Below are 144,179 nucleotides of genomic sequence, written 5' to 3'. Positions count from 1 at the left end.
GTTGCCTATGGTAAATATTGCTGGAGTGCAGGATTGCCAGCCTGTGATTTTTGATTTTCCTTTTCTCAGGGGATAGACCCAGCAGTGGGTATGATTGATTGACTGGTATGGTAGCTCAACGTTTACCTTTTCAAGGCACCTCAATTGTGCTTTCATTAGTGGCTCTTACCACGTCCCCCTTAGAATCGAGGGTACGCATTTCTCCACAATCACGTCAGCATTTCTTGTTTGCAGCATTTTTGTTGATGGCCATTCTGACTGGTGTGAGCTGATAGGTTTTTGTAATTTGGGTTTACATGTCTGTAAAAATTCCTACAATTCATCATTTTTCCACGCCTTTTTCTTTTCTGTTAAAAGAAAAAAGAAAAAAAGTGTGAGTATAATATACCTCTTCAAATTTTCTTTTTTGGAAGGTTGCACTCTAGACTTTTTTGTTCGATATTCGACCTCAGTATTTTTTGGAGGGCCGGTGTCATTTACAGACCTGCAATTGGTGAATAATTAGTGACCTTTTGCAGTGGGTTCAAAGCTGCTGTTGTGGGAAACGGCCACAAGGATGCAGCATTTCTCGATTCCCAAATCTGGGTACTAGGGCAGCAGAGCCGTTCTGGAAGTTGTCTGCCTAGGTTTTCAATTTGGATGGAATGTGCCAGGAAAACCCCCCATAAGTTTATGTCTCATTACTCCTAGTTCGTTGTTTTAATTTTTTCAATTGGGGTAATGGTTAGAATGTTGCTTGTCCCAGGTGTCCACACTCTGGTTCATCTACATATTCTATATACCTATTTATGTAGAGATCCTCTTCCCGTGTAAATTATTACAGAGTGTTCCGTAAACCTTCCTTGCTATATGGTCGGTCTTTTTGATATATGTATATAATATGTATTTGTATACCTATGGTAACGCTAATCTTCATGTATCCATTCCCCCCAGCTTTCCTTTTAGATAAGCATAGTTTTTTTTTAATAAGTCTGTGATTGACTTTCTCTGTGGAAATATGTTCATTTGTGTCAGTTATTAGATAACGCCTATAAGTGATATCATAGGATATAGGACTTTTGCTTTCCGACTTACCTCATGTTCTGCGATTATCTCCAGGATCATCTATGGTGCCTCAAAGAGCAGTGTTTCATTGTTTTCCATGGCTAGTATTCATTGTGTACATGGACCACTTCTTCTTTATCCTTTCATCTGTTGATGGACATTTTGGTTGCTTCACTGTCTTGTCTATTGTGAATAAGGCTGCAGTGCAGCTTTTGCAGCCCGGGTCTTCTTCATTCTGGTCTTCTCAGGTGAGAGGCCCTTTGGTGCGCCTGCTGGATTGAATGGTACCTCAATTTTTCCTTTTCAACGCAGCTCCTTTCTGTTCTCATTATGAGCGTTTAACCCTTTTACATCTCACCAGCAGCTAGAGGGTACACAGTTCTCTAAAACCTCTTCAGCATTTATTGTTTGTAGACTCTTTGCCAATGGTCAGTCGACTGGTGTGAGTTGAAAACTTTTTGTAGATTAGATTGCATGAGTCTAATTCTTCCTGAGGCTGAGCTTTTATCCATTTTCCTTTCTTTAAAAAGAGAGTGAGTAAAACTTACCTCTTCATACTATCTTCGTGAACATTTTGCCCGTTTTGAATTTTTTTATCCATTCCCTACCTCAGCACAGTTTTGAGGGCAGGTGTCCTTTACAGCCCTGAGTCCTTGTGAATGGTAAGTGACCATTAGCTGTGGGTTAAAAGCTGCTCTTGCGGGAATCGGCCACAAGGTGGCAGCATTTCTCCTTTACCAAATCTGGTTACTAGGGCAACAGAGCCTTACTGGAAGTGGTGTTCTAGGTTGTAAATTAGAACGGAATGTGCGAGGAAAAAGCCCTTTAAGTTTATGTCTCCTTACTTCTTGTTGGTATTTTTAACTTAATTTTTATTTTTTCTCACAGCAAACTTGATTACAATGTTTTGTTTGTTCTAGGTGTGCAAGATGTGGTTCTTTCACACATATCCATATATCTGTTCTTCTTCGGATCCTTTTCCCTTGTAGGTTATGACACAATGTTGAGCAGTCTTCTCGTGGTATTGCGTAGGTCTTTGGTGATTCTATATTTCACATGTGTTTGTATCGCTCTGTTAACCTCAATATGGTAATGTATCCAATCCTCACACCTGTCCATTTGGTGAACCGTAAGTTTTTTAATGAATCTATGAAAGTGTTTCTCTGTGGAAATATCTTTGTTTGTATCATTTTTTAGGTAACACCTATATGTGATATGATAGGATATGTGTTTTTCGCTTTCTCGCTTACTCCAAGTTGCGTGATTACTTCTAGACTCATCTATGGTGCTGGAAATGGCATTGTTTCATTTTTTTCACTAGCTCATATTCCATCTGTACAGGTAGCAGTTCTTCTTTGTCCACCCATCTGTCGGTGGACTTTTTGGTTACTTCCATATCTTGGCTATTGTAATACTATGCAAAGCAGATTTGCGTGCCTGTGTCCTTCCAATTCTGTCTTCTTAGTTTATAGGTCCAGGAATAGGTCTGCTGGATCATACGGTAGCTCAATGTTTACCTTTTAAAGGCACCTCTATTCTGTTCTCCTTAGTGGCTCTTTCCAGGTTACGTCCCACTTAAAGTGGAGGGTATGTATTTCTTCCCAGCGCCTTCAGGATTTATTCTTTGTAGTTTTTGCTGATGGTTATTCTGAGTGGTGTGAGCTGATACCTCTTTGTGGTTGAATTTGCATGTGTCTCATAATGCATTGAAATTGAGCTTTAAGGCATGTCCTTTTTTATATTTCCAGCTGTGATTAGAGCTTATTTCTTCAAAGTGTTTTCTTAAAGTATGTGTCACCATTTGAAATATTTTGGCCATTATCTCCCTCAAGACACTTTGAGGGCAGGTTTCATTTACAGCCCTGCAGTACTTGTTCATATGAAGTGACCATTAGCTCAGGCTTTAAACCTGCTTTTGCAGGTAACGGCCAGAGAGCAGCAGCCTTTCTACATTCCCCTTGCTGGTACTAGGGAAACAGACCTACCGGCCAGTGGTGTTCTTCGGTTATAAATTAGAGTGCAATGTGCCCGGATAAACCCACAAATGTTGATGTCTCCTTGCTTTTGTTTGTTTTTAAATTTAATTTATATTTATTATTAGAGTAATATTCCATTGTGTACGCGGACCACTTCTTCTTGGGGCATTCCTCGGTTGATGGACATTTTCATTGCTTCCAAGTGCTGGCTATGGTAAATCTTGCTGGCGTACAGGTTTGCCAGCCTGTGACTTTTTGATTCTCATTTTCTCAGGTGATAGGCCAAGCAGTGGTTGTGCTTGATTGACTGGTAGCTCAATGTTTCCCTTTTCAAAGCACCTACACTGTGTTTTCATTAGTGGCTCTTTACATGACCCCCTTACAACCGAGGGTACGCATTTCTCCACACTCCCTTCACCGTTTATTTTTTGCAGCATTTTTCCTAATGGCCATTCTGACTGCTCTGAGCTGATAGGTTTTTGTCATATGGGTATGCATGTCATTAAATTTTTTACAATTCATCATATTCCTACGCCTTTGTCTTTTCTCTTAAAAGAAAAAAACCGTGAGTACAATATAGCTCTTGAAATTGTCTTCTTCGAAGGTTGCCCTCTTTTGAATTTTCTGGTCGATTTTTGACCCCAGAAATTTTCTGGAGGGCAGGTGTCATTTACAGAACTGCAAGTTGGTGAAAATTTCGTGACCTTTTGCAGTGGGTTCAAAGCTGCGGTTGTGGGAAACGGCCACAAGGAGGTAGCATTTCTCCATTCCCCAATCTGGGTACTAGGGCAGCAGAGCCTTTCTGGAAGTCATTGTCCTAGGTTGTAAATTAGAATGGAATTTGCCAGGAGAAATCCCCATAAGTTTATGTCTCATTACTTCTTCCTGGTTTTTAAAAGTTTTTTAATCTGGGTAAAGTTTAGAATATTGTTTGTCCTAGGTGTACACAATCTGGTTCATTTGTACATTATGTATGTCTATTAATGTACAGATCCTCTTCCCATGTAAAATATTACAGTGTTCCGTCGACCTCCCTTGCTATATGTTCGGTCTTTTTGATACATGTATATAATATGTATTTGTATATGTATAGTAACACTAATCTCCATTTCTCAATTTCCCCCCTCCTTTCCTTTCAGATGAGCATAGTTTGTTTTCTAAGCCTGTGAGTGTCTTTCTCTTTGGAAATATGTTCATCTGTGCCAGTTATTAGATAATGCCATAAGTGATAATATAGGCTATAGGTGTTTTGCTTTCCGACCTACTTCATGTTTTGTGATTATCTCCAGGCTCATCTATGGTGCCTCAAAGAGCAGTGCTTCAATGTTTTTCATGGCTAATATTCCATTGTGTACATGGACCACTTCTTCTTGGTGCATTCCTCTGTTGATGGACATTTTCGTTGCTTCCAAGTGTTGCCTATGGTAAATATTGCTGGAGTGCAGGATTGCCAGCCTGTGATTTTTGATTTTCCTTTTCTCAGGGGATAGACCCAGCAGTGGGTATGATTGATTGACTGGTATGGTAGCTCAACGTTTACCTTTTCAAGGCACCTCAATTGTGCTTTCATTAGTGGCTCTTACCACGTCCCCCTTAGAATCGAGGGTACGCATTTCTCCACAATCACGTCAGCATTTCTTGTTTGCAGCATTTTTGTTGATGGCCATTCTGACTGGTGTGAGCTGATAGGTTTTTGTAATTTGGGTTTACATGTCTGTAAAAATTCCTACAATTCATCATTTTTCCACGCCTTTTTCTTTTCTGTTAAAAGAAAAAAGAAAAAAAGTGTGAGTATAATATACCTCTTCAAATTTTCTTTTTTGGAAGGTTGCACTCTAGACTTTTTTGTTCGATATTCGACCTCAGTATTTTTTGGAGGGCCGGTGTCATTTACAGACCTGCAATTGGTGAATAATTAGTGACCTTTTGCAGTGGGTTCAAAGCTGCTGTTGTGGGAAACGGCCACAAGGATGCAGCATTTCTCGATTCCCAAATCTGGGTACTAGGGCAGCAGAGCCGTTCTGGAAGTTGTCTGCCTAGGTTTTCAATTTGGATGGAATGTGCCAGGAAAACCCCCCATAAGTTTATGTCTCATTACTCCTAGTTCGTTGTTTTAATTTTTTCAATTGGGGTAATGGTTAGAATGTTGCTTGTCCCAGGTGTCCACACTCTGGTTCATCTACATATTCTATATACCTATTTATGTAGAGATCCTCTTCCCGTGTAAATTATTACAGAGTGTTCCGTAAACCTTCCTTGCTATATGGTCGGTCTTTTTGATATATGTATATAATATGTATTTGTATACCTATGGTAACGCTAATCTTCATGTATCCATTCCCCCCAGCTTTCCTTTTAGATAAGCATAGTTTTTTTTTAATAAGTCTGTGATTGACTTTCTCTGTGGAAATATGTTCATTTGTGTCAGTTATTAGATAACGCCTATAAGTGATATCATAGGATATAGGACTTTTGCTTTCCGACTTACCTCATGTTCTGCGATTATCTCCAGGATCATCTATGGTGCCTCAAAGAGCAGTGTTTCATTGTTTTCCATGGCTAGTATTCATTGTGTACATGGACCACTTCTTCTTTATCCTTTCATCTGTTGATGGACATTTTGGTTGCTTCACTGTCTTGTCTATTGTGAATAAGGCTGCAGTGCAGCTTTTGCAGCCCGGGTCTTCTTCATTCTGGTCTTCTCAGGTGAGAGGCCCTTTGGTGCGCCTGCTGGATTGAATGGTACCTCAATTTTTCCTTTTCAACGCAGCTCCTTTCTGTTCTCATTATGAGCGTTTAACCCTTTTACATCTCACCAGCAGCTAGAGGGTACACAGTTCTCTAAAACCTCTTCAGCATTTATTGTTTGTAGACTCTTTGCCAATGGTCAGTCGACTGGTGTGAGTTGAAAACTTTTTGTAGATTAGATTGCATGAGTCTAATTCTTCCTGAGGCTGAGCTTTTATCCATTTTCCTTTCTTTAAAAAGAGAGTGAGTAAAACTTACCTCTTCATACTATCTTCGTGAACATTTTGCCCGTTTTGAATTTTTTTATCCATTCCCTACCTCAGCACAGTTTTGAGGGCAGGTGTCCTTTACAGCCCTGAGTCCTTGTGAATGGTAAGTGACCATTAGCTGTGGGTTAAAAGCTGCTCTTGCGGGAATCGGCCACAAGGTGGCAGCATTTCTCCTTTACCAAATCTGGTTACTAGGGCAACAGAGCCTTACTGGAAGTGGTGTTCTAGGTTGTAAATTAGAACGGAATGTGCGAGGAAAAAGCCCTTTAAGTTTATGTCTCCTTACTTCTTGTTGGTATTTTTAACTTAATTTTTATTTTTTCTCACAGCAAACTTGATTACAATGTTTTGTTTGTTCTAGGTGTGCAAGATGTGGTTCTTTCACACATATCCATATATCTGTTCTTCTTTGGATCCTTTTCCCTTGTAGGTTATGACACAATGTTGAGCAGTCTTCTCGTGGTATTGCGTAGGTCTTTGGTGATTCTATATTTCACATGTGTTTGTATCGCTCTGTTAACCTCAATATGGTAATGTATCCAATCCTCACACCTGTCCATTTGGTGAACCGTAAGTTTTTTAATGAATCTATGAAAGTGTTTCTCTGTGGAAATATCTTTGTTTGTATCATTTTTTAGGTAACACCTATATGTGATATGATAGGATATGTGTTTTTCGCTTTCTCGCTTACTCCAAGTTGCGTGATTACTTCTAGACTCATCTATGGTGCTGGAAATGGCATTGTTTCATTTTTTTCACTAGCTCATATTCCATCTGTACAGGTAGCAGTTCTTCTTTGTCCACCCATCTGTCGGTGGACTTTTTGGTTACTTCCATATCTTGGCTATTGTAATACTATGCAAAGCAGATTTGCGTGCCTGTGTCCTTCCAATTCTGTCTTCTTAGTTTATAGGTCCAGGAATAGGTCTGCTGGATCATACGGTAGCTCAATGTTTACCTTTTAAAGGCACCTCTATTCTGTTCTCCTTAGTGGCTCTTTCCAGGTTACGTCCCACTTAAAGTGGAGGGTATGTATTTCTTCCCAGCGCCTTCAGGATTTATTCTTTGTAGTTTTTGCTGATGGTTATTCTGAGTGGTGTGAGCTGATACCTCTTTGTGGTTGAATTTGCATGTGTCTCATAATGCATTGAAATTGAGCTTTAAGGCATGTCCTTTTTTATATTTCCAGCTGTGATTAGAGCTTATTTCTTCAAAGTGTTTTCTTAAAGTATGTGTCACCATTTGAAATATTTTGGCCATTATCTCCCTCAAGACACTTTGAGGGCAGGTTTCATTTACAGCCCTGCAGTACTTGTTCATATGAAGTGACCATTAGCTCAGGCTTTAAACCTGCTTTTGCAGGTAACGGCCAGAGAGCAGCAGCCTTTCTACATTCCCCTTGCTGGTACTAGGGAAACAGACCTACCGGCCAGTGGTGTTCTTCGGTTATAAATTAGAGTGCAATGTGCCCGGATAAACCCACAAATGTTGATGTCTCCTTGCTTTTGTTTGTTTTTAAATTTAATTTATATTTATTATTAGAGTAATATTCCATTGTGTACGCGGACCACTTCTTCTTGGGGCATTCCTCGGTTGATGGACATTTTCATTGCTTCCAAGTGCTGGCTATGGTAAATCTTGCTGGCATACAGGTTTGCCAGCCTGTGACTTTTTGATTCTCATTTTCTCAGGTGATAGGCCAAGCAGTGGTTGTGCTTGATTGACTGGTAGCTCAATGTTTCCCTTTTCAAAGCACCTACACTGTGTTTTCATTAGTGGCTCTTTACATGACCCCCTTACAACCGAGGGTACGCATTTCTCCACACTCCCTTCACCGTTTATTTTTTGCAGCATTTTTCCTAATGGCCATTCTGACTGCTCTGAGCTGATAGGTTTTTGTCATATGGGTATGCATGTCATTAAATTTTTTACAATTCATCATATTCCTACGCCTTTGTCTTTTCTCTTAAAAGAAAAAAACCGTGAGTACAATATAGCTCTTGAAATTGTCTTCTTCGAAGGTTGCCCTCTTTTGAATTTTCTGGTCGATTTTTGACCCCAGAAATTTTCTGGAGGGCAGGTGTCATTTACAGAACTGCAAGTTGGTGAAAATTTCGTGACCTTTTGCAGTGGGTTCAAAGCTGCGGTTGTGGGAAACGGCCACAAGGAGGTAGCATTTCTCCATTCCCCAATCTGGGTACTAGGGCAGCAGAGCCTTTCTGGAAGTCATTGTCCTAGGTTGTAAATTAGAATGGAATTTGCCAGGAGAAATCCCCATAAGTTTATGTCTCATTACTTCTTCCTGGTTTTTAAAAGTTTTTTAATCTGGGTAAAGTTTAGAATATTGTTTGTCCTAGGTGTACACAATCTGGTTCATTTGTACATTATGTATGTCTATTAATGTACAGATCCTCTTCCCATGTAAAATATTACAGTGTTCCGTCGACCTCCCTTGCTATATGTTCGGTCTTTTTGATACATGTATATAATATGTATTTGTATATGTATAGTAACACTAATCTCCATTTCTCAATTTCCCCCCTCCTTTCCTTTCAGATGAGCATAGTTTGTTTTCTAAGCCTGTGAGTGTCTTTCTCTTTGGAAATATGTTCATCTGTGCCAGTTATTAGATAATGCCATAAGTGATAATATAGGATATAGGTGTTTTGCTTTCCGACCTACTTCATGTTTTGTGATTATCTCCAGGCTCATCTATGGTGCCTCAAAGAGCAGTGCTTCAATGTTTTTCATGGCTAATATTCCATTGTGTACATGGACCACTTCTTCTTGGTGCATTCCTCTGTTGATGGACATTTTCGTTGCTTCCAAGTGTTGCCTATGGTAAATATTGCTGGAGTGCAGGATTGCCAGCCTGTGATTTTTGATTTTCCTTTTCTCAGGGGATAGACCCAGCAGTGGGTATGATTGATTGACTGGTATGGTAGCTCAACGTTTACCTTTTCAAGGCACCTCAATTGTGCTTTCATTAGTGGCTCTTACCACGTCCCCCTTAGAATCGAGGGTACGCATTTCTCCACAATCACGTCAGCATTTCTTGTTTGCAGCATTTTTGTTGATGGCCATTCTGACTGGTGTGAGCTGATAGGTTTTTGTAATTTGGGTTTACATGTCTGTAAAAATTCCTACAATTCATCATTTTTCCACGCCTTTTTCTTTTCTGTTAAAAGAAAAAAGAAAAAAAGTGTGAGTATAATATACCTCTTCAAATTTTCTTTTTTGGAGGGTTGCACTCTAGACTTTTTTGTTCGATATTCGACCTCAGTATTTTTTGGAGGGCCGGTGTCATTTACAGACCTGCAATTGGTGAATAATTAGTGACCTTTTGCAGTGGGTTCAAAGCTGCTGTTGTGGGAAACGGCCACAAGGTTGCAGCATTTCTCGATTCCCAAATCTGGGTACTAGGGCAGCAGAGCCGTTCTGGAAGTTGTCTGCCTAGGTTTTCAATTTGGATGGAATGTGCCAGGAAAACCCCCCATAAGTTTATGTCTCATTACTCCTAGTTCGTTGTTTTAATTTTTTCAATTGGGGTAATGGTTAGAATGTTGCTTGTCCCAGGTGTCCACACTCTGGTTCATCTACATATTCTATATACCTATTTATGTAGAGATCCTCTTCCCGTGTAAATTATTACAGAGTGTTCCGTAAACCTTCCTTGCTATATGGTCGGTCTTTTTGATATATGTATATAATATGTATTTGTATACCTATGGTAACGCTAATCTTCATGTATCCATTCCCCCCAGCTTTCCTTTTAGATAAGCATAGTTTTTTTTTAATAAGTCTGTGATTGACTTTCTCTGTGGAAATATGTTCATTTGTGTCAGTTATTAGATAACGCCTATAAGTGATATCATAGGATATAGGACTTTTGCTTTCCGACTTACCTCATGTTCTGCGATTATCTCCAGGATCATCTATGGTGCCTCAAAGAGCAGTGTTTCATTGTTTTCCATGGCTAGTATTCATTGTGTACATGGACCACTTCTTCTTTATCCTTTCATCTGTTGATGGACATTTTGGTTGCTTCACTGTCTTGTCTATTGTGAATAAGGCTGCAGTGCAGCTTTTGCAGCCCGGGTCTTCTTCATTCTGGTCTTCTCAGGTGAGAGGCCCTTTGGTGCGCCTGCTGGATTGAATGGTACCTCAATTTTTCCTTTTCAACGCAGCTCCTTTCTGTTCTCATTATGAGCGTTTAACCCTTTTACATCTCACCAGCAGCTAGAGGGTACACAGTTCTCTAAAACCTCTTCAGCATTTATTGTTTGTAGACTCTTTGCCAATGGTCAGTCGACTGGTGTGAGTTGAAAACTTTTTGTAGATTAGATTGCATGAGTCTAATTCTTCCTGAGGCTGAGCTTTTATCCATTTTCCTTTCTTTAAAAAGAGAGTGAGTAAAACTTACCTCTTCATACTATCTTCGTGAACATTTTGCCCGTTTTGAATTTTTTTATCCATTCCCTACCTCAGCACAGTTTTGAGGGCAGGTGTCCTTTACAGCCCTGAGTCCTTGTGAATGGTAAGTGACCATTAGCTGTGGGTTAAAAGCTGCTCTTGCGGGAATCGGCCACAAGGTGGCAGCATTTCTCCTTTACCAAATCTGGTTACTAGGGCAACAGAGCCTTACTGGAAGTGGTGTTCTAGGTTGTAAATTAGAACGGAATGTGCGAGGAAAAAGCCCTTTAAGTTTATGTCTCCTTACTTCTTGTTGGTATTTTTAACTTAATTTTTATTTTTTCTCACAGCAAACTTGATTACAATGTTTTGTTTGTTCTAGGTGTGCAAGATGTGGTTCTTTCACACATATCCATATATCTGTTCTTCTTCGGATCCTTCTCCCTTGTAGGTTATGACACAATGTTGAGCAGTCTTCTCGTGGTATTGCGTAGGTCTTTGGTGATTCTATATTTCACATGTGTTTGTATCGCTCTGTTAACCTCAATATGGTAATGTATCCAATCCTCACACCTGTCCATTTGGTGAACCGTAAGTTTTTTAATGAATCTATGAAAGTGTTTCTCTGTGGAAATATCTTTGTTTGTATCATTTTTTAGGTAACACCTATATGTGATATGATAGGATATGTGTTTTTCGCTTTCTCGCTTACTCCAAGTTGCGTGATTACTTCTAGACTCATCTATGGTGCTGGAAATGGCATTGTTTCATTTTTTTCACTAGCTCATATTCCATCTGTACAGGTAGCAGTTCTTCTTTGTCCACCCATCTGTCGGTGGACTTTTTGGTTACTTCCATATCTTGGCTATTGTAATACTATGCAAAGCAGATTTGCGTGCCTGTGTCCTTCCAATTCTGTCTTCTTAGTTTATAGGTCCAGGAATAGGTCTGCTGGATCATACGGTAGCTCAATGTTTACCTTTTAAAGGCACCTCTATTCTGTTCTCCTTAGTGGCTCTTTCCAGGTTACGTCCCACTTAAAGTGGAGGGTATGTATTTCTTCCCAGCTCCTTCAGGATTTATTCTTTGTAGTTTTTGCTGATGGTTATTCTGAGTGGTGTGAGCTGATACCTCTTTGTGGTTGAATTTGCATGTGTCTCATAATGCATTGAAATTGAGCTTTAAGGCATGTCCTTTTTTATATTTCCAGCTGTGATTAGAGCTTATTTCTTCAAAGTGTTTTCTTAAAGTATGTGTCACCATTTGAAATATTTTGGCCATTATCTCCCTCAAGACACTTTGAGGGCAGGTTTCATTTACAGCCCTGCAGTACTTGTTCATATGAAGTGACCATTAGCTCAGGCTTTAAACCTGCTTTTGCAGGTAACGGCCAGAGAGCAGCAGCCTTTCTACATTCCCCTTGCTGGTACTAGGGAAACAGACCTACCGGCCAGTGGTGTTCTTCGGTTATAAATTAGAGTGCAATGTGCCCGGATAAACCCACAAATGTTGATGTCTCCTTGCTTTTGTTTGTTTTTAAATTTAATTTATATTTATTATTAGAGTAATATTCCATTGTGTACGCGGACCACTTCTTCTTGGGGCATTCCTCGGTTGATGGACATTTTCATTGCTTCCAAGTGCTGGCTATGGTAAATCTTGCTGGCATACAGGTTTGCCAGCCTGTGACTTTTTGATTCTCATTTTCTCAGGTGATAGGCCAAGCAGTGGTTGTGCTTGATTGACTGGTAGCTCAATGTTTCCCTTTTCAAAGCACCTACACTGTGTTTTCATTAGTGGCTCTTTACATGACCCCCTTACAACCGAGGGTACGCATTTCTCCACACTCCCTTCACCGTTTATTTTTTGCAGCATTTTTCCTAATGGCCATTCTGACTGCTCTGAGCTGATAGGTTTTTGTCATATGGGTATGCATGTCATTAAATTTTTTACAATTCATCATATTCCTACGCCTTTGTCTTTTCTCTTAAAAGAAAAAAACCGTGAGTACAATATAGCTCTTGAAATTGTCTTCTTCGAAGGTTGCCCTCTTTTGAATTTTCTGGTCGATTTTTGACCCCAGAAATTTTCTGGAGGGCAGGTGTCATTTACAGAACTGCAAGTTGGTGAAAATTTCGTGACCTTTTGCAGTGGGTTCAAAGCTGCGGTTGTGGGAAACGGCCACAAGGAGGTAGCATTTCTCCATTCCCCAATCTGGGTACTAGGGCAGCAGAGCCTTTCTGGAAGTCATTGTCCTAGGTTGTAAATTAGAATGGAATTTGCCAGGAGAAATCCCCATAAGTTTATGTCTCATTACTTCTTCCTGGTTTTTAAAAGTTTTTTAATCTGGGTAAAGTTTAGAATATTGTTTGTCCTAGGTGTACACAATCTGGTTCATTTGTACATTATGTATGTCTATTAATGTACAGATCCTCTTCCCATGTAAAATATTACAGTGTTCCGTCGACCTCCCTTGCTATATGTTCGGTCTTTTTGATACATGTATATAATATGTATTTGTATATGTATAGTAACACTAATCTCCATTTCTCAATTTCCCCCCTCCTTTCCTTTCAGATGAGCATAGTTTGTTTTCTAAGCCTGTGAGTGTCTTTCTCTTTGGAAATATGTTCATCTGTGCCAGTTATTAGATAATGCCATAAGTGATAATATAGGATATAGGTGTTTTGCTTTCCGACCTACTTCATGTTTTGTGATTATCTCCAGGCTCATCTATGGTGCCTCAAAGAGCAGTGCTTCAATGTTTTTCATGGCTAATATTCCATTGTGTACATGGACCACTTCTTCTTGGTGCATTCCTCTGTTGATGGACATTTTCGTTGCTTCCAAGTGTTGCCTATGGTAAATATTGCTGGAGTGCAGGATTGCCAGCCTGTGATTTTTGATTTTCCTTTTCTCAGGGGATAGACCCAGCAGTGGGTATGATTGATTGACTGGTATGGTAGCTCAACGTTTACCTTTTCAAGGCACCTCAATTGTGCTTTCATTAGTGGCTCTTACCACGTCCCCCTTAGAATCGAGGGTACGCATTTCTCCACAATCACGTCAGCATTTCTTGTTTGCAGCATTTTTGTTGATGGCCATTCTGACTGGTGTGAGCTGATAGGTTTTTGTAATTTGGGTTTACATGTCTGTAAAAATTCCTACAATTCATCATTTTTCCACGCCTTTTTCTTTTCTGTTAAAAGAAAAAAGAAAAAAAGTGTGAGTATAATATACCTCTTCAAATTTTCTTTTTTGGAGGGTTGCACTCTAGACTTTTTTGTTCGATATTCGACCTCAGTATTTTTTGGAGGGCCGGTGTCATTTACAGACCTGCAATTGGTGAATAATTAGTGACCTTTTGCAGTGGGTTCAAAGCTGCTGTTGTGGGAAACGGCCACAAGGATGCAGCATTTCTCGATTCCCAAATCTGGGTACTAGGGCAGCAGAGCCGTTCTGGAAGTTGTCTGCCTAGGTTTTCAATTTGGATGGAATGTGCCAGGAAAACCCCCCATAAGTTTATGTCTCATTACTCCTAGTTCGTTGTTTTAATTTTTTCAATTGGGGTAATGGTTAGAATGTTGCTTGTCCCAGGTGTCCACACTCTGGTTCATCTACATATTCTATATACCTATTTATGTAGAGATCCTCTTCCCGTGTAAATTATTACAGAGTGTTCCGTAAACCTTCCTTGCTATATGGTCGGTCTTTTTGATATATGTATATAATATGTATTTGTATACCTATGGTAACGCTAATCTTCATGTATCCATTCCCCCCAGCTTTCCTTTTAGATAAGCATAGTTTTTTTTTAATAAGTCTGTGATTGACTTTCTCTGTGGAAATATGTTCATTTGTGTCAGTTATTAGATAACGCCTATAAGTGATATCATAGGATATAGGACTTTTGCTTTCCGACTTACCTCATGTTCTGCGATTATCTCCAGGATCATCTATGGTGCCTCAAAGAGCAGTGTTTCATTGTTTTCCATGGCTAGTATTCATTGTGTACATGGACCACTTCTTCTTTATCCTTTCATCTGTTGATGGACATTTTGGTTGCTTCACTGTCTTGTCTATTGTGAATAAGGCTGCAGTGCAGCTTTTGCAGCCCGGGTCTTCTTCATTCTGGTCTTCTCAGGTGAGAGGCCCTTTGGTGCGCCTGCTGGATTGAATGGTACCTCAATTTTTCCTTTTCAACGCAGCTCCTTTCTGTTCTCATTATGAGCGTTTAACCCTTTTACATCTCACCAGCAGCTAGAGGGTACACAGTTCTCTAAAACCTCTTCAGCATTTATTGTTTGTAGACTCTTTGCCAATGGTCAGTCGACTGGTGTGAGTTGAAAACTTTTTGTAGATTAGATTGCATGAGTCTAATTCTTCCTGAGGCTGAGCTTTTATCCATTTTCCTTTCTTTAAAAAGAGAGTGAGTAAAACTTACCTCTTCATACTATCTTCGTGAACATTTTGCCCGTTTTGAATTTTTTTATCCATTCCCTACCTCAGCACAGTTTTGAGGGCAGGTGTCCTTTACAGCCCTGAGTCCTTGTGAATGGTAAGTGACCATTAGCTGTGGGTTAAAAGCTGCTCTTGCGGGAATCGGCCACAAGGTGGCAGCATTTCTCCTTTACCAAATCTGGTTACTAGGGCAACAGAGCCTTACTGGAAGTGGTGTTCTAGGTTGTAAATTAGAACGGAATGTGCGAGGAAAAAGCCCTTTAAGTTTATGTCTCCTTACTTCTTGTTGGTATTTTTAACTTAATTTTTATTTTTTCTCACAGCAAACTTGATTACAATGTTTTGTTTGTTCTAGGTGTGCAAGATGTGGTTCTTTCACACATATCCATATATCTGTTCTTCTTCGGATCCTTCTCCCTTGTAGGTTATGACACAATGTTGAGCAGTCTTCTCGTGGTATTGCGTAGGTCTTTGGTGATTCTATATTTCACATGTGTTTGTATCGCTCTGTTAACCTCAATATGGTAATGTATCCAATCCTCACACCTGTCCATTTGGTGAACCGTAAGTTTTTTAATGAATCTATGAAAGTGTTTCTCTGTGGAAATATCTTTGTTTGTATCATTTTTTAGGTAACACCTATATGTGATATGATAGGATATGTGTTTTTCGCTTTCTCGCTTACTCCAAGTTGCGTGATTACTTCTAGACTCATCTATGGTGCTGGAAATGGCATTGTTTCATTTTTTTCACTAGCTCATATTCCATCTGTACAGGTAGCAGTTCTTCTTTGTCCACCCATCTGTCGGTGGACTTTTTGGTTACTTCCATATCTTGGCTATTGTAATACTATGCAAAGCAGATTTGCGTGCCTGTGTCCTTCCAATTCTGTCTTCTTAGTTTATAGGTCCAGGAATAGGTCTGCTGGATCATACGGTAGCTCAATGTTTACCTTTTAAAGGCACCTCTATTCTGTTCTCCTTAGTGGCTCTTTCCAGGTTACGTCCCACTTAAAGTGGAGGGTATGTATTTCTTCCCAGCTCCTTCAGGATTTATTCTTTGTAGTTTTTGCTGATGGTTATTCTGAGTGGTGTGAGCTGATACCTCTTTGTGGTTGAATTTGCATGTGTCTCATAATGCATTGAAATTGAGCTTTAAGGCATGTCCTTTTTTATATTTCCAGCTGTGATTAGAGCTTATTTCTTCAAAGTGTTTTCTTAAAGTATGTGTCACCATTTGAAATATTTTGGCCATTATCTCCCTCAAGACACTTTGAGGGCAGGTTTCATTTACAGCCCTGCAGTACTTGTTCATATGAAGTGACCATTAGCTCAGGCTTTAAACCTGCTTTTGCAGGTAACGGCCAGAGAGCAGCAGCCTTTCTACATTCCCCTTGCTGGTACTAGGGAAACAGACCTACCGGCCAGTGGTGTTCTTCGGTTATAAATTAGAGTGCAATGTGCCCGGATAAACCCACAAATGTTGATGTCTCCTTGCTTTTGTTTGTTTTTAAATTTAATTTATATTTATTATTAGAGTAATATTCCATTGTGTACGCGGACCACTTCTTCTTGGGGCATTCCTCGGTTGATGGACATTTTCATTGCTTCCAAGTGCTGGCTATGGTAAATCTTGCTGGCGTACAGGTTTGCCAGCCTGTGACTTTTTGATTCTCATTTTCTCAGGTGATAGGCCAAGCAGTGGTTGTGCTTGATTGACTGGTAGCTCAATGTTTCCCTTTTCAAAGCACCTACACTGTGTTTTCATTAGTGGCTCTTTACATGACCCCCTTACAACCGAGGGTACGCATTTCTCCACACTCCCTTCACCGTTTATTTTTTGCAGCATTTTTCCTAATGGCCATTCTGACTGCTCTGAGCTGATAGGTTTTTGTCATATGGGTATGCATGTCATTAAATTTTTTACAATTCATCATATTCCTACGCCTTTGTCTTTTCTCTTAAAAGAAAAAAACCGTGAGTACAATATAGCTCTTGAAATTGTCTTCTTCGAAGGTTGCCCTCTTTTGAATTTTCTGGTCGATTTTTGACCCCAGAAATTTTCTGGAGGGCAGGTGTCATTTACAGAACTGCAAGTTGGTGAAAATTTCGTGACCTTTTGCAGTGGGTTCAAAGCTGCGGTTGTGGGAAACGGCCACAAGGAGGTAGCATTTCTCCATTCCCCAATCTGGGTACTAGGGCAGCAGAGCCTTTCTGGAAGTCATTGTCCTAGGTTGTAAATTAGAATGGAATTTGCCAGGAGAAATCCCCATAAGTTTATGTCTCATTACTTCTTCCTGGTTTTTAAAAGTTTTTTAATCTGGGTAAAGTTTAGAATATTGTTTGTCCTAGGTGTACACAATCTGGTTCATTTGTACATTATGTATGTCTATTAATGTACAGATCCTCTTCCCATGTAAAATATTACAGTGTTCCGTCGACCTCCCTTGCTATATGTTCGGTCTTTTTGATACATGTATATAATATGTATTTGTATATGTATAGTAACACTAATCTCCATTTCTCAATTTCCCCCCTCCTTTCCTTTCAGATGAGCATAGTTTGTTTTCTAAGCCTGTGAGTGTCTTTCTCTTTGGAAATATGTTCATCTGTGCCAGTTATTAGATAATGCCATAAGTGATAATATAGGCTATAGGTGTTTTGCTTTCCGACCTACTTCATGTTTTGTGATTATCTCCAGGCTCATCTATGGTGCCTCAAAGAGCAGTGCTTCAATGTTTTTCATGGCTAATATTCCATTGTGTACATGGACCACTTCTTCTTGGTGCATTCCTCTGTTGATGGACATTTTCGTTGCTTCCAAGTGTTGCCTATGGTAAATATTGCTGGAGTGCAGGATTGCCAGCCTGTGATTTTTGATTTTCCTTTTCTCAGGGGATAGACCCAGCAGTGGGTATGATTGATTGACTGGTATGGTAGCTCAACGTTTACCTTTTCAAGGCACCTCAATTGTGCTTTCATTAGTGGCTCTTACCACGTCCCCCTTAGAATCGAGGGTACGCATTTCTCCACAATCACGTCAGCATTTCTTGTTTGCAGCATTTTTGTTGATGGCCATTCTGACTGGTGTGAGCTGATAGGTTTTTGTAATTTGGGTTTACATGTCTGTAAAAATTCCTACAATTCATCATTTTTCCACGCCTTTTTCTTTTCTGTTAAAAGAAAAAAGAAAAAAAGTGTGAGTATAATATACCTCTTCAAATTTTCTTTTTTGGAAGGTTGCACTCTAGACTTTTTTGTTCGATATTCGACCTCAGTATTTTTTGGAGGGCCGGTGTCATTTACAGACCTGCAATTGGTGAATAATTAGTGACCTTTTGCAGTGGGTTCAAAGCTGCTGTTGTGGGAAACGGCCACAAGGATGCAGCATTTCTCGATTCCCAAATCTGGGTACTAGGGCAGCAGAGCCGTTCTGGAAGTTGTCTGCCTAGGTTTTCAATTTGGATGGAATGTGCCAGGAAAACCCCCCATAAGTTTATGTCTCATTACTCCTAGTTCGTTGTTTTAATTTTTTCAATTGGGGTAATGGTTAGAATGTTGCTTGTCCCAGGTGTCCACACTCTGGTTCATCTACATATTCTATATACCTATTTATGTAGAGATCCTCTTCCCGTGTAAATTATTACAGAGTGTTCCGTAAACCTTCCTTGCTATATGGTCGGTCTTTTTGATATATGTATATAATATGTATTTGTATACCTATGGTAACGCTAATCTTCATGTATCCATTCCCCCCAGCTTTCCTTTTAGATAAGCATAGTTTTTTTTTAATAAGTCTGTGATTGACTTTCTCTGTGGAAATATGTTCATTTGTGTCAGTTATTAGATAACGCCTATAAGTGATATCATAGGATATAGGACTTTTGCTTTCCGACTTACCTCATGTTCTGCGATTATCTCCAGGATCATCTATGGTGCCTCAAAGAGCAGTGTTTCATTGTTTTCCATGGCTAGTATTCATTGTGTACATGGACCACTTCTTCTTTATCCTTTCATCTGTTGATGGACATCTTGGTTGCTTCACTGTCTTGTCTATTGTGAATAAGGCTGCAGTGCAGCTTTTGCAGCCTGGGTCTTCTTCATTCTGGTCTTCTCAGGTGAGAGGCCCTTTGGTGCGCCTGCTGGATTGAATGGTACCTCAATTTTTCCTTTTCAACGCAGCTCCTTTCTGTTCTCATTATGAGCGTTTAACCCTTTTACATCTCACCAGCAGCTAGAGGGTACACAGTTCTCTAAAACCTCTTCAGCATTTATTGTTTGTAGACTCTTTGCCAATGGTCAGTCGACTGGTGTGAGTTGAAAACTTTTTGTAGATTAGATTGCATGAGTCTAATTCTTCCTGAGGCTGAGCTTTTATCCATTTTCCTTTCTTTAAAAAGAGAGTGAGTAAAACTTACCTCTTCATACTATCTTCGTGAACATTTTGCCCGTTTTGAATTTTTTTATCCATTCCCTACCTCAGCACAGTTTTGAGGGCAGGTGTCCTTTACAGCCCTGAGTCCTTGTGAATGGTAAGTGACCATTAGCTGTGGGTTAAAAGCTGCTCTTGCGGGAATCGGCCACAAGGTGGCAGCATTTCTCCTTTACCAAATCTGGTTACTAGGGCAACAGAGCCTTACTGGAAGTGGTGTTCTAGGTTGTAAATTAGAACGGAATGTGCGAGGAAAAAGCCCTTTAAGTTTATGTCTCCTTACTTCTTGTTGGTATTTTTAACTTAATTTTTATTTTTTCTCACAGCAAACTTGATTACAATGTTTTGTTTGTTCTAGGTGTGCAAGATGTGGTTCTTTCACACATATCCATATATCTGTTCTTCTTCGGATCCTTTTCCCTTGTAGGTTATGACACAATGTTGAGCAGTCTTCTCGTGGTATTGCGTAGGTCTTTGGTGATTCTATATTTCACATGTGTTTGTATCGCTCTGTTAACCTCAATATGGTAATGTATCCAATCCTCACACCTGTCCATTTGGTGAACCGTAAGTTTTTTAATGAATCTATGAAAGTGTTTCTCTGTGGAAATATCTTTGTTTGTATCATTTTTTAGGTAACACCTATATGTGATATGATAGGATATGTGTTTTTCGCTTTCTCGCTTACTCCAAGTTGCGTGATTACTTCTAGACTCATCTATGGTGCTGGAAATGGCATTGTTTCATTTTTTTCACTAGCTCATATTCCATCTGTACAGGTAGCAGTTCTTCTTTGTCCACCCATCTGTCGGTGGACTTTTTGGTTACTTCCATATCTTGGCTATTGTAATACTATGCAAAGCAGATTTGCGTGCCTGTGTCCTTCCAATTCTGTCTTCTTAGTTTATAGGTCCAGGAATAGGTCTGCTGGATCATACGGTAGCTCAATGTTTACCTTTTAAAGGCACCTCTATTCTGTTCTCCTTAGTGGCTCTTTCCAGGTTACGTCCCACTTAAAGTGGAGGGTATGTATTTCTTCCCAGCGCCTTCAGGATTTATTCTTTGTAGTTTTTGCTGATGGTTATTCTGAGTGGTGTGAGCTGATACCTCTTTGTGGTTGAATTTGCATGTGTCTCATAATGCATTGAAATTGAGCTTTAAGGCATGTCCTTTTTTATATTTCCAGCTGTGATTAGAGCTTATTTCTTCAAAGTGTTTTCTTAAAGTATGTGTCACCATTTGAAATATTTTGGCCATTATCTCCCTCAAGACACTTTGAGGGCAGGTTTCATTTACAGCCCTGCAGTACTTGTTCATATGAAGTGACCATTAGCTCAGGCTTTAAACCTGCTTTTGCAGGTAACGGCCAGAGAGCAGCAGCCTTTCTACATTCCCCTTGCTGGTACTAGGGAAACAGACCTACCGGCCAGTGGTGTTCTTCGGTTATAAATTAGAGTGCAATGTGCCCGGATAAACCCACAAATGTTGATGTCTCCTTGCTTTTGTTTGTTTTTAAATTTAATTTATATTTATTATTAGAGTAATATTCCATTGTGTACGCGGACCACTTCTTCTTGGGGCATTCCTCGGTTGATGGACATTTTCATTGCTTCCAAGTGCTGGCTATGGTAAATCTTGCTGGCATACAGGTTTGCCAGCCTGTGACTTTTTGATTCTCATTTTCTCAGGTGATAGGCCAAGCAGTGGTTGTGCTTGATTGACTGGTAGCTCAATGTTTCCCTTTTCAAAGCACCTACACTGTGTTTTCATTAGTGGCTCTTTACATGACCCCCTTACAACCGAGGGTACGCATTTCTCCACACTCCCTTCACCGTTTATTTTTTGCAGCATTTTTCCTAATGGCCATTCTGACTGCTCTGAGCTGATAGGTTTTTGTCATATGGGTATGCATGTCATTAAATTTTTTACAATTCATCATATTCCTACGCCTTTGTCTTTTCTCTTAAAAGAAAAAAACCGTGAGTACAATATAGCTCTTGAAATTGTCTTCTTCGAAGGTTGCCCTCTTTTGAATTTTCTGGTCGATTTTTGACCCCAGAAATTTTCTGGAGGGCAGGTGTCATTTACAGAACTGCAAGTTGGTGAAAATTTCGTGACCTTTTGCAGTGGGTTCAAAGCTGCGGTTGTGGGAAACGGCCACAAGGAGGTAGCATTTCTCCATTCCCCAATCTGGGTACTAGGGCAGCAGAGCCTTTCTGGAAGTCATTGTCCTAGGTTGTAAATTAGAATGGAATTTGCCAGGAGAAATCCCCATAAGTTTATGTCTCATTACTTCTTCCTGGTTTTTAAAAGTTTTTTAATCTGGGTAAAGTTTAGAATATTGTTTGTCCTAGGTGTACACAATCTGGTTCATTTGTACATTATGTATGTCTATTAATGTACAGATCCTCTTCCCATGTAAAATATTACAGTGTTCCGTCGACCTCCCTTGCTATATGTTCGGTCTTTTTGATACATGTATATAATATGTATTTGTATATGTATAGTAACACTAATCTCCATTTCTCAATTTCCCCCCTCCTTTCCTTTCAGATGAGCATAGTTTGTTTTCTAAGCCTGTGAGTGTCTTTCTCTTTGGAAATATGTTCATCTGTGCCAGTTATTAGATAATGCCATAAGTGATAATATAGGATATAGGTGTTTTGCTTTCCGACCTACTTCATGTTTTGTGATTATCTCCAGGCTCATCTATGGTGCCTCAAAGAGCAGTGCTTCAATGTTTTTCATGGCTAATATTCCATTGTGTACATGGACCACTTCTTCTTGGTGCATTCCTCTGTTGATGGACATTTTCGTTGCTTCCAAGTGTTGCCTATGGTAAATATTGCTGGAGTGCAGGATTGCCAGCCTGTGATTTTTGATTTTCCTTTTCTCAGGGGATAGACCCAGCAGTGGGTATGATTGATTGACTGGTATGGTAGCTCAACGTTTACCTTTTCAAGGCACCTCAATTGTGCTTTCATTAGTGGCTCTTACCACGTCCCCCTTAGAATCGAGGGTACGCATTTCTCCACAATCACGTCAGCATTTCTTGTTTGCAGCATTTTTGTTGATGGCCATTCTGACTGGTGTGAGCTGATAGGTTTTTGTAATTTGGGTTTACATGTCTGTAAAAATTCCTACAATTCATCATTTTTCCACGCCTTTTTCTTTTCTGTTAAAAGAAAAAAGAAAAAAAGTGTGAGTATAATATACCTCTTCAAATTTTCTTTTTGGAGGGTTGCACTCTAGACTTTTTTGTTCGATATTCGACCTCAGTATTTTTTGGAGGGCCGGTGTCATTTACAGACCTGCAATTGGTGAATAATTAGTGACCTTTTGCAGTGGGTTCAAAGCTGCTGTTGTGGGAAACGGCCACAAGGATGCAGCATTTCTCGATTCCCAAATCTGGGTACTAGGGCAGCAGAGCCGTTCTGGAAGTTGTCTGCCTAGGTTTTCAATTTGGATGGAATGTGCCAGGAAAACCCCCCATAAGTTTATGTCTCATTACTCCTAGTTCGTTGTTTTAATTTTTTCAATTGGGGTAATGGTTAGAATGTTGCTTGTCCCAGGTGTCCACACTCTGGTTCATCTACATATTCTATATACCTATTTATGTAGAGATCCTCTTCCCGTGTAAATTATTACAGAGTGTTCCGTAAACCTTCCTTGCTATATGGTCGGTCTTTTTGATATATGTATATAATATGTATTTGTATACCTATGGTAACGCTAATCTTCATGTATCCATTCCCCCCACCTTTCCTTTTAGATAAGCATAGTTTTTTTTTTAATAAGTCTGTGATTGACTTTCTCTGTGGAAATATGTTCATTTGTGTCAGTTATTAGATAACGCCTATAAGTGATATCATAGGATATAGGACTTTTGCTTTCCGACTTACCTCATGTTCTGCGATTATCTCCAGGATCATCTATGGTGCCTCAAAGAGCAGTGTTTCATTGTTTTCCATGGCTAGTATTCATTGTGTACATGGACCACTTCTTCTTTATCCTTTCATCTGTTGATGGACATCTTGGTTGCTTCACTGTCTTGTCTATTGTGAATAAGGCTGCAGTGCAGCTTTTGCAGCCCGGGTCTTCTTCATTCTGGTCTTCTCAGGTGAGAGGCCCTTTGGTGCGCCTGCTGGATTGAATGGTACCTCAATTTTTCCTTTTCAACGCAGCTCCTTTCTGTTCTCATTATGAGCGTTTAACCCTTTTACATCTCACCAGCAGCTAGAGGGTACACAGTTCTCTAAAACCTCTTCAGCATTTATTGTTTGTAGACTCTTTGCCAATGGTCAGTCGACTGGTGTGAGTTGAAAACTTTTTGTAGATTAGATTGCATGAGTCTAATTCTTCCTGAGGCTGAGCTTTTATCCATTTTCCTTTCTTTAAAAAGAGAGTGAGTAAAACTTACCTCTTCATACTATCTTCGTGAACATTTTGCCCGTTTTGAATTTTTTTATCCATTCCCTACCTCAGCACAGTTTTGAGGGCAGGTGTCCTTTACAGCCCTGAGTCCTTGTGAATGGTAAGTGACCATTAGCTGTGGGTTAAAAGCTGCTCTTGCGGGAATCGGCCACAAGGTGGCAGCATTTCTCCTTTACCAAATCTGGTTACTAGGGCAACAGAGCCTTACTGGAAGTGGTGTTCTAGGTTGTAAATTAGAACGGAATGTGCGAGGAAAAAGCCCTTTAAGTTTATGTCTCCTTACTTCTTGTTGGTATTTTTAACTTAATTTTTATTTTTTCTCACAGCAAACTTGATTACAATGTTTTTTTTGTTCTAGGTGTGCAAGATGTGGTTCTTTCACACATATCCATATATCTGTTCTTCTTCGGATCCTTTTCCCTTGTAGGTTATGACACAATGTTGAGCAGTCTTCTCGTGGTATTGCGTAGGTCTTTGGTGATTCTATATTTCACATGTGTTTGTATCGCTCTGTTAACCTCAATATGGTAATGTATCCAATCCTCACACCTGTCCATTTGGTGAACCGTAAGTTTTTTAATGAATCTATGAAAGTGTTTCTCTGTGGAAATATCTTTGTTTGTATCATTTTTTAGGTAACACCTATATGTGATATGATAGGATATGTGTTTTTCGCTTTCTCGCTTACTCCAAGTTGCGTGATTACTTCTAGACTCATCTATGGTGCTGGAAATGGCATTGTTTCATTTTTTTCACTAGCTCATATTCCATCTGTACAGGTAGCAGTTCTTCTTTGTCCACCCATCTGTCGGTGGACTTTTTGGTTACTTCCATATCTTGGCTATTGTAATACTATGCAAAGCAGATTTGCGTGCCTGTGTCCTTCCAATTCTGTCTTCTTAGTTTATAGGTCCAGGAATAGGTCTGCTGGATCATACGGTAGCTCAATGTTTACCTTTTAAAGGCACCTCTATTCTGTTCTCCTTAGTGGCTCTTTCCAGGTTACGTCCCACTTAAAGTGGAGGGTATGTATTTCTTCCCAGCGCCTTCAGGATTTATTCTTTGTAGTTTTTGCTGATGGTTATTCTGAGTGGTGTGAGCTGATACCTCTTTGTGGTTGAATTTGCATGTGTCTCATAATGCATTGAAATTGAGCTTTAAGGCATGTCCTTTTTTATATTTCCAGCTGTGATTAGAGCTTATTTCTTCAAAGTGTTTTCTTAAAGTATGTGTCACCATTTGAAATATTTTGGCCATTATCTCCCTCAAGACACTTTGAGGGCAGGTTTCATTTACAGCCCTGCAGTACTTGTTCATATGAAGTGACCATTAGCTCAGGCTTTAAACCTGCTTTTGCAGGTAACGGCCAGAGAGCAGCAGCCTTTCTACATTCCCCTTGCTGGTACTAGGGAAACAGACCTACCGGCCAGTGGTGTTCTTCGGTTATAAATTAGAGTGCAATGTGCCCGGATAAACCCACAAATGTTGATGTCTCCTTGCTTTTGTTTGTTTTTAAATTTAATTTATATTTATTATTAGAGTAATATTCCATTGTGTACGCGGACCACTTCTTCTTGGGGCATTCCTCGGTTGATGGACATTTTCATTGCTTCCAAGTGCTGGCTATGGTAAATCTTGCTGGCGTACAGGTTTGCCAGCCTGTGACTTTTTGATTCTCATTTTCTCAGGTGATAGGCCAAGCAGTGGTTGTGCTTGATTGACTGGTAGCTCAATGTTTCCCTTTTCAAAGCACCTACACTGTGTTTTCATTAGTGGCTCTTTACATGACCCCCTTACAACCGAGGGTACGCATTTCTCCACACTCCCTTCACCGTTTATTTTTTGCAGCATTTTTCCTAATGGCCATTCTGACTGCTCTGAGCTGATAGGTTTTTGTCATATGGGTATGCATGTCATTAAATTTTTTACAATTCATCATATTCCTACGCCTTTGTCTTTTCTCTTAAAAGAAAAAAACCGTGAGTACAATATAGCTCTTGAAATTGTCTTCTTCGAAGGTTGCCCTCTTTTGAATTTTCTGGTCGATTTTTGACCCCAGAAATTTTCTGGAGGGCAGGTGTCATTTACAGAACTGCAAGTTGGTGAAAATTTCGTGACCTTTTGCAGTGGGTTCAAAGCTGCGGTTGTGGGAAACGGCCACAAGGAGGTAGCATTTCTCCATTCCCCAATCTGGGTACTAGGGCAGCAGAGCCTTTCTGGAAGTCATTGTCCTAGGTTGTAAATTAGAATGGAATTTGCCAGGAGAAATCCCCATAAGTTTATGTCTCATTACTTCTTCCTGGTTTTTAAAAGTTTTTTAATCTGGGTAAAGTTTAGAATATTGTTTGTCCTAGGTGTACACAATCTGGTTCATTTGTACATTATGTATGTCTATTAATGTACAGATCCTCTTCCCATGTAAAATATTACAGTGTTCCGTCGACCTCCCTTGCTATATGTTCGGTCTTTTTGATACATGTATATAATATGTATTTGTATATGTATAGTAACACTAATCTCCATTTCTCAATTTCCCCCCTCCTTTCCTTTCAGATGAGCATAGTTTGTTTTCTAAGCCTGTGAGTGTCTTTCTCTTTGGAAATATGTTCATCTGTGCCAGTTATTAGATAATGCCATAAGTGATAATATAGGCTATAGGTGTTTTGCTTTCCGACCTACTTCATGTTTTGTGATTATCTCCAGGCTCATCTATGGTGCCTCAAAGAGCAGTGCTTCAATGTTTTTCATGGCTAATATTCCATTGTGTACATGGACCACTTCTTCTTGGTGCATTCCTCTGTTGATGGACATTTTCGTTGCTTCCAAGTGTTGCCTATGGTAAATATTGCTGGAGTGCAGGATTGCCAGCCTGTGATTTTTGATTTTCCTTTTCTCAGGGGATAGACCCAGCAGTGGGTATGATTGATTGACTGGTATGGTAGCTCAACGTTTACCTTTTCAAGGCACCTCAATTGTGCTTTCATTAGTGGCTCTTACCACGTCCCCCTTAGAATCGAGGGTACGCATTTCTCCACAATCACGTCAGCATTTCTTGTTTGCAGCATTTTTGTTGATGGCCATTCTGACTGGTGTGAGCTGATAGGTTTTTGTAATTTGGGTTTACATGTCTGTAAAAATTCCTACAATTCATCATTTTTCCACGCCTTTTTCTTTTCTGTTAAAAGAAAAAAGAAAAAAAGTGTGAGTATAATATACCTCTTCAAATTTTCTTTTTTGGAAGGTTGCACTCTAGACTTTTTTGTTCGATATTCGACCTCAGTATTTTTTGGAGGGCCGGTGTCATTTACAGACCTGCAATTGGTGAATAATTAGTGACCTTTTGCAGTGGGTTCAAAGCTGCTGTTGTGGGAAACGGCCACAAGGATGCAGCATTTCTCGATTCCCAAATCTGGGTACTAGGGCAGCAGAGCCGTTCTGGAAGTTGTCTGCCTAGGTTTTCAATTTGGATGGAATGTGCCAGGAAAACCCCCCATAAGTTTATGTCTCATTACTCCTAGTTCGTTGTTTTAATTTTTTCAATTGGGGTAATGGTTAGAATGTTGCTTGTCCCAGGTGTCCACACTCTGGTTCATCTACATATTCTATATACCTATTTATGTAGAGATCCTCTTCCCGTGTAAATTATTACAGAGTGTTCCGTAAACCTTCCTTGCTATATGGTCGGTCTTTTTGATATATGTATATAATATGTATTTGTATACCTATGGTAACGCTAATCTTCATGTATCCATTCCCCCCAGCTTTCCTTTTAGATAAGCATAGTTTTTTTTTAATAAGTCTGTGATTGACTTTCTCTGTGGAAATATGTTCATTTGTGTCAGTTATTAGATAACGCCTATAAGTGATATCATAGGATATAGGACTTTTGCTTTCCGACTTACCTCATGTTCTGCGATTATCTCCAGGATCATCTATGGTGCCTCAAAGAGCAGTGTTTCATTGTTTTCCATGGCTAGTATTCATTGTGTACATGGACCACTTCTTCTTTATCCTTTCATCTGTTGATGGACATCTTGGTTGCTTCACTGTCTTGTCTATTGTGAATAAGGCTGCAGTGCAGCTTTTGCAGCCCGGGTCTTCTTCATTCTGGTCTTCTCAGGTGAGAGGCCCTTTGGTGCGCCTGCTGGATTGAATGGTACCTCAATTTTTCCTTTTCAACGCAGCTCCTTTCTGTTCTCATTATGAGCGTTTAACCCTTTTACATCTCACCAGCAGCTAGAGGGTACACAGTTCTCTAAAACCTCTTCAGCATTTATTGTTTGTAGACTCTTTGCCAATGGTCAGTCGACTGGTGTGAGTTGAAAACTTTTTGTAGATTAGATTGCATGAGTCTAATTCTTCCTGAGGCTGAGCTTTTATCCATTTTCCTTTCTTTAAAAAGAGAGTGAGTAAAACTTACCTCTTCATACTATCTTCGTGAACATTTTGCCCGTTTTGAATTTTTTTATCCATTCCCTACCTCAGCACAGTTTTGAGGGCAGGTGTCCTTTACAGCCCTGAGTCCTTGTGAATGGTAAGTGACCATTAGCTGTGGGTTAAAAGCTGCTCTTGCGGGAATCGGCCACAAGGTGGCAGCATTTCTCCTTTACCAAATCTGGTTACTAGGGCAACAGAGCCTTACTGGAAGTGGTGTTCTAGGTTGTAAATTAGAACGGAATGTGCGAGGAAAAAGCCCTTTAAGTTTATGTCTCCTTACTTCTTGTTGGTATTTTTAACTTAATTTTTATTTTTTCTCACAGCAAACTTGATTACAATGTTTTGTTTGTTCTAGGTGTGCAAGATGTGGTTCTTTCACACATATCCATATATCTGTTCTTCTTCGGATCCTTTTCCCTTGTAGGTTATGACACAATGTTGAGCAGTCTTCTCGTGGTATTGCGTAGGTCTTTGGTGATTCTATATTTCACATGTGTTTGTATCGCTCTGTTAACCTCAATATGGTAATGTATCCAATCCTCACACCTGTCCATTTGGTGAACCGTAAGTTTTTTTAATGAATCTATGAAAGTGTTTCTCTGTGGAAATATCTTTGTTTGTATCATTTTTTAGGTAACACCTATATGTGATATGATAGGATATGTGTTTTTCGCTTTCTCGCTTACTCCAAGTTGCGTGATTACTTCTAGACTCATCTATGGTGCTGGAAATGGCATTGTTTCATTTTTTTCACTAGCTCATATTCCATCTGTACAGGTAGCAGTTCTTCTTTGTCCACCCATCTGTCGGTGGACTTTTTGGTTACTTCCATATCTTGGCTATTGTAATACTATGCAAAGCAGATTTGCGTGCCTGTGTCCTTCCAATTCTGTCTTCTTAGTTTATAGGTCCAGGAATAGGTCTGCTGGATCATACGGTAGCTCAATGTTTACCTTTTAAAGGCACCTCTATTCTGTTCTCCTTAGTGGCTCTTTCCAGGTTACGTCCCACTTAAAGTGGAGGGTATGTATTTCTTCCCAGCGCCTTCAGGATTTATTCTTTGTAGTTTTTGCTGATGGTTATTCTGAGTGGTGTGAGCTGATACCTCTTTGTGGTTGAATTTGCATGTGTCTCATAATGCATTGAAATTGAGCTTTAAGGCATGTCCTTTTTTATATTTCCAGCTGTGATTAGAGCTTATTTCTTCAAAGTGTTTTCTTAAAGTATGTGTCACCATTTGAAATATTTTGGCCATTATCTCCCTCAAGACACTTTGAGGGCAGGTTTCATTTACAGCCCTGCAGTACTTGTTCATATGAAGTGACCATTAGCTCAGGCTTTAAACCTGCTTTTGCAGGTAACGGCCAGAGAGCAGCAGCCTTTCTACATTCCCCTTGCTGGTACTAGGGAAACAGACCTACCGGCCAGTGGTGTTCTTCGGTTATAAATTAGAGTGCAATGTGCCCGGATAAACCCACAAATGTTGATGTCTCCTTGCTTTTGTTTGTTTTTAAATTTAATTTATATTTATTATTAGAGTAATATTCCATTGTGTACGCGGACCACTTCTTCTTGGGGCATTCCTCGGTTGATGGACATTTTCATTGCTTCCAAGTGCTGGCTATGGTAAATCTTGCTGGCGTACAGGTTTGCCAGCCTGTGACTTTTTGATTCTCATTTTCTCAGGTGATAGGCCAAGCAGTGGTTGTGCTTGATTGACTGGTAGCTCAATGTTTCCCTTTTCAAAGCACCTACACTGTGTTTTCATTAGTGGCTCTTTACATGACCCCCTTACAACCGAGGGTACGCATTTCTCCACACTCCCTTCACCGTTTATTTTTTGCAGCATTTTTCCTAATGGCCATTCTGACTGCTCTGAGCTGATAGGTTTTTGTCATATGGGTATGCATGTCATTAAATTTTTTACAATTCATCATATTCCTACGCCTTTGTCTTTTCTCTTAAAAGAAAAAAACCGTGAGTACAATATAGCTCTTGAAATTGTCTTCTTCGAAGGTTGCCCTCTTTTGAATTTTCTGGTCGATTTTTGACCCCAGAAATTTTCTGGAGGGCAGGTGTCATTTACAGAACTGCAAGTTGGTGAAAATTTCGTGACCTTTTGCAGTGGGTTCAAAGCTGCGGTTGTGGGAAACGGCCACAAGGAGGTAGCATTTCTCCATTCCCCAATCTGGGTACTAGGGCAGCAGAGCCTTTCTGGAAGTCATTGTCCTAGGTTGTAAATTAGAATGGAATTTGCCAGGAGAAATCCCCATAAGTTTATGTCTCATTACTTCTTCCTGGTTTTTAAAAGTTTTTTAATCTGGGTAAAGTTTAGAATATTGTTTGTCCTAGGTGTACACAATCTGGTTCATTTGTACATTATGTATGTCTATTAATGTACAGATCCTCTTCCCATGTAAAATATTACAGTGTTCCGTCGACCTCCCTTGCTATATGTTCGGTCTTTTTGATACATGTATATAATATGTATTTGTATATGTATAGTAACACTAATCTTCATTTCTCAATTTCCCCCCTCCTTTCCTTTCAGATGAGCATAGTTTGTTTTCTAAGCCTGTGAGTGTCTTTCTCTTTGGAAATATGTTCATCTGTGCCAGTTATTAGATAATGCCATAAGTGATAATATAGGATATAGGTGTTTTGCTTTCCGACCTACTTCATGTTTTGTGATTATCTCCAGGCTCATCTATGGTGCCTCAAAGAGCAGTGTTTCATTGTTTTCCATGGCTAGTATTCATTGTGTACATGGACCACTTCTTCTTTATCCTTTCATCTGTTGATGGACATTTTGGTTGCTTCACTGTCTTGTCTATTGTGAATAAGGCTGCAGTGCAGCTTTTGCAGCCCGGGTCTTCTTCATTCTGGTCTTCTCAGGTGAGAGGCCCTTTGGTGCGCCTGCTGGATTGAATGGTACCTCAATTTTTCCTTTTCAACGCAGCTCCTTTCTGTTCTCATTATGAGCGTTTAACCCTTTTACATCTCACCAGCAGCTGGAGGGTACACAGTTCTCTAAAACCTCTTCAGCATTTATTGTTTGTAGACTCTTTGCCAATGGTCAGTCGACTGGTGTGAGTTGAAAACTTTTTGTAGATTAGATTGCATGAGTCTAATTCTTCCTGAGGCTGAGCTTTTATCCATTTTCCTTTCTTTAAAAAGAGAGTGAGTAAAACTTACCTCTTCATACTATCTTCGTGAACATTTTGCCCGTTTTGATTTTTTTTATCCATTCCCTACCTCAGCACAGTTTTGAGGGCAGGTGTCCTTTACAGCCCTGAGTCCTTGTGAATGGTAAGTGACCATTAGCTGTGGGTTAAAAGCTGCTCTTGCGGGAATCGGCCACAAGGTGGCAGCATTTCTCCTTTACCAAATCTGGTTACTAGGGCAACAGAGCCTTACTGGAAGTGGTGTTCTAGGTTGTAAATTAGAACGGAATGTGCGAGGAAAAAGCCCTTTAAGTTTATGTCTCCTTACTTCTTGTTGGTATTTTTAACTTAATTTTTATTTTTTCTCACAGCAAACTTGATTACAATGTTTTGTTTGTTCTAGGTGTGCAAGATGTGGTTCTTTCACACATATACATATATCTGTTCTTCTTCGGATCCTTCTCCCTTGTAGGTTATGACACAATGTTGAGCAGTCTTCTCGTGGTATTGCGTAGGTCTTTGGTGATTCTATATTTCACATGTGTTTGTATCGCTCTGTTAACCTCAATATGGTAATGTATCCAATCCTCACACCTGTCCATTTGGTGAACCGTAAGTTTTTTAATGAATCTATGAAAGTGTTTCTCTGTGGAAATATCTTTGTTTGTATCATTTTTTAGGTAACACCTATATGTGATATGATAGGATATGTGTTTTTCGCTTTCTCGCTTACTCCAAGTTGCGTGATTACTTCTAGACTCATCTATGGTGCTGGAAATGGCATTGTTTCATTTTTTTCACTAGCTCATATTCCATCTGTACAGGTAGCAGTTCTTCTTTGTCCACCCATCTGTCGGTGGACTTTTTGGTTACTTCCATATCTTGGCTATTGTAATACTATGCAAAGCAGATTTGCGTGCCTGTGTCCTTCCAATTCTGTCTTCTTAGTTTATAGGTCCAGGAATAGGTCTGCTGGATCATACGGTAGCTCAATGTTTACCTTTTAAAGGCACCTCTATTCTGTTCTCCTTAGTGGCTCTTTCCAGGTTACGTCCCACTTAAAGTGGAGGGTATGTATTTCTTCCCAGCGCCTTCAGGATTTATTCTTTGTAGTTTTTGCTGATGGTTATTCTGAGTGGTGTGAGCTGATACCTCTTTGTGGTTGAATTTGCATGTGTCTCATAATGCATTGAAATTGAGCTTTAAGGCATGTCCTTTTTTATATTTCCAGCTGTGATTAGAGCTTATTTCTTCAAAGTGTTTTCTTAAAGTATGTGTCACCATTTGAAATATTTTGGCCATTATCTCCCTCAAGACACTTTGAGGGCAGGTTTCATTTACAGCCCTGCAGTACTTGTTCATATGAAGTGACCATTAGCTCAGGCTTTAAACTTGCTTTTGCAGGTAACTGCCAGAGTGTGGCAGCCTTTCTACGTTCCCCACTCTGGTAACTAGGGAAACATTCCTTCTGGCCAGTGGTGGTCCTGTGGTATAAATTAGCATGGAATGTGCCCAAATAAAGCCACAAAAGCTGATGTCTCCTTACTTTTGTTTTTTTAATTTAATTTTTATTTTTATTTTAGTAATATTCCATTGTGTACATGGAGCACATCTTCTTTGTGCATTCCTCTGGTGATGCACATATTCATTGTTTCCAAATATTGGCTATGGTAAATGTTGCTGGAATGCAGGATTGCCAACTCCTGTCTTTTTGATCCTCATCTTCTCAGGTGATAGCCCCAGCAGTGGGCATGGAAAAATGCTCAACATCTTGAATTAATAAAGACATGCTAATCCAATCTACAAAAACATTTACTTCACAACAGTCAGAATGATCATCACCAAAAAATCTACAAACAATAAATGCTGAACGGGTATTAGAGAACTGTGTACCCTCTAGCAGCTGATTGGATGTAAACTGGTAACAGTCAGTAGTGAGAACATAATGGAGGTGAGTTTAAATTTAAACATTGAGCTACTATATGATCTGGAAAGCCCACTGCTGGGACTATCACCTTAGAAGACCAGAATCAAAAAGACACAGGCTGGCAATCCTGCACTGCAGCAATATTTACCATAGCCAAAATTTGGAAACAACCAAAATGTCCTTCAACAGATGAATGCACAAAGAAGAAGTTTTCATTGTACACAGTCGAATATTAGCCATGGAAAAAAATGAAACAGTGACGTTTGCAACACCATAGAAAGACCTAGAGATAATCACACAACTTGAAGTAACGAAGAAACTGAAAGACAGATATCCTATGATATCACTTTTAGGTTTTACCTAAAAATTGATACACATGAACTTATTTCCAAGACAAGGACACTAATGGATGAAGAAAACAAAATTATATTTAACCAAATGGAAAGGTGTGAGGCATGTATAAATTAGGATATGATGGATGACAGACCTATACTAATACATATGAAAAATATAAATCACCAAAACCTAGGCTATACCTACAGAGGTCTACTCAACACTCTGTAATAACCTACGTGGGATAGGATCCAAAGATCTATAGATACATATATATAATGAACCAGATTCTGTACACCTAGAAGAAACACAACATTTTAATCAAATTTGCTCTAATAAAAAATAAATTTAAAAATCAAACAGAAAGTAAGGAGATATAAGCTGTTGGGTGTTGTCTTGGCACATTCCACTCTAATTTTCAGCCTACTAACACGATTTCCAGGAAGGCACTGTTGCCCAAGTGCCGAAAGTTGGAAATGTAGAAATGCTGCCTCCTTGTGGCCATTTAATGCAAGACCAGCTTTAACCCCACAACTAATGGTCAGTTAGTATTCACAAGGACTCAGGGCTGTAAAGGACACCTGCCCTCAAAAAATGTCCTGGGACAGGGAATGGGCAAAAAACTCAACACACAGGAAATTTTTCAGGAAGATCATTGGTAAGTTTTACTCACTTTTTTTTAAGGGGAAAGTTTTACTCACTTTTTCTTAAAAAGGAAAATGGATATAAACTAAACATAAAGAATTTTTAGACTAATGCAAATTTAATCTACAAAAAGTTTCAACTCGCACCAGTCAAATAACCATTAGTAAAACGTCTACGAACAATAAATGCTGAAGGGGTTTTAGCCAATTCTGTGCCCTGTAGCGGCTGGTGAGATGTAAAGTGGTAAGAGCCAATAATGAGAAGAGAAAGGAGCTGCGTTTAAAAGTAAAAATTGAGCCACCATTTGATCCAGCAGGACCAGAGCTGGGCCTATCACCAGAGAAGAGCAGAATCGAGAAGACACAGGCTGCAAAAGCTGCACTGCAGCGGTATACACAATAGGCAAGACAAGGAAGCAACTAAAATGCCCATCAACATGAATAGACAAAGAAGAAGTGGTCGGGGTACACAATGGAATATTTGCCATGGGAAACAATGAAACACTGCTCTTTGCAGCACCGTAGATGAACCTAGATATAATCACAGAATATGAGGTAATTCGGAAAGCAAAATAAAAATATACTATGATATTACTTATAGGTATTATCTAACAACTGACAAAAATGAATATATTTATTTCCACAGAGAAAGACACTCACAGAGTTAGAAGACAAACTATGCTTATGTTTAATATAACAGTGAGCATACATATAGAAATATATATTAAATACATATATATTAAATACATATATCAAACAGACCGACCATATAGAAATGGAGGTCTATGGAACACTCTAAATAATTTACATGAGTAGGTAATCTGTACATGAAGAAATATATGTAATGTACAATTGAAACAGAATGTCTACACCTAGGAAAAACAATATACTAAAAATTAAAATAATGAACAAGAAGTAACGAGACATAAACTTCAGGGTCTTTTTCCTGGCACATTCCATTCTGATTTACAACCAAGAACACCACTTCCAGTAAGGCTCTGTTGCCCTAGTAACCAGATTTGGTAAAGGAGAAATGCTGCCACCTTGTGGCCGATTCCCGCAAGAGCAGCTTTTAACCCACAGCTAATGGTCACTTACCATTCACAAGGACTCAGGGCTGTAAAGGACACCTGCCCTCAAAACTGTGCTGAGGTAGGGAATGGATAAAAAAATTCAAAACGGGCAAAATGTTCACGAAGATAGTATGAAGAGGTAAGTTTTACTCACTCTCTTTTTAAAGAAAGGAAAATGGATAAAAGCTCAGCCTCAGGAAGAATTAGACTCATGCAATCTAATCTACAAAAAGTTTTCAACTCACACCAGTCGACTGACCATTGGCAAAGAGTCTACAAACAATAAATGCTGAAGAGGTTTTAGAGAACTGTGTACCCTCTAGCTGCTGGTGAGATGTAAAAGGGTTAAACGCTCATAATGAGAACAGAAAGGAGCTGCGTTGAAAAGGAAAAATTGAGGTACCATTCAATCCAGCAGGCGCACCAAAGGGCCTCTCACCTGAGAAGACCAGAATGAAGAAGACCCGGGCTGCAAAAGCTGCACTGCAGCCTTATTCACAATAGACAAGACAGTGAAGCAACCAAAATGTCCATCAACAGATGAAAGGATAAAGAAGAAGTGGTCCATGTACACAATGAATACTAGCCATGGAAAACAATGAAACACTGCTCTTTGAGGCACCATAGATGATCCTGGAGATAATCGCAGAACATGAGGTAAGTCGGAAAGCAAAAGTCCTATATCCTATGATATCACTTATAGGCGTTATCTAATAACTGACACAAATGAACATATTTCCACAGAGAAAGTCAATCACAGACTTATTAAAAAAAAACTATGCTTATCTAAAAGGAAAGCTGGGGGGAATGGATACATGAAGATTAGCGTTACCATAGGTATACAAATACATATTATATACATATATCAAAAAGACCGACCATATAGCAAGGAAGGTTTACGGAACACTCTGTAATAATTTACACGGGAAGAGGATCTCTACATAAATAGGTATATAGAATATGTAGATGAACCAGAGTGTGGACACCTGGGACAAGCAACATTCTAACCATTACCCCAATTGAAAAAATTAAAACAACGAACTAGGAGTAATGAGACATAAACTTATGGGGGGTTTTCCTGGCACATTCCATCCAAATTGAAAACCTAGGCAGACAACTTCCAGAACGGCTCTGCTGCCCTAGTACCCAGATTTGGGAATCGAGAAATGCTGCATCCTTGTGGCCGTTTCCCACAACAGCAGCTTTGAACCCACTGCAAAAGGTCACTAATTATTCACCAATTGCAGGTCTGTAAATGACACCGGCCCTCCAAAAAATACTGAGGTCGAAAATCGAACAAAAAAGTCTAGAGTGCAACCTTCCAAAAAAGAAAATTTGAAGAGGTATATTATACTCACACTTTTTTTCTTTTTTCTTTTAACAGAAAAGAAAAAGGCGTGGAAAAATGATGAATTGTAGGAATTTTTACAGACATGTAAACCCAAATTACAAAAACCTATCAGCTCACACCAGTCAGAATGGCCATCAACAAAAATGCTGCAAACAAGAAATGCTGACGTGATTGTGGAGAAATGCGTACCCTCGATTCTAAGGGGGACGTGGTAAGAGCCACTAATGAAAGCACAATTGAGGTGCCTTGAAAAGGTAAACGTTGAGCTACCATACCAGTCAATCAATCATACCCACTGCTGGGTCTATCCCCTGAGAAAAGGAAAATCAAAAATCACAGGCTGGCAATCCTGCACTCCAGCAATATTTACCATAGGCAACACTTGGAAGCAACGAAAATGTCCATCAACAGAGGAATGCACCAAGAAGAAGTGGTCCATGTACACAATGGAATATTAGCCATGAAAAACATTGAAGCACTGCTCTTTGAGGCACCATAGATGAGCCTGGAGGTAATCACAAAACATGAAGTAGGTCGGAAAGCAAAACACATATATCCTATATTATCACTTATGGCATTATCTAATAACTGGCACAGATGAACATATTTCCAAAGAGAAAGACACTCAAAGGCTTAGAAAACAAACTATGCTCATCTAAAAGGAAAGGAGGGGGGAATGGATAAATTAAGATTAGTGTTACTATATGTATACAAACACATATTTTATACATATCTCAAAAAGACCGACCATATAGCAAGGGAGGTCTGCGGAACCCTCTGTAACATTTTACATGGGAAGAGGATCTGTACTTGAATAGACATATATAATGTACAAATGAACCAGATTGTGTACACCTAGGACAAACAATATTCTAAGCTTTACACCAATTAAAAAGTTTTTAAAACCAAGAAGAAATAATGAGACATAAACTAATGGGGGTTTCTCCATGCATATTCCAGTGTAATTTACAACCTAGGAACACGACTTCCAGAAAGGCTCTGCTGCCCTAGTACCCAGATTTGGGAATGGAGAAATGCTGCCTGCTTGAGGCCACTTCCCACAACATCACCTTTAAACCCATTGCTAAAGGTCACTAAATATTCACCAAACTTGCAGTTCGGGAAATGACACCTGCTCTCTAAAAAAATTCTGGGGTGGAAAATTGACCAAAAACTTAAACAGAGGGCAACCTTCCAAGAAGACAATTTCAAGAGTTATATTGTACTACCAATTGTTTCCTTTTTTTAACAGAAAAGAAAACGGCGGAAAAATATGATGAATTTTACGAATTTTCAGAGACATGCAAACCCAAATTATAAAAACCTATCAGCTCACAGCAGCCAGAAGGGCCATTAGCATAAATGCTGCAAACAATAAATGCTGAAGCGATTGTGGAGAAATGTGTACCCTCGATTCTAAAGGGGACGTGGTAAGTGCCACTAATGAAAACAAAAAGAAGGTGCTTTGAAAAGGGAAAAACGGTGCTACCAGTCAGTCAATCACACCCAGTGCTGGGCTTATCACCTGAGAAAATGAGAATCAAAAAGTCACAGGCTGGCAATCCTGCACTCCAACAATATTTACCATAGCCAACATTTGGAAGCAATGAAAATGTCCATCAACCGAGGAATGCACAAAGTCGAAGTGGTCCACGTACACAGTGGAAAATTACTCCAATAAAAAATAAAAATTACATTTAAAAATCCAACAAATGTAAAGAGACATCAGCTTGTGTGGGCTTGTCCAGGCACAGTCCACTCTAATTTATAACCGAGAAACACCACAGGCCGCAAGGGCTTTCCCCTAGTTACAAGGGTGGGGAACATAGAAAGGCTGCCACCCTATGGCAGTTACCTGCAAAACCAGCTTTAAAGCCTGTGCTAATGGTCATTTCATAGGAAGAAGTAATGCAGGACTGTAAATGAAACCTGCCCTCAAAATGTCTTGAGGGAGGTCATGGCCAAAACATATCAAAATGTGACACATACTTTAAGAGAACACTTTGAAGAACTAAGGGGTAATCACAGCTTGCAAAATAAAAAGGACTTGCCTTCAAGCTCAATTTCAATGGATTATGAGGCACGTGCGAATTCAACCACAAAGAGGTATCAGATCACAATTGTCAGAATAACCATCAGCAAGAAAACTACAAACAATAAATGCTGAAGGTGTTGTAGAGAAATGCATACCCTCAACTTCAAGGGGGACGTAACTTGGAAAGGGCCACGAAATAGAACAGAATGGAGGTGCATTAAAAAGGTCAACATTGAGCTACCATATGATCCAGCAGGCCCACTCCTCGACCTATAATCTAAGAAGAGAGAATTGGAAAGACACAGGCAGGCAAATCTGCATTGCACAGTATTACAATAGCCAAGATATGGAAGGAACCAAAAAGTCCACCAACAGATGGGTGGACACAGAAGAACTCCTCCATGTACAGATGGAATATTCGCTAGTGAAAAAAATGAAACAATGCCATTTGCAGCACCATAGATGAGTCTAGACGTAATCACGCCACCTGTAGTCAGTGAGAAAGCAAAAGACACATATCCTATCATATCACTTTTTGGAGTTACTTAAAAATTGATACCAATGAAGATATTTCCACAGAGAAAGGCAATCACAGATTCATTAAAAAAACTTATGGTTCACCAAATAGAAAGGGATGAGGATTGGTTACATTACCATATTGGGGTTAACAAAGATATACAAACCATGTGAAATATATAACCACCAAAGACGTACGGAAGACCAGGAGAGAGACTGCTCAACATTGTGCCATCACCTACATGGGAAAAGGATGCGAGGAAGAATAGATACACGTATATGTGTGAAAGAACCACATCTTGCACACCTAGAGCAAACAAACCATTGTAATCAAATTTGCTGGGATAAAAAATAAAAAGTAAATTACAAATATGAACAAGAAGTAATGAGACATAAACTTAAAGGGCTTTTTCCTGGCATATTCCATTCTAATATACAACCTAGAACACCACTTCCATTAAGGCTCTGTTTCCCTAGTAAACGAAATTGGTAAAGGAGAAATGCTGCCACCTTGTGGCCGTTTCCTGCAAGAGCAGCTTTAAACTCACAGCTAATGGTCACTTAACATTCACAAGGACTCAGGGCTGTAAAGGACACTTGCCCTAAAAATTGGTGCTGAAGTAGGGAATGGACAAACAAATTCAAAACAGGCAAATGTTTCAAGAAGAGATTATGAAGAGTTAAGTTTTACTCACACTCTTTTTAAAAAAAAGGAAAATGGATAAAAGCTCAACCTCAGGGAGTGTTAGACGCATGCAATCTAATCTACAAAAAGTTTCAACTTACACCAGTCGACTGACCATCAGCAAAAAGTCTACAAACAATAAATGCTGAAGGGGTTTTAGGGAACTGTGTACCCTCTACCTGCTGGTGAGACGTAAAGGGGTAACAGCCAATAATTAGAACAGAAAGGAGCTGTGTTGAAAAGTAAAAATGGAGGTACCATTCAATCCAGCCGGCGCACCATTGGACGGCTCACCGGAGAAGAAAAGAATCGAGAAGACACAGGCCGCAAAAGCTGCAGTGCAGCCTTATTCACAATAGCCAAGACAGTGAAGCAATCAAAATGTCCAACAACAGGTGAATGGATAAAGAAGAAGTGGTCCATGTACACAATGGAATATTAGCCATGGAAGACAACGAAGCATTGCTCTCTGAGGCACCACAATTGAGTCTGGAAATAATCACGAAACGTGAGGTAAGTCGGAAAGCAAAAGACCTATATTCTATGATATCACTTATAGGCGTTATCTAATAACTGACACAAATGAACATATTTCCTCAGAGAAAGACACTCACAGACTTAGAAAACAAACTATGCTCATCTAAAAGGAAAGGAGGGGGGAATGGATAAATTAAGATTAGTGTTACTATATGTATACAAACACATATTTTATACATATCTCAAAAAGACCGACCATATAGCAAGGGAGGTCTGCGGAACCCTCTGTAACATTTTACATGGGAAGAGGATCTGTACTTGAATAGACATATATAATGTACAAATGAACCAGATTGTGCACACCTAGGACAAACAATATTCTAAGCTTTACCCCAATTAAAAAGTTTTTAAAACCAAGAAGAAGTAATGAGACATAAACTAATGGGGGTTTCTCCATGCATATTCCAGTGTAATTTACAACCTAGGAACACGACTTCCAGAAAGGCTCTGCTGCCCTAGTACCCAGATTTGGGAATGGAGAAATGCTGCCTGCTTGAGGCCACTTCCCACAACATCACCTTTAAACCCATTGCTAAAGGTCACTAAATATTCACCAAACTTGCAGTTCGGGAAATGACACCTGTTCTCTAAAAAACTTCTGGGGTGGAAAATTGACCAAAAAATTAAACAGAGGGCAACCTTCCAAGAAGACAATTTCAAGAGTTATATTGTACTACCAATTGTTTCCTTTTTTTAACAGAAAAGAAAACGGCGGAAAAATATGATGAGTTTTACGAATTTTCAGAGACATGCAAACCCAAATTATAAAAACCTATCAGCACACAGCAGCCAGAAGGGCCATTAGCATAAATGCTGCAAACAATAAATGCTGAAGCGATTGTGGAGAAATGTGTACCCTCGATTCTAAAGGGGATGTGGTAAGTGCCACTAATGAAAACAAAAAGAAGGTGCTTTGAAAAGGGAAAAACGGTGCTACCAGTCAGTCAATCACACCCAGTGCTGGGCTTATCACCTGAGAAAATGAGAATCAAAAAGTCACAGGCTGGCAATCCTGCACTCCAACAATATTTACCATAGCCAACATTTGGAAGCAATGAAAATGTCCATCAACCGAGGAATGCACAAAGTCGAAGTGGTCCACGTACACAGTGGAAAATTACTCCAATAAAAAATAAAAATTACATTTAAAAATCCAACAAATGTAAAGAGACATCAGCTTGTGTGGGCTTGTCCAGGCACAGTCCACTCTAATTTATAACCGAGAAACACCACAGGCCGCAAGGGCTTTCCCCTAGTTACAAGGGTGGGGAACATAGAAAGGCTGCCACCCTATGGCAGTTACCTGCAAAACCAGCTTTAAAGCCTGTGCTAATGGTCATTTCATAGGAAGAAGTAATGCAGGACTGTAAATGAAACCTGCCCTCAAAATGTCTTGAGGGAGGTCATGGCCAAAACATATCAAAATGTGACACATACTTTAAGAGAACACTTTGAAGAACTAAGGGGTAATCACAGCTTGCAAAATAAAAAGGACTTGCCTTCAAGCTCAATTTCAATGGATTATGAGGCACGTGCGAATTCAACCACAAAGAGGTATCAGATCACGCTTGTCAGAATAACCATCAGCAAGAAAACTACAAACAATAAATGCTGAAGGTGTTGTAGAGAAATGCATACCCTCAACTTCAAGGGGGACGTAACTTGGAAAGGGCCACGAAATAGAACAGAATGGAGGTGCATTAAAAAGGTCAACATTGAGCTACCATATGATCCAGCAGGCCCACTCCTCGACCTATAATCTAAGAAGAGAGAATTGGAAAGACACAGGCAGGCAAATCTGCATTGCACAGTATTACAATAGCCAAGATATGGAAGGAACCAAAAAGTCCACCAACAGATGGGTGGACACAGAAGAACTCCTCCATGTACAGATGGAATATTCGCTAGTGAAAAAAATGAAACAATGCCATTTGCAGCACCATAGATGAGTCTAGACGTAATCACGCCACCTGTAGTCAGTGAGAAAGCAAAAGACACATATCCTATCATATCACTTTTTGGAGTTACTTAAAAATTGATACCAATGAAGATATTTCCACAGAGAAAGGCAATCACAGATTCATTAAAAAAACTTATGGTTCACCAAATAGAAAGGGATGAGGATTGGTTACATTACCATATTGGGGTTAACAAAGATATACAAACCATGTGAAATATATAACCACCAAAGACGTACGGAAGACCAGGAGAGAGACTGCTCAACATTGTGCCATCACCTACATGGGAAAAGGATGCGAGGAAGAATAGATACACGTATATGTGTGAAAGAACCACATCTTGCACACCTAGAGCAAACAAACCATTGTAATCAAATTTGCTGGGATAAAAAATAAAAAGTAAATTACAAATATGAACAAGAAGTAATGAGACATAAACTTAAAGGGCTTTTTCCTGGCATATTCCATTCTAATATACAACCTAGAACACCACTTCCATTAAGGCTCTGTTTCCCTAGTAAACGAAATTGGTAAAGGAGAAATGCTGCCACCTTGTGGCCGTTTCCTGCAAGAGCAGCTTTAAACTCACAGCTAATGGTCACTTAACATTCACAAGGACTCAGGGCTGTAAAGGACACTTGCCCTAAAAATTGGTGCTGAAGTAGGGAATGGACAAACAAATTCAAAACAGGCAAATGTTTCAAGAAGAGATTATGAAGAGTTAAGTTTTACTCACACTCTTTTTAAAAAAAAGGAAAATGGATAAAAGCTCAACCTCAGGGAGTGTTAGACGCATGCAATCTAATCTACAAAAAGTTTCAACTTACACCAGTCGACTGACCATCAGCAAAAAGTCTACAAACAATAAATGCTGTAGGGGTTTTACAGAACTGTGTACCCTCTACCTGCTGGTGAGACGTAAAGGGGTAACAGCCAATAATTAGAACAGAAAGGAGCTGTGTTGAAAAGTAAAAATGGAGGTACCATTCAATCCAGCCGGCGCACCATTGGACGGCTCACCGGAGAAGAAAAGAATCGAGAAGACACAGGCCGCAAAAGCTGCAGTGCAGCCTTATTCACAATAGCCAAGACAGTGAAGCAATCAAAATGTCCAACAACAGGTGAATGGATAAAGAAGAAGTGGTCCATGTACACAATGGAATATTAGCCATGGAAGACAACGAAGCATTGCTCTCTGAGGCACCACAATTGAGTCTGGAAATAATCACGAAACGTGAGGTAAGTCGGAAAGCAAAAGACCTATATTCTATGATATCACTTATAGGCGTTATCTAATAACTGACACAAATGAACATATTTCCTCAGAGAAAGACACTCACAGACTTAGAAAACAAACTATGCTCATCTAAAAGGAAAGGAGGGGGGAATGGATAAATTAAGATTAGTGTTACTATATGTATACAAACACATATTTTATACATATCTCAAAAAGACCGACCATATAGCAAGGGAGGTCTGTGGAACCCTCTGTAACATTTTACATGGGAAGAGGATCTGTACTTGAATAGACATATATAATGTACAAATGAACCAGATTGTGCACACCTAGGACAAACAATATTCTAAGCTTTACCCCAATTAAAAAGTTTTTAAAACCAAGAAGAAGTAATGAGACATAAACTAATGGGGGTTTCTCCATGCATATTCCAGTGTAATTTACAACCTAGGAACACGACTTCCAGAAAGGCTCTGCTGCCCTAGTACCCAGATTTGGGAATGGAGAAATGCTGCCTGCTTGAGGCCACTTCCCACAACATCACCTTTAAACCCATTGCTAAAGGTCACTAAATATTCACCAAACTTGCAGTTCGGGAAATGACACCTGTTCTCTAAAAAACTTCTGGGGTGGAAAATTGACCAAAAAATTAAACAGAGGGCAACCTTCCAAGAAGACAATTTCAAGAGTTATATTGTACTACCAATTGTTTCCTTTTTTTAACAGAAAAGAAAACGGCGGAAAAATATGATGAGTTTTACGAATTTTCAGAGACATGCAAACCCAAATTATAAAAACCTATCAGCACACAGCAGCCAGAAGGGCCATTAGCATAAATGCTGCAAACAATAAATGCTGAAGCGATTGTGGAGAAATGTGTACCCTCGATTCTAAAGGGGATGTGGTAAGTGCCACTAATGAAAACAAAAAGAAGGTGCTTTGAAAAGGGAAAAACGGTGCTACCAGTCAGTCAATCACACCCAGTGCTGGGCTTATCACCTGAGAAAATGAGAATCAAAAAGTCACAGGCTGGCAATCCTGCACTCCAACAATATTTACCATAGCCAACATTTGGAAGCAATGAAAATGTCCATCAACCGAGGAATGCACAAAGTCGAAGTGGTCCACGTACACAGTGGAAAATTACTCCAATAAAAAATAAAAATTACATTTAAAAATCCAACAAATGTAAAGAGACATCAGCTTGTGTGGGCTTGTCCAGGCACAGTCCACTCTAATTTATAACCGAGAAACACCACAGGCCGCAAGGGCTTTCCCCTAGTTACAAGGGTGGGGAACATAGAAAGGCTGCCACCCTATGGCAGTTACCTGCAAAACCAGCTTTAAAGCCTGTGCTAATGGTCATTTCATAGGAAGAAGTAATGCAGGACTGTAAATGAAACCTGCCCTCAAAATGTCTTGAGGGAGGTCATGGCCAAAACATATCAAAATGTGACACATACTTTAAGAGAACACTTTGAAGAACTAAGGGGTAATCACAGCTTGCAAAATAAAAAGGACTTGCCTTCAAGCTCAATTTCAATGGATTATGAGGCACGTGCGAATTCAACCACAAAGAGGTATCAGATCACGCTTGTCAGAATAACCATCAGCAAGAAAACTACAAACAATAAATGCTGAAGGTGTTGTAGAGAAATGCATACCCTCAACTTCAAGGGGGACGTAACTTGGAAAGGGCCACGAAATAGAACAGAATGGAGGTGCATTAAAAAGGTCAACATTGAGCTACCATATGATCCAGCAGGCCCACTCCTCGACCTATAATCTAAGAAGAGAGAATTGGAAAGACACAGGCAGGCAAATCTGCATTGCACAGTATTACAATAGCCAAGATATGGAAGGAACCAAAAAGTCCACCAACAGATGGGTGGACACAGAAGAACTCCTCCATGTACAGATGGAATATTCGCTAGTGAAAAAAATGAAACAATGCCATTTGCAGCACCATAGATGAGTCTAGACGTAATCACGCCACCTGTAGTCAGTGAGAAAGCAAAAGACACATATCCTATCATATCACTTTTTGGAGTTACTTAAAAATTGATACCAATGAAGATATTTCCACAGAGAAAGGCAATCACAGATTCATTAAAAAAACTTATGGTTCACCAAATAGAAAGGGATGAGGATTGGTTACATTACCATATTGGGGTTAACAAAGATATACAAACCATGTGAAATATATAACCACCAAAGACGTACGGAAGACCAGGAGAGAGACTGCTCAACATTGTGCCATCACCTACATGGGAAAAGGATGCGAGGAAGAATAGATACACGTATATGTGTGAAAGAACCACATCTTGCACACCTAGAGCAAACAAACCATTGTAATCAAATTTGCTGGGATAAAAAATAAAAAGTAAATTACAAATATGAACAAGAAGTAATGAGACATAAACTTAAAGGGCTTTTTCCTGGCATATTCCATTCTAATATACAACCTAGAACACCACTTCCATTAAGGCTCTGTTTCCCTAGTAAACGAAATTGGTAAAGGAGAAATGCTGCCACCTTGTGGCCGTTTCCTGCAAGAGCAGCTTTAAACTCACAGCTAATGGTCACTTAACATTCACAAGGACTCAGGGCTGTAAAGGACACTTGCCCTAAAAATTGGTGCTGAAGTAGGGAATGGACAAACAAATTCAAAACAGGCAAATGTTTCAAGAAGAGATTATGAAGAGTTAAGTTTTACTCACACTCTTTTTAAAAAAAAGGAAAATGGATAAAAGCTCAACCTCAGGGAGTGTTAGACGCATGCAATCTAATCTACAAAAAGTTTCAACTTACACCAGTCGACTGACCATCAGCAAAAAGTCTACAAACAATAAATGCTGTAGGGGTTTTACAGAACTGTGTACCCTCTACCTGCTGGTGAGACGTAAAGGGGTAACAGCCAATAATTAGAACAGAAAGGAGCTGTGTTGAAAAGTAAAAATGGAGGTACCATTCAATCCAGCCGGCGCACCATTGGACGGCTCACCGGAGAAGAAAAGAATCGAGAAGACACAGGCCGCAAAAGCTGCAGTGCAGCCTTATTCACAATAGCCAAGACAGTGAAGCAATCAAAATGTCCAACAACAGGTGAATGGATAAAGAAGAAGTGGTCCATGTACACAATGGAATATTAGCCATGGAAGACAACGAAGCATTGCTCTCTGAGGCACCACAATTGAGTCTGGAAATAATCACGAAACGTGAGGTAAGTCGGAAAGCAAAAGACCTATATTCTATGATATCACTTATAGGCGTTATCTAATAACTGACACAAATGAACATATTTCCTCAGAGAAAGACACTCACAGACTTAGAAAACAAACTATGCTCATCTAAAAGGAAAGGAGGGGGGAATGGATAAATTAAGATTAGTGTTACTATATGTATACAAACACATATTTTATACATATCTCAAAAAGACCGACCATATAGCAAGGGAGGTCTGTGGAACCCTCTGTAACATTTTACATGGGAAGAGGATCTGTACTTGAATAGACATATATAATGTACAAATGAACCAGATTGTGCACACCTAGGACAAACAATATTCTAAGCTTTACCCCAATTAAAAAGTTTTTAAAACCAAGAAGAAGTAATGAGACATAAACTAATGGGGGTTTCTCCATGCATATTCCAGTGTAATTTACAACCTAGGAACACGACTTCCAGAAAGGCTCTGCTGCCCTAGTACCCAGATTTGGGAATGGAGAAATGCTGCCTGCTTGAGGCCACTTCCCACAACATCACCTTTAAACCCATTGCTAAAGGTCACTAAATATTCACCAAACTTGCAGTTCGGGAAATGACACCTGTTCTCTAAAAAACTTCTGGGGTGGAAAATTGACCAAAAAATTAAACAGAGGGCAACCTTCCAAGAAGACAATTTCAAGAGTTATATTGTACTACCAATTGTTTCCTTTTTTTAACAGAAAAGAAAACGGCGGAAAAATATGATGAGTTTTACGAATTTTCAGAGACATGCAAACCCAAATTATAAAAACCTATCAGCACACAGCAGCCAGAAGGGCCATTAGCATAAATGCTGCAAACAATAAATGCTGAAGCGATTGTGGAGAAATGTGTACCCTCGATTCTAAAGGGGATGTGGTAAGTGCCACTAATGAAAACAAAAAGAAGGTGCTTTGAAAAGGGAAAAACGGTGCTACCAGTCAGTCAATCACACCCAGTGCTGGGCTTATCACCTGAGAAAATGAGAATCAAAAAGTCACAGGCTGGCAATCCTGCACTCCAACAATATTTACCATAGCCAACATTTGGAAGCAATGAAAATGTCCATCAACCGAGGAATGCACAAAGTCGAAGTGGTCCACGTACACAGTGGAAAATTACTCCAATAAAAAATAAAAATTACATTTAAAAATCCAACAAATGTAAAGAGACATCAGCTTGTGTGGGCTTGTCCAGGCACAGTCCACTCTAATTTATAACCGAGAAACACCACAGGCCGCAAGGGCTTTCCCCTAGTTACAAGGGTGGGGAACATAGAAAGGCTGCCACCCTATGGCAGTTACCTGCAAAACCAGCTTTAAAGCCTGTGCTAATGGTCATTTCATAGGAAGAAGTAATGCAGGACTGTAAATGAAACCTGCCCTCAAAATGTCTTGAGGGAGGTCATGGCCAAAACATATCAAAATGTGACACATACTTTAAGAGAACACTTTGAAGAACTAAGGGGTAATCACAGCTTGCAAAATAAAAAGGACTTGCCTTCAAGCTCAATTTCAATGGATTATGAGGCACGTGCGAATTCAACCACAAAGAGGTATCAGATCACGCTTGTCAGAATAACCATCAGCAAGAAAACTACAAACAATAAATGCTGAAGGTGTTGTAGAGAAATGCATACCCTCAACTTCAAGGGGGACGTAACTTGGAAAGGGCCACGAAATAGAACAGAATGGAGGTGCATTAAAAAGGTCAACATTGAGCTACCATATGATCCAGCAGGCCCACTCCTCGACCTATAATCTAAGAAGAGAGAATTGGAAAGACACAGGCAGGCAAATCTGCATTGCACAGTATTACAATAGCCAAGATATGGAAGGAACCAAAAAGTCCACCAACAGATGGGTGGACACAGAAGAACTCCTCCATGTACAGATGGAATATTCGCTAGTGAAAAAAATGAAACAATGCCATTTGCAGCACCATAGATGAGTCTAGACGTAATCACGCCACCTGTAGTCAGTGAGAAAGCAAAAGACACATATCCTATCATATCACTTTTTGGAGTTACTTAAAAATTGATACCAATGAAGATATTTCCACAGAGAAAGGCAATCACAGATTCATTAAAAAAACTTATGGTTCACCAAATAGAAAGGGATGAGGATTGGTTACATTACCATATTGGGGTTAACAAAGATATACAAACCATGTGAAATATATAACCACCAAAGACGTACGGAAGACCAAGAGAGAGACTGCTCAACATTGTGCCATCACCTACATGGGAAAAGGATGCGAGGAAGAATAGATACACGTATATGTGTGAAAGAGCCACATCTTGCACACCTAGAGCAAACAAACCATTGTAATCAAATTTGCTGGGATAAAAAATAAAAAGTAAATTACAAATATGAACAAGAAGTAATGAGACATAAACGTAAAGGGCTTTTTCCTGGCATATTCCATTCTAATATACAACCTAGAACACCACTTCCATTAAGGCTCTGTTTCCCTAGTAAACGAAATTGGTAAAGGAGAAATGCTGCCACCTTGTGGCCGTTTCCTGCAAGAGCAGCTTTAAACTCACAGCTAATGGTCACTTAACATTCACAAGGACTCAGGGCTGTAAAGGACACTTGCCCTAAAAATTGGTGCTGAAGTAGGGAATGGACAAACAAATTCAAAACAGGCAAATGTTTCAAGAAGAGATTATGAAGAGTTAAGTTTTACTCACACTCTTTTTAAAAAAAAGGAAAATGGATAAAAGCTCAACCTCAGGGAGTGTTAGATGCATGCAATCTAATCTACAAAAAGTTTCAACTTACACCAGTCGACTGACCATCAGCAAAAAGTCTACAAACAATAAATGCTGAAGGGGTTTTACAGAACTGTGTACCCTCTACCTGCTGGTGAGACGTAAAGGGGTAACAGCCAATAATTAGAACAGAAAGGAGCTGTGTTGAAAAGTAAAAATGGAGGTACCATTCAATCCAGCCGGCGCACCATTGGACGGCTCACCGGAGAAGAAAAGAATCGAGAAGACACAGGCCGCAAAAGCTGCAGTGCAGCCTTATTCACAATAGCCAAGACAGTGAAGCAATCAAAATGTCCAACAACAGGTGAATGGATAAAGAAGAAGTGGTCCATGTACACAATGGAATATTAGCCATGGAAGACAACGAAGCATTGCTCTCTGAGGCACCACAATTGAGTCTGGAAATAATCACGAAACGTGAGGTAAGTCGGAAAGCAAAAGACCTATATTCTATGATATCACTTATAGGCGTTATCTAATAACTGACACAAATGAACATATTTCCTCAGAGAAAGACACTCACAGACTTAGAAAACAAACTATGCTCATCTAAAAGGAAAGGAGGGGGGAATGGATAAATTAAGATTAGTGTTACTATATGTATACAAACACATATTTTATACATATCTCAAAAAGACCGACCATATAGCAAGGGAGGTCTGCGGAACCCTCTGTAACATTTTACATGGGAAGAGGATCTGTACTTGAATAGACATATATAATGTACAAATGAACCAGATTGTGTACACCTAGGACAAACAATATTCTAAGCTTTACCCCAATTAAAAAGTTTTTAAAACCAAGAAGAAGTAATGAGACATAAACTAATGGGGGTTTCTCCATGCATATTCCAGTGTAATTTACAACCTAGGAACACGACTTCCAGAAAGGCTCTGCTGCCCTAGTACCCAGATTTGGGAATGGAGAAATGCTGCCTGCTTGAGGCCACTTCCCACAACATCACCTTTAAACCCATTGCTAAAGGTCACTAAATATTCACCAAACTTGCAGTTCGGGAAATGACACCTGCTCTCTAAAAAAATTCTGGGGTGGAAAATTGACCAAAAAATTAAACAGAGGGCAACCTTCCAAGAAGACAATTTCAAGAGTTATATTGTACTACCAATTGTTTCCTTTTTTTAACAGAAAAGAAAACGGCGGAGAAATATGATGAGTTTTACGAATTTTTAGAGACATGCAAACCGAAATTATAAAAACCTAGCAGCTCACAGCAGCCAGAAGGGCCATTAGCATAAATGCTGCAAACAATAAATGCTGAAGCGATTGTGGAGAAATGTGTACCCTCGATTCTAAAGGGGACGTGGTAAGTGCCACTAATGAAAACAAAAAGAAGGTGCTTTGAAAAGGGAAAAACAGTGCTACCAGTCAGTCAATCACACCCAGTGCTGGGCCTATCACCTGAGAAAATGAGAATCAAAAAGTCACAGGCTGGCAATCCTGCACTCCAACAATATTTACCATAGCCAACACTTGGAAGCATTGAAAATGTCCATCAACTGAGGAATGCACAAAGTAGAAGTGGTCCACGTACACAGTGGAAAATTACTCCAATAAAAAATAAAAATTACATTTAAAAATCCAAAAAAAGTAAGGAGACATCAGCTTGTGTGGGTTTGTCCAGGCACAGTCCACTCTAATTTATAACTGAGAAACACCACAGACCGCAAGGGCTTTTCCCTAGTTACCAGGGTGGGGAATATACAAAGGCTGCCGCCCTATGGCAGTTACCTGCAAAACCAGCTTTAAAGCCTGTGCTAATGGTCATTTCATAGGAAGAAGTAATGCAGGACTGTAAATGAAACCTGCCCTCAAAATGTCTTGAGGGAGGTCATGGCCAAAACATTTCAAAATGTGACACATACTTTAAGAGAACACTTTGAAGAACTAAGGGGTAATCACAGCTTGCAAAATAAAAAGGACTTGCCTTCAAGCTCAATTTCAATGGATTATGAGGCACGTGCGAATTCAACCACAAAGAGGTATCAGATCACACTTGTCAGAATAACCATCAGCAAGAAAACTACAAACAATAAATGCTGAAGGTGTTGTAGAGAAATGCATACCCTCAACTTCAAGGGGGACGTAACTTGGAAAGGGCCACGAAATAGAACAGAATGGAGGTGCATTAAAAAGGTCAACATTGAGCTACCATATGATCCAGCAGGCCCACTCCTCGACCTATAATCTAAGAAGAGAGAATTGGAAAGACACAGGCAGGCAAATCTGCATTGCACAGTATTACAATAGCCAAGATATGGAAGGAACCAAAAAGTCCACCAACAGATGGGTGGACACAGAAGAACTCCTCCATGTACAGATGGAATATTCGCTAGTGAAAAAAATGAAACAATGCCATTTGCAGCACCATAGATGAGTCTAGACGTAATCACGCCACCTGTAGTCAGTGAGAAAGCAAAAGACACATATCCTATCATATCACTTTTTGGAGTTACTTAAAAATTGATACCAATGAAGATATTTCCACAGAGAAAGGCAATCACAGATTCATTAAAAAAACTTATGGTTCACCAAATAGAAAGGGATGAGGATTGGTTACATTACCATATTGGGGTTAACAAAGATATACAAACCATGTGAAATATATAACCACCAAAGACGTACGGAAGACCAAGAGAGAGACTGCTCAACATTGTGCCATCACCTACATGGGAAAAGGATGCGAGGAAGAATAGATACACGTATATGTGTGAAAGAGCCACATCTTGCACACCTAGAGCAAACAAACCATTGTAATCAAATTTGCTGGGATAAAAAATAAAAAGTAAATTACAAATATGAACAAGAAGTAATGAGACATAAACGTAAAGGGCTTTTTCCTGGCATATTCCATTCTAATATACAACCTAGAACACCACTTCCATTAAGGCTCTGTTTCCCTAGTAAACGAAATTGGTAAAGGAGAAATGCTGCCACCTTGTGGCCGTTTCCTGCAAGAGCAGCTTTAAACTCACAGCTAATGGTCACTTAACATTCACAAGGACTCAGGGCTGTAAAGGACACTTGCCCTAAAAATTGGTGCTGAAGTAGGGAATGGACAAACAAATTCAAAACAGGCAAATGTTTCAAGAAGAGATTATGAAGAGTTAAGTTTTACTCACACTCTTTTTAAAAAAAAGGAAAATGGATAAAAGCTCAACCTCAGGGAGTGTTAGATGCATGCAATCTAATCTACAAAAAGTTTCAACTTACACCAGTCGACTGACCATCAGCAAAAAGTCTACAAACAATAAATGCTGAAGGGGTTTTACAGAACTGTGTACCCTCTACCTGCTGGTGAGACGTAAAGGGGTAACAGCCAATAATTAGAACAGAAAGGAGCTGTGTTGAAAAGTAAAAATGGAGGTACCATTCAATCCAGCCGGCGCACCATTGGACGGCTCACCGGAGAAGAAAAGAATCGAGAAGACACAGGCCGCAAAAGCTGCAGTGCAGCCTTATTCACAATAGCCAAGACAGTGAAGCAATCAAAATGTCCAACAACAGGTGAATGGATAAAGAAGAAGTGGTCCATGTACACAATGGAATATTAGCCATGGAAGACAACGAAGCATTGCTCTCTGAGGCACCACAATTGAGTCTGGAAATAATCACGAAACGTGAGGTAAGTCGGAAAGCAAAAGACCTATATTCTATGATATCACTTATAGGCGTTATCTAATAACTGACACAAATGAACATATTTCCTCAGAGAAAGACACTCACAGACTTAGAAAACAAACTATGCTCATCTAAAAGGAAAGGAGGGGGGAATGGATAAATTAAGATTAGTGTTACTATATGTATACAAACACATATTTTATACATATCTCAAAAAGACCGACCATATAGCAAGGGAGGTCTGCGGAACCCTCTGTAACATTTTACATGGGAAGAGGATCTGTACTTGAATAGACATATATAATGTACAAATGAACCAGATTGTGTACACCTAGGACAAACAATATTCTAAGCTTTACCCCAATTAAAAAGTTTTTAAAACCAAGAAGAAGTAATGAGACATAAACTAATGGGGGTTTCTCCATGCATATTCCAGTGTAATTTACAACCTAGGAACACGACTTCCAGAAAGGCTCTGCTGCCCTAGTACCCAGATTTGGGAATGGAGAAATGCTGCCTGCTTGAGGCCACTTCCCACAACATCACCTTTAAACCCATTGCTAAAGGTCACTAAATATTCACCAAACTTGCAGTTCGGGAAATGACACCTGCTCTCTAAAAAAATTCTGGGGTGGAAAATTGACCAAAAAATTAAACAGAGGGCAACCTTCCAAGAAGACAATTTCAAGAGTTATATTGTACTACCAATTGTTTCCTTTTTTTAACAGAAAAGAAAACGGCGGAGAAATATGATGAGTTTTACGAATTTTTAGAGACATGCAAACCGAAATTATAAAAACCTAGCAGCTCACAGCAGCCAGAAGGGCCATTAGCATAAATGCTGCAAACAATAAATGCTGAAGCGATTGTGGAGAAATGTGTACCCTCGATTCTAAAGGGGACGTGGTAAGTGCCACTAATGAAAACAAAAAGAAGGTGCTTTGAAAAGGGAAAAACAGTGCTACCAGTCAGTCAATCACACCCAGTGCTGGGCCTATCACCTGAGAAAATGAGAATCAAAAAGTCACAGGCTGGCAATCCTGCACTCCAACAATATTTACCATAGCCAACACTTGGAAGCATTGAAAATGTCCATCAACTGAGGAATGCACAAAGTAGAAGTGGTCCACGTACACAGTGGAAAATTACTCCAATAAAAAATAAAAATTACATTTAAAAATCCAAAAAAAGTAAGGAGACATCAGCTTGTGTGGGTTTGTCCAGGCACAGTCCACTCTAATTTATAACTGAGAAACACCACAGACCGCAAGGGCTTTTCCCTAGTTACCAGGGTGGGGAATATACAAAGGCTGCCGCCCTATGGCAGTTACCTGCAAAACCAGCTTTAAAGCCTGTGCTAATGGTCATTTCATAGGAAGAAGTAATGCAGGACTGTAAATGAAACCTGCCCTCAAAATGTCTTGAGGGAGGTCATGGCCAAAACATTTCAAAATGTGACACATACTTTAAGAGAACACTTTGAAGAACTAAGGGGTAATCACAGCTTGCAAAATAAAAAGGACTTGCCTTCAAGCTCAATTTCAAAGGATTATGAGGCACGTGCGAATTCAACCACAAAGAGTTATCAGATCACACTTGTCAGAATAACCATCAGCAAGAAAACTACAAACAATAAATGCTGAAGGTGTTGTAGAGAAATGCATACCCTCAACTTCAAGGGGGACGTAACTTGGAAAGGGCCACGAAATAGAACAGAATGGAGGTGCATTAAAAAGGTAAACATTGAGCTACCACATGATCCAGCAGGCCCACTCCTCGACCTATAATCTAAGAAGAGAGAATTGGAAAGACACAGGCAGGCAAATCTGCATTGCACAGTATTACAATAGCCAAGATATGGAAGGAACCAAAAAGTCCACCAACAGATGGGTGGACACAGAAGAACTCCTCCATGTACAGATGGAATATTCGCTAGTGAAAAAAATGAAACACTGCCATTTGCAGCATCATAGATGAGTCTAGACGTAATCACGCCACCTGTAGTCAGTGAGAAAGCAAAAGACACATATCCTATCATATCACTTTTTGGAGTTACTTAAAAATTGATACCAATGAAGATATTTCCACAGAGAAAGGCAATCACAGATTCATTAAAAAAACTTATGGTTCACCAAATAGAAAGGGCTGAGGATTGGTTACATTACCATATTGGGGTTAACAAAGATATACAAACCATGTGAAATATATAACCACCAAAGACGTAAGGAAGACCAAGAGAGAGACTGCTCAACATTGTGCCATCACCTACATGGGAAAAGGATGCGAGGAAGAATAGATACACGTATATGTGTGAAAGAACCACATCTTGCACACCTAGAGCAAACAAACCATTGTAATCAAATTTGCTGGGATAAAAAATAAAAAGTAAATTACAAATATGAACAAGAAGTAATGAGACATAAACTTAAAGGGCTTTTTCCTGGCATAGTCCAGTCTAATATACAACCTAGGACACCACTTCCATTAAGGCTCTGTTTCCCTAGTAAACAAAATTGGTAAAGGAGAAATGCTGCCACCTTGTGGCCGTTTCCTGAAAGAGCAGCTTTAAACTCACAGCTAATGGTCACTTAACATTCACAAGGACTCAGGGCTGTAAAGGACACTTGCCCTAAAAATTGGTGCTGAAGTAGGGAATGGACAAACAAATTCAAAACAGGCAAATGTTTCAAGAAGAGATTATGAAGAGTTAAGTTTTACTCACACTCTTTTTAAAAAAAAGGAAAATGGATAAAAGCTCAACCTCAGGGAGTGTTAGACGCATGCAATCTAATCTACAAAAAGTTTCAACTTACACCAGTCGACTGACCATCAGCAAAAAGTCTACAAACAATAAATGCTGAAGGGGTTTTACAGAACTGTGTACCCTCTACCTGCTGGTGAGACGTAAAGGGGTAACAGCCAATAATTAGAACAGAAAGGAGCTGTGTTGAAAAGTAAAAATGGAGGTACCATTCAATCCAGCCGGCGCACCATTGGACGTCTCACCGGAGAAGAAAAGCATCGAGAAGACACAGGCCGCAAAAGCTGCAGTGCAGCCTTATTCACAATAGCCAAGACAGTGAAGCAATCAAAATGTCCAACAAGAGGTGAATGGATAAAGAAGAAGTGGTCCATGTACACAATGGAATATTAGCCATGGAAGACAATGAAGCATTGCTCTCTGAGGCACCACAAATGAGTCTGGAAATAATCACGAAACGTGAGGTAAGTCGGAAAGCAAAAGACCTATATTCTATGATATCACTTATAGGCGTTATCTAATAACTGACACAAATGAACATATTTCCTCAGAGAAAGACACTCACAGACTTAGAAAACAAACTATGCTCATCTAAAAGGAAAGGAGGGGGGAATGGATAAATTAAGATTAGTGTTACTATATGTATACAAACACATATTTTATACATATCTCAAAAAGACCGACCATATAGCAAGGAGGTCTGCGGAACCCTCTGTAACATTTTACATGGGAAGAGGATCTGTACTTGAATAGACATATATAATGTACAAATGAACCAGATTGTGTACACCTAGGACAAACAATATTCTAAGCTTTACCCCAATTAAAAAGTTTTTAAAACCAAGAAGAAGTAATGAGACATAAACTAATGGGGGTTTCTCCATGCATATTCCAGTGTAATTTACAACCTAGGAACACGACTTCCAGAAAGGCTCTGCTGCCCTAGTACCCAGATTTGGGAATGGAGAAATGCTGCCTGCTTGAGGCCACTTCCCACAACATCACCTTTAAACCCATTGCTAAAGGTCACTAAATATTCACCAAACTTGCAGTTCGGGAAATGACACCTGCTCTCTAAAAAAATTCTGGGGTGGAAAATTGATCAAAAAATTAAACAGAGGGCAACCTTCCAAGAAGACAATTTCAAGAGTTATATTGTACTACCAATTGTTTCCTTTTTTTAACAGAAAAGAAAACGGCGGAGAAATAGGATGAGTTTTACGAATTTTCAGAGACATGCAAACCCAAATCATAAAAACCTATCAGCTCACAGCAGCCAGAAGGGCCATTAGCATAAATGCTGCAAACAATAAATGCTGAAGCGATTGTGGAGAAATGTGTACCCTCGATTCTAAAGGGGACGTGGTAAGAGCCACTAATGAAAACAAAAAGAAGGTGCTTTGAAAAGGGAAAAACGGTGCTACCAGTCAATCAATCACACCCAGTGCTGGGCCTATCACCTGAGAAAATGAGAATCAAAAAGTCACAGGCTGGCAATCCTGCACTCCAACAATATTTACCATAGCCAACACTTGGAAGCATTGAAAATGTCCATCAACTGAGGAATGCACAAAGTAGAAGTGGTCCACGTACACAGTGGAAAATTACTCCAATAAAAAATAAAAATTAAATTTAAAAATCCAACAAATGTAAAGAGACATCAGCTTGTATGGGTTTGTCCAGGCACACTCCACTCTAATTTATAACCAAGAAACACCACAGGCCGCAAGGGCTTTCCCCTAGTTACAAGGGTGGGGAACATAGAAAGGCTGCCACCCTATGGCAGTTACCTGCAAAACCAGCTTTAAAGCCTGTGCTAATGGTCATTTCATAGGAAGAAGTAATGCAGGACTGTAAATGAAACCTGCCCTCAAAATGTCTTGAGGGAGGTAATGGCCAAAACATTTCAAAATGTGACACATACTTTAAGAGAACACTTTGAAGAACTAAGGGGTAATCACAGCTTGAAAAATAAAAAGGACTTGCCTTCAAGCTCAATTTCAATGGATTATGAGGCACGTGCGAATTCAACCACAAAGAGGTATCAGATCACACTTGTCAGAATAACCATCAGCAAGAAAACTACAAACAATAAATGCTGAAGGTGTTGTAGAGAAATGCATACCCTCAACTTCAAGGGGGACGTAACTTGGAAAGGGCCACGAAATAGAACAGAATGGAGGTGCATTAAAAAGGTCAACATTGAGCTACCATATGATCCAGCAGGCCCACTCCTCGACCTATAATCTAAGAAGAGAGAATTGGAAAGACACAGGCAGGCAAATCTGCATTGCACAGTATTACAATAGCCAAGATATGGAAGGAACCAAAAAGTCCACCAACAGATGGGTGGACACAGAAGAACTCCTCCATGTACAGATGGAATATTCGCTAGTGAAAAAAATGAAACAATGCCATTTGCAGCACCATAGATGAGTCTAGACGTAATCACGCCACCTGTAGTCAGTGAGAAAGCAAAAGACACATATCCTATCATATCACTTTTTGGAGTTACTTAAAAATTGATACCAATGAAGATATTTCCACAGAGAAAGGCAATCACAGATTCATTAAAAAAACTTATGGTTCACCAAATAGAAAGGGATGAGGATTGGTTACATTACCATATTGGGGTTAACAAAGATATACAAACCATGTGAAATATATAACCACCAAAGACGTACGGAAGACCAAGAGAGAGACTGCTCAACATTGTGCCATCACCTACATGGGAAAAGGATGCGAGGAAGAATAGATACACGTATATGTGTGAAAGAGCCACATCTTGCACACCTAGAGCAAACAAACCATTGTAATCAAATTTGCTGGGATAAAAAATAAAAAGTAAATTACAAATATGAACAAGAAGTAATGAGACATAAACGTAAAGGGCTTTTTCCTGGCATATTCCATTCTAATATACAACCTAGAACACCACTTCCATTAAGGCTCTGTTTCCCTAGTAAACGAAATTGGTAAAGGAGAAATGCTGCCACCTTGTGGCCGTTTCCTGCAAGAGCAGCTTTAAACTCACAGCTAATGGTCACTTAACATTCACAAGGACTCAGGGCTGTAAAGGACACTTGCCCTAAAAATTGGTGCTGAAGTAGGGAATGGACAAACAAATTCAAAACAGGCAAATGTTTCAAGAAGAGATTATGAAGAGTTAAGTTTTACTCACACTCTTTTTAAAAAAAAGGAAAATGGATAAAAGCTCAACCTCAGGGAGTGTTAGATGCATGCAATCTAATCTACAAAAAGTTTCAACTTACACCAGTCGACTGACCATCAGCAAAAAGTCTACAAACAATAAATGCTGAAGGGGTTTTACAGAACTGTGTACCCTCTACCTGCTGGTGAGACGTAAAGGGGTAACAGCCAATAATTAGAACAGAAAGGAGCTGTGTTGAAAAGTAAAAATGGAGGTACCATTCAATCCAGCCGGCGCACCATTGGACGGCTCACCGGAGAAGAAAAGAATCGAGAAGACACAGGCCGCAAAAGCTGCAGTGCAGCCTTATTCACAATAGCCAAGACAGTGAAGCAATCAAAATGTCCAACAAGAGGTGAATGGATAAAGAAGAAGTGGTCCATGTACACAATGGAATATTAGCCATGGAAGACAACGAAGCATTGCTCTCTGAGGCACCACAATTGAGTCTGGAAATAATCACGAAACGTGAGGTAAGTCGGAAAGCAAAAGACCTATATTCTATGATATCACTTATAGGCGTTATCTAATAACTGACACAAATGAACATATTTCCTCAGAGAAAGACACTCACAGACTTAGAAAACAAACTATGCTCATCTAAAAGGAAAGGAGGGGGGAATGGATAAATTAAGATTAGTGTTACTATATGTATACAAACACATATTTTATACATATCTCAAAAAGACCGACCATATAGCAAGGGAGGTCTGCGGAACCCTCTGTAACATTTTACATGGGAAGAGGATCTGTACTTGAATAGACATATATAATGTACAAATGAACCAGATTGTGTACACCTAGGACAAACAATATTCTAAGCTTTACCCCAATTAAAAAGTTTTTAAAACCAAGAAGAAGTAATGAGACATAAACTAATGGGGGTTTCTCCATGCATATTCCAGTGTAATTTACAACCTAGGAACACGACTTCCAGAAAGGCTCTGCTGCCCTAGTACCCAGATTTGGGAATGGAGAAATGCTGCCTGCTTGAGGCCACTTCCCACAACATCACCTTTAAACCCATTGCTAAAGGTCACTAAATATTCACCAAACTTGCAGTTCGGGAAATGACACCTGCTCTCTAAAAAAATTCTGGGGTGGAAAATTGACCAAAAAATTAAACAGAGGGCAACCTTCCAAGAAGACAATTTCAAGAGTTATATTGTACTACCAATTGTTTCCTTTTTTTAACAGAAAAGAAAACGGCGGAGAAATATGATGAGTTTTACGAATTTTTAGAGACATGCAAACCGAAATTATAAAAACCTAGCAGCTCACAGCAGCCAGAAGGGCCATTAGCATAAATGCTGCAAACAATAAATGCTGAAGCGATTGTGGAGAAATGTGTACCCTCGATTCTAAAGGGGACGTGGTAAGTGCCACTAATGAAAACAAAAAGAAGGTGCTTTGAAAAGGGAAAAACAGTGCTACCAGTCAGTCAATCACACCCAGTGCTGGGCCTATCACCTGAGAAAATGAGAATCAAAAAGTCACAGGCTGGCAATCCTGCACTCCAACAATATTTACCATAGCCAACACTTGGAAGCATTGAAAATGTCCATCAACTGAGGAATGCACAAAGTAGAAGTGGTCCACGTACACAGTGGAAAATTACTCCAATAAAAAATAAAAATTACATTTAAAAATCCAAAAAAAGTAAGGAGACATCAGCTTGTGTGGGTTTGTCCAGGCACAGTCCACTCTAATTTATAACTGAGAAACACCACAGACCGCAAGGGCTTTTCCCTAGTTACCAGGGTGGGGAATATACAAAGGCTGCCGCCCTATGGCAGTTACCTGCAAAACCAGCTTTAAAGCCTGTGCTAATGGTCATTTCATAGGAAGAAGTAATGCAGGACTGTAAATGAAACCTGCCCTCAAAATGTCTTGAGGGAGGTCATGGCCAAAACATTTCAAAATGTGACACATACTTTAAGAGAACACTTTGAAGAACTAAGGGGTAATCACAGCTTGCAAAATAAAAAGGACTTGCCTTCAAGCTCAATTTCAAAGGATTATGAGGCACGTGCGAATTCAACCACAAAGAGTTATCAGATCACACTTGTCAGAATAACCATCAGCAAGAAAACTACAAACAATAAATGCTGAAGGTGTTGTAGAGAAATGCATACCCTCAACTTCAAGGGGGACGTAACTTGGAAAGGGCCACGAAATACAACAGAATGGAGGTGCATTAAAAAGGTAAACATTGAGCTACCACATGATCCAGCAGGCCCACTCCTCGACCTATAATCTAAGAAGAGAGAATTGGAAAGACACAGGCAGGCAAATCTGCATTGCACAGTATTACAATAGCCAAGATATGGAAGGAACCAAAAAGTCCACCAACAGATGGGTGGACACAGAAGAACTCCTCCATGTACAGATGGAATATTCGCTAGTGAAAAAAATGAAACACTGCCATTTGCAGCATCATAGATGAGTCTAGACGTAATCACGCCACCTGTAGTCAGTGAGAAAGCAAAAGACACATATCCTATCATATCACTTTTTGGAGTTACTTAAAAATTGATACCAATGAAGATATTTCCACAGAGAAAGGCAATCACAGATTCATTAAAAAAACTTATGGTTCACCAAATAGAAAGGGATGAGGATTGGTTACATTACCATATTGGGGTTAACAAAGATATACAAACCATGTGAAATATATAACCACCAAAGACGTACGGAAGACCAAGAGAGAGACTGCTCAACATTGTGCCATCACCTACATGGGAAAAGGATGCGAGGAAGAATAGATACACGTATATGTGTGAAAGAGCCACATCTTGCACACCTAGAGCAAACAAACCATTGTAATCAAATTTGCTGGGATAAAAAATAAAAAGTAAATTACAAATATGAACAAGAAGTAATGAGACATAAACGTAAAGGGCTTTTTCCTGGCATATTCCATTCTAATATACAACCTAGAACACCACTTCCATTAAGGCTCTGTTTCCCTAGTAAACGAAATTGGTAAAGGAGAAATGCTGCCACCTTGTGGCCGTTTCCTGCAAGAGCAGCTTTAAACTCACAGCTAATGGTCACTTAACATTCACAAGGACTCAGGGCTGTAAAGGACACTTGCCCTAAAAATTGGTGCTGAAGTAGGGAATGGACAAACAAATTCAAAACAGGCAAATGTTTCAAGAAGAGATTATGAAGAGTTAAGTTTTACTCACACTCTTTTTAAAAAAAAGGAAAATGGATAAAAGCTCAACCTCAGGGAGTGTTAGATGCATGCAATCTAATCTACAAAAAGTTTCAACTTACACCAGTCGACTGACCATCAGCAAAAAGTCTACAAACAATAAATGCTGAAGGGGTTTTACAGAACTGTGTACCCTCTACCTGCTGGTGAGACGTAAAGGGGTAACAGCCAATAATTAGAACAGAAAGGAGCTGTGTTGAAAAGTAAAAATGGAGGTACCATTCAATCCAGCCGGCGCACCATTGGACGGCTCACCGGAGAAGAAAAGAATCGAGAAGACACAGGCCGCAAAAGCTGCAGTGCAGCCTTATTCACAATAGCCAAGACAGTGAAGCAATCAAAATGTCCAACAAGAGGTGAATGGATAAAGAAGAAGTGGTCCATGTACACAATGGAATATTAGCCATGGAAGACAACGAAGCATTGCTCTCTGAGGCACCACAATTGAGTCTGGAAATAATCACGAAACGTGAGGTAAGTCGGAAAGCAAAAGACCTATATTCTATGATATCACTTATAGGCGTTATCTAATAACTGACACAAATGAACATATTTCCTCAGAGAAAGACACTCACAGACTTAGAAAACAAACTATGCTCATCTAAAAGGAAAGGAGGGGGGAATGGATAAATTAAGATTAGTGTTACTATATGTATACAAACACATATTTTATACATATCTCAAAAAGACCGACCATATAGCAAGGGAGGTCTGCGGAACCCTCTGTAACATTTTACATGGGAAGAGGATCTGTACTTGAATAGACATATATAATGTACAAATGAACCAGATTGTGTACACCTAGGACAAACAATATTCTAAGCTTTACCCCAATTAAAAAGTTTTTAAAACCAAGAAGAAGTAATGAGACATAAACTAATGGGGGTTTCTCCATGCATATTCCAGTGTAATTTACAACCTAGGAACACGACTTCCAGAAAGGCTCTGCTGCCCTAGTACCCAGATTTGGGAATGGAGAAATGCTGCCTGCTTGAGGCCACTTCCCACAACATCACCTTTAAACCCATTGCTAAAGGTCACTAAATATTCACCAAACTTGCAGTTCGGGAAATGACACCTGCTCTCTAAAAAAATTCTGGGGTGGAAAATTGACCAAAAAATTAAACAGAGGGCAACCTTCCAAGAAGACAATTTCAAGAGTTATATTGTACTACCAATTGTTTCCTTTTTTTAACAGAAAAGAAAACGGCGGAGAAATATGATGAGTTTTACGAATTTTTAGAGACATGCAAACCGAAATTATAAAAACCTAGCAGCTCACAGCAGCCAGAAGGGCCATTAGCATAAATGCTGCAAACAATAAATGCTGAAGCGATTGTGGAGAAATGTGTACCCTCGATTCTAAAGGGGACGTGGTAAGTGCCACTAATGAAAACAAAAAGAAGGTGCTTTGAAAAGGGAAAAACAGTGCTACCAGTCAGTCAATCACACCCAGTGCTGGGCCTATCACCTGAGAAAATGAGAATCAAAAAGTCACAGGCTGGCAATCCTGCACTCCAACAATATTTACCATAGCCAACACTTGGAAGCATTGAAAATGTCCATCAACTGAGGAATGCACAAAGTAGAAGTGGTCCACGTACACAGTGGAAAATTACTCCAATAAAAAATAAAAATTACATTTAAAAATCCAAAAAAAGTAAGGAGACATCAGCTTGTGTGGGTTTGTCCAGGCACAGTCCACTCTAATTTATAACTGAGAAACACCACAGACCGCAAGGGCTTTTCCCTAGTTACCAGGGTGGGGAATATACAAAGGCTGCCGCCCTATGGCAGTTACCTGCAAAACCAGCTTTAAAGCCTGTGCTAATGGTCATTTCATAGGAAGAAGTAATGCAGGACTGTAAATGAAACCTGCCCTCAAAATGTCTTGAGGGAGGTCATGGCCAAAACATTTCAAAATGTGACACATACTTTAAGAGAACACTTTGAAGAACTAAGGGGTAATCACAGCTTGCAAAATAAAAAGGACTTGCCTTCAAGCTCAATTTCAAAGGATTATGAGGCACGTGCGAATTCAACCACAAAGAGTTATCAGATCACACTTGTCAGAATAACCATCAGCAAGAAAACTACAAACAATAAATGCTGAAGGTGTTGTAGAGAAATGCATACCCTCAACTTCAAGGGGGACGTAACTTGGAAAGGGCCACGAAATACAACAGAATGGAGGTGCATTAAAAAGGTAAACATTGAGCTACCACATGATCCAGCAGGCCCACTCCTCGACCTATAATCTAAGAAGAGAGAATTGGAAAGACACAGGCAGGCAAATCTGCATTGCACAGTATTACAATAGCCAAGATATGGAAGGAACCAAAAAGTCCACCAACAGATGGGTGGACACAGAAGAACTCCTCCATGTACAGATGGAATATTCGCTAGTGAAAAAAATGAAACACTGCCATTTGCAGCATCATAGATGAGTCTAGACGTAATCACGCCACCTGTAGTCAGTGAGAAAGCAAAAGACACATATCCTATCATATCACTTTTTGGAGTTACTTAAAAATTGATACCAATGAAGATATTTCCACAGAGAAAGGCAATCACAGATTCATTAAAAAAACTTATGGTTCACCAAATAGAAAGGGCTGAGGATTGGTTACATTACCATATTGGGGTTAACAAAGATATACAAACCATGTGAAATATATAACCACCAAAGACGTAAGGAAGACCAAGAGAGAGACTGCTCAACATTGTGCCATCACCTACATGGGAAAAGGATGCGAGGAAGAATAGATACACGTATATGTGTGAAAGAACCACATCTTGCACACCTAGAGCAAACAAACCATTGTAATCAAATTTGCTGGGATAAAAAATAAAAAGTAAATTACAAATATGAACAAGAAGTAATGAGACATAAACTTAAAGGGCTTTTTCCTGGCATAGTCCAGTCTAATATACAACCTAGGACACCACTTCCATTAAGGCTCTGTTTCCCTAGTAAACAAAATTGGTAAAGGAGAAATGCTGCCACCTTGTGGCCGTTTCCTGAAAGAGCAGCTTTAAACTCACAGCTAATGGTCACTTAACATTCACAAGGACTCAGGGCTGTAAAGGACACTTGCCCTAAAAATTGGTGCTGAAGTAGGGAATGGACAAACAAATTCAAAACAGGCAAATGTTTCAAGAAGAGATTATGAAGAGTTAAGTTTTACTCACACTCTTTTTAAAAAAAAGGAAAATGGATAAAAGCTCAACCTCAGGGAGTGTTAGACGCATGCAATCTAATCTACAAAAAGTTTCAACTTACACCAGTCGACTGACCATCAGCAAAAAGTCTACAAACAATAAATGCTGAAGGGGTTTTACAGAACTGTGTACCCTCTACCTGCTGGTGAGACGTAAAGGGGTAACAGCCAATAATTAGAACAGAAAGGAGCTGTGTTGAAAAGTAAAAATGGAGGTACCATTCAATCCAGCCGGCGCACCATTGGACGTCTCACCGGAGAAGAAAAGCATCGAGAAGACACAGGCCGCAAAAGCTGCAGTGCAGCCTTATTCACAATAGCCAAGACAGTGAAGCAATCAAAATGTCCAACAAGAGGTGAATGGATAAAGAAGAAGTGGTCCATGTACACAATGGAATATTAGCCATGGAAGACAATGAAGCATTGCTCTCTGAGGCACCACAAATGAGTCTGGAAATAATCACGAAACGTGAGGTAAGTCGGAAAGCAAAAGACCTATATTCTATGATATCACTTATAGGCGTTATCTAATAACTGACACAAATGAACATATTTCCTCAGAGAAAGACACTCACAGACTTAGAAAACAAACTATGCTCATCTAAAAGGAAAGGAGGGGGGAATGGATAAATTAAGATTAGTGTTACTATATGTATACAAACACATATTTTATACATATCTCAAAAAGACCGACCATATAGCAAGGAGGTCTGCGGAACCCTCTGTAACATTTTACATGGGAAGAGGATCTGTACTTGAATAGACATATATAATGTACAAATGAACCAGATTGTGTACACCTAGGACAAACAATATTCTAAGCTTTACCCCAATTAAAAAGTTTTTAAAACCAAGAAGAAGTAATGAGACATAAACTAATGGGGGTTTCTCCATGCATATTCCAGTGTAATTTACAACCTAGGAACACGACTTCCAGAAAGGCTCTGCTGCCCTAGTACCCAGATTTGGGAATGGAGAAATGCTGCCTGCTTGAGGCCACTTCCCACAACATCACCTTTAAACCCATTGCTAAAGGTCACTAAATATTCACCAAACTTGCAGTTCGGGAAATGACACCTGCTCTCTAAAAAAATTCTGGGGTGGAAAATTGATCAAAAAATTAAACAGAGGGCAACCTTCCAAGAAGACAATTTCAAGAGTTATATTGTACTACCAATTGTTTCCTTTTTTTAACAGAAAAGAAAACGGCGGAGAAATAGGATGAGTTTTACGAATTTTCAGAGACATGCAAACCCAAATCATAAAAACCTATCAGCTCACAGCAGCCAGAAGGGCCATTAGCATAAATGCTGCAAACAATAAATGCTGAAGCGATTGTGGAGAAATGTGTACCCTCGATTCTAAAGGGGACGTGGTAAGAGCCACTAATGAAAACAAAAAGAAGGTGCTTTGAAAAGGGAAAAACGGTGCTACCAGTCAATCAATCACACCCAGTGCTGGGCCTATCACCTGAGAAAATGAGAATCAAAAAGTCACAGGCTGGCAATCCTGCACTCCAACAATATTTACCATAGCCAACACTTGGAAGCATTGAAAATGTCCATCAACTGAGGAATGCACAAAGTAGAAGTGGTCCACGTACACAGTGGAAAATTACTCCAATAAAAAATAAAAATTAAATTTAAAAATCCAACAAATGTAAAGAGACATCAGCTTGTATGGGTTTGTCCAGGCACACTCCACTCTAATTTATAACCAAGAAAAACCACAGGCCGCAAGGGCTTTCCCCTAGTTACAAGGGTGGGGAACATAGAAAGGCTGCCACCCTATGGCAGTTACCTGCAAAACCAGCTTTAAAGCCTGTGCTAATGGTCATTTCATAGGAAGAAGTAATGCAGGACTGTAAATGAAACCTGCCCTCAAAATGTCTTGAGGGAGGTAATGGCCAAAACATTTCAAAATGTGACACATACTTTAAGAGAACACTTTGAAGAACTAAGGGGTAATCACAGCTTGAAAAATAAAAAGGACTTGCCTTCAAGCTCAATTTCAATGGATTATGAGGCACGTGCGAATTCAACCACAAAGAGGTATCAGATCACACTTGTCAGAATAACCATCAGCAAGAAAACTACAAACAATAAATGCTGAAGGTGTTGTAGAGAAATGCATACCCTCAACTTCAAGGGGGACGTAACTTGGAAAGGGCCACGAAATAGAACAGAATGGAGGTGCATTAAAAAGGTCAACATTGAGCTACCATATGATCCAGCAGGCCCACTCCTCGACCTATAATCTAAGAAGAGAGAATTGGAAAGACACAGGCAGGCAAATCTGCATTGCACAGTATTACAATAGCCAAGATATGGAAGGAACCAAAAAGTCCACCAACAGATGGGTGGACACAGAAGAACTCCTCCATGTACAGATGGAATATTCGCTAGTGAAAAAAATGAAACAATGCCATTTGCAGCACCATAGATGAGTCTAGACGTAATCACGCCACCTGTAGTCAGTGAGAAAGCAAAAGACACATATCCTATCATATCACTTTTTGGAGTTACTTAAAAATTGATACCAATGAAGATATTTCCACAGAGAAAGGCAATCACAGATTCATTAAAAAAACTTATGGTTCACCAAATAGAAAGGGATGAGGATTGGTTACATTACCATATTGGGGTTAACAAAGATATACAAACCATGTGAAATATATAACCACCAAAGACGTACGGAAGACCAAGAGAGAGACTGCTCAACATTGTGCCATCACCTACATGGGAAAAGGATGCGAGGAAGAATAGATACACGTATATGTGTGAAAGAGCCACATCTTGCACACCTAGAGCAAACAAACCATTGTAATCAAATTTGCTGGGATAAAAAATAAAAAGTAAATTACAAATATGAACAAGAAGTAATGAGACATAAACGTAAAGGGCTTTTTCCTGGCATATTCCATTCTAATATACAACCTAGAACACCACTTCCATTAAGGCTCTGTTTCCCTAGTAAACGAAATTGGTAAAGGAGAAATGCTGCCACCTTGTGGCCGTTTCCTGCAAGAGCAGCTTTAAACTCACAGCTAATGGTCACTTAACATTGACAAGGACTCAGGGCTGTAAAGGACACTTGCCCTAAAAATTGGTGCTGAAGTAGGGAATGGACAAACAAATTCAAAACAGGCAAATGTTTCAAGAAGAGATTATGAAGAGTTAAGTTTTACTCACACTCTTTTTAAAAAAAAGGAAAATGGATAAAAGCTCAACCTCAGGGAGTGTTAGATGCATGCAATCTAATCTACAAAAAGTTTCAACTTACACCAGTCGACTGACCATCAGCAAAAAGTCTACAAACAATAAATGCTGAAGGGGTTTTACAGAACTGTGTACCCTCTACCTGCTGGTGAGACGTAAAGGGGTAACAGCCAATAATTAGAACAGAAAGGAGCTGTGTTGAAAAGTAAAAATGGAGGTACCATTCAATCCAGCCGGCGCACCATTGGACGGCTCACCGGAGAAGAAAAGAATCGAGAAGACACAGGCCGCAAAAGCTGCAGTGCAGCCTTATTCACAATAGCCAAGACAGTGAAGCAATCAAAATGTCCAACAAGAGGTGAATGGATAAAGAAGAAGTGGTCCATGTACACAATGGAATATTAGCCATGGAAGACAACGAAGCATTGCTCTCTGAGGCACCACAATTGAGTCTGGAAATAATCACGAAACGTGAGGTAAGTCGGAAAGCAAAAGACCTATATTCTATGATATCACTTATAGGCGTTATCTAATAACTGACACAAATGAACATATTTCCTCAGAGAAAGACACTCACAGACTTAGAAAACAAACTATGCTCATCTAAAAGGAAAGGAGGGGGGAATGGATAAATTAAGATTAGTGTTACTATATGTATACAAACACATATTTTATACATATCTCAAAAAGACCGACCATATAGCAAGGGAGGTCTGCGGAACCCTCTGTAACATTTTACATGGGAAGAGGATCTGTACTTGAATAGACATATATAATGTACAAATGAACCAGATTGTGTACACCTAGGACAAACAATATTCTAAGCTTTACCCCAATTAAAAAGTTTTTAAAACCAAGAAGAAGTAATGAGACATAAACTAATGGGGGTTTCTCCATGCATATTCCAGTGTAATTTACAACCTAGGAACACGACTTCCAGAAAGGCTCTGCTGCCCTAGTACCCAGATTTGGGAATGGAGAAATGCTGCCTGCTTGAGGCCACTTCCCACAACATCACCTTTAAACCCATTGCTAAAGGTCACTAAATATTCACCAAACTTGCAGTTCGGGAAATGACACCTGCTCTCTAAAAAAATTCTGGGGTGGAAAATTGACCAAAAAATTAAACAGAGGGCAACCTTCCAAGAAGACAATTTCAAGAGTTATATTGTACTACCAATTGTTTCCTTTTTTTAACAGAAAAGAAAACGGCGGAGAAATATGATGAGTTTTACGAATTTTTAGAGACATGCAAACCGAAATTATAAAAACCTAGCAGCTCACAGCAGCCAGAAGGGCCATTAGCATAAATGCTGCAAACAATAAATGCTGAAGCGATTGTGGAGAAATGTGTACCCTCGATTCTAAAGGGGACGTGGTAAGTGCCACTAATGAAAACAAAAAGAAGGTGCTTTGAAAAGGGAAAAACAGTGCTACCAGTCAGTCAATCACACCCAGTGCTGGGCCTATCACCTGAGAAAATGAGAATCAAAAAGTCACAGGCTGGCAATCCTGCACTCCAACAATATTTACCATAGCCAACACTTGGAAGCATTGAAAATGTCCATCAACTGAGGAATGCACAAAGTAGAAGTGGTCCACGTACACAGTGGAAAATTACTCCAATAAAAAATAAAAATTACATTTAAAAATCCAAAAAAAGTAAGGAGACATCAGCTTGTGTGGGTTTGTCCAGGCACAGTCCACTCTAATTTATAACTGAGAAACACCACAGACCGCAAGGGCTTTTCCCTAGTTACCAGGGTGGGGAATATACAAAGGCTGCCGCCCTATGGCAGTTACCTGCAAAACCAGCTTTAAAGCCTGTGCTAATGGTCATTTCATAGGAAGAAGTAATGCAGGACTGTAAATGAAACCTGCCCTCAAAATGTCTTGAGGGAGGTCATGGCCAAAACATTTCAAAATGTGACACATACTTTAAGAGAACACTTTGAAGAACTAAGGGGTAATCACAGCTTGCAAAATAAAAAGGACTTGCCTTCAAGCTCAATTTCAAAGGATTATGAGGCACGTGCGAATTCAACCACAAAGAGTTATCAGATCACACTTGTCAGAATAACCATCAGCAAGAAAACTACAAACAATAAATGCTGAAGGTGTTGTAGAGAAATGCATACCCTCAACTTCAAGGGGGACGTAACTTGGAAAGGGCCACGAAATACAACAGAATGGAGGTGCATTAAAAAGGTAAACATTGAGCTACCACATGATCCAGCAGGCCCACTCCTCGACCTATAATCTAAGAAGAGAGAATTGGAAAGACACAGGCAGGCAAATCTGCATTGCACAGTATTACAATAGCCAAGATATGGAAGGAACCAAAAAGTCCACCAACAGATGGGTGGACACAGAAGAACTCCTCCATGTACAGATGGAATATTCGCTAGTGAAAAAAATGAAACACTGCCATTTGCAGCATCATAGATGAGTCTAGACGTAATCACGCCACCTGTAGTCAGTGAGAAAGCAAAAGACACATATCCTATCATATCACTTTTTGGAGTTACTTAAAAATTGATACCAATGAAGATATTTCCACAGAGAAAGGCAATCACAGATTCATTAAAAAAACTTATGGTTCACCTAATAGAAAGGGCTGAGGATTGGTTACATTACCATATTGGGGTTAACAAAGATATACAAACCATGTGAAATATATAACCACCAAAGACGTACGGAAGACCAAGAGAGAGACTGCTCAACATTGTGCCATCACCTACATGGGAAAAGGATGCGAGGAAGAATAGATACACGTATATGTGTGAAAGAACCACATCTTGCACACCTAGAGCAAACAAACCATTGTAATCAAATTTGCTGGGATAAAAAATAAAAAGTAAATTACAAATATGAACAAGAAGTAATGAGACATAAACATAAAGGGCTTTTTCCTGACATATTCCATTCTAATATACAACCTAGAACACCACTTCCATTAAGGCTCTGTTTCCCTAGTAAACAAAATTGGTAAAGGAGAAATGCTGCCACCTTGTGGCCGTTTCCTGCAAGAGCAGCTTTAAACTCACAGCTAATGGTCACTTAACATTCACGAGGACTCAGGGCTGTAAAGGACACTTGCCCTAAAAATTGGTGCTGAAGTAGGGAATGGACAAACAAATTCAAAACAGGCAAATGTTTCAAGAAGAGATTATGAAGAGTTAAGTTTTACTCACACTCTTTTTAAAAAAAAGGAAAATGGATAAAAGCTCAACCTCAGGGAGTGTTAGACGCATGCAATCTAATCTACAAAAAGTTTCAACTTACACCAGTCGACTGACCATCAGCAAAAAGTCTACAAACAATAAATGCTGAAGGGGTTTTACAGAACTGTGTACCCTCTACCTGCTGGTGAGACGTAAAGGGGTAACAGCCAATAATTAGAACAGAAAGGAGCTGTGTTGAAAAGTAAAAATGTAGGTACCATTCAATCCAGCCGGCGCACCATTGGACGTCTCACCGCAGAAGAAAAGAATCGAGAAGACACAGGCCGCAAAAGCTGCAGTGCAGCCTTATTCACAATAGCCAAGACAGTGAAGCAATCAAAATGTCCAACAACAGGTGAATGGATAAAGAAGAAGTGGTCCATGTACACAATGGAATATTAGCCATGGAAGACAATGAAGCATTGCTCTCTGAGCCACCACAAATGAGTCTGGAAATAATCACGAAACATGAGGTAAGCCAGAAAGCAAAAGACCTATATTGTATTATATCACTTATAGGCGTTATCTAATAACTGACACAAATGAACATATTTCCTCAGAGAAAGACACTCACAGACTTAGAAAACAAACTATGCTCATCTAAAAGGAAAGGAGGGGGGAATGGATAAATTAAGATTAGTGTTACTATATGTATACAAACACATATTTTATACATATCTCAAAAAGACCGACCATATAGCAAGGGAGGTCTGCGGAACCCTCTGTAACATTTTACATGGGAAGAGGATCTGTACTTGAATAGACATATATAATGTACAAATGAACCAGATTGTGTACACCTAGGACAAACAATATTCTAAGCTTTACCCCAATTAAAAAGTTTTTAAAACCAAGAAGAAGTAATGAGACATAAACTAATGGGGGTTTCTCCATGCATATTCCAGTGTAATTTACAACCTAGGAACACGACTTCCAGAAAGGCTCTGCTGCCCTAGTACCCAGATTTGGGAATGGAGAAATGCTGCCTGCTTGAGGCCACTTCCCACAACATCACCTTTAAACCCATTGCTAAAGGTCACTAAATAGTCACCAAACTTGCAGTTCGGGAAATGACACCTGCTCTCTAAAAAAATTCTGGTGTGGAAAATTGACCAAAAAACTAAACAGAGGGCAACCTTCCAAGAAGACAATTTGAAGAGTTGTATTGTACTACCAATTGTTTCCTTTTTTTAACAGAAAAGAAAATGACGGAGAAATATGATGAGTTTTACGAATTTTTAGAGACATGCAAACCGAAATTATAAAAACCTAGCAGCTCACAGCAGCCAGAAGTGCCATTAGCATAAATGCTGCAAACAATAAATGCTGAAGCGATTATGGAGAAATGTGTACCCTCGATTCTAAAGGGGACGTGGTAAGAGCCACTAATGAAAACAAAAAGAAGGTGCTTTGAAAAGGGAAAAACGGTGCTACCAGTCAATCAATCACACCCAGTGCTGGGCCTATCACCTGAGAAAATGAGAATCAAAAAGTCACAGGCTGGCAATCCTGCACTCCAACAATATTTACCATAGCCAACACTTGGAAGCATTGAAAATGTCCATCAACTGAGGAATGCACAAAGTAGAAGTGGTCCACGTACACAGTGGAAAATTACTCCAATAAAAAATAAAAATTAAATTTAAAAATCCAACAAATGTAAAGAGACATCAGCTTGTGTGGGTTTGTCCAGGCACACTCCACTCTAATTTATAACCAAGAAACACCACAGGCCGCAAGGGCTTTCCCCTAGTTACAAGGGTGGGGAACATAGAAAGGCTGCCACCCTATGGCAGTTACCTGCAAAACCAGCTTTAAAGCCTGTGCTAATGGTCATTTCATAGGAAGAAGTAATGCAGGACTGTAAATGAAACCTGCCCTCAAAATGTCTTGAGGGAGGTAATGGCCAAAACATTTCAAAATGTGACACATACTTTAAGAGAACACTTTGAAGAACTAAGGGGTAATCACAGCTTGAAAAATAAAAAGGACTTGCCTTCAAGCTCAATTTCAATGGATTATGAGGCACGTGCGAATTCAACCACAAAGAGGTATCAGATCACACTTGTCAGAATAACCATCAGCAAGAAAACTACAAACAATAAATGCTGAAGGTGTTGTAGAGAAATGCATACCCTCAACTTCAAGGGGGACGTAACTTGGAAAGGGCCACGAAATACAACAGAATGGAGGTGCATTAAAAAGGTCAACATTGAGCTACCATATGATCCAGCAGGCCCACTCCTCGACCTATAATCTAAGAAGAGAGAATTGGAAAGACACAGGCAGGCAAATCTGCATTGCACAGTATTACAATAGCCAAGATATGGAAGGAACCAAAAAGTCCACCAACAGATGGGTGGACACAGAAGAACTCCTCCATGTACAGATGGAATATTCGCTAGTGAAAAAAATGAAACAATGCCATTTGCAGCACCATAGATGAGTCTAGACGTAATCACGCCACCTGTAGTCAGTGAGAAAGCAAAAGACACATATCCTATCATATCACTTTTTGGAGTTACTTAACAATTGATACCAATGAAGATATTTCCACAGAGAAAGGCAATCACAGATTCATTAAAAAAACTTATGGTTCACCAAATAGAAAGGGCTGAGGATTGGTTACATTACCATATTGGGGTTAACAAAGATATACAAACCATGTGAAATATATAACCACCAAAGACGTACGGAAGACCAAGAGAGAGACTGCTCAACATTGTGCCATCACCTACATGGGAAAAGGATGCGAGGAAGAATAGATACACGTATATGTGTGAAAGAACCACATCTTGCACACCTAGAGCAAACAAACCATTGTAATCAAATTTGCTGGGATAAAAAATAAAAAGTAAATTACAAATATGAACAAGAAGTAATGAGACATAAACATAAAGGGCTTTTTCCTGACATATTCCATTCTAATATACAACCTAGAACACCACTTCCATTAAGGCTCTGTTTCCCTAGTAAACAAAATTGGTAAAGGAGAAATGCTGCCACCTTGTGGCTGTTTCCTGCAAGAGCAGCTTTAAACTCACAGCTAATGGTCACTTAACATTCACGAGGACTCAGGGCTGTAAAGGACACTTGCCCTAAAAATTGGTGCTGAAGTAGGGAATGGACAAACAAATTCAAAACAGGCAAATGTTTCAAGAAGAGATTATGAAGAGTTAAGTTTTACTCACACTCTTTTTAAAAAAAAGGAAAATGGATAAAAGCTCAACCTCAGGGAGTGTTAGACGCATGCAATCTAATCTACAAAAAGTTTCAACTTACACCAGTCGACAGACCATCAGCAAAAAGTCTAAAAACAATAAATGCTGAAGGGGTTTTACAGAACCTTGTACCCTCTACCTGCTGGTGAGACTTAAAGGGGTAACAGCCAATAATTAGAACAGAAAGGAGCTGTGTTGAAAAGTAAAAATGGAGGTACCATTCAATCCAGCCGGCGCACCATTGGACGTCTCACCGGAGAAGAAAAGAATCGAGAAGACACAGGCCGCAAAAGCTGCAGTGCAGCCTTATTCACAATAGCCAAGACAGTGAAGCAATCAAAATGTCCAACAACAGGTGAATGGATAAAGAAGAAGTGGTCCATGTACACAATGGAATATTAGCCATGGAAGACAATGAAGCATTGCTCTCTGAGCCACCACAAATGAGTCTGGAAATAATCACGAAACATGAGGTAAGTCAGAAAGCAAAAGACCTATATTGTATTATATCACTTATAGGCGTTATCTAATAACTGACACAAATGAACATATTTCCTCAGAGAAAGACACTCACAGACTTAGAAAACAAACTATGCTCATCTAAAAGGAAAGGAGGGGGGAATGGATAAATTAAGATTAGTGTTACTATATGTATACAAACACATATTTTATACATATCTCAAAAAGACCGACCATATAGCAAGGGAGGTCTGCGGAACCCTCTGTAACATTTTACATGGGAAGAGGATCTGTACTTGAATAGACATATATAATGTACAAATGAACCAGATTGTGTACACCTAGGACAAACAATATTCTAAGCTTTACCCCAATTAAAAAGTTTTTAAAACCAAGAAGAAGTAATGAGACATAAACTAATTGTGGTTTCTCCATGCATATTCCAGTGTAATTTACAACCTAGGAACACGACTTCCAGAAAGGCTCTGCTGCCCTAGTACCCAGATTTGGGAATGGAGAAATGCTGCCTGCTTGAGGCCACTTCCCACAACATCACCTTTAAACCCATTGCTAAAGGTCACTAAATATTCACCAAACTTGCAGTTCGGGAAATGACACCTGCTCTCTAAAAAAATTCTGGTGTGGAAAATTGACCAAAAAACTAAACAGAGGGCAACCTTCCAAGAAGACAATTTGAAGAGTTGTATTGTACTACCAATTGTTTCCTTTTTTTAACAGAAAAGAAAATGACGGAGAAATATGATGAGTTTTACGAATTTTTAGAGACATGCAAACCGAAATTATAAAAACCTAGCAGCTCACAGCAGCCAGAAGGGCCATTAGCATAAATTCTGCAAACAATAAATGCTGAAGCGATTATGGAGAAATGTGTACCCTCGATTCTAAAGGGGACGTGGTAAGAGCCACTAATGAAAACAAAAAGAAGGTGCTTTGAAAAGGGAAAAACGGTGCTACCAGTCAATCAATCACACCCAGTGCTGGGCCTATCACCTGAGAAAATGAGAATCAAAAAGTCACAGGCTGGCAATCCTGCACTCCAACAATATTTACCATAGCCAACACTTGGAAGCATTGAAAATGTCCATCAACTGAGGAATGCACAAAGTAGAAGTGGTCCACGTACACAGTGGAAAATTACTCCAATAAAAAATAAAAATTAAATTTAAAAATCCAACAAATGTAAAGAGACATCAGCTTGTGTGGGTTTGTCCAGGCACACTCCACTCTAATTTATAACCAAGAAACACCACAGGCCGCAAGGGCTTTCCCCTAGTTACAAGGGTGGGGAACATAGAAAGGCTGCCACCCTATGGCAGTTACCTGCAAAACCAGCTTTAAAGCCTGTGCTAATGGTCATTTCATAGGAAGAAGTAATGCAGGACTGTAAATGAAACCTGCCCTCAAAATGTCTTGAGGGAGGTAATGGCCAAAACATTTCAAAATGTGACACATACTTTAAGAGAACACTTTGAAGAACTAAGGGGTAATCACAGCTTGAAAAATAAAAAGGACTTGCCTTCAAGCTCAATTTCAATGGATTATGAGGCACGTGCGAATTCAACCACAAAGAGGTATCAGATCACACTTGTCAGAATAACCATCAGCAAGAAAACTACAAACAATAAATGCTGAAGGTGTTGTAGAGAAATGCATACCCTCAACTTCAAGGGGGACGTAACTTGGAAAGGGCCACGAAATAGAACAGAATGGAGGTGCATTAAAAAGGTCAACATTGAGCTACCATATGATCCAGCAGGCCCACTCCTCGACCTATAATCTAAGAAGAGAGAATTGGAAAGACACAGGCAGGCAAATCTGCATTGCACAGTATTACAATAGCCAAGATATGGAAGGAACCAAAAAGTCCACCAACAGATGGGTGGACACAGAAGAACTCCTCCATGTACAGATGGAATATTCGCTAGTGAAAAAAATGAAACAATGCCATTTGCAGCACCATAGATGAGTCTAGACGTAATCACGCCACCTGTAGTCAGTGAGAAAGCAAAAGACACATATCCTATCATATCACTTTTTGGAGTTACTTAACAATTGATACCAATGAAGATATTTCCACAGAGAAAGGCAATCACAGATTCATTAAAAAAACTTATGGTTCACCAAATAGAAAGGGATGAGGATTGGTTACATTACCATATTGGGGTTAACAAAGATATACAAACCATGTGAAATATATAACCACCAAAGACGTACGGAAGACCAAGAGAAAGACTGCTCAACATTGTGCCATCACCTACATGGGAAAAGGATGCGAGGAAGAATAGATACACGTATATGTGTGAAAGAACCACATCTTGCACACCTAGAGCAAACAAACCATTGTAATCAAATTTGCTGGGATAAAAAATAAAAAGTAAATTACAAATATGAACAAGAAGTAATGAGACATAAACGTAAAGGGCTTTTTCCTGGCATATTCCATTCTAATATACAACCTAGAACACCACTTCCATTAAGGCTCTGTTTCCCTAGTAAACAAAATTGGTAAAGGAGAAATGCTGCCACCTTGTGGCCGTTTCCTGCAAGAGCAGCTTTAAACTCACAGCTAATGGTCACTTAACATTCACAAGGACTCAGGGCTGTAAAGGACACTTGCCCTAAAAATTGGTGCTGAAGTAGGGAATGGACAAACAAATTCAAAACAGGCAAATGTTTCAAGAAGAGATTATGAAGAGTTAAGTTTTACTCACACTCTTTTTAAAAAAAAGGAAAATGGATAAAAGCTCAACCTCAGGGAGTGTTAGACGCATGCAATCTAATCTACAAAAAGTTTCAACTTACACCAGTCGACTGACCATCAGCAAAAAGTCTACAAACAATAAATGCTGTAGGGGTTTTACAGAACTGTGTACCCTCTACCTGCTGGTGAGACGTAAAGGGGTAACAGCCAATAATTAGAACAGAAAGGAGCTGTGTTGAAAAGTAAAAATGGAGGTACCATTCAATCCAGCCGGCGCACCATTGGACGTCTCACCGGAGAAGAAAAGAATCGAGAAGACACAGGCCGCAAAAGCTGCAGTGCAGCCTTATTCACAATAGCCAAGACAGTGAAGCAATCAAAATGTCCAACAACAGGTGAATGGATAAAGAAGAAGTGGTCCATGTACACAATGGAATATTAGCCATGGAAGACAACGAAGCATTGCTCTCTGAGGCACCACAATTGAGTCTGGAAATAATCACGAAACGTGAGGTAAGTCGGAAAGCAAAAGACCTATATTCTATGATATCACTTATAGGCGTTATCTAATAACTGACACAAATGAACATATTTCCTCAGAGAAAGACACTCACAGACTTAGAAAACAAACTATGCTCATCTAAAAGGAAAGGAGGGGGGAATGGATAAATTAAGATTAGTGTTACTATATGTATACAAACACATATTTTATACATATCTCAAAAAGACCGACCATATAGCAAGGGAGGTCTGCGGAACCCTCTGTAACATTTTACATGGGAAGAGGATCTGTACTTGAATAGACATATATAATGTACAAATGAACCAGATTGTGTACACCTAGGACAAACAATATTCTAAGCTTTACCCCAATTAAAAAGTTTTTAAAACCAAGAAGAAGTAATGAGACATAAACTAATTGTAGTTTCTCCATGCATATTCCAGTGTAATTTACAACCTAGGAACACGACTTCCAGAAAGGCTCTGCTGCCCTAGTACCCAGATTTGGGAATGGAGAAATGCTGCCTGCTTGAGGCCACTTCCCACAACATCACCTTTAAACCCATTGCTAAAGGTCACTAAATATTCACCAAACTTGCAGTTCGGGAAATGACACCTGCTCTCTAAAAAAATTCTGGTGTGGAAAATTGACCAAAAAACTAAACAGAGGGCAACCTTCCAAGAAGACAATTTCAAGAGTTGTATTGTACTACCAATTGTTTCCTTTTTTTAACAGAAAAGAAAATGACGGAGAAATATGATGAGTTTTACGAATTTTTAGAGACATGCAAACCGAAATTATAAAAACCTAGCAGCTCACAGCAGCCAGAAGGGCCATTAGCATAAATGCTGCAAACAATAAATGCTGAAGCGATTATGGAGAAATGTGTACCCTCGATTCTAAAGGGGACGTGGTAAGAGCCACTAATGAAAACAAAAAGAAGGTGCTTTGAAAAGGGAAAAACGGTGCTACCAGTCAATCAATCACACCCAGTGCTGGGCCTATCACCTGAGAAAATGAGAATCAAAAAGTCACAGGCTGGCAATCCTGCACTCCAACAATATTTACCATAGCCAACACTTGGAAGCATTGAAAATGTCCATCAACTGAGGAATGCACAAAGTAGAAGTGGTCCACGTACACAGTGGAAAATTACTCCAATAAAAAATAAAAATTAAATTTAAAAATCCAACAAATGTAAAGAGACATCAGCTTGTGTGGGTTTGTCCAGGCACACTCCACTCTAATTTATAACCAAGAAACACCACAGGCCGCAAGGGCTTTCCCCTAGTTACAAGGGTGGGGAACATAGAAAGGCTGCCACCCTATGGCAGTTACCTGCAAAACCAGCTTTAAAGCCTGTGCTAATGGTCATTTCATAGGAAGAAGTAATGCAGGACTGTAAATGAAACCTGCCCTCAAAATGTCTTGAGGGAGGTAATGGCCAAAACATTTCAAAATGTGACACATACTTTAAGAGAACACTTTGAAGAACTAAGGGGTAATCACAGCTTGAAAAATAAAAAGGACTTGCCTTCAAGCTCAATTTCAATGGATTATGAGGCACGTGCGAATTCAACCACAAAGAGGTATCAGATCACACTTGTCAGAATAACCATCAGCAAGAAAACTACAAACAATAAATGCTGAAGGTGTTGTAGAGAAATGCATACCCTCAACTTCAAGGGGGACGTAACTTGGAAAGGGCCACGAAATACAACAGAATGGAGGTGCATTAAAAAGGTCAACATTGAGCTACCATATGATCCAGCAGGCCCACTCCTCGACCTATAATCTAAGAAGAGAGAATTGGAAAGACACAGGCAGGCAAATCTGCATTGCACAGTATTACAATAGCCAAGATATGGAAGGAACCAAAAAGTCCACCAACAGATGGGTGGACACAGAAGAACTCCTCCATGTACAGATGGAATATTCGCTAGTGAAAAAAATGAAACAATGCCATTTGCAGCACCATAGATGAGTCTAGACGTAATCACGCCACCTGTAGTCAGTGAGAAAGCAAAAGACACATATCCTATCATATCACTTTTTGGAGTTACTTAACAATTGATACCAATGAAGATATTTCCACAGAGAAAGGCAATCACAGATTCATTAAAAAAACTTATGGTTCACCAAATAGAAAGGGCTGAGGATTGGTTACATTACCATATTGGGGTTAACAAAGATATACAAACCATGTGAAATATATAACCACCAAAGACGTACGGAAGACCAAGAGAGAGACTGCTCAACATTGTGCCATCACCTACATGGGAAAAGGATGCGAGGAAGAATAGATACACGTATATGTGTGAAAGAACCACATCTTGCACACCTAGAGCAAACAAACCATTGTAATCAAATTTGCTGGGATAAAAAATAAAAAGTAAATTACAAATATGAACAAGAAGTAATGAGACATAAACATAAAGGGCTTTTTCCTGACATATTCCATTCTAATATACAACCTAGAACACCACTTCCATTAAGGCTCTGTTTCCCTAGTAAACAAAATTGGTAAAGGAGAAATGCTGCCACCTTGTGGCCGTTTCCTGCAAGAGCAGCTTTAAACTCACAGCTAATGGTCACTTAACATTCACGAGGACTCAGGGCTGTAAAGGACACTTGCCCTAAAAATTGGTGCTGAAGTAGGGAATGGACAAACAAATTCAAAACAGGCAAATGTTTCAAGAAGAGATTATGAAGAGTTAAGTTTTACTCACACTCTTTTTAAAAAAAAGGAAAATGGATAAAAGCTCAACCTCAGGGAGTGTTAGACGCATGCAATCTAATCTACAAAAAGTTTCAACTTACACCAGTCGACAGACCATCAGCAAAAAGTCTAAAAACAATAAATGCTGAAGGGGTTTTACAGAACCTTGTACCCTCTACCTGCTGGTGAGACTTAAAGGGGTAACAGCCAATAATTAGAACAGAAAGGAGCTGTGTTGAAAAGTAAAAATGGAGGTACCATTCAATCCAGCCGGCGCACCATTGGACGTCTCACCGGAGAAGAAAAGAATCGAGAAGACACAGGCCGCAAAAGCTGCAGTGCAGCCTTATTCACAATAGCCAAGACAGTGAAGCAATCAAAATGTCCAACAACAGGTGAATGGATAAAGAAGAAGTGGTCCATGTACACAATGGAATATTAGCCATGGAAGACAATGAAGCATTGCTCTCTGAGCCACCACAAATGAGTCTGGAAATAATCACGAAACATGAGGTAAGTCAGAAAGCAAAAGACCTATATTGTATTATATCACTTATAGGCGTTATCTAATAACTGACACAAATGAACATATTTCCTCAGAGAAAGACACTCACAGACTTAGAAAACAAACTATGCTCATCTAAAAGGAAAGGAGGGGGGAATGGATAAATTAAGATTAGTGTTACTATATGTATACAAACACATATTTTATACATATCTCAAAAAGACCGACCATATAGCAAGGGAGGTCTGCGGAACCCTCTGTAACATTTTACATGGGAAGAGGATCTGTACTTGAATAGACATATATAATGTACAAATGAACCAGATTGTGTACACCTAGGACAAACAATATTCTAAGCTTTACCCCAATTAAAAAGTTTTTAAAACCAAGAAGAAGTAATGAGACATAAACTAATTGTGGTTTCTCCATGCATATTCCAGTGTAATTTACAACCTAGGAACACGACTTCCAGAAAGGCTCTGCTGCCCTAGTACCCAGATTTGGGAATGGAGAAATGCTGCCTGCTTGAGGCCACTTCCCACAACATCACCTTTAAACCCATTGCTAAAGGTCACTAAATATTCACCAAACTTGCAGTTCGGGAAATGACACCTGCTCTCTAAAAAAATTCTGGTGTGGAAAATTGACCAAAAAACTAAACAGAGGGCAACCTTCCAAGAAGACAATTTCAAGAGTTGTATTGTACTACCAATTGTTTCCTTTTTTTAACAGAAAAGAAAATGACGGAGAAATATGATGAGTTTTACGAATTTTTAGAGACATGCAAACCGAAATTATAAAAACCTAGCAGCTCACAGCAGCCAGAAGGGCCATTAGCATAAATGCTGCAAACAATAAATGCTGAAGCGATTATGGAGAAATGTGTACCCTCGATTCTAAAGGGGACGTGGTAAGAGCCACTAATGAAAACAAAAAGAAGGTGCTTTGAAAAGGGAAAAACGGTGCTACCAGTCAATCAATCACACCCAGTGCTGGGCCTATCACCTGAGAAAATGAGAATCAAAAAGTCACAGGCTGGCAATCCTGCACTCCAACAATATTTACCATAGCCAACACTTGGAAGCATTGAAAATGTCCATCAACTGAGGAATGCACAAAGTAGAAGTGGTCCACGTACACAGTGGAAAATTACTCCAATAAAAAATAAAAATTAAATTTAAAAATCCAACAAATGTAAAGAGACATCAGCTTGTGTGGGTTTGTCCAGGCACACTCCACTCTAATTTATAACCAAGAAACACCACAGGCCGCAAGGGCTTTCCCCTAGTTACAAGGGTGGGGAACATAGAAAGGCTGCCACCCTATGGCAGTTACCTGCAAAACCAGCTTTAAAGCCTGTGCTAATGGTCATTTCATAGGAAGAAGTAATGCAGGACTGTAAATGAAACCTGCCCTCAAAATGTCTTGAGGGAGGTAATGGCCAAAACATTTCAAAATGTGACACATACTTTAAGAGAACACTTTGAAGAACTAAGGGGTAATCACAGCTTGAAAAATAAAAAGGACTTGCCTTCAAGCTCAATTTCAATGGATTATGAGGCACGTGCGAATTCAACCACAAAGAGGTATCAGATCACACTTGTCAGAATAACCATCAGCAAGAAAACTACAAACAATAAATGCTGAAGGTGTTGTAGAGAAATGCATACCCTCAACTTCAAGGGGGACGTAACTTGGAAAGGGCCACGAAATAGAACAGAATGGAGGTGCATTAAAAAGGTCAACATTGAGCTACCATATGATCCAGCAGGCCCACTCCTCGACCTATAATCTAAGAAGGGAGAATTGGAAAGACACAGGCAGGCAAATCTGCATTGCACAGTATTACAATAGCCAAGATATGGAAGGAACCAAAAAGTCCACCAACAGATGGGTGGACACAGAAGAACTCCTCCATGTACAGATGGAATATTCGCTAGTGAAAAAAATGAAACAATGCCATTTGCAGCACCATAGATGAGTCTAGACGTAATCACGCCACCTGTAGTCAGTGAGAAAGCAAAAGACACATATCCTATCATATCACTTTTTGGAGTTACTTAACAATTGATACCAATGAAGATATTTCCACAGAGAAAGGCAATCACAGATTCATTAAAAAAACTTATGGTTCACCAAATAGAAAGGGCTGAGGATTGGTTACATTACCATATTGGGGTTAACAAAGATATACAAACCATGTGAAATATATAACCACCAAAGACGTACGGAAGACCAAGAGAGAGACTGCTCAACATTGTGCCATCACCTACATGGGAAAAGGATGCGAGGAAGAATAGATACACGTATATGTGTGAAAGAACCACATCTTGCACACCTAGAGCAAACAAACCATTGTAATCAAATTTGCTGGGATAAAAAATAAAAAGTAAATTACAAATATGAACAAGAAGTAATGAGACATAAACTTAAAGGGCTTTTTCCTGGCATATTCCATTCTAATATACAACCTAGAACACCACTTCCATTAAGGCTCTGTTTCCCTAGTAAACGAAATTGGTAAAGGAGAAATGCTGCCACCTTGTGGCCGTTTCCTGCAAGAGCAGCTTTAAACTCACAGCTAATGGTCACTTAACATTCACAAGGACTCAGGGCTGTAAAGGACACTTGCCCTAAAAATTGGTGCTGAAGTAGGGAATGGACAAACAAATTCAAAACAGGCAAATGTTTCAAGAAGAGATTATGAAGAGTTAAGTTTTACTCACACTCTTTTTAAAAAAAAGGAAAATGGATAAAAGCTCAACCTCAGGGAGTGTTAGACGCATGCAATCTAATCTACAAAAAGTTTCAACTTACACCAGTCGACTGACCATCAGCAAAAAGTCTACAAACAATAAATGCTGTAGGGGTTTTACAGAACTGTGTACCCTCTACCTGCTGGTGAGACGTAAAGGGGTAACAGCCAATAATTAGAACAGAAAGGAGCTGTGTTGAAAAGTAAAAATGGAGGTACCATTCAATCCAGCCGGCGCACCATTGGACGTCTCACCGGAGAAGAAAAGAATCGAGAAGACACAGGCCGCAAAAGCTGCAGTGCAGCCTTATTCACAATAGCCAAGACAGTGAAGCAATCAAAATGTCCAACAACAGGTGAATGGATAAAGAAGAAGTGGTCCATGTACACAATGGAATATTAGCCATGGAAGACAACGAAGCATTGCTCTCTGAGGCACCACAATTGAGTCTGGAAATAATCACGAAACGTGAGGTAAGTCGGAAAGCAAAAGACCTATATTCTATGATATCACTTATAGGCGTTATCTAATAACTGACACAAATGAACATATTTCCTCAGAGAAAGACACTCACAGACTTAGAAAACAAACTATGCTCATCTAAAAGGAAAGGAGGGGGGAATGGATAAATTAAGATTAGTGTTACTATATGTATACAAACACATATTTTATACATATCTCAAAAAGACCGACCATATAGCAAGGGAGGTCTGCGGAACCCTCTGTAACATTTTACATGGGAAGAGGATCTGTACTTGAATAGACATATATAATGTACAAATGAACCAGATTGTGTACACCTAGGACAAACAATATTCTAAGCTTTACCCCAATTAAAAAGTTTTTAAAACCAAGAAGAAGTAATGAGACATAAACTAATGGGGGTTTCTCCATGCATATTCCAGTGTAATTTACAACCTAGGAACACGACTTCCAGAAAGGCTCTGCTGCCCTAGTACCCAGATTTGGGAATGGAGAAATGCTGCCTGCTTGAGGCCACTTCCCACAACATCACCTTTAAACCCATTGCTAAAGGTCACTAAATATTCACCAAACTTGCAGTTCGGGAAATGACACCTGCTCTCTAAAAAAATTCTGGGGTGGAAAATTGACCAAAAACTTAAACAGAGGGCAACCTTCCAAGAAGACAATTTCAAGAGTTATATTGTACTACCAATTGTTTCCTTTTTTTAACAGAAAAGAAAACGGCGGAGAAATATGATGAGTTTTACGAATTTTTAGAGACATGCAAACCGAAATTATAAAAACCTAGCAGCTCACAGCAGCCAGAAGGGCCATTAGCATAAATGCTGCAAACAATAAATGCTGAAGCGATTGTGGAGAAATGTGTACCCTCGATTCTAAAGGGGACGTGGTAAGTGCCACTAATGAAAACAAAAAGAAGGTGTTTTGAAAAGGGAAAAACAGTGCTACCAGTCAGTCAATCACACCCAGTGCTGGGCCTATCACCTGAGAAAATGAGAATCAAAAAGTCACAGGCTGGCAATCCTGCACTCCAACAATATTTACCATAGCCAACACTTGGAAGCATTGAAAATGTCCATCAACTGAGGAATGCACAAAGTAGAAGTGGTCCACGTACACAGTGGAAAATTACTCCAATAAAAAATAAAAATTACATTTAAAAATCCAAAAAAAGTAAGGAGACATCAGCTTGTGTGGGTTTGTCCAGGCACAGTCCACTCTAATTTATAACTGAGAAACACCACAGACCGCAAGGGCTTTTCCCTAGTTACCAGGGTGGGGAATATACAAAGGCTGCCGCCCTATGGCAGTTACCTGCAAAACCAGCTTTAAAGCCTGTGCTAATGGTCATTTCATAGGAAGAAGTAATGCAGGACTGTAAATGAAACCTGCCCTCAAAATGTCTTGAGGGAGGTCATGGCCAAAACATTTCAAAATGTGACACATACTTTAAGAGAACACTTTGAAGAACTAAGGGGTAATCACAGCTTGCAAAATAAAAAGGACTTGCCTTCAAGCTCAGTTTCAAAGGATTATGAGGCACGTGCGAATTCAACCACAAAGAGGTATCAGATCACGCTTGTCAGAATAACCATCAGCAAGAAAACTACAAACAATAAATGCTGAAGGTGTTGTAGAGAAATGCATACCCTCAACTTCAAGGGGGACGTAACTTGGAAAGGGCCACGAAATAGAACAGAATGGAGGTGCATTAAAAAGGTCAACATTGAGCTACCACATGATCCAGCAGGCCCACTCCTCGACCTATAATCTAAGAAGAGAGAATTGGAAAGACACAGGCAGGCAAATCTGCATTGCACAGTATTACAATAGCCAAGATATGGAAGGAACCAAAAAGTCCACCAACAGATGGGTGGACACAGAAGAACTCCTCCATGTACAGATGGAATATTCGCTAGTGAAAAAAATGAAACACTGCCATTTGCAGCATCATAGATGAGTCTAGACGTAATCACGCCACCTGTAGTCAGTGAGAAAGCAAAAGACACATATCCTATCATATCACTTTTTGGAGTTACTTAAAAATTGATACCAATGAAGATATTTCCACAGAGAAAGGCAATCACAGATTCATTAAAAAAACTTATGGTTCACCAAATAGAAAGGGCTGAGGATTGGTTACATTACCATATTGGGGTTAACAAAGATATACAAACCATGTGAAATATATAACCACCAAAGACGTACGGAAGACCAAGAGAGAGACTGCTCAACATTGTGCCATCACCTACATGGGAAAAGGATGCGAGGAAGAATAGATACACGTATATGTGTGAAAGAACCACATCTTGCACACCTAGAGCAAACAAACCATTGTAATCAAATTTGCTGGGATAAAAAATAAAAAGTAAATTACAAATATGAACAAGAAGTAATGAGACATAAACTTAAAGGGCTTTTTCCTGGCACATTCCAGTCTAATATTCAACCTAGGACACCACTTCCATTAAGGCTCTGTTTCCCTAGTAAACAAAATTGGTAAAGGAGAAATGCTGCCACCTTGTGGCCGTTTCCTGCAAGAGCAGCTTTAAACTCACAGCTAATGGTCACTTAACATTCACGAGGACTCAGGGCTGTAAAGGACACTTGCCCTAAAAATTGGTGCTGAAGTAGGGAATGGACAAACAAATTCAAAACAGGCAAATGTTTCAAGAAGAGATTATGAAGAGTTAAGTTTTACTCACACTCTTTTTAAAAAAAAGGAAAATGGATAAAAGCTCAACCTCAGGGAGTGTTAGACGCATGCAATCTAATCTACAAAAAGTTTCAACTTACACCAGTCGACTGACCATCAGCAAAAAGTCTACAAACAATAAATGCTGAAGGGGTTTTACAGAACTGTGTACCCTCTACCTGCTGGTGAGACGTAAAGGGGTAACAGCCAATAATTAGAACAGAAAGGAGCTGTGTTGAAAAGTAAAAATGGAGGTACCATTCAATCCAGCCGGCGCACCATTGGACGTCTCACCGGAGAAGAAAAGCATCGAGAAGACACAGGCCGCAAAAGCTGCAGTGCAGCCTTATTCACAATAGCCAAGACAGTGAAGCAATCAAAATGTCCAACAAGAGGTGAATGGATAAAGAAGAAGTGGTCCATGTACACAATGGAATATTAGCCATGGAAGACAATGAAGCATTGCTCTCTGAGGCACCACAAATGAGTCTGGAAATAATCACGAAACGTGAGGTAAGTCGGAAAGCAAAAGACCTATATTCTATGATATCACTTATAGGCGTTATCTAATAACTGACACAAATGAACATATTTCCTCAGAGAAAGACACTCACAGACTTAGAAAACAAACTATGCTCATCTAAAAGGAAAGGAGGGGGGAATGGATAAATTAAGATTAGTGTTACTATATGTATACAAACACATATTTTATACATATCTCAAAAAGACCGACCATATAGCAAGGGAGGTCTGCGGAACCCTCTGTAACATTTTACATGGGAAGAGGATCTGTACTTGAATAGACATATATAATGTACAAATGAACCAGATTGTGTACACCTAGGACAAACAATATTCTAAGCTTTACCCCAATTAAAAAGTTTTTAAAACCAAGAAGAAGTAATGAGACATAAACTAATTGTGGTTTCTCCATGCATATTCCAGTGTAATTTACAACCTAGGAACACGACTTCCAGAAAGGCTCTGCTGCCCTAGTACCCAGATTTGGGAATGGAGAAATGCTGCCTGCTTGAGGCCACTTCCCACAACATCACCTTAAAACCCATTGCTAAAGGTCACTAAATATTCACCAAACTTGCAGTTCGGGAAATGACACCTGCTCTCTAAAAAAATTCTGGGGTGGAAAATTGATCAAAAAATTAAACAGAGGGCAACCTTCCAAGAAGACAATTTCAAGAGTTATATTGTACTACCAATTGTTTCCTTTTTTTAACAGAAAAGAAAACGGCGGAGAAATATGATGAGTTTTACGAATTTTCAGAGACATGCAAACCCAAATCATAAAAACCTATCAGCTCACAGCAGCCAGAAGGGCCATTAGCATAAATGCTGCAAACAATAAATGCTGAAGCGATTGTGGAGAAATGTGTACCCTCGATTCTAAAGGGGACGTGGTAAGTGCCACTAATGAAAACAAAAAGAAGGTGCTTTGAAAAGGGAAAAACGGTGCTACCAGTCAGTCAATCACACCCAGTGCTGGGCCTATCACCTGAGAAAATGAGAATCAAAAAGTCACAGGCTGGCAATCCTGCACTCCAACAATATTTACCATAGCCAACACTTGGAAGCATTGAAAATGTCCATCAACTGAGGAATGCACAAAGTAGAAGTGGTCCACGTACACAGTGGAAAATTACTCCAATAAAAAATAAAAATTACATTTAAAAATCCAAAAAAACTAAGGAGACATCAGCTTGTGTGGGTTTGTCCAGGCACAGTCCACTCTAATTTATAACTGAGAAACACCACAGACCGCAAGGGCTTTTCCCTAGTTACCAGGGTGGGGAATATACAAAGGCTGCCGCCCTATGGCAGTTACCTGCAAAACCAGCTTTAAAGCCTGTGCTAATGGTCATTTCATAGGAAGAAGTAATGCAGGACTGTAAATGAAACCTGCCCTCAAAATGTCTTGAGGGAGGTCATGGCCAAAACATTTCAAAATGTGACACATACTTTAAGAGAACACTTTGAAGAACTAAGGGGTAATCACAGCTTGCAAAATAAAAAGGACTTGCCTTCAAGCTCAGTTTCAAAGGATTATGAGGCACGTGCGAATTCAACCACAAAGAGGTATCAGATCACGCTTGTCAGAATAACCATCAGCAAGAAAACTACAAACAATAAATGCTGAAGGTGTTGTAGAGAAATCCATACCCTCAACTTCAAGGGGGACGTAACTTGGAAAGGGCCACGAAATAGAACAGAATGGAGGTGCATTAAAAAGGTCAACATTGAGCTACCACATGATCCAGCAGGCCCACTCCTCGACCTATAATCTAAGAAGAGAGAATTGGAAAGACACAGGCAGGCAAATCTGCATTGCACAGTATTACAATAGCCAAGATATGGAAGGAACCAAAAAGTCCACCAACAGATGGGTGGACACAGAAGAACTCCTCCATGTACAGATGGAATATTCGCTAGTGAAAAAAATGAAACACTGCCATTTGCAGCATCATAGATGAGTCTAGACGTAATCACGCCACCTGTAGTCAGTGAGAAAGCAAAAGACACATATCCTATCATATCACTTTTTGGAGTTACTTAAAAATTGATACCAATGAAGATATTTCCACAGAGAAAGGCAATCACAGATTCATTAAAAAAACTTATGGTTCACCAAATAGAAAGGGCTGAGGATTGGTTACATTACCATATTGGGGTTAACAAAGATATACAAACCATGTGAAATATATAACCACCAAAGACGTACGGAAGACCAAGAGAGAGACTGCTCAACATTGTGCCATCACCTACATGGGAAAAGGATGCGAGGAAGAATAGATACACGTATATGTGTGAAAGAACCACATCTTGCACACCTAGAGCAAACAAACCATTGTAATCAAATTTGCTGGGATAAAAAATAAAAAGTAAATTACAAATATGAACAAGAAGTAATGAGACATAAACTTAAAGGGCTTTTTCCTGGCACATTCCAGTCTAATATTCAACCTAGGACACCACTTCCATTAAGGCTCTGTTTCCCTAGTAAACAAAATTGGTAAAGGAGAAATGCTGCCACCTTGTGGCCGTTTCCTGCAAGAGCAGCTTTAAACTCACAGCTAATGGTCACTTAACATTCACGAGGACTCAGGGCTGTAAAGGACACTTGCCCTAAAAATTGGTGCTGAAGTAGGGAATGGACAAACAAATTCAAAACAGGCAAATGTTTCAAGAAGAGATTATGAAGAGTTAAGTTTTACTCACACTCTTTTTAAAAAAAAGGAAAATGGATAAAAGCTCAACCTCAGGGAGTGTTAGACGCATGCAATCTAATCTACAAAAAGTTTCAACTTACACCAGTCGACAGACCATCAGCAAAAAGTCTAAAAACAATAAATGCTGAAGGGGTTTTACAGAACCTTGTACCCTCTACCTGCTGGTGAGACTTAAAGGGGTAACAGCCAATAATTAGAACAGAAAGGAGCTGTGTTGAAAAGTAAAAATGGAGGTACCATTCAATCCAGCCGGCGCACCATTGGACGTCTCACCGGAGAAGAAAAGAATCGAGAAGACACAGGCCGCAAAAGCTGCAGTGCAGCCTTATTCACAATAGCCAAGACAGTGAAGCAATCAAAATGTCCAACAACAGGTGAATGGATAAAGAAGAAGTGGTCCATGTACACAATGGAATATTAGCCATGGAAGACAATGAAGCATTGCTCTCTGAGCCACCACAAATGAGTCTGGAAATAATCACGAAACATGAGGTAAGTCAGAAAGCAAAAGACCTATATTGTATTATATCACTTATAGGCGTTATCTAATAACTGACACAAATGAACATATTTCCTCAGAGAAAGACACTCACAGACTTAGAAAACAAACTATGCTCATCTAAAAGGAAAGGAGGGGGGAATGGATAAATTAAGATTAGTGTTACTATATGTATACAAACACATATTTTATACATATCTCAAAAAGACCGACCATATAGCAAGGGAGGTCTGCGGAACCCTCTGTAACATTTTACATGGGAAGAGGATCTGTACTTGAATAGACATATATAATGTACAAATGAACCAGATTGTGTACACCTAGGACAAACAATATTCTAAGCTTTACCCCAATTAAAAAGTTTTTAAAACCAAGAAGAAGTAATGAGACATAAACTAATTGTGGTTTCTCCATGCATATTCCAGTGTAATTTACAACCTAGGAACACGACTTCCAGAAAGGCTCTGCTGCCCTAGTACCCAGATTTGGGAATGGAGAAATGCTGCCTGCTTGAGGCCACTTCCCACAACATCACCTTTAAACCCATTGCTAAAGGTCACTAAATATTCACCAAACTTGCAGTTCGGGAAATGACACCTGCTCTCTAAAAAAATTCTGGTGTGGAAAATTGACCAAAAAACTAAACAGAGGGCAACCTTCCAAGAAGACAATTTCAAGAGTTGTATTGTACTACCAATTGTTTCCTTTTTTTAACAGAAAAGAAAATGACGGAGAAATATGATGAGTTTTACGAATTTTTAGAGACATGCAAACCGAAATTATAAAAACCTAGCAGCTCACAGCAGCCAGAAGGGCCATTAGCATAAATGCTGCAAACAATAAATGCTGAAGCGATTATGGAGAAATGTGTACCCTCGATTCTAAAGGGGACGTGGTAAGAGCCACTAATGAAAACAAAAAGAAGGTGCTTTGAAAAGGGAAAAACGGTGCTACCAGTCAATCAATCACACCCAGTGCTGGGCCTATCACCTGAGAAAATGAGAATCAAAAAGTCACAGGCTGGCAATCCTGCACTCCAACAATATTTACCATAGCCAACACTTGGAAGCATTGAAAATGTCCATCAACTGAGGAATGCACAAAGTAGAAGTGGTCCACGTACACAGTGGAAAATTACTCCAATAAAAAATAAAAATTAAATTTAAAAATCCAACAAATGTAAAGAGACATCAGCTTGTGTGGGTTTGTCCAGGCACACTCCACTCTAATTTATAACCAAGAAACACCACAGGCCGCAAGGGCTTTCCCCTAGTTACAAGGGTGGGGAACATAGAAAGGCTGCCACCCTATGGCAGTTACCTGCAAAACCAGCTTTAAAGCCTGTGCTAATGGTCATTTCATAGGAAGAAGTAATGCAGGACTGTAAATGAAACCTGCCCTCAAAATGTCTTGAGGGAGGTAATGGCCAAAACATTTCAAAATGTGACACATACTTTAAGAGAACACTTTGAAGAACTAAGGGGTAATCACAGCTTGAAAAATAAAAAGGACTTGCCTTCAAGCTCAATTTCAATGGATTATGAGGCACGTGCGAATTCAACCACAAAGAGGTATCAGATCACACTTGTCAGAATAACCATCAGCAAGAAAACTACAAACAATAAATGCTGAAGGTGTTGTAGAGAAATGCATACCCTCAACTTCAAGGGGGACGTAACTTGGAAAGGGCCACGAAATAGAACAGAATGGAGGTGCATTAAAAAGGTCAACATTGAGCTACCATATGATCCAGCAGGCCCACTCCTCGACCTATAATCTAAGAAGGGAGAATTGGAAAGACACAGGCAGGCAAATCTGCATTGCACAGTATTACAATAGCCAAGATATGGAAGGAACCAAAAAGTCCACCAACAGATGGGTGGACACAGAAGAACTCCTCCATGTACAGATGGAATATTCGCTAGTGAAAAAAATGAAACAATGCCATTTGCAGCACCATAGATGAGTCTAGACGTAATCACGCCACCTGTAGTCAGTGAGAAAGCAAAAGACACATATCCTATCATATCACTTTTTGGAGTTACTTAACAATTCATACCAATGAAGATATTTCCACAGAGAAAGGCAATCACAGATTCATTAAAAAAACTTATGGTTCACCAAATAGAAAGGGCTGAGGATTGGTTACATTACCATATTGGGGTTAACAAAGATATACAAACCATGTGAAATATATAACCACCAAAGACGTACGGAAGACCAAGAGAGAGACTGCTCAACATTGTGCCATCACCTACATGGGAAAAGGATGCGAGGAAGAATAGATACACGTATATGTGTGAAAGAACCACATCTTGCACACCTAGAGCAAACAAACCATTGTAATCAAATTTGCTGGGATAAAAAATAAAAAGTAAATTACAAATATGAACAAGAAGTAATGAGACATAAACTTAAAGGGCTTTTTCCTGGCATATTCCATTCTAATATACAACCTAGAACACCACTTCCATTAAGGCTCTGTTTCCCTAGTAAACGAAATTGGTAAAGGAGAAATGCTGCCACCTTGTGGCCGTTTCCTGCAAGAGCAGCTTTAAACTCACAGCTAATGGTCACTTAACATTCACAAGGACTCAGGGCTGTAAAGGACACTTGCCCTAAAAATTGGTGCTGAAGTAGGGAATGGACAAACAAATTCAAAACAGGCAAATGTTTCAAGAAGAGATTATGAAGAGTTAAGTTTTACTCACACTCTTTTTAAAAAAAAGGAAAATGGATAAAAGCTCAACCTCAGGGAGTGTTAGACGCATGCAATCTAATCTACAAAAAGTTTCAACTTACACCAGTCGACTGACCATCAGCAAAAAGTCTACAAACAATAAATGCTGTAGGGGTTTTACAGAACTGTGTACCCTCTACCTGCTGGTGAGACGTAAAGGGGTAACAGCCAATAATTAGAACAGAAAGGAGCTGTGTTGAAAAGTAAAAATGGAGGTACCATTCAATCCAGCCGGCGCACCATTGGACGTCTCACCGGAGAAGAAAAGAATCGAGAAGACACAGGCCGCAAAAGCTGCAGTGCAGCCTTATTCACAATAGCCAAGACAGTGAAGCAATCAAAATGTCCAACAACAGGTGAATGGATAAAGAAGAAGTGGTCCATGTACACAATGGAATATTAGCCATGGAAGACAACGAAGCATTGCTCTCTGAGGCACCACAATTGAGTCTGGAAATAATCACGAAACGTGAGGTAAGTCGGAAAGCAAAAGACCTATATTCTATGATATCACTTATAGGCGTTATCTAATAACTGACACAAATGAACATATTTCCTCAGAGAAAGACACTCACAGACTTAGAAAACAAACTATGCTCATCTAAAAGGAAAGGAGGGGGGAATGGATAAATTAAGATTAGTGTTACTATATGTATACAAACACATATTTTATACATATCTCAAAAAGACCGACCATATAGCAAGGGAGGTCTGCGGAACCCTCTGTAACATTTTACATGGGAAGAGGATCTGTACTTGAATAGACATATATAATGTACAAATGAACCAGATTGTGTACACCTAGGACAAACAATATTCTAAGCTTTACCCCAATTAAAAAGTTTTTAAAACCAAGAAGAAGTAATGAGACATAAACTAATGGGGGTTTCTCCATGCATATTCCAGTGTAATTTACAACCTAGGAACACGACTTCCAGAAAGGCTCTGCTGCCCTAGTACCCAGATTTGGGAATGGAGAAATGCTGCCTGCTTGAGGCCACTTCCCACAACATCACCTTTAAACCCATTGCTAAAGGTCACTAAATATTCACCAAACTTGCAGTTCGGGAAATGACACCTGCTCTCTAAAAAAATTCTGGGGTGGAAAATTGACCAAAAACTTAAACAGAGGGCAACCTTCCAAGAAGACAATTTCAAGAGTTATATTGTACTACCAATTGTTTCCTTTTTTTAACAGAAAAGAAAACGGCGGAGAAATATGATGAGTTTTACGAATTTTTAGAGACATGCAAACCGAAATTATAAAAACCTAGCAGCTCACAGCAGCCAGAAGGGCCATTAGCATAAATGCTGCAAACAATAAATGCTGAAGCGATTGTGGAGAAATGTGTACCCTCGATTCTAAAGGGGACGTGGTAAGTGCCACTAATGAAAACAAAAAGAAGGTGTTTTGAAAAGGGAAAAACAGTGCTACCAGTCAGTCAATCACACCCAGTGCTGGGCCTATCACCTGAGAAAATGAGAATCAAAAAGTCACAGGCTGGCAATCCTGCACTCCAACAATATTTACCATAGCCAACACTTGGAAGCATTGAAAATGTCCATCAACTGAGGAATGCACAAAGTAGAAGTGGTCCACGTACACAGTGGAAAATTACTCCAATAAAAAATAAAAATTACATTTAAAAATCCAAAAAAACTAAGGAGACATCAGCTTGTGTGGGTTTGTCCAGGCACAGTCCACTCTAATTTATAACTGAGAAACACCACAGACCGCAAGGGCTTTTCCCTAGTTACCAGGGTGGGGAATATACAAAGGCTGCCGCCCTATGGCAGTTACCTGCAAAACCAGCTTTAAAGCCTGTGCTAATGGTCATTTCATAGGAAGAAGTAATGCAGGACTGTAAATGAAACCTGCCCTCAAAATGTCTTGAGGGAGGTCATGGCCAAAACATTTCAAAATGTGACACATACTTTAAGAGAACACTTTGAAGAACTAAGGGGTAATCACAGCTTGCAAAATAAAAAGGACTTGCCTTCAAGCTCAGTTTCAAAGGATTATGAGGCACGTGCGAATTCAACCACAAAGAGGTATCAGATCACGCTTGTCAGAATAACCATCAGCAAGAAAACTACAAACAATAAATGCTGAAGGTGTTGTAGAGAAATGCATACCCTCAACTTCAAGGGGGACGTAACTTGGAAAGGGCCACGAAATAGAACAGAATGGAGGTGCATTAAAAAGGTCAACATTGAGCTACCACATGATCCAGCAGGCCCACTCCTCGACCTATAATCTAAGAAGAGAGAATTGGAAAGACACAGGCAGGCAAATCTGCATTGCACAGTATTACAATAGCCAAGATATGGAAGGAACCAAAAAGTCCACCAACAGATGGGTGGACACAGAAGAACTCCTCCATGTACAGATGGAATATTCGCTAGTGAAAAAAATGAAACACTGCCATTTGCAGCATCATAGATGAGTCTAGACGTAATCACGCCACCTGTAGTCAGTGAGAAAGCAAAAGACACATATCCTATCATATCACTTTTTGGAGTTACTTAAAAATTGATACCAATGAAGATATTTCCACAGAGAAAGGCAATCACAGATTCATTAAAAAAACTTATGGTTCACCAAATAGAAAGGGCTGAGGATTGGTTACATTACCATATTGGGGTTAACAAAGATATACAAACCATGTGAAATATATAACCACCAAAGACGTACGGAAGACCAAGAGAGAGACTGCTCAACATTGTGCCATCACCTACATGGGAAAAGGATGCGAGGAAGAATAGATACACGTATATGTGTGAAAGAACCACATCTTGCACACCTAGAGCAAACAAACCATTGTAATCAAATTTGCTGGGATAAAAAATAAAAAGTAAATTACAAATATGAACAAGAAGTAATGAGACATAAACTTAAAGGGCTTTTTCCTGGCACATTCCAGTCTAATATTCAACCTAGGACACCACTTCCATTAAGGCTCTGTTTCCCTAGTAAACAAAATTGGTAAAGGAGAAATGCTGCCACCTTGTGGCCGTTTCCTGCAAGAGCAGCTTTAAACTCACAGCTAATGGTCACTTAACATTCACGAGGACTCAGGGCTGTAAAGGACACTTGCCCTAAAAATTGGTGCTGAAGTAGGGAATGGACAAACAAATTCAAAACAGGCAAATGTTTCAAGAAGAGATTATGAAGAGTTAAGTTTTACTCACACTCTTTTTAAAAAAAAGGAAAATGGATAAAAGCTCAACCTCAGGGAGTGTTAGACGCATGCAATCTAATCTACAAAAAGTTTCAACTTACACCAGTCGACTGACCATCAGCAAAAAGTCTACAAACAATAAATGCTGAAGGGGTTTTACAGAACTGTGTACCCTCTACCTGCTGGTGAGACGTAAAGGGGTAACAGCCAATAATTAGAACAGAAAGGAGCTGTGTTGAAAAGTAAAAATGGAGGTACCATTCAATCCAGCCGGCGCACCATTGGACGTCTCACCGGAGAAGAAAAGCATCGAGAAGACACAGGCCGCAAAAGCTGCAGTGCAGCCTTATTCACAATAGCCAAGACAGTGAAGCAATCAAAATGTCCAACAAGAGGTGAATGGATAAAGAAGAAGTGGTCCATGTACACAATGGAATATTAGCCATGGAAGACAATGAAGCATTGCTCTCTGAGGCACCACAAATGAGTCTGGAAATAATCACGAAACGTGAGGTAAGTCGGAAAGCAAAAGACCTATATTCTATGATATCACTTATAGGCGTTATCTAATAACTGACACAAATGAACATATTTCCTCAGAGAAAGACACTCACAGACTTAGAAAACAAACTATGCTCATCTAAAAGGAAAGGAGGGGGGAATGGATAAATTAAGATTAGTGTTACTATATGTATACAAACACATATTTTATACATATCTCAAAAAGACCGACCATATAGCAAGGGAGGTCTGCGGAACCCTCTGTAACATTTTACATGGGAAGAGGATCTGTACTTGAATAGACATATATAATGTACAAATGAACCAGATTGTGTACACCTAGGACAAACAATATTCTAAGCTTTACCCCAATTAAAAAGTTTTTAAAACCAAGAAGAAGTAATGAGACATAAACTAATTGTGGTTTCTCCATGCATATTCCAGTGTAATTTACAACCTAGGAACACGACTTCCAGAAAGGCTCTGCTGCCCTAGTACCCAGATTTGGGAATGGAGAAATGCTGCCTGCTTGAGGCCACTTCCCACAACATCACCTTAAAACCCATTGCTAAAGGTCACTAAATATTCACCAAACTTGCAGTTCGGGAAATGACACCTGCTCTCTAAAAAAATTCTGGGGTGGAAAATTGATCAAAAAATTAAACAGAGGGCAACCTTCCAAGAAGACAATTTCAAGAGTTATATTGTACTACCAATTGTTTCCTTTTTTTAACAGAAAAGAAAACGGCGGAGAAATATGATGAGTTTTACGAATTTTCAGAGACATGCAAACCCAAATCATAAAAACCTATCAGCTCACAGCAGCCAGAAGGGCCATTAGCATAAATGCTGCAAACAATAAAAGCTGAAGCGATTGTGGAGAAATGTGTACCCTCGATTCTAAAGGGGACGTGGTAAGTGCCACTAATGAAAACAAAAAGAAGGTGCTTTGAAAAGGGAAAAACGGTGCTACCAGTCAGTCAATCACACCCAGTGCTGGGCCTATCACCTGAGAAAATGAGAATCAAAAAGTCACAGGCTGGCAATCCTGCACTCCAACAATATTTACCATAGCCAACACTTGGAAGCATTGAAAATGTCCATCAACTGAGGAATGCACAAAGTAGAAGTGGTCCACGTACACAGTGGAAAATTACTCCAATAAAAAATAAAAATTACATTTAAAAATCCAAAAAAACTAAGGAGACATCAGCTTGTGTGGGTTTGTCCAGGCACAGTCCACTCTAATTTATAACTGAGAAACACCACAGACCGCAAGGGCTTTTCCCTAGTTACCAGGGTGGGGAATATACAAAGGCTGCCGCCCTATGGCAGTTACCTGCAAAACCAGCTTTAAAGCCTGTGCTAATGGTCATTTCATAGGAAGAAGTAATGCAGGACTGTAAATGAAACCTGCCCTCAAAATGTCTTGAGGGAGGTCATGGCCAAAACATTTCAAAATGTGACACATACTTTAAGAGAACACTTTGAAGAACTAAGGGGTAATCACAGCTTGCAAAATAAAAAGGACTTGCCTTCAAGCTCAGTTTCAAAGGATTATGAGGCACGTGCGAATTCAACCACAAAGAGGTATCAGATCACGCTTGTCAGAATAACCATCAGCAAGAAAACTACAAACAATAAATGCTGAAGGTGTTGTAGAGAAATCCATACCCTCAACTTCAAGGGGGACGTAACTTGGAAAGGGCCACGAAATAGAACAGAATGGAGGTGCATTAAAAAGGTCAACATTGAGCTACCACATGATCCAGCAGGCCCACTCCTCGACCTATAATCTAAGAAGAGAGAATTGGAAAGACACAGGCAGGCAAATCTGCATTGCACAGTATTACAATAGCCAAGATATGGAAGGAACCAAAAAGTCCACCAACAGATGGGTGGACACAGAAGAACTCCTCCATGTACAGATGGAATATTCGCTAGTGAAAAAAATGAAACACTGCCATTTGCAGCATCATAGATGAGTCTAGACGTAATCACGCCACCTGTAGTCAGTGAGAAAGCAAAAGACACATATCCTATCATATCACTTTTTGGAGTTACTTAAAAATTGATACCAATGAAGATATTTCCACAGAGAAAGGCAATCACAGATTCATTAAAAAAACTTATGGTTCACCAAATAGAAAGGGCTGAGGATTGGTTACATTACCATATTGGGGTTAACAAAGATATACAAACCATGTGAAATATATAACCACCAAAGACGTACGGAAGACCAAGAGAGAGACTGCTCAACATTGTGCCATCACCTACATGGGAAAAGGATGCGAGGAAGAATAGATACACGTATATGTGTGAAAGAACCACATCTTGCACACCTAGAGCAAACAAACCATTGTAATCAAATTTGCTGGGATAAAAAATAAAAAGTAAATTACAAATATGAACAAGAAGTAATGAGACATAAACTTAAAGGGCTTTTTCCTGGCACATTCCAGTCTAATATTCAACCTAGGACACCACTTCCATTAAGGCTCTGTTTCCCTAGTAAACAAAATTGGTAAAGGAGAAATGCTGCCACCTTGTGGCCGTTTCCTGCAAGAGCAGCTTTAAACTCACAGCTAATGGTCACTTAACATTCACGAGGACTCAGGGCTGTAAAGGACACTTGCCCTAAAAATTGGTGCTGAAGTAGGGAATGGACAAACAAATTCAAAACAGGCAAATGTTTCAAGAAGAGATTATGAAGAGTTAAGTTTTACTCACACTCTTTTTAAAAAAAAGGAAAATGGATAAAAGCTCAACCTCAGGGAGTGTTAGACGCATGCAATCTAATCTACAAAAAGTTTCAACTTACACCAGTCGACTGACCATCAGCAAAAAGTCTACAAACAATAAATGCTGAAGGGGTTTTACAGAACTGTGTACCCTCTACCTGCTGGTGAGACGTAAAGGGGTAACAGCCAATAATTAGAACAGAAAGGAGCTGTGTTGAAAAGTAAAAATGGAGGTACCATTCAATCCAGCCGGCGCACCATTGGACGTCTCACCGGAGAAGAAAAGCATCGAGAAGACACAGGCCGCAAAAGCTGCAGTGCAGCCTTATTCACAATAGCCAAGACAGTGAAGCAATCAAAATGTCCAACAAGAGGTGAATGGATAAAGAAGAAGTGGTCCATGTACACAATGGAATATTAGCCATGGAAGACAATGAAGCATTGCTCTCTGAGGCACCACAAATGAGTCTGGAAATAATCACGAAACGTGAGGTAAGTCGGAAAGCAAAAGACCTATATTCTATGATATCACTTATAGGCGTTATCTAATAACTGACACAAATGAACATATTTCCTCAGAGAAAGACACTCACAGACTTAGAAAACAAACTATGCTCATCTAAAAGGAAAGGAGGGGGGAATGGATAAATTAAGATTAGTGTTACTATATGTATACAAACACATATTTTATACATATCTCAAAAAGACCGACCATATAGCAAGGGAGGTCTGCGGAACCCTCTGTAACATTTTACATGGGAAGAGGATCTGTACTTGAATAGACATATATAATGTACAAATGAACCAGATTGTGTACACCTAGGACAAACAATATTCTAAGCTTTACCCCAATTAAAAAGTTTTTAAAACCAAGAAGAAGTAATGAGACATAAACTAATTGTGGTTTCTCCATGCATATTCCAGTGTAATTTACAACCTAGGAACACGACTTCCAGAAAGGCTCTGCTGCCCTAGTACCCAGATTTGGGAATGGAGAAATGCTGCCTGCTTGAGGCCACTTCCCACAACATCACCTTAAAACCCATTGCTAAAGGTCACTAAATATTCACCAAACTTGCAGTTCGGGAAATGACACCTGCTCTCTAAAAAAATTCTGGGGTGGAAAATTGATCAAAAAATTAAACAGAGGGCAACCTTCCAAGAAGACAATTTCAAGAGTTATATTGTACTACCAATTGTTTCCTTTTTTTAACAGAAAAGAAAACGGCGGAGAAATATGATGAGTTTTACGAATTTTCAGAGACATGCAAACCCAAATCATAAAAACCTATCAGCTCACAGCAGCCAGAAGGGCCATTAGCATAAATGCTGCAAACAATAAATGCTGAAGCGATTGTGGAGAAATGTGTACCCTCGATTCTAAAGGGGACGTGGTAAGTGCCACTAATGAAAACAAAAAGAAGGTGCTTTGAAAAGGGAAAAACGGTGCTACCAGTCAGTCAATCACACCCAGTGCTGGGCCTATCACCTGAGAAAATGAGAATCAAAAAGTCACAGGCTGGCAATCCTGCACTCCAACAATATTTACCATAGCCAACACTTGGAAGCATTGAAAATGTCCATCAACTGAGGAATGCACAAAGTAGAAGTGGTCCACGTACACAGTGGAAAATTACTCCAATAAAAAATAAAAATTACATTTAAAAATCCAAAAAAACTAAGGAGACATCAGCTTGTGTGGGTTTGTCCAGGCACAGTCCACTCTAATTTATAACTGAGAAACACCACAGACCGCAAGGGCTTTTCCCTAGTTACCAGGGTGGGGAATATAGAAAGGCTGCCGCCCTCTGGCAGTTACCTGCAAAAGCAGCTTTAAAGCCTGTGCTAATGGTCATTTCATAGGAACACGTACTGCAGAACTGTAAATGAAACCTGCCCTCAAAATGTCTTGAGGGAGGTAATGGCCAAAACATTTCAAAATGTGACACATACTTTAAGAGAACACTTTGAAGAACTAAGGGGTAATCACAGCTTGAAAAATAAAAAGGACATGGCTTCAAGCTCAATTTCAACGGATTATGAGGCACGTGCGAATTCAACCACAAAGAGGTTTCAGATCACACTTGTCAGAATAACCATCAGCAAGAAAACTACAAACAATAAATGCTGAAGGTGTTGTAGAGAAATACATACCCTTAACTTCAAGGGGGACGAAAGTTGGAATGGGCCATGAACTAGAGCAGAATGGAGGTGCCTTAGAAAGGTAAACATTGAGCTAACATATGATCCAGCAGGCCCACTCCTCGACCTATAATCTAAGAAGAGAGAATTGGAAAGACACAGGCAGGCAAATCTGCATTGCACAGTATTACAATAGCCAAGATATGGAAGGAACCAAAAAGTCCACCAACAGATGGGTGGACACAGAAGAACTCCTCCATGTACAGATGGAATATTCGCTAGTGAAAAAAATGAAACAATGCCATTTGCAGCACCATAGATGAGTCTAGACGTAATCACGCCACCTGTAGTCAGTGAGAAAGCAAAAGACACATATCCTATCATATCACTTTTTGGAGTTACTTAACAATTGATACCAATGAAGATATTTCCACAGAGAAAGGCAATCACAGATTCATTAAAAAAACTTATGGTTCACCAAATAGAAAGGGCTGAGGATTGGTTACATTACCATATTGGGGTTAACAAAGATATACAAACCATGTGAAATATATAACCACCAAAGACGTACGGAAGACCAAGAGAGAGACTGCTCAACATTGTGCCATCACCTACATGGGAAAAGGATGCGAGGAAGAATAGATACATGTATATGTGTGAAAGAACCACATCTTGCACACCTAGAGCAAACAAACCATTGTAATCAAATTTGCTGGGATAAAAAATAAAAAGTAAATTACAAATATGAACAAGAAGTAATGAGACATAAACATAAAGGGCTTTTTCCTGACATATTCCATTCTAATATACAACCTAGAACACCACTTCCATTAAGGCTCTGTTTCCCTAGTAAACAAAATTGGTAAAGGAGAAATGCTGCCACCTTGTGGCCGTTTCCTGCAAGAGCAGCTTTAAACTCACAGCTAATGGTCACTTAACATTCACGAGGACTCAGGGCTGTAAAGGACACTTGCCCTAAAAATTGGTGCTGAAGTAGGGAATGGACAAACAAATTCAAAACAGGCAAATGTTTCAAGAAGAGATTATGAAGAGTTAAGTTTTACTCACACTCTTTTTAAAAAAAAGGAAAATGGATAAAAGCTCAACCTCAGGGAGTGTTAGACGCATGCAATCTAATCTACAAAAAGTTTCAACTTACACCAGTCGACAGACCATCAGCAAAAAGTCTAAAAACAATAAATGCTGAAGGGGTTTTACAGAACCTTGTACCCTCTACCTGCTGGTGAGACTTAAAGGGGTAACAGCCAATAATTAGAACAGAAAGGAGCTGTGTTGAAAAGTAAAAATGGAGGTACCATTCAATCCAGCCGGCGCACCATTGGACGTCTCACCGGAGAAGAAAAGAATCGAGAAGACACAGGCCGCAAAAGCTGCAGTGCAGCCTTATTCACAATAGCCAAGACAGTGAAGCAATCAAAATGTCCAACAACAGGTGAATGGATAAAGAAGAAGTGGTCCATGTACACAATGGAATATTAGCCATGGAAGACAATGAAGCATTGCTCTCTGAGCCACCACAAATGAGTCTGGAAATAATCACGAAACATGAGGTAAGTCAGAAAGCAAAAGACCTATATTGTATTATATCACTTATAGGCGTTATCTAATAACTGACACAAATGAACATATTTCCTCAGAGAAAGACACTCACAGACTTAGAAAACAAACTATGCTCATCTAAAAGGAAAGGAGGGGGGAATGGATAAATTAAGATTAGTGTTACTATATGTATACAAACACATATTTTATACATATCTCAAAAAGACCGACCATATAGCAAGGGAGGTCTGCGGAACCCTCTGTAACATTTTACATGGGAAGAGGATCTGTACTTGAATAGACATATATAATGTACAAATGAACCAGATTGTGTACACCTAGGACAAACAATATTCTAAGCTTTACCCCAATTAAAAAGTTTTTAAAACCAAGAAGAAGTAATGAGACATAAACTAATTGTGGTTTCTCCATGCATATTCCAGTGTAATTTACAACCTAGGAACACGACTTCCAGAAAGACTCTGCTGCCCTAGTACCCAGATTTGGGAATGGAGAAATGCTGCCTGCTTGAGGCCACTTCCCACAACATCACCTTTAAACCCATTGCTAAAGGTCACTAAATATTCACCAAACTTGCAGTTCGGGAAATGACACCTGCTCTCTAAAAAAATTCTGGGGTGGAAAATTGACCAAAAAACTAAACAGAGGGCAACCTTCCAAGAAGACAATTTGAAGAGTTGTATTGTACTACCAATTGTTTCCTTTTTTTAACAGAAAAGAAAATGACGGAGAAATATGATGAGTTTTACGAATTTTTAGAGACATGCAAACCGAAATTATAAAAACCTAGCAGCTCACAGCAGCCAGAAGGGCCATTAGCATAAATGCTGCAAACAATAAATGCTGAAGCGATTATGGAGAAATGTGTACCCTCGATTCTAAAGGGGACGTGGTAAGAGCCACTAATGAAAACAAAAAGAAGGTGCTTTGAAAAGGGAAAAACGGTGCTACCAGTCAATCAATCACACCCAGTGCTGGGCCTATCACCTGAGAAAATGAGAATCAAAAAGTCACAGGCTGGCAATCCTGCACTCCAACAATATTTACCATAGCCAACACTTGGAAGCATTGAAAATGTCCATCAACTGAGGAATGCACAAAGTAGAAGTGGTCCACGTACACAGTGGAAAATTACTCCAATAAAAAATAAAAATTAAATTTAAAAATCCAACAAATGTAAAGAGACATCAGCTTGTGTGGGTTTGTCCAGGCACACTCCACTCTAATTTATAACCAAGAAACACCACAGGCCGCAAGGGCTTTCCCCTAGTTACAAGGGTGGGGAACATAGAAAGGCTGCCACCCTATGGCAGTTACCTGCAAAACCAGCTTTAAAGCCTGTGCTAATGGTCATTTCATAGGAAGAAGTAATGCAGGACTGTAAATGAAACCTGCCCTCAAAATGTCTTGAGGGAGGTAATGGCCAAAACATTTCAAAATGTGACACATACTTTAAGAGAACACTTTGAAGAACTAAGGGGTAATCACAGCTTGAAAAATAAAAAGGACTTGCCTTCAAGCTCAATTTCAATGGATTATGAGGCACGTGCGAATTCAACCACAAAGAGGTATCAGATCACACTTGTCAGAATAACCATCAGCAAGAAAACTACAAACAATAAATGCTGAAGGTGTTGTAGAGAAATGCATACCCTCAACTTCAAGGGGGACGTAACTTGGAAAGGGCCACGAAATAGAACAGAATGGAGGTGCATTAAAAAGGTCAACATTGAGCTACCATATGATCCAGCAGGCCCACTCCTCGACCTATAATCTAAGAAGAGAGAATTGGAAAGACACAGGCAGGCAAATCTGCATTGCACAGTATTACAATAGCCAAGATATGGAAGGAACCAAAAAGTCCACCAACAGATGGGTGGACACAGAAGAACTCCTCCATGTACAGATGGAATATTCGCTAGTGAAAAAAATGAAACAATGCCATTTGCAGCACCATAGATGAGTCTAGACGTAATCACGCCACCTGTAGTCAGTGAGAAAGCAAAAGACACATATCCTATCATATCACTTTTTGGAGTTACTTAACAATTGATACCAATGAAGATATTTCCACAGAGAAAGGCAATCACAGATTCATTAAAAAAACTTATGGTTCACCAAATAGAAAGGGCTGAGGATTGGTTACATTACCATATTGGGGTTAACAAAGATATACAAACCATGTGAAATATATAACCACCAAAGACGTACGGAAGACCAAGAGAGAGACTGCTCAACATTGTGCCATCACCTACATGGGAAAAGGATGCGAGGAAGAATAGATACACGTATATGTGTGAAAGAACCACATCTTGCACACCTAGAGCAAACAAACCATTGTAATCAAATTTGCTGGGATAAAAAATAAAAAGTAAATTACAAATATGAACAAGAAGTAATGAGACATAAACGTAAAGGGCTTTTTCCTGGCATATTCCATTCTAATATACAACCTAGAACACCACTTCCATTAAGGCTCTGTTTCCCTAGTAAACGAAATTGGTAAAGGAGAAATGCTGCCACCTTGTGGCCGTTTCCTGCAAGAGCAGCTTTAAACTCACAGCTAATGGTCACTTAACATTCACAAGGACTCAGGGCTGTAAAGGACACTTGCCCTAAAAATTGGTGCTGAAGTAGGGAATGGACAAACAAATTCAAAACAGGCAAATGTTTCAAGAAGAGATTATGAAGAGTTAAGTTTTACTCACACTCTTTTTTAAAAAAAGGAAAATGGATAAAAGCTCAACCTCAGGGAGTGTTAGACGCATGCAATCTAATCTACAAAAAGTTTCAACTTACACCAGTCGACTGACCATCAGCAAAAAGTCTACAAACAATAAATGCTGTAGGGGTTTTACAGAACTGTGTACCCTCTACCTGCTGGTGAGACGTAAAGGGGTAACAGCCAATAATTAGAACAGAAAGGAGCTGTGTTGAAAAGTAAAAATGGAGGTACCATTCAATCCAGCCGGCGCACCATTGGACGTCTCACCGGAGAAGAAAAGAATCGAGAAGACACAGGCCGCAAAAGCTGCAGTGCAGCCTTATTCACAATAGCCAAGACAGTGAAGCAATCAAAATGTCCAACAACAGGTGAATGGATAAAGAAGAAGTGGTCCATGTACACAATGGAATATTAGCCATGGAAGACAACGAAGCATTGCTCTCTGAGGCACCACAATTGAGTCTGGAAATAATCACGAAACGTGAGGTAAGTCGGAAAGCAAAAGACCTATATTCTATGATATCACTTATAGGCGTTATCTAATAACTGACACAAATGAACATATTTCCTCAGAGAAAGACACTCACAGACTTAGAAAACAAACTATGCTCATCTAAAAGGAAAGGAGGGGGGAATGGATAAATTAAGATTAGTGTTACTATATGTATACAAACACATATTTTATACATATCTCAAAAAGACCGACCATATAGCAAGGGAGGTCTGCGGAACCCTCTGTAACATTTTACATGGGAAGAGGATCTGTACTTGAATAGACATATATAATGTACAAATGAACCAGATTGTGTACACCTAGGACAAACAATATTCTAAGCTTTACCCCAATTAAAAAGTTTTTAAAACCAAGAAGAAGTAATGAGACATAAACTAATGGGGGTTTCTCCATGCATATTCCAGTGTAATTTACAACCTAGGAACACGACTTCCAGAAAGGCTCTGCTGCCCTAGTACCCAGATTTGGGAATGGAGAAATGCTGCCTGCTTGAGGCCACTTCCCACAACATCACCTTTAAACCCATTGCTAAAGGTCACTAAATATTCACCAAACTTGCAGTTCGGGAAATGACACCTGCTCTCTAAAAAAATTCTGGGGTGGAAAATTGACCAAAAAATTAAACAGAGGGCAACCTTCCAAGAAGACAATTTCAAGAGTTATATTGTACTACCAATTGTTTCCTTTTTTTAACAGAAAAGAAAACGGCGGAGAAATATGATGAGTTTTACGAATTTTTAGAGACATGCAAACCGAAATTATAAAAACCTAGCAGCTCACAGCAGCCAGAAGGGCCATTAGCATAAATGCTGCAAACAATAAATGCTGAAGCGATTGTGGAGAAATGTGTACCCTCGATTCTAAAGGGGACGTGGTAAGTGCCACTAATGAAAACAAAAAGAAGGTGCTTTGAAAAGGGAAAAACAGTGCTACCAGTCAGTCAATCACACCCAGTGCTGGGCCTATCACCTGAGAAAATGAGAATCAAAAAGTCACAGGCTGGCAATCCTGCACTCCAACAATATTTACCATAGCCAACACTTGGAAGCATTGAAAATGTCCATCAACTGAGGAATGCACAAAGTAGAAGTGGTCCACGTACACAGTGGAAAATTACTCCAATAAAAAATAAAAATTACATTTAAAAATCCAAAAAAAGTAAGGAGACATCAGCTTGTGTGGGTTTGTCCAGGCACAGTCCACTCTAATTTATAACTGAGAAACACCACAGACCGCAAGGGCTTTTCCCTAGTTACCAGGGTGGGGAATATACAAAGGCTGCCGCCCTATGGCAGTTACCTGCAAAACCAGCTTTAAAGCCTGTGCTAATGGTCATTTCATAGGAAGAAGTAATGCAGGACTGTAAATGAAACCTGCCCTCAAAATGTCTTGAGGGATGTCATGGCCAAAACATTTCAAAATGTGACACATACTTTAAGAGAACACTTTGAAGAACTAAGGGGTAATCACAGCTTGCAAAATAAAAAGGACTTGCCTTCAAGCTCAATTTCAAAGGATTATGAGGCACGTGCGAATTCAACCACAAAGAGGTATCAGATCACACTTGTCAGAATAACCATCAGCAAGAAAACTACAAACAATAAATGCTGAAGGTGTTGTAGAGAAATGCATACCCTCAACTTCAAGGGGGACGTAACTTGGAAAGGGCCACGAAATAGAACAGAATGGAGGTGCATTAAAAAGGTCAACATTGAGCTACCACATGATCCAGCAGGCCCACTCCTCGACCTATAATCTAAGAAGAGAGAATTGGAAAGACACAGGCAGGCAAATCTGCATTGCACAGTATTACAATAGCCAAGATATGGAAGGAACCAAAAAGTCCACCAACAGATGGGTGGACACAGAAGAACTCCTCCATGTACAGATGGAATATTCGCTAGTGAAAAAAATGAAACACTGCCATTTGCAGCATCATAGATGAGTCTAGACGTAATCACGCCACCTGTAGTCAGTGAGAAAGCAAAAGACACATATCCTATCATATCACTTTTTGGAGTTACTTAAAAATTGATACCAATGAAGATATTTCCACAGAGAAAGACAATCACAGATTCATTAAAAAAACTTATGGTTCACCAAATAGAAAGGGCTGAGGATTGGTTACATTACCATATTGGGGTTAACAAAGATATACAAACCATGTGAAATATATAACCACCAAAGACGTACGGAAGACCAAGAGAGAGACTGCTCAACATTGTGCCATCACCTACATGGGAAAAGGATGCGAGGAAGAATAGATACACGTATATGTGTGAAAGAACCACATCTTGCACACCTAGAGCAAACAAACCATTGTAATCAAATTTGCTGGGATAAAAAATAAAAAGTAAATTACAAATATGAACAAGAAGTAATGAGACATAAACTTAAAGGGCTTTTTCCTGGCACATTCCAGTCTAATATACAACCTAGGACACCACTTCCATTAAGGCTCTGTTTCCCTAGTAAACAAAATTGGTAAAGGAGAAATGCTGCCACCTTGTGGCCGTTTCCTGCAAGAGCAGCTTTAAACTCACAGCTAATGGTCACTTAACATTCACGAGGACTCAGGGCTGTAAAGGACACTTGCCCTAAAAATTGGTGCTGAAGTAGGGAATGGACAAACAAATTCAAAACAGGCAAATGTTTCAAGAAGAGATTATGAAGAGTTAAGTTTTACTCACACTCTTTTTAAAAAAAAGGAAAATGGATAAAAGCTCAACCTCAGGGAGTGTTAGACGCATGCAATCTAATCTACAAAAAGTTTCAACTTACACCAGTCGACTGACCATCAGCAAAAAGTCTACAAACAATAAATGCTGAAGGGGTTTTACAGAACTGTGTACCCTCTACCTGCTGGTGAGACGTAAAGGGGTAACAGCCAATAATTAGAACAGAAAGGAGCTGTGTTGAAAAGTAAAAATGGAGGTACCATTCAATCCAGCCGGCGCACCATTGGACGTCTCACCGGAGAAGAAAAGCATCGAGAAGACACAGGCCGCAAAAGCTGCAGTGCAGCCTTATTCACAATAGCCAAGACAGTGAAGCAATCAAAATGTCCAACAAGAGGTGAATGGATAAAGAAGAAGTGGTCCATGTACACAATGGAATATTAGCCATGGAAGACAATGAAGCATTGCTCTCTGAGGCACCACAAATGAGTCTGGAAATAATCACGAAACGTGAGGTAAGTCGGAAAGCAAAAGACCTATATTCTATGATATCACTTATAGGCGTTATCTAATAACTGACACAAATGAACATATTTCCTCAGAGAAAGACACTCACAGACTTAGAAAACAAACTATGCTCATCTAAAAGGAAAGGAGGGGGGAATGGATAAATTAAGATTAGTGTTACTATATGTATACAAACACATATTTTATACATATCTCAAAAAGACCGACCATATAGCAAGGGAGGTCTGCGGAACCCTCTGTAACATTTTACATGGGAAGAGGATCTGTACTTGAATAGACATATATAATGTACAAATGAACCAGATTGTGTACACCTAGGACAAACAATATTCTAAGCTTTACCCCAATTAAAAAGTTTTTAAAACCAAGAAGAAGTAATGAGACATAAACTAATGGGGGTTTCTCCATGCATATTCCAGTGTAATTTACAACCTAGGAACACGACTTCCAGAAAGGCTCTGCTGCCCTAGTACCCAGATTTGGGAATGGAGAAATGCTGCCTGCTTGAGGCCACTTCCCACAACATCACCTTTAAACCCATTGCTAAAGGTCACTAAATATTCACCAAACTTGCAGTTCGGGAAATGACACCTGCTCTCTAAAAAAATTCTGGTGTGGAAAACTGACCAAAAAACTAAACAGAGGGCAACCTTCCAAGAAGACAATTTGAAGAGTTGTATTGTACTACCAATTGTTTCCTTTTTTTAACAGAAAAGAAAATGACGGAGAAATATGATGAGTTTTACGAATTTTTAGAGACATGCAAACCGAAATTATAAAAACCTAGCAGCTCACAGCAGCCAGAAGGGCCATTAGCATAAATGCTGCAAACAATAAATGCTGAAGCGATTATGGAGAAATGTGTACCCTCGATTCTAAAGGGGACGTGGTAAGTGCCACTAATGAAAACAAAAAGAAGGTGCTTTGAAAAGGGAAAAACGGTGCTACCAGTCAATCAATCACACCCAGTGCTGGGCCTATCACCTGAGAAAATGAGAATCAAAAAGTCACAGGCTGGCAATCCTGCACTCCAACAATATTTACCATAGCCAACACTTGGAAGCATTGAAAATGTCCATCAACTGAGGAATGCACAAAGTAGAAGTGGTCCACGTACACAGTGGAAAATTACTCCAATAAAAAATAAAAATTAAATTTAAAAATCCAACAAATGTAAAGAGACATCAGCTTGTGTGGGTTTGTCCAGGCACACTCCACTCTAATTTATAACCAAGAAACACCACAGGCCGCAAGGGCTTTCCCCTAGTTACAAGGGTGGGGAACATAGAAAGGCTGCCACCCTATGGCAGTTACCTGCAAAACCAGCTTTAAAGCCTGTGCTAATGGTCATTTCATAGGAAGAAGTAATGCAGGACTGTAAATGAAACCTGCCCTCAAAATGTCTTGAGGGAGGTAATGGCCAAAACATTTCAAAATGTGACACATACTTTAAGAGAACACTTTGAAGAACTAAGGGGTAATCACAGCTTGAAAAATAAAAAGGACTTGCCTTCAAGCTCAATTTCAATGGATTATGAGGCACGTGCGAATTCAACCACAAAGAGGTATCAGATCACACTTGTCAGAATAACCATCAGCAAGAAAACTACAAACAATAAATGCTGAAGGTGTTGTAGAGAAATGCATACCCTCAACTTCAAGGGGGACGTAACTTGGAAAGGGCCACGAAATAGAACAGAATGGAGGTGCATTAAAAAGGTCAACATTGAGCTACCATATGATCCAGCAGGCCCACTCCTCGACCTATAATCTAAGAAGAGAGAATTGGAAAGACACAGGCAGGCAAATCTGCATTGCACAGTATTACAATAGCCAAGATATGGAAGGAACCAAAAAGTCCACCAACAGATGGGTGGACACAGAAGAACTCCTCCATGTACAGATGGAATATTCGCTAGTGAAAAAAATGAAACAATGCCATTTGCAGCACCATAGATGAGTCTAGACGTAATCACGCCACCTGTAGTCAGTGAGAAAGCAAAAGACACATATCCTATCATATCACTTTTTGGAGTTACTTAACAATTGATACCAATGAAGATATTTCCACAGAGAAAGGCAATCACAGATTCATTAAAAAAACTTATGGTTCACCAAATAGAAAGGGCTGAGGATTGGTTACATTACCATATTGGGGTTAACAAAGATATACAAACCATGTGAAATATATAACCACCAAAGACGTACGGAAGACCAAGAGAGAGACTGCTCAACATTGTGCCATCACCTACATGGGAAAAGGATGCGAGGAAGAATAGATACACGTATATGTGTGAAAGAACCACATCTTGCACACCTAGAGCAAACAAACCATTGTAAACAAATTTGCTGGGATAAAAAATAAAAAGTAAATTACAAATATGAACAAGAAGTAATGAGACATAAACGTAAAGGGCTTTTTCCTGGCATATTCCATTCTAATATACAACCTAGAACACCACTTCCATTAAGGCTCTGTTTCCCTAGTAAACAAAATTGGTAAAGGAGAAATGCTGCCACCTTGTGGCCGTTTCCTGCAAAAGCAGCTTTAAACTCACAGCTAATGGTCACTTAACATTCACAAGGACTCAGGGCTCTAAAGGACACTTGCCCTAAAAATTGGTGCTGAAGTAGGGAATGGACAAACAAATTCAAAACAGGCAAATGTTTCAAGAAGAGATTATGAAGAGTTAAGTTTTACTCACACTCTTTTTAAAAAAAAGGAAAATGGATAAAAGCTCAACCTCAGGGAGTGTTAGACGCATGCAATCTAATCTACAAAAAGTTTCAACTTACACCAGTCGACTGACCATCAGCAAAAAGTCTACAAACAATAAATGCTGTAGGGGTTTTACAGAACTGTGTACCCTCTACCTGCTGGTGAGACGTAAAGGGGTAACAGCCAATAATTAGAACAGAAAGGAGCTGTGTTGAAAAGTAAAAATGGAGGTACCATTCAATCCAGCCGGCGCACCATTGGACGGCTCACCGGAGAAGAAAAGAATCGAGAAGACACAGGCCGCAAAAGCTGCAGTGCAGCCTTATTCACAATAGCCAAGACAGTGAAGCAATCAAAATGTCCAACAACAGGTGAATGGATAAAGAAGAAGTGGTCCATGTACACAATGGAATATTAGCCATGGAAGACAACGAAGCATTGCTCTCTGAGGCACCACAATTGAGTCTGGAAATAATCACGAAACGTGAGGTAAGTCGGAAAGCAAAAGACCTATATTCTATGATATCACTTATAGGCGTTATCTAATAACTGACACAAATGAACATATTTCCTCAGAGAAAGACACTCACAGACTTAGAAAACAAACTATGCTCATCTAAAAGGAAAGGAGGGGGGAATGGATAAATTAAGATTAGTGTTACTATATGTATACAAACACATATTTTATACATATCTCAAAAAGACCGACCATATAGCAAGGGAGGTCTGTGGAATCTTCTGTAACATTTTACATGGGAAGAGGATCTGTACTTGAATAGACATATATAATGTACAAATGAACCAGATTGTGTACACCTAGGACAAACAATATTCTAAGCTTTACCCCAATTAAAAAGTTTTTAAAACCAAGAAGAAGTAATGAGACATAAACTAATTGTGGTTTCTCCATGCATATTCCAGTGTAATTTACAACCTAGGAACACGACTTCCAGAAAGGCTCTGCTGCCCTAGTACCCAGATTTGGGAATGGAGAAATGCTGCCTGCTTGAGGCCACTTCCCACAACATCACCTTTAAACCCATTGCTAAAGGTCACTAAATATTCACCAAACTTGCAGTTCGGGAAATGACACCTGTTCTCTAAAAAACTTCTGGGGTGGAAAATTGACCAAAAAATTAAACAGAGGGCAACCTTCCAAGAAGACAATTTCAAGAGTTATATTGTACTACCAATTGTTTCCTTTTTTTAACAGAAAAGAAAACGGCGGAGAAATATGATGAGTTTTACGAATTTTTAGAGACATGCAAACTGGAATTAAAAAACCTAGCAGCTCACAGCAGCCAGAAGGGCCATTAGCATAAATGCTGCAAACAATAAATGCTGAAGCGATTGTGGAGAAATGTGTACCCTCGATTCTAAAGGGGACGTGGTAAGTGCCACTAATGAAAACAAAAAGAAGGTGCTTTGAAAAGGGAAAAAACGGTGCTACCAGTCAGTCAATCACACCCACTGCTGGGCCTATCACCTGAGAAAATGAGAATCAAAAAGTCACAGGCTGGCAATCCTGCACTCCAACAATATTTACCATAGCCAACACTTGGAAGCATTGAAAATGTCCATCAACTGAGGAATGCACAAAGTAGAAGTGGTCCACGTACACAGTGGAAAATTACTCCAATAAAAAATAAAAATTACATTTAAAAATCCAAAAAAAGTAAGGAGACATCAGCTTGTGTGGGTTTGTCCAGGCACAGTCCACTCTAATTTATAACTGAGAAACACCACAGACCGCAAGGGCTTTTCCCTAGTTACCAGGGTGGGGAATATAGAAAGGCTGCCGCCCTCTGGCAGTTACCTGCAAAACCAGCTTTAAAGCCTGTGCTAATGGTCTTTTCATAGGAACACGTACTGCAGAACTGTAAATGAAACCTGCCCTCAAAATGTCTTGAGGGAGGTAATGGCCAAAACATTTCAAAATGTGACACATACTTTAAGAGAACACTTTGAAGAACTAAGGGGTAATCACAGCTTGAAAAATAAAAAGGACATGGCTTCAAGCTCAATTTCAACGGATTATGAGGCACGTGCGAATTCAACCACAAAGAGGTTTCAGATCACACTTGTCAGAATAACCATCAGCAAGAAAACTACAAACAATAAATGCTGAAGGTGTTGTAGAGAAATGCATACCCTCAACTTCAAGGGGGACGTAACTTGGAAAGGGCCACGAAATAGAACAGAATGGAGGTGCATTAAAAAGGTCAACATTGAGCTACCATATGATCCAGCAGGCCCACTCCTCGACCTATAATCTAAGAAGAGAGAATTGGAAAGACACAGGCAGGCAAATCTGCATTGCACAGTATTACAATAGCCAAGATATGGAAGGAACCAAAAAGTCCACCAACAGATGGGTGGACACAGAAGAACTCCTCCATGTACAGATGGAATATTCACTAGTGAAAAAAATGAAACAATGCCATTTGCAGCACCATAGATGAGTCTAGACGTAATCACGCCACCTGTAGTCAGTGAGAAAGCAAAAGACACATATCCTATCATATCACTTTTTGGAGTTACTTAAAAATTGATACCAATGAAGATATTTCCACAGAGAAAGGCAATCACAGATTCATTAAAAAAACTTATGGTTCACCAAATAGAAAGGGATGAGGATTGGTTACATTACCATATTGGGGTTAACAAAGATATACAAACCATGTGAAATATATAACCACCAAAGACGTACGGAAGACCAGGAGAGAGACTGCTCAACATTGTGCCATCACCTACATGGGAAAAGGATGCGAGGAAGAATAGATACACGTATATGTGTGAAAGAACCACATCTTGCACACCTAGAGCAAACAAACCATTGTAATCAAATTTGCTGGGATAAAAAATAAAAAGTAAATTACAAATATGAACAAGAAGTAATGAGACATAAACTTAAAGGGCTTTTTCCTGGCATATTCCATTCTAATATACAACCTAGAACACCACTTCCATTAAGGCTCTGTTTCCCTAGTAAACGAAATTGGTAAAGGAGAAATGCTGCCACCTTGTGGCCGTTTCCTGCAAGAGCAGCTTTAAAATCACAGCTAATGGTCACTTAACATTCACGAGGACTCAGGGCTGTAAAGGACACTTGCCCTAAAAATTGGTGCTGAAGTAGGGAATGGACAAACAAATTCAAAACAGGCAAATGTTTCAAGAAGAGATTATGAAGAGTTAAGTTTTACTCACACTCTTTTTAAAAAAAAGGAAAATGGATAAAAGCTCAACCTCAGGGAGTGTTAGACCCATGCAATCTAATCTACAAAAAGTTTCAACTTACACCAGTCGACTGACCATCAGCAAAAAGTCTACAAACAGTAAATGCTGAAGGGGTTTTACAGAACTGTGTACCCTCTACCTGCTGGTGAGACGTAAAGGGGTAACAGCCAATAATTAGAACAGAAAGGAGCTGTGTTGAAAAGTAAAAATGGAGGTACCATTCAATCCAGCCGGCGCACCATTGGACGTCTCACCGGAGAAGAAAAGCATCGAGAAGACACAGGCCGAAAAAGCTGCAGTGCAGCCTTATTCACAATAGCCAAGACAGTGAAGCAATCAAAATGTCCAACAACAGGTGAATGGATAAAGAAGAAGTGGTCCATGTACACAATGGAATATTAGCCATGGAAGACAATGAAGCATTGCTCTCTGAGGCACCACAAATGTGTTTGGAAATAATCACGAAACGTGAGGTAAGTCAGAAAGCAAAAGACCTATATTCTATGATATCACTTATAGGCGTTATCTAATAACTGACACAAATGAACATATTTCCTCAGAGAAAGACACTCACAGACTTAGAAAACAAACTATGCTCATCTAAAAGGAAAGGAGGGGGGAATGGATAAATTAAGATTAGTGTTACTATATGTATACAAACACATATTTTATACATATCTCAAAAAGACCGACCATATAGCAAGGGAGGTCTGCGGAACCCTCTGTAACATTTTACATGGGAAGAGGATCTGTACTTGAATAGACATATATAATGTACAAATGAACCAGATTGTGTACACCTAGGACAAACAATATTCTAAGCTTTACCCCAATTAAAAAGTTTTTAAAACCAAGAAGAAGTAATGAGACATAAACTAATGGGGGTTTCTCCATGCATATTCCAGTGTAATTTACAACCTAGGAACACGACTTCCAGAAAGGCTCTGCTGCCCTAGTACCCAGATTTGGGAATGGAGAAATGCTGCCTGCTTGAGGCCACTTCCCACAACATCACCTTAAAACCCATTGCTAAAGGTCACTAAATATTCACCAAACTTGCAGTTCGGGAAATGACACCTGCTCTCTAAAAAAATTCTGGGGTGGAAAATTGATCAAAAAATTAAACAGAGGGCAACCTTCCAAGAAGACAATTTCAAGAGTTATATTGTACTACCAATTGTTTCCTTTTTTTAACAGAAAAGAAAACGGCGGAGAAATATGATGAGTTTTACGAATTTTCAGAGACATGCAAACCCAAATCATAAAAACCTATCAGCTCACAGCAGCCAGAAGGGCCATTAGCATAAATGCTGCAAACAATAAATGCTGAAGCGATTGTGGAGAAATGTGTACCCTCGATTCTAAAGGGGACGTGGTAAGTGCCACTAATGAAAACAAAAAGAAGGTGCTTTGAAAAGGGAAAAACGGTGCTACCAGTCAGTCAATCACACCCAGTGCTGGGCCTATCACCTGAGAAAATGAGAATCAAAAAGTCACAGGCTGGCAATCCTGCACTCCAACAATATTTACCATAGCCAACACTTGGAAGCATTGAAAATGTCCATCAACTGAGGAATGCACAAAGTAGAAGTGGTCCACGTACACAGTGGAAAATTACTCCAATAAAAAATAAAAATTACATTTAAAAATCCAAAAAAAGTAAGGAGACATCAGCTTGTGTGGGTTTGTCCAGGCACAGTCCACTCTAATTTATAACTGAGAAACACCACAGACCGCAAGGGCTTTTCCCTAGTTACCAGGGTGGGGAATATAGAAAGGCTGCCGCCCTCTGGCAGTTACCTGCAAAAGCAGCTTTAAAGCCTGTGCTAATGGTCATTTCATAGGAACACGTACTGCAGGACTGTAAATGAAACCTGCCCTCAAAATGTCTTGAGGGAGGTAATGGCCAAAACATTTCAAAATGTGACACATACTTTAAGAGAACACTTTGAAGAACTAAGGGGTAATCACAGCTTGAAAAATAAAAAGGACATGGCTTCAAGCTCAATTTCAACGGATTATGAGGCACGTGCGAATTCAACCACAAAGAGGTTTCAGATCACACTTGTCAGAATAACCATCAGCAAGAAAACTACAAACAATAAATGCTGAAGGTGTTGTAGAGAAATACATACCCTTAACTTCAAGGGGGACGAAAGTTGGAATGGGCCATGAACTAGAGCAGAATGGAGGTGCCTTAGAAAGGTAAACATTGAGCTAACATATGATCCAGCAGGCCCACTCCTCGACCTATAATCTAAGAAGAGAGAATTGGAAAGACACAGGCAGGCAAATCTGCATGGCACAGTATTACAATAGCCAAGATATGGAGGTAACCAAAAAGTCCACCAACAGATGGGTGGACACAGAAGAACTCCTCCATGTACAGATGGAATATTCGCTAGTGAAAAAAATGAAACAATGCCATTTGCAGCACCATAGATGAGTCTAGACGTAATCACACCACCTGTAGTCAGTGAGAAAGCAAAAGACATATATCCTATCATATCACTTTTTGGAGTTACTTAAAAATTGATACCAATGAAGATATTTCCACAGAGAAAGGCAATCACAGATTCATTAAAAAACTTATGGTTCACCAAATAGAAAGGGATGAGGATTGGATACATTACCAAATTGGGGTTAACAGAGATATACAAACCATGTGAAATATATAATCACCAAAGACATACGGAAGACCAGGAGAAGACTACTCAATATTGTGCCATAAACTACATGGGAAAAGGATGCGAGGAAGAATAGATACACGTATATGTGTGAAAGAACCACATCTTGCACACCTAGAGCAAACAAACCATTGTAATCAAATTTGCTGGGATAAAAAATAAAAAGTAAATTACAAATATGAACAAGAAGTAATGAGACATAAACTTAAAGGGCTTTTTCCTGGCATATTCCATTCTAATATACAACCTAGAACACCACTTCCATTAAGGCTCTGTTTCCCTAGTAAACGAAATTGGTAAAGGAGAAATGCTGCCACCTTGTGGCCGTTTCCTGCAAGAGCAGCTTTAAACTCACAGCTAATTGTCACTTAACATTCACAAGGACTCAGGGCTGTAAAGAACACTTGCCCTAAAAATTGGTGCTGAAGTAGGGAATGGACAAACAAATTCAAAACAGGCAAATGTTTCAAGAAGAGATTATGAAGAGTTAAGTTTTACCCACACTCTTTTTAAAAAAAAGGAAAATGGATAAAAGCTCAACCTCAGGGAGTGTTAGACGCATGCAATCTAATCTACAAAAAGTTTCAACTTACACCAGTCGACTGACCATCAGCAAAAAGTCTACAAACAATAAATGCTGAAGGGGTTTTACAGAACTGTGTACCCTCTACCTGCTGGTGAGACGTAAAGGGGTAACAGCCAATAATTAGAACAGAAAGGAGCTGTGTTGAAAAGTAAAAATGGAGGTACCATTCAATCCAGCCGGCGCACCATTGGACGGCTCACCGGAGAAGAAAAGAATCGAGAAGACACAGGCCGCAAAAGCTGCAGTGCAGCCTTATTCACAATAGCCAAGACAGTGAAGCAATCAAAATGTCCAACAACAGGTGAATGGATAAAGAAGAAGTGGTCCATGTACACAATGGAATATTAGCCATGGAAGACAATGAAGCATTGCTCTCTGAGGCACCACAAATGAGTCTGGAAATAATCACGAAACGTGAGGTAAGTCGGAAAGCAAAAGACCTATATTCTATGATATCACTTATAGGCGTTATCTAATAACTGACACAAATGAACATATTTCCTCAGAGAAAGACACTCACAGACTTAGAAAACAAACTATGCTCATCTAAAAGGAAAGGAGGGGGGAATGGATAAATTAAGATTAGTGTTACTATATGTATACAAACACATATTTTATACATATCTCAAAAAGACCGACCATATAGCAAGGGAGGTCTGTGGAATCTTCTGTAACATTTTACATGGGAAGAGGATCTGTACTTGAATAGACATATATAATGTACAAATGAACCAGATTGTGTACACCTAGGACAAACAATATTCTAAGCTTTACCCCAATTAAAAAGTTTTTAAAACCAAGAAGAAGTAATGAGACATAAACTAATTGTGGTTTCTCCATGCATATTCCAGTGTAATTTACAACCTAGGAACACGACTTCCAGAAAGGCTCTGCTGCCCTAGTACCCAGATTTGGGAATGGAGAAATGCTGCCTGCTTGAGGCCACTTCCCACAACATCACCTTTAAACCCATTGCTAAAGGTCACTAAATATTCACCAAACTTGCAGTTCGGGAAATGACACCTGTTCTCTAAAAAACTTCTGGGGTGGAAAATTGACCAAAAAATTAAACAGAGGGCAACCTTCCAAGAAGACAATTTCAAGAGTTATATTGTACTACCAATTGTTTCCTTTTTTTAACAGAAAAGAAAACGGCAGAGAAATATGATGAGTTTTACGAATTTTTAGAGACATGCAAACTGGAATTAAAAAACCTAGCAGCTCACAGCAGCCAGAAGGGCCATTAGCATAAATGCTGCAAACAATAAATGCTGAAGCGATTGTGGAGAAATGTGTACCCTCGATTCTAAAGGGGACGTGGTAAGTGCCACTAATGAAAACAAAAAGAAGGTGCTTTGAAAAGGGAAAAAACGGTGCTACCAGTCAGTCAATCACACCCAGTGCTGGGCCTATCACCTGAGAAAATGAGAATCAAAAAGTCACAGGCTGGCAATCCTGCACTCCAACAATATTTACCATAGCCAACACTTGGAAGCATTGAAAATGTCCATCAACTGAGGAATGCACAAAGTAGAAGTGGTCCACGTACACAGTGGAAAATTACTCCAATAAAAAATAAAAATTACATTTAAAAATCCAAAAAAAGTAAGGAGACATCAGCTTGTGTGGGTTTGTCCAGGCACAGTCCACTCTAATTTATAACTGAGAAACACCACAGACCGCAAGGGCTTTTCCCTAGTTACCAGGGTGGGGAATATAGAAAGGCTGCCGCCCTCTGGCAGTTACCTGCAAAACCAGCTTTAAAGCCTGTGCTAATGGTCTTTTCATAGGAACACGTACTGCAGAACTGTAAATGAAACCTGCCCTCAAAATGTCTTGAGGGAGGTAATGGCCAAAACATTTCAAAATGTGACACATACTTTAAGAGAACACTTTGAAGAACTAAGGGGTAATCACAGCTTGAAAAATAAAAAGGACATGGCTTCAAGCTCAATTTCAACGGATTATGAGGCACGTGCGAATTCAACCACAAAGAGGTTTCAGATCACACTTGTCAGAATAACCATCAGCAAGAAAACTACAAACAATAAATGCTGAAGGTGTTGTAGAGAAATGCATACCCTCAACTTCAAGGGGGACGTAACTTGGAAAGGGCCACGAAATAGAACAGAATGGAGGTGCATTAAAAAGGTCAACATTGAGCTACCATATGATCCAGCAGGCCCACTCCTCGACCTATAATCTAAGAAGAGAGAATTGGAAAGACACAGGCAGGCAAATCTGCATTGCACAGTATTACAATAGCCAAGATATGGAAGGAACCAAAAAGTCCACCAACAGATGGGTGGACACAGAAGAACTCCTCCATGTACAGATGGAATATTCACTAGTGAAAAAAATGAAACAATGCCATTTGCAGCACCATAGATGAGTCTAGACGTAATCACGCCACCTGTAGTCAGTGAGAAAGCAAAAGACACATATCCTATCATATCACTTTTTGGAGTTACTTAAAAATTGATACCAATGAAGATATTTCCACAGAGAAAGGCAATCACAGATTCATTAAAAAAACTTATGGTTCACCAAATAGAAAGGGATGAGGATTGGTTACATTACCATATTGGGGTTAACAAAGATATACAAACCATGTGAAATATATAACCACCAAAGACGTACGGAAGACCAGGAGAGAGACTGCTCAACATTGTGCCATCACCTACATGGGAAAAGGATGCGAGGAAGAATAGATACACGTATATGTGTGAAAGAACCACATCTTGCACACCTAGAGCAAACAAACCATTGTAATCAAATTTGCTGGGATAAAAAATAAAAAGTAAATTACAAATATGAACAAGAAGTAATGAGACATAAACTTAAAGGGCTTTTTCCTGGCATATTCCATTCTAATATACAACCTAGAACAGCACTTCCATTAAGGCTCTGTTTCCCTAGTAAACGAAATTGGTAAAGGAGAAATGCTGCCACCTTGTGGCCGTTTCCTGCAAGAGCAGCTTTAAAATCACAGCTAATGGTCACTTAACATTCACGAGGACTCAGGGCTGTAAAGGACACTTGCCCTAAAAATTGGTGCTGAAGTAGGGAATGGACAAACAAATTCAAAACAGGCAAATGTTTCAAGAAGAGATTATGAAGAGTTAAGTTTTACTCACACTCTTTTTAAAAAAAAGGAAAATGGATAAAAGCTCAACCTCAGGGAGTGTTAGACGCATGCAATCTAATCTACAAAAAGTTTCAACTTACACCAGTCGACTGACCATCAGCAAAAAGTCTACAAACAGTAAATGCTGAAGGGGTTTTACAGAACTGTGTACCCTCTACCTGCTGGTGAGACGTAAAGGGGTAACAGCCAATAATTAGAACAGAAAGGAGCTGTGTTGAAAAGTAAAAATGGAGGTACCATTCAATCCAGCCGGCGCACCATTGGACGTCTCACCGGAGAAGAAAAGAATCGAGAAGACACAGGCCGAAAAAGCTGCAGTGCAGCCTTATTCACAATAGCCAAGACAGTGAAGCAATCAAAATGTCCAACAACAGGTGAATGGATAAAGAAGAAGTGGTCCATGTACACAATGGAATATTAGCCATGGAAGACAATGAAGCATTGCTCTCTGAGGCACCACAAATGAGTCTGGAAATAATCACGAAACATGAGGTAAGTCAGAAAGCAAAAGACCTATATTCTATGATATCACTTATAGGCGTTATCTAATAACTGACACAAATGAACATATTTCCTCAGAGAAAGACACTCACAGACTTAGAAAACAAACTATGCTCATCTAAAAGGAAAGGAGGGGGGAATGGATAAATTAAGATTAGTGTTACTATATGTATACAAACACATATTTTATACATATCTCAAAAAGACCGACCATATAGCAAGGGAGGTCTGCGGAACCCTCTGTAACATTTTACATGGGAAGAGGATCTGTACTTGAATAGACATATATAATGTACAAATGAACCAGATTGTGTACACCTAGGACAAACAATATTCTAAGCTTTACCCCAATTAAAAAGTTTTTAAAACCAAGAAGAAGTAATGAGACATAAACTAATTGTGGTTTCTCCATGCATATTCCAGTGTAATTTACAACCTAGGAACACGACTTCCAGAAAGGCTCTGCTGCCCTAGTACCCAGATTTGGGAATGGAGAAATGCTGCCTGCTTGAGGCCACTTCCCACAACATCACCTTTAAACCCATTGCTAAAGGTCACTAAATATTCACCAAACTTGCAGTTCGAGAAATGACACCTGCTCTCTAAAAAAATTCTGGGGTGGAAAATTGATCAAAAAATTAAACAGAGGGCAACCTTCCAAGAAGACAATTTCAAGAGTTATATTGTACTACCAATTGTTTCCTTTTTTTAACAGAAAAGAAAACGGCGGAGAAATATGATGAGTTTTACGAATTTTTAGAGACATGCAAACCGAAATTATAAAAACCTAGCAGCTCACAGCAGCCAGAAGGGCCATTAGCATAAATGCTGCAAACAATAAATGCTGAAGCGATTGTGGAGAAATGTGTACCCTCGATTCTAAAGGGGACGTGGTAAGTGCCACTAATGAAAACAAAAAGAAGGTGTTTTGAAAAGGGAAAAACAGTGCTACCAGTCAGTCAATCACACCCAGTGCTGGGCCTATCACCTGAGAAAATGAGAATCAAAAAGTCACAGGCTGGCAATCCTGCACTCCAACAATATTTACCATAGCCAACACTTGGAAGCATTGAAAATGTCCATCAACTGAGGAATGCACAAAGTAGAAGTGGTCCACGTACACAGTGGAAAATTACTCCAATAAAAAATAAAAATTACATTTAAAAATCCAAAAAAAGTAAGGAGACATCAGCTTGTGTGGGTTTGTCCAGGCACAGTCCACTCTAATTTATAACTGAGAAACACCACAGACCGCAAGGGCTTTTCCCTAGTTACCAGTGTGGGGAATATACAAAGGCTGCCGCCCTATGGCAGTTACCTGCAAAACCAGCTTTAAAGCCTGTGCTAATGGTCATTTCATAGGAAGAAGTAATGCAGGACTGTAAATGAAACCTGCCCTCAAAATGTCTTGAGGGAGGTCATGGCCAAAACATTTCAAAATGTGACACATACTTTAAGAGAACACTTTGAAGAACTAAGGGGTAATCACAGCTTGCAAAATAAAAAGGACTTGCCTTCAAGCTCAGTTTCAAAGGATTATGAGGCACGTGCGAATTCAACCACAAAGAGGTATCAGATCACGCTTGTCAGAATAACCATCAGCAAGAAAACTACAAACAATAAATGCTGAAGGTGTTGTAGAGAAATGCATACCCTCAACTTCAAGGGGGACGTAACTTGGAAAGGGCCACGAAATAGAACAGAATGGAGGTGCATTAAAAAGGTCAACATTGAGCTACCACATGATCCAGCAGGCCCACTCCTCGACCTATAATCTAAGAAGAGAGAATTGGAAAGACACAGGCAGGCAAATCTGCATTGCACAGTATTACAATAGCCAAGATATGGAAGGAACCAAAAAGTCCACCAACAGATGGGTGGACACAGAAGAACTCCTCCATGTACAGATGGAATATTCGCTAGTGAAAAAAATGAAACACTGCCATTTGCAGCATCATAGATGAGTCTAGACGTAATCACGCCACCTGTAGTCAGTGAGAAAGCAAAAGACACATATCCTATCATATCACTTTTTGGAGTTACTTAAAAATTGATACCAATGAAGATATTTCCACAGAGAAAGGCAATCACAGATTCATTAAAAAAACTTATGGTTCACCAAATAGAAAGGGCTGAGGATTGGTTACATTACCATATTGGGGTTAACAAAGATATACAAACCATGTGAAATATATAACCACCAAAGACGTACGGAAGACCAAGAGAGAGACTGCTCAACATTGTGCCATCACCTACATGGGAAAAGGATGCGAGGAAGAATAGATACACGTATATGTGTGAAAGAACCACATCTTGCACACCTAGAGCAAACAAACCATTGTAATCAAATTTGCTGGGATAAAAAATAAAAAGTAAATTACAAATATGAACAAGAAGTAATGAGACATAAACTTAAAGGGCTTTTTCCTGGCACATTCCAGTCTAATATTCAACCTAGGACACCACTTCCATTAAGGCTCTGTTTCCCTAGTAAACAAAATTGGTAAAGGAGAAATGCTGCCACCTTGTGGCCGTTTCCTGCAAGAGCAGCTTTAAACTCACAGCTAATGGTCACTTAACATTCACGAGGACTCAGGGCTGTAAAGGACACTTGCCCTAAAAATTGGTGCTGAAGTAGGGAATGGACAAACAAATTCAAAACAGGCAAATGTTTCAAGAAGAGATTATGAAGAGTTAAGTTTTACTCACACTCTTTTTAAAAAAAAGGAAAATGGATAAAAGCTCAACCTCAGGGAGTGTTAGACGCATGCAATCTAATCTACAAAAAGTTTCAACTTACACCAGTCGACTGACCATCAGCAAAAAGTCTACAAACAATAAATGCTGAAGGGGTTTTACAGAACTGTGTACCCTCTACCTGCTGGTGAGACGTAAAGGGGTAACAGCCAATAATTAGAACAGAAAGGAGCTGTGTTGAAAAGTAAAAATGGAGGTACCATTCAATCCAGCCGGCGCACCATTGGACGTCTCACCGGAGAAGAAAAGCATCGAGAAGACACAGGCCGCAAAAGCTGCAGTGCAGCCTTATTCACAATAGCCAAGACAGTGAAGCAATCAAAATGTCCAACAAGAGGTGAATGGATAAAGAAGAAGTGGTCCATGTACACAATGGAATATTAGCCATGGAAGACAATGAAGCATTGCTCTCTGAGGCACCACAAATGAGTCTGGAAATAATCACGAAACGTGAGGTAAGTCGGAAAGCAAAAGACCTATATTCTATGATATCACTTATAGGCGTTATCTAATAACTGACACAAATGAACATATTTCCTCAGAGAAAGACACTCACAGACTTAGAAAACAAACTATGCTCATCTAAAAGGAAAGGAGGGGGGAATGGATAAATTAAGATTAGTGTTACTATATGTATACAAACACATATTTTATACATATCTCAAAAAGACCGACCATATAGCAAGGGAGGTCTGCGGAACCCTCTGTAACATTTTACATGGGAAGAGGATCTGTACTTGAATAGACATATATAATGTACAAATGAACCAGATTGTGTACACCTAGGACAAACAATATTCTAAGCTTTACCCCAATTAAAAAGTTTTTAAAACCAAGAAGAAGTAATGAGACATAAACTAATTGTGGTTTCTCCATGCATATTCCAGTGTAATTTACAACCTAGGAACACGACTTCCAGAAAGGCTCTGCTGCCCTAGTACCCAGATTTGGGAATGGAGAAATGCTGCCTGCTTGAGGCCACTTCCCACAACATCACCTTAAAACCCATTGCTAAAGGTCACTAAATATTCACCAAACTTGCAGTTCGGGAAATGACACCTGCTCTCTAAAAAAATTCTGGGGTGGAAAATTGATCAAAAAATTAAACAGAGGGCAACCTTCCAAGAAGACAATTTCAAGAGTTATATTGTACTACCAATTGTTTCCTTTTTTTAACAGAAAAGAAAACGGCGGAGAAATATGATGAGTTTTACGAATTTTCAGAGACATGCAAACCCAAATCATAAAAACCTATCAGCTCACAGCAGCCAGAAGGGCCATTAGCATAAATGCTGCAAACAATAAATGCTGAAGCGATTGTGGAGAAATGTGTACCCTCGATTCTAAAGGGGACGTGGTAAGTGCCACTAATGAAAACAAAAAGAAGGTGCTTTGAAAAGGGAAAAACGGTGCTACCAGTCAGTCAATCACACCCAGTGCTGGGCCTATCACCTGAGAAAATGAGAATCAAAAAGTCACAGGCTGGCAATCCTGCACTCCAACAATATTTACCATAGCCAACACTTGGAAGCATTGAAAATGTCCATCAACTGAGGAATGCACAAAGTAGAAGTGGTCCACGTACACAGTGGAAAATTACTCCAATAAAAAATAAAAATTACATTTAAAAATCCAAAAAAACTAAGGAGACATCAGCTTGTGTGGGTTTGTCCAGGCACAGTCCACTCTAATTTATAACTGAGAAACACCACAGACCGCAAGGGCTTTTCCCTAGTTACCAGGGTGGGGAATATACAAAGGCTGCCGCCCTATGGCAGTTACCTGCAAAACCAGCTTTAAAGCCTGTGCTAATGGTCATTTCATAGGAAGAAGTAATGCAGGACTGTAAATGAAACCTGCCCTCAAAATGTCTTGAGGGAGGTCATGGCCAAAACATTTCAAAATGTGACACATACTTTAAGAGAACACTTTGAAGAACTAAGGGGTAATCACAGCTTGCAAAATAAAAAGGACTTGCCTTCAAGCTCAGTTTCAAAGGATTATGAGGCACGTGCGAATTCAACCACAAAGAGGTATCAGATCACGCTTGTCAGAATAACCATCAGCAAGAAAACTACAAACAATAAATGCTGAAGGTGTTGTAGAGAAATCCATACCCTCAACTTCAAGGGGGACGTAACTTGGAAAGGGCCACGAAATAGAACAGAATGGAGGTGCATTAAAAAGGTCAACATTGAGCTACCACATGATCCAGCAGGCCCACTCCTCGACCTATAATCTAAGAAGAGAGAATTGGAAAGACACAGGCAGGCAAATCTGCATTGCACAGTATTACAATAGCCAAGATATGGAAGGAACCAAAAAGTCCACCAACAGATGGGTGGACACAGAAGAACTCCTCCATGTACAGATGGAATATTCGCTAGTGAAAAAAATGAAACACTGCCATTTGCAGCATCATAGATGAGTCTAGACGTAATCACGCCACCTGTAGTCAGTGAGAAAGCAAAAGACACATATCCTATCATATCACTTTTTGGAGTTACTTAAAAATTGATACCAATGAAGATATTTCCACAGAGAAAGGCAATCACAGATTCATTAAAAAAACTTATGGTTCACCAAATAGAAAGGGCTGAGGATTGGTTACATTACCATATTGGGGTTAACAAAGATATACAAACCATGTGAAATATATAACCACCAAAGACGTACGGAAGACCAAGAGAGAGACTGCTCAACATTGTGCCATCACCTACATGGGAAAAGGATGCGAGGAAGAATAGATACACGTATATGTGTGAAAGAACCACATCTTGCACACCTAGAGCAAACAAACCATTGTAATCAAATTTGCTGGGATAAAAAATAAAAAGTAAATTACAAATATGAACAAGAAGTAATGAGACATAAACTTAAAGGGCTTTTTCCTGGCACATTCCAGTCTAATATTCAACCTAGGACACCACTTCCATTAAGGCTCTGTTTCCCTAGTAAACAAAATTGGTAAAGGAGAAATGCTGCCACCTTGTGGCCGTTTCCTGCAAGAGCAGCTTTAAACTCACAGCTAATGGTCACTTAACATTCACGAGGACTCAGGGCTGTAAAGGACACTTGCCCTAAAAATTGGTGCTGAAGTAGGGAATGGACAAACAAATTCAAAACAGGCAAATGTTTCAAGAAGAGATTATGAAGAGTTAAGTTTTACTCACACTCTTTTTAAAAAAAAGGAAAATGGATAAAAGCTCAACCTCAGGGAGTGTTAGACGCATGCAATCTAATCTACAAAAAGTTTCAACTTACACCAGTCGACAGACCATCAGCAAAAAGTCTAAAAACAATAAATGCTGAAGGGGTTTTACAGAACCTTGTACCCTCTACCTGCTGGTGAGACTTAAAGGGGTAACAGCCAATAATTAGAACAGAAAGGAGCTGTGTTGAAAAGTAAAAATGGAGGTACCATTCAATCCAGCCGGCGCACCATTGGACGTCTCACCGGAGAAGAAAAGAATCGAGAAGACACAGGCCGCAAAAGCTGCAGTGCAGCCTTATTCACAATAGCCAAGACAGTGAAGCAATCAAAATGTCCAACAACAGGTGAATGGATAAAGAAGAAGTGGTCCATGTACACAATGGAATATTAGCCATGGAAGACAATGAAGCATTGCTCTCTGAGCCACCACAAATGAGTCTGGAAATAATCACGAAACATGAGGTAAGTCAGAAAGCAAAAGACCTATATTGTATTATATCACTTATAGGCGTTATCTAATAACTGACACAAATGAACATATTTCCTCAGAGAAAGACACTCACAGACTTAGAAAACAAACTATGCTCATCTAAAAGGAAAGGAGGGGGGAATGGATAAATTAAGATTAGTGTTACTATATGTATACAAACACATATTTTATACATATCTCAAAAAGACCGACCATATAGCAAGGGAGGTCTGCGGAACCCTCTGTAACATTTTACATGGGAAGAGGATCTGTACTTGAATAGACATATATAATGTACAAATGAACCAGATTGTGTACACCTAGGACAAACAATATTCTAAGCTTTACCCCAATTAAAAAGTTTTTAAAACCAAGAAGAAGTAATGAGACATAAACTAATTGTGGTTTCTCCATGCATATTCCAGTGTAATTTACAACCTAGGAACACGACTTCCAGAAAGGCTCTGCTGCCCTAGTACCCAGATTTGGGAATGGAGAAATGCTGCCTGCTTGAGGCCACTTCCCACAACATCACCTTTAAACCCATTGCTAAAGGTCACTAAATATTCACCAAACTTGCAGTTCGGGAAATGACACCTGCTCTCTAAAAAAATTCTGGTGTGGAAAATTGACCAAAAAACTAAACAGAGGGCAACCTTCCAAGAAGACAATTTCAAGAGTTGTATTGTACTACCAATTGTTTCCTTTTTTTAACAGAAAAGAAAATGACGGAGAAATATGATGAGTTTTACGAATTTTTAGAGACATGCAAACCGAAATTATAAAAACCTAGCAGCTCACAGCAGCCAGAAGGGCCATTAGCATAAATGCTGCAAACAATAAATGCTGAAGCGATTATGGAGAAATGTGTACCCTCGATTCTAAAGGGGACGTGGTAAGAGCCACTAATGAAAACAAAAAGAAGGTGCTTTGAAAAGGGAAAAACGGTGCTACCAGTCAATCAATCACACCCAGTGCTGGGCCTATCACCTGAGAAAATGAGAATCAAAAAGTCACAGGCTGGCAATCCTGCACTCCAACAATATTTACCATAGCCAACACTTGGAAGCATTGAAAATGTCCATCAACTGAGGAATGCACAAAGTAGAAGTGGTCCACGTACACAGTGGAAAATTACTCCAATAAAAAATAAAAATTAAATTTAAAAATCCAACAAATGTAAAGAGACATCAGCTTGTGTGGGTTTGTCCAGGCACACTCCACTCTAATTTATAACCAAGAAACACCACAGGCCGCAAGGGCTTTCCCCTAGTTACAAGGGTGGGGAACATAGAAAGGCTGCCACCCTATGGCAGTTACCTGCAAAACCAGCTTTAAAGCCTGTGCTAATGGTCATTTCATAGGAAGAAGTAATGCAGGACTGTAAATGAAACCTGCCCTCAAAATGTCTTGAGGGAGGTAATGGCCAAAACATTTCAAAATGTGACACATACTTTAAGAGAACACTTTGAAGAACTAAGGGGTAATCACAGCTTGAAAAATAAAAAGGACTTGCCTTCAAGCTCAATTTCAATGGATTATGAGGCACGTGCGAATTCAACCACAAAGAGGTATCAGATCACACTTGTCAGAATAACCATCAGCAAGAAAACTACAAACAATAAATGCTGAAGGTGTTGTAGAGAAATGCATACCCTCAACTTCAAGGGGGACGTAACTTGGAAAGGGCCACGAAATAGAACAGAATGGAGGTGCATTAAAAAGGTCAACATTGAGCTACCATATGATCCAGCAGGCCCACTCCTCGACCTATAATCTAAGAAGGGAGAATTGGAAAGACACAGGCAGGCAAATCTGCATTGCACAGTATTACAATAGCCAAGATATGGAAGGAACCAAAAAGTCCACCAACAGATGGGTGGACACAGAAGAACTCCTCCATGTACAGATGGAATATTCGCTAGTGAAAAAAATGAAACAATGCCATTTGCAGCACCATAGATGAGTCTAGACGTAATCACGCCACCTGTAGTCAGTGAGAAAGCAAAAGACACATATCCTATCATATCACTTTTTGGAGTTACTTAACAATTGATACCAATGAAGATATTTCCACAGAGAAAGGCAATCACAGATTCATTAAAAAAACTTATGGTTCACCAAATAGAAAGGGATGAGGATTGGTTACATTACCATATTGGGGTTAACAAAGATATACAAACCATGTGAAATATATAACCACCAAAGACGTACGGAAGACCAAGAGAGAGACTGCTCAACATTGTGCCATCACCTACATGGGAAAAGGATGCGAGGAAGAATAGATACACGTATATGTGTGAAAGAACCACATCTTGCACACCTAGAGCAAACAAACCATTGTAATCAAATTTGCTGGGATAAAAAATAAAAAGTAAATTACAAATATGAACAAGAAGTAATGAGACATAAACTTAAAGGGCTTTTTCCTGGCATATTCCATTCTAATATACAACCTAGAACACCACTTCCATTAAGGCTCTGTTTCCCTAGTAAACGAAATTGGTAAAGGAGAAATGCTGCCACCTTGTGGCCGTTTCCTGCAAGAGCAGCTTTAAACTCACAGCTAATGGTCACTTAACATTCACAAGGACTCAGGGCTGTAAAGGACACTTGCCCTAAAAATTGGTGCTGAAGTAGGGAATGGACAAACAAATTCAAAACAGGCAAATGTTTCAAGAAGAGATTATGAAGAGTTAAGTTTTACTCACACTCTTTTTAAAAAAAAGGAAAATGGATAAAAGCTCAACCTCAGGGAGTGTTAGACGCATGCAATCTAATCTACAAAAAGTTTCAACTTACACCAGTCGACTGACCATCAGCAAAAAGTCTACAAACAATAAATGCTGTAGGGGTTTTACAGAACTGTGTACCCTCTACCTGCTGGTGAGACGTAAAGGGGTAACAGCCAATAATTAGAACAGAAAGGAGCTGTGTTGAAAAGTAAAAATGGAGGTACCATTCAATCCAGCCGGCGCACCATTGGACGTCTCACCGGAGAAGAAAAGAATCGAGAAGACACAGGCCGCAAAAGCTGCAGTGCAGCCTTATTCACAATAGCCAAGACAGTGAAGCAATCAAAATGTCCAACAACAGGTGAATGGATAAAGAAGAAGTGGTCCATGTACACAATGGAATATTAGCCATGGAAGACAACGAAGCATTGCTCTCTGAGGCACCACAATTGAGTCTGGAAATAATCACGAAACGTGAGGTAAGTCGGAAAGCAAAAGACCTATATTCTATGATATCACTTATAGGCGTTATCTAATAACTGACACAAATGAACATATTTCCTCAGAGAAAGACACTCACAGACTTAGAAAACAAACTATGCTCATCTAAAAGGAAAGGAGGGGGGAATGGATAAATTAAGATTAGTGTTACTATATGTATACAAACACATATTTTATACATATCTCAAAAAGACCGACCATATAGCAAGGGAGGTCTGCGGAACCCTCTGTAACATTTTACATGGGAAGAGGATCTGTACTTGAATAGACATATATAATGTACAAATGAACCAGATTGTGTACACCTAGGACAAACAATATTCTAAGCTTTACCCCAATTAAAAAGTTTTTAAAACCAAGAAGAAGTAATGAGACATAAACTAATGGGGGTTTCTCCATGCATATTCCAGTGTAATTTACAACCTAGGAACACGACTTCCAGAAAGGCTCTGCTGCCCTAGTACCCAGATTTGGGAATGGAGAAATGCTGCCTGCTTGAGGCCACTTCCCACAACATCACCTTTAAACCCATTGCTAAAGGTCACTAAATATTCACCAAACTTGCAGTTCGGGAAATGACACCTGCTCTCTAAAAAAATTCTGGGGTGGAAAATTGACCAAAAACTTAAACAGAGGGCAACCTTCCAAGAAGACAATTTCAAGAGTTATATTGTACTACCAATTGTTTCCTTTTTTTAACAGAAAAGAAAACGGCGGAGAAATATGATGAGTTTTACGAATTTTTAGAGACATGCAAACCGAAATTATAAAAACCTAGCAGCTCACAGCAGCCAGAAGGGCCATTAGCATAAATGCTGCAAACAATAAATGCTGAAGCGATTGTGGAGAAATGTGTACCCTCGATTCTAAAGGGGACGTGGTAAGTGCCACTAATGAAAACAAAAAGAAGGTGTTTTGAAAAGGGAAAAACAGTGCTACCAGTCAGTCAATCACACCCAGTGCTGGGCCTATCACCTGAGAAAATGAGAATCAAAAAGTCACAGGCTGGCAATCCTGCACTCCAACAATATTTACCATAGCCAACACTTGGAAGCATTGAAAATGTCCATCAACTGAGGAATGCACAAAGTAGAAGTGGTCCACGTACACAGTGGAAAATTACTCCAATAAAAAATAAAAATTACATTTAAAAATCCAAAAAAAGTAAGGAGACATCAGCTTGTGTGGGTTTGTCCAGGCACAGTCCACTCTAATTTATAACTGAGAAACACCACAGACCGCAAGGGCTTTTCCCTAGTTACCAGGGTGGGGAATATACAAAGGCTGCCGCCCTATGGCAGTTACCTGCAAAACCAGCTTTAAAGCCTGTGCTAATGGTCATTTCATAGGAAGAAGTAATGCAGGACTGTAAATGAAACCTGCCCTCAAAATGTCTTGAGGGAGGTCATGGCCAAAACATTTCAAAATGTGACACATACTTTAAGAGAACACTTTGAAGAACTAAGGGGTAATCACAGCTTGCAAAATAAAAAGGACTTGCCTTCAAGCTCAGTTTCAAAGGATTATGAGGCACGTGCGAATTCAACCACAAAGAGGTATCAGATCACGCTTGTCAGAATAACCATCAGCAAGAAAACTACAAACAATAAATGCTGAAGGTGTTGTAGAGAAATGCATACCCTCAACTTCAAGGGGGACGTAACTTGGAAAGGGCCACGAAATAGAACAGAATGGAGGTGCATTAAAAAGGTCAACATTGAGCTACCACATGATCCAGCAGGCCCACTCCTCGACCTATAATCTAAGAAGAGAGAATTGGAAAGACACAGGCAGGCAAATCTGCATTGCACAGTATTACAATAGCCAAGATATGGAAGGAACCAAAAAGTCCACCAACAGATGGGTGGACACAGAAGAACTCCTCCATGTACAGATGGAATATTCGCTAGTGAAAAAAATGAAACACTGCCATTTGCAGCATCATAGATGAGTCTAGACGTAATCACGCCACCTGTAGTCAGTGAGAAAGCAAAAGACACATATCCTATCATATCACTTTTTGGAGTTACTTAAAAATTGATACCAATGAAGATATTTCCACAGAGAAAGGCAATCACAGATTCATTAAAAAAACTTATGGTTCACCAAATAGAAAGGGCTGAGGATTGGTTACATTACCATATTGGGGTTAACAAAGATATACAAACCATGTGAAATATATAACCACCAAAGACGTACGGAAGACCAAGAGAGAGACTGCTCAACATTGTGCCATCACCTACATGGGAAAAGGATGCGAGGAAGAATAGATACACGTATATGTGTGAAAGAACCACATCTTGCACACCTAGAGCAAACAAACCATTGTAATCAAATTTGCTGGGATAAAAAATAAAAAGTAAATTACAAATATGAACAAGAAGTAATGAGACATAAACTTAAAGGGCTTTTTCCTGGCACATTCCAGTCTAATATTCAACCTAGGACACCACTTCCATTAAGGCTCTGTTTCCCTAGTAAACAAAATTGGTAAAGGAGAAATGCTGCCACCTTGTGGCCGTTTCCTGCAAGAGCAGCTTTAAACTCACAGCTAATGGTCACTTAACATTCACGAGGACTCAGGGCTGTAAAGGACACTTGCCCTAAAAATTGGTGCTGAAGTAGGGAATGGACAAACAAATTCAAAACAGGCAAATGTTTCAAGAAGAGATTATGAAGAGTTAAGTTTTACTCACACTCTTTTTAAAAAAAAGGAAAATGGATAAAAGCTCAACCTCAGGGAGTGTTAGACGCATGCAATCTAATCTACAAAAAGTTTCAACTTACACCAGTCGACTGACCATCAGCAAAAAGTCTACAAACAATAAATGCTGAAGGGGTTTTACAGAACTGTGTACCCTCTACCTGCTGGTGAGACGTAAAGGGGTAACAGCCAATAATTAGAACAGAAAGGAGCTGTGTTGAAAAGTAAAAATGGAGGTACCATTCAATCCAGCCGGCGCACCATTGGACGTCTCACCGGAGAAGAAAAGCATCGAGAAGACACAGGCCGCAAAAGCTGCAGTGCAGCCTTATTCACAATAGCCAAGACAGTGAAGCAATCAAAATGTCCAACAAGAGGTGAATGGATAAAGAAGAAGTGGTCCATGTACACAATGGAATATTAGCCATGGAAGACAATGAAGCATTGCTCTCTGAGGCACCACAAATGAGTCTGGAAATAATCACGAAACGTGAGGTAAGTCGGAAAGCAAAAGACCTATATTCTATGATATCACTTATAGGCGTTATCTAATAACTGACACAAATGAACATATTTCCTCAGAGAAAGACACTCACAGACTTAGAAAACAAACTATGCTCATCTAAAAGGAAAGGAGGGGGGAATGGATAAATTAAGATTAGTGTTACTATATGTATACAAACACATATTTTATACATATCTCAAAAAGACCGACCATATAGCAAGGGAGGTCTGCGGAACCCTCTGTAACATTTTACATGGGAAGAGGATCTGTACTTGAATAGACATATATAATGTACAAATGAACCAGATTGTGTACACCTAGGACAAACAATATTCTAAGCTTTACCCCAATTAAAAAGTTTTTAAAACCAAGAAGAAGTAATGAGACATAAACTAATTGTGGTTTCTCCATGCATATTCCAGTGTAATTTACAACCTAGGAACACGACTTCCAGAAAGGCTCTGCTGCCCTAGTACCCAGATTTGGGAATGGAGAAATGCTGCCTGCTTGAGGCCACTTCCCACAACATCACCTTAAAACCCATTGCTAAAGGTCACTAAATATTCACCAAACTTGCAGTTCGGGAAATGACACCTGCTCTCTAAAAAAATTCTGGGGTGGAAAATTGATCAAAAAATTAAACAGAGGGCAACCTTCCAAGAAGACAATTTCAAGAGTTATATTGTACTACCAATTGTTTCCTTTTTTTAACAGAAAAGAAAACGGCGGAGAAATATGATGAGTTTTACGAATTTTCAGAGACATGCAAACCCAAATCATAAAAACCTATCAGCTCACAGCAGCCAGAAGGGCCATTAGCATAAATGCTGCAAACAATAAATGCTGAAGCGATTGTGGAGAAATGTGTACCCTCGATTCTAAAGGGGACGTGGTAAGTGCCACTAATGAAAACAAAAAGAAGGTGCTTTGAAAAGGGAAAAACGGTGCTACCAGTCAGTCAATCACACCCAGTGCTGGGCCTATCACCTGAGAAAATGAGAATCAAAAAGTCACAGGCTGGCAATCCTGCACTCCAACAATATTTACCATAGCCAACACTTGGAAGCATTGAAAATGTCCATCAACTGAGGAATGCACAAAGTAGAAGTGGTCCACGTACACAGTGGAAAATTACTCCAATAAAAAATAAAAATTACATTTAAAAATCCAAAAAAACTAAGGAGACATCAGCTTGTGTGGGTTTGTCCAGGCACAGTCCACTCTAATTTATAACTGAGAAACACCACAGACCGCAAGGGCTTTTCCCTAGTTACCAGGGTGGGGAATATACAAAGGCTGCCGCCCTATGGCAGTTACCTGCAAAACCAGCTTTAAAGCCTGTGCTAATGGTCATTTCATAGGAAGAAGTAATGCAGGACTGTAAATGAAACCTGCCCTCAAAATGTCTTGAGGGAGGTCATGGCCAAAACATTTCAAAATGTGACACATACTTTAAGAGAACACTTTGAAGAACTAAGGGGTAATCACAGCTTGCAAAATAAAAAGGACTTGCCTTCAAGCTCAGTTTCAAAGGATTATGAGGCACGTGCGAATTCAACCACAAAGAGGTATCAGATCACGCTTGTCAGAATAACCATCAGCAAGAAAACTACAAACAATAAATGCTGAAGGTGTTGTAGAGAAATCCATACCCTCAACTTCAAGGGGGACGTAACTTGGAAAGGGCCACGAAATAGAACAGAATGGAGGTGCATTAAAAAGGTCAACATTGAGCTACCACATGATCCAGCAGGCCCACTCCTCGACCTATAATCTAAGAAGAGAGAATTGGAAAGACACAGGCAGGCAAATCTGCATTGCACAGTATTACAATAGCCAAGATATGGAAGGAACCAAAAAGTCCACCAACAGATGGGTGGACACAGAAGAACTCCTCCATGTACAGATGGAATATTCGCTAGTGAAAAAAATGAAACACTGCCATTTGCAGCATCATAGATGAGTCTAGACGTAATCACGCCACCTGTAGTCAGTGAGAAAGCAAAAGACACATATCCTATCATATCACTTTTTGGAGTTACTTAAAAATTGATACCAATGAAGATATTTCCACAGAGAAAGGCAATCACAGATTCATTAAAAAAACTTATGGTTCACCAAATAGAAAGGGCTGAGGATTGGTTACATTACCATATTGGGGTTAACAAAGATATACAAACCATGTGAAATATATAACCACCAAAGACGTACGGAAGACCAAGAGAGAGACTGCTCAACATTGTGCCATCACCTACATGGGAAAAGGATGCGAGGAAGAATAGATACACGTATATGTGTGAAAGAACCACATCTTGCACACCTAGAGCAAACAAACCATTGTAATCAAATTTGCTGGGATAAAAAATAAAAAGTAAATTACAAATATGAACAAGAAGTAATGAGACATAAACTTAAAGGGCTTTTTCCTGGCACATTCCAGTCTAATATTCAACCTAGGACACCACTTCCATTAAGGCTCTGTTTCCCTAGTAAACAAAATTGGTAAAGGAGAAATGCTGCCACCTTGTGGCCGTTTCCTGCAAGAGCAGCTTTAAACTCACAGCTAATGGTCACTTAACATTCACGAGGACTCAGGGCTGTAAAGGACACTTGCCCTAAAAATTGGTGCTGAAGTAGGGAATGGACAAACAAATTCAAAACAGGCAAATGTTTCAAGAAGAGATTATGAAGAGTTAAGTTTTACTCACACTCTTTTTAAAAAAAAGGAAAATGGATAAAAGCTCAACCTCAGGGAGTGTTAGACGCATGCAATCTAATCTACAAAAAGTTTCAACTTACACCAGTCGACTGACCATCAGCAAAAAGTCTACAAACAATAAATGCTGAAGGGGTTTTACAGAACTGTGTACCCTCTACCTGCTGGTGAGACGTAAAGGGGTAACAGCCAATAATTAGAACAGAAAGGAGCTGTGTTGAAAAGTAAAAATGGAGGTACCATTCAATCCAGCCGGCGCACCATTGGACGTCTCACCGGAGAAGAAAAGCATCGAGAAGACACAGGCCGCAAAAGCTGCAGTGCAGCCTTATTCACAATAGCCAAGACAGTGAAGCAATCAAAATGTCCAACAAGAGGTGAATGGATAAAGAAGAAGTGGTCCATGTACACAATGGAATATTAGCCATGGAAGACAATGAAGCATTGCTCTCTGAGGCACCACAAATGAGTCTGGAAATAATCACGAAACGTGAGGTAAGTCGGAAAGCAAAAGACCTATATTCTATGATATCACTTATAGGCGTTATCTAATAACTGACACAAATGAACATATTTCCTCAGAGAAAGACACTCACAGACTTAGAAAACAAACTATGCTCATCTAAAAGGAAAGGAGGGGGGAATGGATAAATTAAGATTAGTGTTACTATATGTATACAAACACATATTTTATACATATCTCAAAAAGACCGACCATATAGCAAGGGAGGTCTGCGGAACCCTCTGTAACATTTTACATGGGAAGAGGATCTGTACTTGAATAGACATATATAATGTACAAATGAACCAGATTGTGTACACCTAGGACAAACAATATTCTAAGCTTTACCCCAATTAAAAAGTTTTTAAAACCAAGAAGAAGTAATGAGACATAAACTAATTGTGGTTTCTCCATGCATATTCCAGTGTAATTTACAACCTAGGAACACGACTTCCAGAAAGGCTCTGCTGCCCTAGTACCCAGATTTGGGAATGGAGAAATGCTGCCTGCTTGAGGCCACTTCCCACAACATCACCTTAAAACCCATTGCTAAAGGTCACTAAATATTCACCAAACTTGCAGTTCGGGAAATGACACCTGCTCTCTAAAAAAATTCTGGGGTGGAAAATTGATCAAAAAATTAAACAGAGGGCAACCTTCCAAGAAGACAATTTCAAGAGTTATATTGTACTACCAATTGTTTCCTTTTTTTAACAGAAAAGAAAACGGCGGAGAAATATGATGAGTTTTACGAATTTTCAGAGACATGCAAACCCAAATCATAAAAACCTATCAGCTCACAGCAGCCAGAAGGGCCATTAGCATAAATGCTGCAAACAATAAATGCTGAAGCGATTGTGGAGAAATGTGTACCCTCGATTCTAAAGGGGACGTGGTAAGTGCCACTAATGAAAACAAAAAGAAGGTGCTTTGAAAAGGGAAAAACGGTGCTACCAGTCAGTCAATCACACCCAGTGCTGGGCCTATCACCTGAGAAAATGAGAATCAAAAAGTCACAGGCTGGCAATCCTGCACTCCAACAATATTTACCATAGCCAACACTTGGAAGCATTGAAAATGTCCATCAACTGAGGAATGCACAAAGTAGAAGTGGTCCACGTACACAGTGGAAAATTACTCCAATAAAAAATAAAAATTACATTTAAAAATCCAAAAAAAGTAAGGAGACATCAGCTTGTGTGGGTTTGTCCAGGCACAGTCCACTCTAATTTATAACTGAGAAACACCACAGACCGCAAGGGCTTTTCCCTAGTTACCAGGGTGGGGAATATAGAAAGGCTGCCGCCCTCTGGCAGTTACCTGCAAAAGCAGCTTTAAAGCCTGTGCTAATGGTCATTTCATAGGAACACGTACTGCAGAACTGTAAATGAAACCTGCCCTCAAAATGTCTTGAGGGAGGTAATGGCCAAAACATTTCAAAATGTGACACATACTTTAAGAGAACACTTTGAAGAACTAAGGGGTAATCACAGCTTGAAAAATAAAAAGGACATGGCTTCAAGCTCAATTTCAACGGATTATGAGGCACGTGCGAATTCAACCACAAAGAGGTTTCAGATCACACTTGTCAGAATAACCATCAGCAAGAAAACTACAAACAATAAATGCTGAAGGTGTTGTAGAGAAATACATACCCTTAACTTCAAGGGGGACGAAAGTTGGAATGGGCCATGAACTAGAGCAGAATGGAGGTGCCTTAGAAAGGTAAACATTGAGCTAACATATGATCCAGCAGGCCCACTCCTCGACCTATAATCTAAGAAGAGAGAATTGGAAAGACACAGGCAGGCAAATCTGCATGGCACAGTATTACAATAGCCAAGATATGGAGGTAACCAAAAAGTCCACCAACAGATGGGTGGACACAGAAGAACTCCTCCATGTACAGATGGAATATTCGCTAGTGAAAAAAATGAAACAATGCCATTTGCAGCACCATAGATGAGTCTAGACGTAATCACACCACCTGTAGTCAGTGAGAAAGCAAAAGACATATATCCTATCATATCACTTTTTGGAGTTACTTAAAAATTGATACCAATGAAGATATTTCCACAGAGAAAGGCAATCACAGATTCATTAAAAAAACTTATGGTTCACCAAATAGAAAGGGCTGAGGATTGGTTACATTACCATATTGGGGTTAACAGAGATATACAAACCATGTGAAATATATAATCACCAAAGACATACGGAAGACCAGGAGAAGACTACTCAACATTGTGCCATAACCTACATGGGAAAAGGATGCGAGGAAGAATAGATACACGTATATGTGTGAAAGAACCACATCTTGCACACCTAGAGCAAACAAACCATTGTAATCAAATTTGCTGGGATAAAAAATAAAAAGTAAATTACAAATATGAACAAGAAGTAATGAGACATAAACTTAAAGGGCTTTTTCCTGGCATATTCCATTCTAATATACAACCTAGAACACCACTTCCATTAAGGCTCTGTTTCCCTAGTAAACGAAATTGGTAAAGGAGAAATGCTGCCACCTTGTGGCCGTTTCCTGCAAGAGCAGCTTTAAACACAGCTAATTGTCACTTAACATTCACAAGGACTCAGGGCTGTAAAGAACACTTGCCCTAAAAATTGGTGCTGAAGTAGGGAATGGACAAACAAATTCAAAACAGGCAAATGTTTCAAGAAGAGATTATGAAGAGTTAAGTTTTACTCACACTCTTTTTAAAAAAAAGGAAAATGGATAAAAGCTCAACCTCAGGGAGTGTTAGACGCATGCAATCTAATCTACAAAAAGTTTCAACTTACACCAGTCGACTGACCATCAGCAAAAAGTCTACAAACAATAAATGCTGAAGGGGTTTTACAGAACTGTGTACCCTCTACCTGCTGGTGAGACGTAAAGGGGTAACAGCCAATAATTAGAACAGAAAGGAGCTGTGTTGAAAAGTAAAAATGGAGGTACCATTCAATCCAGCCGGCGCACCATTGGACGTCTCACCGGAGAAGAAAAGAATCGAGAAGACACAGGCCGAAAAAGCTGCAGTGCAGCCTTATTCACAATAGCCAAGACAGTGAAGCAATCAAAATGTCCAACATCAGGTGAATGGATAAAGAAGAAGTGGTCCATGTACACAATGGAATATTAGCCATGGAAGACAATGAAGCATTGCTCTCTGAGGCACCACAAATGAGTCTGGAAATAATCACGAAACGTGAGGTAAGTCGGAAAGCAAAAGACCTATATTCTATGATATCACTTATAGGCGTTATCTAATAACTGACACAAATGAACATATTTCCTCAGAGAAAGACACTCACAGACTTAGAAAACAAACTATGCTCATCTAAAAGGAAAGGAGGGGGGAATGGATAAATTAAGATTAGTGTTACTATATGTATACAAACACATATTTTATACATATCTCAAAAAGACCGACCATATAGCAAGGGAGGTCTGTGGAATCTTCTGTAACATTTTACATGGGAAGAGGATCTGTACTTGAATAGACATATATAATGTACAAATGAACCAGATTGTGTACACCTAGGACAAACAATATTCTAAGCTTTACCCCAATTAAAAAGTTTTTAAAACCAAGAAGAAGTAATGAGACATAAACTAATTGTGGTTTCTCCATGCATATTCCAGTGTAATTTACAACCTAGGAACACGACTTCCAGAAAGGCTCTGCTGCCCTAGTACCCAGATTTGGGAATGGAGAAATGCTGCCTGCTTGAGGCCACTTCCCACAACATCACCTTTAAACCCATTGCTAAAGGTCACTAAATATTCACCAAACTTGCAGTTCGGGAAATGACACCTGTTCTCTAAAAAACTTCTGGGGTGGAAAATTGACCAAAAAATTAAACAGAGGGC

Source organism: Balaenoptera borealis (genome assembly GCF_965194805.1).
Source record: "Balaenoptera borealis genome assembly, chromosome: 10".
In the NCBI taxonomy this organism is placed as follows: Eukaryota; Metazoa; Chordata; class Mammalia; order Artiodactyla; family Balaenopteridae; genus Balaenoptera; species Balaenoptera borealis.
Note: the sequence above shows the minus strand (reverse complement) of the source record.